At 51.4% G+C, this 136,342-nt stretch overlaps 7 protein-coding genes across 12 annotated transcripts; 3 read left to right on the top strand and 4 right to left on the bottom strand.

Moving 5' to 3' along the window:
• Positions 1-6,190: 6,190 nt before the first annotated feature.
• IFITM10 (interferon induced transmembrane protein 10) lies at positions 6,191-16,833 on the bottom strand. Of its 2 annotated transcripts, XM_062000067.1 has the most exons (3): positions 16,690-16,833; positions 15,307-15,721; positions 6,191-7,101 (listed from the first exon to the last, which is right to left on the bottom strand). In XM_062000067.1, the coding sequence occupies exons 1-3, from the start codon at positions 16,800-16,802 to the stop codon at positions 6,952-6,954; spliced, it is 678 nt and encodes a 225-aa protein (XP_061856051.1). In that variant the 5' UTR covers positions 16,803-16,833; the 3' UTR covers positions 6,191-6,951. The 2 variants fall into 2 exon arrangements, with proteins under 2 accessions (XP_061856051.1, XP_061856052.1); XM_062000068.1 differs by lacking the exons at positions 6,191-7,101; positions 15,307-15,721 and adding an exon at positions 15,725-16,486.
• Positions 16,834-20,829: 3,996 nt separating this feature from the next.
• Positions 20,830-36,625, bottom strand: CTSD (cathepsin D). The gene is made up of 9 exons (XM_062000053.1): positions 36,371-36,625; positions 35,683-35,839; positions 33,454-33,577; positions 31,717-31,835; positions 27,594-27,793; positions 26,335-26,457; positions 25,070-25,214; positions 24,013-24,111; positions 20,830-23,323 (listed from the first exon to the last, which is right to left on the bottom strand). Exons 1-9 carry the CDS (start codon positions 36,430-36,432, stop codon positions 23,162-23,164), a joined length of 1,191 nt encoding a protein of 396 aa, XP_061856037.1. The 5' UTR covers positions 36,433-36,625; the 3' UTR covers positions 20,830-23,161.
• A 7,805-nt stretch (positions 36,626-44,430) lies between these two features.
• On the bottom strand, positions 44,431-52,545 carry LOC104556838 (cytosolic 5'-nucleotidase 1A). Of its 3 annotated transcripts, none has more exons than XM_061999873.1 (7): positions 52,458-52,545; positions 50,766-50,873; positions 49,923-50,090; positions 48,453-48,582; positions 47,774-47,896; positions 46,563-46,741; positions 44,431-46,025 (listed from the first exon to the last, which is right to left on the bottom strand). In XM_061999873.1, exons 2-7 carry the CDS (start codon positions 50,808-50,810, stop codon positions 45,723-45,725), a joined length of 948 nt encoding a protein of 315 aa, XP_061855857.1. In that variant the 5' UTR covers positions 50,811-50,873; positions 52,458-52,545; the 3' UTR covers positions 44,431-45,722. The 3 variants fall into 3 exon arrangements, with proteins under 3 accessions (XP_061855857.1, XP_061855856.1, XP_010199154.1); XM_061999872.1 differs by having other exon boundaries at positions 50,766-50,824; XM_010200852.2 differs by having other exon boundaries at positions 50,766-50,816.
• Positions 52,546-54,108: 1,563 nt separating this feature from the next.
• On the top strand, positions 54,109-58,914 carry SYT8 (synaptotagmin 8). Its single transcript, XM_010200851.2, has 9 exons — positions 54,109-54,300; positions 55,832-55,966; positions 56,296-56,453; positions 56,580-56,675; positions 56,908-57,075; positions 57,279-57,446; positions 57,637-57,754; positions 58,164-58,297; positions 58,387-58,914. Exons 1-9 carry the CDS (start codon positions 54,231-54,233, stop codon positions 58,618-58,620), a joined length of 1,281 nt encoding a protein of 426 aa, XP_010199153.2. The 5' UTR covers positions 54,109-54,230; the 3' UTR covers positions 58,621-58,914.
• Positions 58,915-67,317: 8,403 nt separating this feature from the next.
• TNNI2 (troponin I2, fast skeletal type) lies at positions 67,318-73,459 on the top strand. The gene is made up of 8 exons (XM_061999927.1): positions 67,318-67,361; positions 67,682-67,899; positions 69,683-69,712; positions 71,843-71,884; positions 72,156-72,284; positions 72,659-72,748; positions 72,885-73,061; positions 73,303-73,459. The coding sequence occupies exons 5-8, from the start codon at positions 72,162-72,164 to the stop codon at positions 73,399-73,401; spliced, it is 489 nt and encodes a 162-aa protein (XP_061855911.1). The 5' UTR covers positions 67,318-67,361; positions 67,682-67,899; positions 69,683-69,712; positions 71,843-71,884; positions 72,156-72,161; the 3' UTR covers positions 73,402-73,459.
• An 835-nt stretch (positions 73,460-74,294) lies between these two features.
• LSP1 (lymphocyte specific protein 1) lies at positions 74,295-127,826 on the top strand. Of its 3 annotated transcripts, none has more exons than XM_062000342.1 (11): positions 74,295-74,444; positions 102,087-102,239; positions 105,535-105,624; positions 109,213-109,408; positions 111,277-111,399; positions 114,338-114,381; positions 114,555-114,636; positions 114,994-115,134; positions 115,815-115,895; positions 116,745-116,856; positions 126,473-127,826. In XM_062000342.1, the coding sequence occupies exons 1-10, from the start codon at positions 74,365-74,367 to the stop codon at positions 116,829-116,831; spliced, it is 1,077 nt and encodes a 358-aa protein (XP_061856326.1). In that variant the 5' UTR covers positions 74,295-74,364; the 3' UTR covers positions 116,832-116,856; positions 126,473-127,826. The 3 variants fall into 3 exon arrangements, with proteins under 3 accessions (XP_061856326.1, XP_061856328.1, XP_061856327.1); XM_062000343.1 differs by lacking the exon at positions 74,295-74,444 and adding an exon at positions 89,326-89,478; XM_062000344.1 differs by lacking the exon at positions 105,535-105,624.
• Positions 120,892-122,621, bottom strand: PRR33 (proline rich 33). Its single transcript, XM_061999681.1, has one exon. The coding sequence runs from the start codon at positions 122,619-122,621 to the stop codon at positions 120,981-120,983; it is 1,641 nt and encodes a 546-aa protein (XP_061855665.1). The 3' UTR covers positions 120,892-120,980.
• Positions 127,827-136,342: the final 8,516 nt, after the last annotated feature.

Below are 136,342 nucleotides of genomic sequence, written 5' to 3'. Positions count from 1 at the left end.
GGAGCAGCCCCCGCGCAGGGAGCGGCAGAAGCGGCGGCGCGCCGTGCCGTTCAGCTCGGTGCGCGCTGCAGCAGCGGTCACTCTGCGGCTCCGGCTGTGCGGAAAGGAATAGGGGAAAAAACCCACCCATCATTCATGGAATAAATTCCCTCTGCCCTGGACGTGCCTGGGAAGCGCTGGGCAGGAGCCCAGCGATGCGCCGAGCGCGGAGGCACGGTTGCTGACAACTGACACGATGGGTCAAAGTCAGGGGATGGGAGGGGCGGAGGAGCAGGACCTTTGCACCGGCACAAAGCGATCACGCCAGAGGAGCCGAGGCCGGTTGCAGCAGCTGAACTGCACAGAGGGTTTATGGTATCAGCCCTGCGGTGCAGGAGCCGTGCTCAAGCCTTCGACACCAGTGCCAAGCTATGTTGGCAAGCAGGCAGGTTTGTCCTGGGCAGCGAGGGATGTCAAGTGGCCTTGGTGAGCCTGGAAGCTGTCCAAGATCATCTTTGCTCTTCTGAAAGCAGTGGGAGGAGGACAAGAGAGAGTACAGGGATAGGAGAAGGGAGAGAGACACCAAACGGTTGTTTTCCTGCATTTTCAAGCCTTAAAAACGTAGTCACTGGCCAGTGCTGCAGGGCAAGGCATGGTCGTTCTACTCTGGATGGGCATGGGAAAAACATTACCCTGGGCCAGAAGGCAGCGTGGAGTTAGGCTCTCAGCAAGGGTGCATCAGCTCTAGACCCTTTTTCTCTGCCTCTGTGCTGGTTTTTGTTAGGCTTATCACCAGCTGATGAGGTTCTTTTTTAGAGTTTGTTTTGTGTTTTGCTTCAATCATTTTCACTGTTGAGAGCATCTGCTGCCATTTGTGACCCCCCTCCTCCTAGCAGGGCTGTGCACGCTGTGTTCTGCCAGCACTAGCCAACCTGCCACACGTGTCCTGCACAGTGTCCAGGGATGGAGAGGAGGGAAGGGGTAGCTCCAGCAGCACCCTGCTCTTCCCCTGTATGCACCAAATATAGCTACAATCACATTGGTCACAGGATGCCCACCATTCCAAGCAAGTCCAGGACCTGGTGGCACCTAGCAAGTTCCTCCCCTGAGAAACCAACAACCAACGAGACAGTCTTGGAGGAGAATGCCAATGGCATCATGGGGTGCATCAAGAAGAAAGTGGCCAGCAGATCAAGGGAGGTTCTCCTCGCCCTCTGCTCTGCCCTGAAGAGGCCACACCTGGAGTACTATGTCCAGTTCTGGACTCACCACCTCAAGAGAGACAGGGAACTGCTGGAAAGAGTCCAGTGGAAGGCCACCGAGATGATGAGGGGACTGAAACACCTCCCTGATGAGGAAAAGCTGTGAGACCTGGAGCTGTTTAGACTGGAGAAGATAGAGAGGGGATCTTATCAGTGCTTTGTAAATACCTAAAGGGTGGGTATTGAGAGGACAGGGCCAATCTTTTTTTTGTAGTCCCCAGTGACAAGACAAGGGGTAACAGGCACAGGCTGGAACACAGGAAGCTCCATTTGAACACGAGTTAAAACTTCTTTCCTGTAAGGGTGAGAAAGCCCTGGCACAGGCTGCCCAGGGATGGTGTGGAGTCTCCTTCTCTGGAGAGAAAGTATAGACACGTTCCTGTGTGACCTGATTGAGATGAACCTGCTTTAGCAGGGGTTTGGACTGGGTCATTTCTAGAGGTCCCTTCCAGCTCCCCCGATTCTGTGAAAACAGAGGGAAAGACACTTTGGTGAAGTCACCAGCACATGGTTGGGAAGAGAGGCCAGAGCTGGCAGCATGACTGCCTCCTGGTCCACAGAGCACCAGGGAAGCAGGATTATGATGTTATAGCTCAGTGACTGGTTTTGCTGGTGGCTTCCACACCCCACAGAAGAACAAGATGTTGCCATTTGCATCTCTGTTAATTTGGGTAACTAGGCTGAGGGCTGCTCCAGCCCTGACTCACTGTGCTTTGCCTGCACACCTGGCAGCTCACCCCAGGTGTGGGGCCATAAGGTTGCTCCCTGATAGCTCCAGCTCACCATGTTTATTACCACTAGTCCCTAGATGTAGGAGAGATGCAGGGTCATATAAACAAGCCAAACCAGTTCATCCCAGCTGGCATTCAATGCACTGTTCTCTGCAAACTGCCTCAGCAACATTTGCACAGGGGTGGCATCACTGAGCCCCGTGTGGCAGCCGGGGTAGAGCCAAGGGCAAGCACTAAGGCTTGACAAAGTGGGTTGGAGTTTTTCAGACACAGGCCTGGCACCCCTCCCTGGTGCTGTGTGCCCCCCAGCCACCTCTCCCCACCAGTCACAGGCTTTTGTGTGTTGTTCCCGGCTGGCACAAAGAGGCACGTCTGTGTGGCAGCCTGGGGCTGTTACCTCCACCTGCTCTTGGCTGGCTTTAGAGTGCAGGAGCCACACTGAACCACACATCTGCTCCTTGCCCCGTGAGGGGGGCGAGGAGATCAGCATCTCTCCGGCGGTGGGGCTTGGAGGGGAATTGTGGGGTAGAGTCCCGGCTGCTAGGGATAAGCGGAGATGCGGGCTTGCCTCCTTGCAAAAAACAAGGTGCCCGAAGGCTCCTGAGCCGCCCTGAGGCCGCGGCGATGGGCGGCGCGGCAGCGGGATGTCGGCTGCGGAGCGCGGGGGCCCTCTGCCTGCATCCAGACACACGGCTTCTCGCAGAACAGCCCCAGCTCCCTTCAGCGTCCGACTCGCTCCCTCCCTTCCCTCACCTCGTCCTGGGTGCCGGGGCCGTCGTCAGGCCATTCCGAAGCCACTGCACCGCCGGGCTGAACGAGCCCTCTTTCTGCAGCATCTCGCCTCTCATCAGCTGCAATAGCCTTTCCTCACGCTCACCCCAAACGTCTTTCATGGATCAGGGGCCACAGAACCAGCATTTTAGGCACAATCTCACAACGTCGACTCAAAGGGAACAATCACCTCCCCTCCCCTTCCCCATTTCTCCCCTCGAGCGAAAGAAAAAGCAAAAAGCAATCCTCATCAAGCTGTCAAGCTCGGTTTCCTGAAGGAATACAATTAAATCACTACATGGCAACGTGACCGTTCAGTTCTTCACCATCTCAAAAGATGCTTCTCAAACAGCATTGGGCTGTTCCTCTCTTCCACCCCCTCCTCTTAGTTTTCCTTCCCCACCACCGAGTGCAACAGAGGCTGCGTCTTCGCAGCCAAAAAAAGGTGCGATTTGGAGAGCGCGGCGAGACGTTGTGAGTGGCAGAAGTGAAAAGGCAGAGAAGCAACCCTCGAAAGCCTGCCTTCTGCTGTGTCAGGTGTCAGCCTTGGCAAAACCCCCACTTCCAGAATCTTCTTGCAAAATTTAAAGAGAAAAAAAAAAAAGCAAGCAATTAGAGGGCCTGTCGGCTTTAGCTGCTGCTTTTCTTTTCCTTATTTCCTCCAACTGGGAAGAAAAAAAAAAAAGGTCTTTCTTACACTTAACAGCAAAGTCAGTGCAATCTGGGATGCACCTGCCTGCCAGTACCACCCACATTTCCTGGACAGAACTGGGGGGATGGTTTGCCATCTCAATTTGGGGTTCACCGACACTGACAAGATGAAGCATCTTGATGCCACCGTGCTTTGAAGACCTCTGCAGGAATAAGTGATCTTTCTTTTTTCCTAAGCAAACTTGGAAATCTATGTCCCCTCCTTCATTTTCCCCATTTGGGGGATGTTTTCCTGCTGCCGTGAATTTGGAGAAGTTTCCATTAACATGAAGAGCGGAAGAACTCTTCAAGAGAGGAGGGGATAGCACAAGGGCTTTGCTGTTCCCAGCCCAGAGCAACAGGAGAAGCTGAGGATCTGCCTGCGGTCAATTGTCTGGGATTACTGCATCCTCCTCTGCTCCTTGGTTCTTGTCTGAGGCAGGTCTGAGTGAACCTCTGACCTGCTGCAGCACAGCAGTTTCAGCATCCACACTTCCTACAAGGCAGGCAACAAATAAGAAATCTGATGGTTTCTAGTAACAGCCCACCCTCTCCGTCCCTGATGGTTTATGCATAAAAAAATGCTGCAGAGTCAGTTCGACATTCCCCTGGTTCATTAAACCAGCATCCATTTTCCTGCAGATAAGACGGTCCGTCAGGAGAAGGAATGATGGCAACTCATTTGTCACACTTGTTAGATATACAAGAGTCTGGCTTTGGGTCACTTCCAATTTTGTGTCAGCTCTGCCTGTCTGTGAGCAGCCCTGCGCCCACGTGCCAGGCAGGGCGTCTCTCTCCTGTGTGGCACAGGAGACAGGGACAGTGTGGTTTTGCAGAGTCAGGGTGGTCTCTGAGTGCAAAAGTGCTTACAAGACAGCTCTGAGTCCCAGCTCACAGAGAGGAATACGCTTGTCATTCCAAGAGATGCCAGGTATGTGGGTCCTGTCATGGTCTAAACCTGTGGCTCTGGGCCCCTGGCACAGTGAGCCATTCATGTGAGTTATCCCCGAGCCTATCCTACCAGGCTTGTGTTTGGGCTGCAAAGCTTGAGAGGTACAATGGGCACCCAGGCAGTGGAAGTTATCAAACCAAGACCCAGGAAACAGCCAATGTGAGCTCAGTGCAGGTACAAGGGGAGGGAAAAGGTGATGCAAGCTCATTGCTGCGCTCCTCCTAACCCTCAGATGACTTCAGGGTGACTAGTCTGGGTCTTGCCTAAACTAACACTGTCCCAGTGTGCTTTGAATTGCTCCAGTTATCAGATGCCAGCTCAGGGTGGCTGCAACGTGAGTCATTTTGACTGCACCCTCTTTGGAGGCATTGCCATCATGACAGGTTACCTCCTGCCTCTGCCAGGGACAAGGATACAGCCCTTAGATATGTTAGGATGAAAATGCTGGTGGCTAGAACCCCTCAGATCTTGCTTCAGGGAAGGGAGCAAGAAGTAACCAAGAGAAGCTGGGAAAAGTCTTGACCTCTGGGTGAGTGATCATAGAGCAGTTCTCTGTTGTCTCCAGTGACAGGACAAGGAGTGATGGACATAAGCTGGAACACAAAATATTCCACATAAGCTTAAGGAAAAAACTTCTTTGCTGTGAGGATGAGGGAGCCCTGGCACAGGCTGCCCAGAGATGGTGTGGAGTCTCCTCTGGATGTTTCCAAACCCACTTGGACACATTCCTGTGTGACCTGATCAAGGTGAACCTGCTTTATCAGGGGGTTGGACTGGATGATCTCTAGAAGTCCTTTCCAAGCCCTGCCATTCTATGATTCTCTGAGTCTATGGCTGAGATACTTCCCAGGACACTGTGTGCTGCTCATGGAATTTCAGTGCAAATCAGACCCCTGATCTGGTCTGGTGTGGGAATCCCTTCAACGAGTGAGGCGGCTGGTAGGACTGTGGGTCTTTCTGCCTGTAGCTTCCCCCATAAATGAAGCCCAGGCCATGGTTAAGGCGTGGAGACCCAGGTAGTAGGGAGGTGACATTTCATGAGGCCTTCAGGGATGCATCCTCATGGTCTGTCCTCATGGCTCACTACAACACAACCCTTACTGAGCACAGCCCAGAGACAGCATATTGATTGAACCACGCACTCAGCAGAGGATGAAGTGTCACATTCCCCAGCTCTTGCTGCACCTTTGCTTTTGTGGTTGCTGTCACCTCCTCCCAGCTCCATGGCTGGTCTGCAGTGACCCATCTTCCTTGGTGTAAGGGCATCTTAGAGTGGGAAAAAGAAGAGGCAGCTGCGGCAGATGAGATGAAAAGTGAGAAGAGTTGAAAAGCTGTGTTTTAGTCCCAGTCTTATCATTCATTTGTAGTGGTTTCAAGACAGGGCATGTTGATTTGCAGCACCACATGCAGCTATAGGGGAGGGCTCCGTGCACACGGCCTCTCCGAAATCTGGCTCTTGGCAATGACTCTGGGAAGTGCTGCAGCAGCAGCACGTTTGGATCATGGTGATTTATTTCTATTCTCAACATTGGTCCTAGCAGGGAAGGGGGCACCTGCCCGCTCGGCTGCCCTTGCCTGCATGCCATTGATCAGCTGTCACAGGAGTCATTGAGGTCTCTGCTCTTAAATCTGGATCTGCGCCCTCCTTCACAACTGCACGTGGCCCCGACCTGCAGCAGCATCCCTCACTCTTGCTTTAAATCTCTCCCGAGCAGCCACCGGTGACATTAGCATTTTCTATCGCCTGCCACAGGGACCAGGAATCCAGCCCTCCTAAGGAAGGAAATTAACCCAGCAGCAGCAGATTTCAGAGGTATCTTTTATTGACCATTTACAGAAATACAGTAGCACTCGGTTTAGGGGTCTTAGGCGACTTCTCCAGAAGGTGCTTTCCTTCTCAGCACTGCCGGGAGATCCCAAGGACAAACCTGCCCTTTAACATTTTGGAGTTCCTCTGGAGGCTTTGGGGCTCCCAAGCATGAATTACCTAACCCCCTCAGCTCTCCAGGGGTTGGGACTTTGAATCAATGAATGAAATCCAAGAGAAGAAAAGGAAAAAAACCTGTTGCACGTCAGGGGGGTGGGGTGGGGGGTTCTGAACACACCTGATATGTTGTGAGTTGGCCCTGCTGTGGCCCCCATCCATCCCTACCCATGCCTCCTGCTTGGCAGGACCCCTCTGCTCCCCAGAGCTCAGCTCTTGGCTGCCAGCCATGCATCACTCTGGGCTTTGCACACTCTTGTCACACAGCTTGTTGGCCATAAAATAAATATTTCTCAGTCTGTTTTTCTCCCTGTACATGTGTAAGAGTCAGACCCTTTCCTACAGCAGTTCACATTCTGTTCGTGGGCAGGAAGGGTATGCTCAGCTGGGCTGATATACTCATTTAATTTTTACTTATGTATTTAATTGGTTGCTTTTTTGTTTTTTCTTTTTGCAGTCAAGGTGGAGTGGTTGGTTGGTTTGTGGGTTGGTGGGTTTTTTTGCGTCCTTGCTACAAGAAACAACTGCAGACACTTCTGGCATAGAGGCATTTTGGCGGTGGCCACTGATGTTGGCCTCGCTCTAGTAGTCAGTGAGGGGGTATCGCAGGAAGATGAAGATAAGGATGATACAGAAGGTGGCAAGGGCCGAGCTGGTGATGTTAAAAAGCCGGGCTGTCTTCGCATCTTCAACTGCTCCATTTAAGTCATTGAGGAGTTTCTTATCCCGGACCTGAGACCCCCCCCCCAAAAAAAATGGTTACATAAGATAAGTGGGAGATGTGTCAAAGACATACAACTTGCTTCAAGTAACACCCACAGAACCTAATGCATGTGTAGGGTATCTGCAGGGTAGATGAGAGCTGGGCTGTGCCTATCTGCATTTGAATGCCTGAGGTGCTGTAAAACACCCCAAGGTGAACTTTGAGCGCCAGCTCTGCTGTGGGTTTAGCTTGTGAAGCCAAGCACTGCAATACCTGTGGGCTGGAAATCCCTGGGAGTGGAAAAGACTTGGAACAGTGACCCATTGCTGTTACCTACAAGACCCCTGTGGCCCCTGGAGTGAGACAGGGTCACCTTGAGTCTGAGGGTGCAGAAGGGAACTGGGGTGCCATCGTGCACCCCACTCACGTGGGCACTAACACATCCTTCTCCCCATCCTTCCATGGGCACTCCCATGTTGGGACTGAGCGGGCTGAAACCTGACACGGCATCCTCCTGCAGCTCCAGGGCTGTGCACGAGCCTCCAGCATATTAAGTAGCCCTGGGTTAATGAGATCCTTTTGCAGGGCTTATGCGGCTCTAGCAGCATCTCTGCCACTGGCAGTTTTCAATCCTGACAGCATTGTCTGCTCTCTTCCTTACCCTGCCTTCATGAGTTTGCCTCAGGATAGCTCTGCAGTGGGGAAGGATTGTGTGGGACCATGTTGCTGGCCTGTCCCCAGCTCCTCCAGACTGCCAGGCAGTGCACAGCACCAGCAGGCAGTAGGTGGCACTGACAGGCAGAGATGCCACTAGCAGGCAGCAATGCCACGAGCAGGCAGAGGATGGCACTGACAGGCAGTGGATGGCATTACCAGGCAGAGCACAGTACTAACAAGCAGTGGATGACACTACTAGGCAGTGCATAGCACTGACAGGCAGTGGATGGCATTACCAGGCACCAGGCAGCAATGGCATTGCCAGGCAGTGAATACCACTTGTAGGTGGTGATGGCACTGCCTGGCAGCAGTGGCATCATCAGGTGGCAGATGGCCCAGCCAGGCAGTGGTGGCCCAGCCAGGCAGTGGTGGCACAGCCTGGCAGCTGCAGATCTGCAGTTTGGGCCCAGCAGATGAGGACTCGGGCTCCCTCTCTAGCAGGGAGGTCTCCCTGTCCCCAGAGTGCCCCTCCAGCCATGGGAGCCCTGCCAGGGCATTGCTAGCTGAGCGCTCGAGCAGGGTCAGGCTGTGAAAACCAGCCCCAGAAGCCTACCTGGAAATACTAAAAGGCTTTTATTGATCAGGAGCTTTCTGAAAAGACTCTGAGATGGATTCAGACCAGGTCTTAGTGACTTTTTGTCACTCCCTCCTGCAGTGATGGAGCATGGGGCTGTACTGAAAGCCTTCTGTGACTTGCTGGATATGGGGAAGGGTTGCTGAATGCCTCATTCCCACTGATGTGTGGCCTCCAAAACCACACCTCAGGTGCTCGAGCAACGTCCTGTGCTCCATCACATCAGTGAGGACCTCTCTGCACAAGCACCACCTGCTCCTCAGTAATCCTGGACCATGCACAGGGAGACTGCTGCTGGCAGGCACACAGGCAAGAATGAGAGCTCAGTTTTCCTCCTTGTATTTAATCCTGCGGTGCCAAGTCCTCGGCCTCTGTTGTGCCTTGCTCCTGGGAGCCTGCAGCTGGGGCTTGGGTCATACACCCATCACCCCACTGCTGAGAACTCAGCAGCTACTGGTCATCCCTCTGGGAGCAGGGACAGAGGTCAGTCTCGGTGGCACCCTGGGCTGGAGCTCCAATGATGCCCTCTGGGAAGGTAGCAGCTGGCAGCCTTTGTGTGTCAGCCGCGTGTCTGCGATGACTCACCTTTGAAATGATTTGGTAGGTTGAGCAGCCTCCCGAACAGCCCTGGGCACAGCAGAGCCAGGCAGCCTAGCGGAGTGAAGCACTGAGGTGCCCGGAGCCAGAGCCCCAGGGAGGCTGAATTCAAGCCCGAAGTCCCCCAGCCACTCCCCGCGGGCTCTTGGAAGCTCTCAGGCACTTTCCTCTTCCCAGCAGCGCGGCTGCCGGAGGCAAACCCTGCGCAGACCAAATGCCTTTTGCCCCTTCCTCTGCTGTTCGCCAGCCACGGCTGGGGGACGCGGCTCTGCTCCAGGCGAGCTGGCGTTTGCCGGTCACAGTCGTTTCTGCAGAAGACTGGCGGGGCCGGCACACCAAGCTCTGCAACCCTCCCCAGCCCAGCCGCTTGCTTTGCCTTTGTGAGGCCAGTCCCTCTTGGCCCCTGGAGCTATCTCCCAATCCTTGCCTCCTGCTCCTCCTGTCCCTGGGGCACCTTGCCACCTTAATTTCTGTGCCCATCCCTCTCCCAGGGCTCCCAGCAGCCTCACCCACCCGACACCAGCTCACACTTGTGCTGGCACTTCATCTCTTTCCCACGGCGCACTTAAGCAAGTGCCTGTCCTTGACTGTCCCCTTGGCCCTGCTGAGGGACGTGAGGGGCTGCCCTCTCTCCAGTGCCTTTAGTTCCTCTCAGTTACTCTTTTTTTTTTTTTTGTTCTTCCCATTTCTATTATTTCCTGCTGTTTGGGCCTAAACAATGGCACAACAGCCACCTTGAACCCTGCCAAAGGGCACCTAGCTGCCTCCTCTCCCTGCCCCACCAGCCAGTTCCACTCACCCATCCTGCGCCACAGAGAGCTCTGCCTGCATCCCCTGACTCCAACAGCCTCCTCTTCTTTCCCTTCTCTAGCTCTTCTCCAGCCACCCTGGCCTTGGTCATCTGGATCCCTCATCCCCGCCAAGTCCTTGGTCCTCTCTAATTTTTCCCCATACACCGTGGCTTCAGCAGTCACCCTCATGCAAATCATCCCTTATTATCCTTCATCAATTACATTGCAACAGAGCCTCTGTGCACCAGACAAGTGCCAGGGCCCCTGCAGCACACAGGCACAATGAAAAGGTGTTTCACTTTCCAAACCACACACAGCAATGGCCTCCTGCACCTTCCTGGGGTGCCCTCACCTCCTCCCACCTGCCCTTGCACCCCAGAAGTTTCCAGATGCCTTTAATGTCCTGCTGCCGTATCTGAGCTGAGCTCTGGAGGAGGAGCTCTCCAGGAGAGAAGTGTTTTAGTTCCTTCCCCACTTTGTCCTTAAGGAGATGCTGGTGTCTTTCTCATAGCTCAGCCTCAGCTTTTCCTCTTCATGCTCCCATGGCCACTATGACTGTAATGTGCTGGCAGCTGGTGCATGAGCTTCTGCAAGCCCTGGAAGCTGCTTCCTCCCACAGCTGATGAAGCACTGTGAGGGACGGGTCCCCAGGGTCAGAAAGCTGAACCCTTCCCAGGACTCAGGTGTGGTGTTTCCTTAGTCACAGGCTCCGCTCATCATCACTTTGACCCTTCTCACCTTGCCTAAAATTAGATGGGCGTTTTTGGCCCTGCTTTGCCCCAAGATGAGTGGTGTGTAAGGACATTACCTCTGCTGACTGTGGTGTTTCCAAGGACACCCCAAAGCACTGTGTGGTGGCCCCTCTGGAGATCCCACCCTCAGCAAGGCATTGCTCACCTCTGGTCTGTCTTGGCAACTCACATGGTTCCTTTCTCCTTACATGCCTGGCCTTCCACAAAACACAGCCTGCTCTTGTGCTGAACCTTCCTCTTCTTCTCTCCCACCAGTGAAAGGTGGCGGTGGCCTTTTCCTCCATCCTTGCTTGCCTGTCACCTCCCTGCTGCACACCTTGTCCTCTGCCATCTCAAGCTCACTTTGCCCCCCACCATCTCCATCTCACTTGGTCCTCTAATACTCCAGCATGCCAGTGCTCAAGGGCTCTTTCCTCCCTCTAACCACCATCTTCTCACCTTCCTCCCCTTGCCTTCCTTTCCAAGAATTCTCTTTACCTCCTATCACCCCACTCCTTCCTTGTCTCTTCCCCAGCAGCCACCTCTCCTCTCCCTGCTTGAGGCTCAGCCCCTATCATTTTTGGGAGCAGGGAACTTGCTTGTGCAAGTACAAAGTACTGCCTCAGCTTGCAAGAGGAGACAAATGGCTTATTGCTAATGAGGCTGTATTTAAGGCAGCCTGGCTGCAGCACACACCCTACAGCTGCTTGTCTGTAAACCCTTCTCTCTGCGGAGCTCTGCATCCCTACACATAAGGAGCTCTGGAGGGGATCCTTGGATTTATTTGCCCTGTGAATTGGTCAAGAGCTCTCCAGCCCACAATACCTCTGCTACACCGGCACTGGCGTCACGGGGCTGCCACCCCTGTGTTTCACCCACCTCTGTAAACCATTGTTCCTCTCGATAGCTGGGCTGAGAGTCTGCTTGAGAGGTCAGGTGCTGCAGCCTCTCTGCTGCTCAGGGTTGATAAACAGCCATGGGGTTGTGGTGGCCTGCTTCCACTCCAAACAGGGAAGATCAAGAGGTGATAAGAGGCGAAGGCAAACAGCCATGCCCAGAGGTATATGCCAAGGGCCTGGCAGAGCTAAGATCTCCTGGGGTGCTATCACACCTCTGTGGCCTGAAGGGGCAGGAAAGCTCCACAACCATATCCCACAGGCTGCTAGTAGGGCTTAAAAAGCCAGGAGGGCTTCTTGCCATCTTTATCTCTATCCAGCTGCCATGAGACACCTGTGCCATGGCTCATCTCAGATCCCAGTTCCTCTGATCGTGGCCTAATGAGTACTGAGAAGGACTCAGCACACCCAGTGGTTTCTGGAGGTGGACCTCTCAACAACCAAAGCAAGATCTCCTGCCACCAGGCACTGATGCATCATTCCTTACCACTGAGGAGGGAGGTAGCTGCCAAATATCGAGCCACGGCATTTCCTCCTGACCAAAACCAACTGAACCCAAAGTACTGCTGTTAGTATGATCCTCACAACTGTGCTGGGTTAGGGTTACTTTGGGGTTTCTAACTTTCCTCGCCCTGCTGTTTTATCTCTTCTTCCCCAACACCAACACACACAGGTGAGCACTTTGCTTGCTCTCCAGGAGCCTGACCTTGAGATGCCTGAGCAGCCAGAAATAACCCCTGGAGAGATACACTGCAGCCCAAGAGGCTGTGTCTGGCCCACTACAGGTGTAAATAAAGAGGAGGGTGGCATCACATTCTTACTCAGAACGCTTGGCTGGGATGTCTGTCACACAGAGTATTTGGCTTGGATGTGACGGTCTGCCCTCACCTGACTTCATGTGTTTTGAATAAGAGCAGATATTCTTTGGTGTTGGGGTGCTTTCTTCAGCCTTTTTTGTTTTTTCAGCAAATGGTGGTCACCATGAAATAGCATTTCCCTGCAGCAAGACATCTAGAAAGCTGTTTTATCTCTGTTTAACTCACAAAAGGCCAGACAGGCATGCAGGTGCTGTTTTCTCAGCTGTGGCTTAAATGAGAGAAGTGGACATGGGGAAGGAGGCAGCTTTATGGTAACATTCAAGTCTGAGACATCTGTCTCCCAGGCTTTGCACTGGTAAAACTAGTGGAAACACTGGGATGAGCTAAGATATATAATCAAACATCTTGTGGACTTGGGGCATGAAGGACCAACTGCTTTATTAACAATATGAATCTGGCAAAAGCAGCTGATGTTTATGGCAGGGTGATGAAAATGCTCTTTCTGATAATGAAAACGCTGATTCCTAAGGTTCCTACATGTTTCAGCTATGTAAAGGAAATGTAAAAACTGCAATCCAAGAACTGTTTAACGCTATCGGTGTACTGCTGGACCTTCAGCCAGGAAACCACTAGCCAAGGGCTCTGCCATCAGAGGTTCCAGAACAGGCTCGGGGAAGGGAAGGAGCTCCTCTCCTCTCCTCTCCTCTCCTCTCCTCTCCTCTCCTCTCCTCTCCTCTCCTCTCCTCTCCTCTCCTCTCCTCTCCTCTCCTCTCCTCTCCTCTCCGCTCCCCTACAGCACCTTGCTCAGTCTGTGCAGAGCACAGACATCCCAGAAAGGCTGGGATTTAAGTATTTGCTGCTGAATTGTCCTTACATTTAATTGCAGAGGAACAAGAAAAGTCTGAGTAAAAGGACATTTGTCCCCAGGGCATTTCTTGCTTGTGCTTTCTCCGAACTTCTGGGAAACACCTTATTAACTGTACAAGAGATGAAAACAGGCTTCTGGAGAAATTACCCTACCATGCAGCCTGGCTGGGATGTTGGGAGGGTCTCTGCAGTAGATGTGAGTGAGGAAGGATCCCATCTGTCTTAACATCCCAGTGATCTTCCACAGGACAGACCTGCTACTGCCCCAGCATCCTCATTGTCTCCTACCACCCACTCCAACAGCCCACAACGGCACTCACCATCCCTTTGGCCACTTTCTAGCCCTGTCCTGTGCCTGTGAGGGACAGTTTGGTTCTGTTTTCCCCCTGACACAGAATCAGAGCCAGTGGGGAGCTCCAAGACCAAAGCCCCAAAGTTACATCCGATCAGTTATCGCCTCCACGGTCCAAAAGCCAAGGATGTTTTTTGACAGCCATCTTCTAGTTTCCTTTCCCTGATTTGGAGCAATTTTGCCCATTTGTCTTCCCTCACTGCTGCTTCTCTTTTTTCACACCCGCTGGTGTTTATGTCCTCTGGACGTTTGCAGGCAGGTGCTGAGCCCATGCCTCTGCCCCAGCACCAGGCTCCAGCCCAGGGTTACTTCTGGGCTTTGCCCTTCCTTGCACCTCCTGTCAAAGGTAGTGAAGTGTCCATCCTTTTAAAAACCTCGTAGATGGCAGACCCTGCTCCATCTTGTCTCCTGGGGATGGGTCAGCCTGGTCCTCAGGCTGTGCTGTCCCTGCTGATGGCTGCAGTGGAGGAACTGCAACTACGCAGACCCCTGCTGTATCCACCACCGTGTCCTGGTGATGTGACACCCTTCCTCAGCCTGCTGTGACCATGCCTCTTTGCACAGAAAAGACACAACCATTAAAGGCAAATTTAGACGACCAGAGTATGAAAAATAAGGAGGAAGCCATTTTTTTCCCTCACTGGGTGAAAGAGTGGGCACTGTTAAGGGACTCCCTCCCCCTACTCCTGTTAGCCTGCTGCTGCCTGGATTTGCCCTTGGGTCAATCCTGCTCATGGTGATGCTCAGCCCTGGCACGATTTAAGCTATTAGGTGCTTTGTCTGGGCAGCAGCAAAGCCTGCTGCATGGTAGTGATGAGTGCTCAGTTCTCATCTCGGGGAAGGCGAAATTGAGGTAGATACCATGGTGCCAGTGCTGGTCAAACCCAGGACATGAGCCCACAGACTGTTCCCTGAGCCTTTCTGCCAGAGAGCCTGCTGGGCTGGGGAGCAGCCTCCTTGCAGCGCTGGGCACTCACAGTCCAGCTCAGGGCAGTTGGATGGGGTTAATTGATCTGCTTCAGTGACGAAGGCCGTCTGTGCCCTGGCCTTCCTCTAAATGCTGCCTGCCAAAACAAATCAGCTACCTCCTCTCCAGGGCCACCCATCCGCCCCGAGCTCTCTGCACATCCATTCAGTTTTGCATCTGGCAGGCAGGGAAGGGAAGGGAGGGCAGCCCAGGCCCCTCTCTCCCAGCAGCTGCCTCTGTGCTGGGCACCATCCTTGCTGGGATGTGCTACCAGAGTAACCTGGCCCCATCCCCATCACGGGCTGTGCTGCACGCCGTTGCCCCCTCCATCAACACAGCTCCACCTGCCCCCAGCCCCGATGCTGCGTGAAGCCCCCCTGCACTCTCTCTTCCACCTCCTCAGCTACCTGGGCTTGTACCCACGACACTGGCAGGTCTCCAGGGCTCGTCATGGGATTTATAGGGCTTGGGAGGGGGGAGCTGGCCAACAGCTCTGTTTTTATTAGGGAGAGGGCAAGAAGGGAACAGGCAGGATTGCCCGGCACCTTGGCAGCCTCTCCCCTCATTGCAACTTGCCAGGCACCAGCCAATCCTGGCTGTTTCTTACTGCTTCTGCCTGACCATCCGCCACTGCTGGATTCTCTCCTGATGGTCTCTAACTGACAGGATCCTTAAGAAGGGACTGAGTGCCTGTGGCTGCCTGTGGGTGCAGCACGAGCCCTGCCAGCCCTGTGGTGCGGGCCCATCACCCCACTGCCATGGTACGGAGGAGCCTGCAAGGGTCCCAGAGCAGGCTGAAGCACCTCTTTCTCACTGGAAGCCACATCCCTGACTCCAAAGCACGCCTCGGCTCTCCTCATCCTTATCCCGAGGGGCCGCATCAAGCCCCCTCCAGCCACCCCGCGCCTCACGCTCAGTACTCACTTTCAGGGAATAGGCCAAGGCGATGAAGCCGAGGCAGCAGAAGTTGAGGTATACGAAGTTGAAGATGGACCAGAGATAGTAGTCATTCACCTCGGTGGTGTCAGGGTAGATTTCAATGACGGTGGTGGGGTTGGTCATCGTCTTCTTCTCCACAGAGTGCTTGCATGGGACCGCTGGCCGCAGGCTGTCCCCTTTGCAGCTCTTGCTCTCCATGAGGTAAACGGCAGAGGAAGGGGACAGGACGGGCGAGGCTTGCCGGAGGGCTGGGGGCTTGGCAATGCAGGCAAAGCAGCCCTGCGGAGGGCCCTGCGGGGGCCTTGGGGTCCAGGCGACCCCCTCAAAGGGGCACGGCGGGCCCAGGGGGGGGTCCTGTGTCCTCTCCGTGGTGGCTGCCTCAGCGTCACCGCGCTCTACCCTGGCAAAGCAACACCCCCCCCGCGGTGAAACACGAGGGTGAGGGGAGAGAGAGGTGGGGGCAGGAGGGGAGAAAAACAGGGGAAAGGATCAGAAAGGGGAGAGGTGGGGGAAAGGCAGGAGAAAGAGAGGGATCGGGAGACAGAGGAGAGGGCGGGAGAGGAGTGAGGGAGCGGGCAGAGGAGAGAGGGAGGGGAGGAGGGCAGGCAAGAGCGGGAGGAGGGAGCACCGCTACACCCGGGGACCACGGAGCCGCCTCGTCGCGGAGCTGCCGCCGGCCCCGGCCCCGCGGCGGGGGCAGAGGAGCGGGCAGCGGCCCTCCCCCGCCGCTGCCCGCTGTCCTGCGTGACCCGCAGTCACGAGTGGGGGAGTGAATTGCACACAGAAAAAGAGAAAGAAATGAAAACAGAGAGAAACAGTTGGGAGGAGGCGGGGGGTGCCGGGGGAGTTGCCAGCTATCCGCGCTGTAACCCCTCGCCCTTCGGTCCGTCGGTCGGTCTGTCCGCCCGGCCGGGCCCCTGCTCGCTGTCCCGCGGCGGGACGGGAGCGGGCCGCGGGCTGCGGGACCGCGGAGCGGCTCTCGGTGCGGCAGAGCGGCCCGGCCCCGCGCCCTCCCGCCCTCTTGGAGAGCGGGGGGGGAAGGGGGGCGGAATTGAAGGTGTGTGTGGGGAAATTCGGCGTTTTTTCAGCTGAATCCTCGTCTCTGCGGGATTTCAGATGGGATTCCCGATTACCTCCACCTGCCAGCAGGTCCCCTCCCCGCTCCCTGTTTTTGGGGAGAGAATATCGTGACGGGAGAGGAGGAGGAGGGGATGAAGAGAGAAGATGGGGAAGAAGATGAAGAGGTCCCACCACCCCTCCCCCCCAGCCTTGCAAATAGGAGAGACTAGTCCACCTCAGGCTGCCCCCGTCCGTCCATTCGTCCATCCGTCTCCTCTGAAGGCATCAGGAGGAACGAGGGATACTCACAAGGAGGGATGCGGGGAGTCGCTGCATATCCGGCTCAGCACTGCCTCCGGCTCCGCTTCCTCGGCGCGGGGGTTGCGGGAGGCGGGGAGGGCGCGGAGATGGGGGGCACCCATGTGCTAAGGGTGGGCAGGGAGGGAGTTACGGGATGGGAAGGTCAACCTGCTGCCCTCCCCCGAACATGCTCCACGCTCCTCCGTGTCTCAGCCCTTCTCGTTTCGCCCCCCCACCCCCCCGCCCGGGGACGTCACCTCCTGCTTGGAGCATCCTGGTAGCGCCCGCTGGAGAAGGGCATCTCCTGGGCCCTGGCCGAGGGGCTTCCCCGGCCATCCCGAGGGATGCTTTCCCCAGCATCACCCACAGAGACTTTTGCAGTGGGGACTCTCTGCAGCCTTGCTTGCGGGCTTGTTCCCATGGGCCTGGGCAAAAACCTAAAGTCATCACGGCAGGGTGTGTTGGGGATGGTTTGGGACTGCTGTGACAAGGGTAGGGGGTGGCAATGCAGTGCTGTGGGGAAAAAGAAAGAGCTCGGTCTGTGGGAGATAAATGGAAAGGGGATAAATCCTGAGTGAGGGTGATAAATCCTGCCAACGCTGAGCAAACTCCAGCGTGGGCAGGGGTGGGAGCACCCAGCAGCAGGACACAGAGCATGTGACCGCCTCAGTGGAGGGAGGTGAGGATGTCACAGAGGATGGACAAGTCCGTGAGGATTTGGCCATGCCCAGCCTTGGCACAGCATGAGGGAAATGCTTGCTGCCTCTTGCTGCCAGCAGCCCTGGAAGCTGCCTGGAAACCTGCCTATGGGGAGCTGCAGTAACGTCCCCCAGGGAGGCAATGGCGGAGAGCAGCTGGTGCAGCACAGGGACGAGCTCACAGGTCAGCCGGGAGTACGCAGCTGTGGCACAGGGAGGGTGGGGACAGAAGGACACACCATGTCACCCCACAGCAGCAGAGCCCAGCATGGCGCAGGTGGCCCTGAGGTGGCAGCCAGTCTGGCTGGGGCACTGAGCAGGGGGAGCACAGGAACCCCAGAGTGCTGGAAACACGCTGACTTAAACAAAAGTTGTGAGCAATACCTGCAAGGGAAGGGAAATCCTCTGGAAAAGCCTTAAGCCTAACCTATAAAGTGCTGAGCTAAGAAATAAGGATGGTAATTGGCCTGGCTGTTCACAGGCATGTGTAGGGGCTCCCACTCCACGTTCATCCTCATGGGCTGGTATGATGAGAGGGACTTATGCATGCACAGCCCTTCCAGGCTGGGGGTGGGGGTGTGGTGGTGGTTTGATCCCTCTGAAGGCACCTGTGTTGGTTAAAAAAGGACAAATTGTCCTCTGGTTTACGATTTATTGGTGCTGAAGAGGTGTTGGGTCCTGCCAGAGTAAAGAAGGTTTTATCAGTGCTACAGCTGATAAACGGTCTGCTGCTATGGTCTCTCAACAAGAAGCTGCTAAGAAGCAGAAGCAGCATTGGGGTGAGTGATATTCCTGTGGAATTAAAAGGTTTGCAGGAGAGGCAGAACCACAGCCAGCTGTAGTCAGCTTTTCTGGAGGGCTTGGACAAACCAAGGCAACCTGCAGCTGTGCTATGGGGTTTCATTGCCACAGCAGCTACTGTTGAGCCTATTCATTTGGCTGGGGAGAGTTGTGTAGGTAGGGCTGCTCCTCTTCTTCACATCAGGCAGGGATGGAGGGTGAGCAGAAAAAAAGGTCAGAGAGGGGTTATGGAGGAGGGAACAGGAGGCAGCAGGGTGGTGTAGGGAAACATGGGATCAACCAGGGAGAACACATTCCCAGGTATGAATAGGATTGAAAGGTCAGGGAGCTTGGGTGGCTGTTTTTTCTCTTCTCTGAGTACCAGGTCAACCCTACATTTGCAAGAGCACTTTTGGTTCTTTGGGTTGGTAATTCATCATCTTTCTGGATCTTAAGTGTGAGCAGTGAGAAGTTTCTTACTGTGGACCACAATGGCATGTATGCAGTGTCATCACTTCTAAAACCATCTACATGACCCTTCAAAGTTAAGGAATTGGCTTAAAGAATAATGTCACAAGGTATAAACCCCCTCAATGTTCTGCATTATTTAAACATTCTTTCCATTTCCTGTGAGTCTTTAAAGGTCATGTGTGCAAGCCTTGAGAAGACCTGCTCCCAGACCATAAAGTGTAGGACCACTTTCCTTTTAAACAAAACCTATTGTGAGTATGAATAACTGCCTGCATTGCTGTGGCATGAAGGCCCACAGCCCCTTGTGCTAAGCATGGGACAAACAGAAGAGAAAGATGTTTCCTGCCCCAGAGCATTTCTCCTGTAATCGTGTTAGAGACACGTGGGCTGTAGCATAATCAAGCACTTTAAGACCCGTGAGAAAATCTTTCGTCTCAAATCCTACTCCAGCTCTCCAGAAGACTGCTGGCAGGACCTGCCCCTGCTTTTTTATCTGAAGGAGAAAGCCTACAACATTCCTCGATGGGTCACTAAGCCCCATAAGCAGTAAGATGGCTTGAAGCTTGGAGGAGGAGAGTCCATCTCCCCACTATCCCTTGATCTCTGTCTCCTGTCCTCCAAACTTTCAGTCCACATTCTGCTTCTTTTCCCTCCCAATGGAACCTAAAAATAAATAAATCCAAGAAAGAGCAGAAAAAGCCAGCGGCCCCCAAAACAACGTGCTCAGTCAGTCATGATGAGTAAAAAGTTTCCCAAATGAACAAATTGCTGAGTGAACCAGATGAGTAAGTTGTCTCCAGAAGCGAGGGGTCTCATCTTCCCTCCCCTTGGGCAGGTCCTTGTCTGAATGAGCTTCTGGCAAAGCCCTGAGCAGAGTTGGCTGGGGAAGGGTCAGGCCCATAGAGAGCCCTGAGGGTCATGGCCGAGCACCCCACTACCCAAGGGGACATGGAATGAAAATTTTTCTTTTCTTTGCATCAGTGGAGACATTTAATAAAGAGTGAGCTGTGAAATTGCCCTGCACAGGGAGTTGTGCAGAGGGTGCAGCGACCGCCGGGGCTGGGGAAAACCTGAAGTAATGTGGGGTGGTGTGGGGGCTGCACGGTGCAAGAGTGTGGGTGGGCAATCCTGCCTCTTGGCTTCTCCAGCTCTTGGCCAAGCCTGAGCCTGCTGTTGCTCCCACTGAGATGTAACATTCAGTACTCAGAGCATGATTAAAGGCTTAGGCAACCCCCCAGCAGCAACTACTCCCTCCTCTTCCCATTGATAAATATTTGGCAGCAGATGACTTGTTCTCCCTTGGGTTATTGGGGAATGGTGGGCTGCAGGATTGGCTTGTAGGACCCAGCCAGCCCTTTTGGGTTAAATCCGTCTCTTGAATGCAGGGGAATAGCTGATTGGGGTATTAAGTCATCCTGAGGGAACAGCCTGGCTCGGGACGTGCCAGTGGGGAAATCAGTGATGCTCTCTGCCTGCTTAGATCTGCAGTCAAGAGCTGGGATGGAACTTGGCTGCATCTGTCTTGCTTATGTTGATATTTTTTTTCAAAGCAGGGATTAGTCCTTATCTTCCACCTGGCACATGGGACCTTCATTCTGCATTGGAGTCTCCAGCTCCTGTAGAGCAGCGAGCACCAGGACTAAAAGTCACACAGCCAGGCAGAAGGGATGGCTCTCTTCCTGCATTTCAAAAGAACCCCTGTGCTCTTCATCACCAGGCTCTGGGAGCATAACCTCCCTACCCTAGGGGGTTTGAGGCTGGACTTAAAACTGGATTCCCACTTTGGTGGCTACAGGACCACTCTGTCTCAAGTTGAGTAGGAGCTTGTTCTAGCTGGCCCAGAGGACGAGTGAACAGCTTGAGTACCCTGCTGGAGGACTATCCTTGACAAGACCCAAGGAGATGTGGCGCCAGGAACAGGCTGTATGTTAGGAGAGACACTGGGAGTGCCTGCTGGCCCCATGGCAGGCAAGTGACTCTTGTGGCACCCTGCAGAGGCTGGGCTATGCTTTAAAACACTGAAAAATAAAACAAACCTGACAAACTCCCATCAGGTTCCCTTATCAGAGGGAAGGAGCCCTTCTGAAACATGGGTGGGTCCACACGAGTAGGTGACCAGAAGTGCTGGGACACTAGGTTGGGAAGAGGCTGAGAAAGAGTTTGGCACCTCAAACTGCTGAAGGAAAGACCACCCTCAGAGTTAAGGGGGAAAATACTGTATTTTCTTGTCCATTTTCTATGAGACAGTAATTCTGACAGCAAATTAGATTTAAAAACAATAAGTCACATGGTAAGAGTTTGGTTTAAAAATGCAAATAAGAGAACAAGGGGAGGAGGCCCATCAGGGAAGACACACAACTGCTCCTCCAGTCTACCCAAAGGTACGTCCCCCAGGGCATTGCTTCGGGCTCTTCTCTGTCCTCCCTGCCTGCCTGAGGACAGGCAACAGCCCAGCCCTGGGCTCCTGCAGGGGCTGCAGGTGGCAGGAGGCACTGCAGGCTGCTCTGCAGCTCTGCTGCATTGACCTGCTGAAGCCTGAGCCTGAAGATGCCTGGAGCCCACTGTCAGCTTCACCTCAGGCTTCTCCCCTGTAGCATGTCGCAATGAGGCTGTCTCAAGTCTCACTGTGCTGGAGAAATCCTGCAGCTGGGAAATAATGTAGCAGGACCTGGAGGATCTCTGGGCACTTAACTGGTGTGAACCTGGGGCTCACTGGAGAGGTGCTGATATCTGCCAATTTTGGAGTACCAATTGATAATTTTTTTTTTTGGTATCATGCTACTGTTCTCTTGCCTGTCTGCAACAGATGTCCTTAGGTGTCCAGATGCAGGGTTCCAGGTGAAGATGACAAGCAAGCATTGGGAGCAGTACTTCTTGCACAAGGGGTGGCAAGGGACAAGACGCATGACCGAAGTGTGCCCAGGCCTGTCCCCACTGCCCATACCAGACCCCTTGTCTGCTGCCACTCCCTAACCTCAGGACCTGCTGCAGCATGCTGGAAAAGGGAAGATGGTCTTTTCCACCCAGCGTGGGCTGGGATTCCTGGCAGATTCCCTTCTGCTTTCCACTACTGATTAAACCTCACTTTATGGTCCTTCCAGCTCCAGCACCATTTGCCTACCCATGCCAGCCCAGCAAAGAGGGCAGCTCCGCCTGCACAGAAAGGATCTGTGAGCACAGCTAAATCAGCTACCTCTCCAAAGCAGGACTGTGCCTCCCTCCACCTGCAACGGAGCTGGACACAAAGAGCTCTCATCAGCATTAGTACAGTGGAAAGTGGGGGAGAAGGGTGTTAAAGGCAGTTGGGTTTCAGGTTGGGGTGTCAGGGAAAGCAAATGCAAGCCCAGCAGCTGCCACAGCAGCCTCCTGCCCCAGAGGTTTCCTAGCTCTGCCAACTGCCTTTTCAGGTTTGGGTGGTTCAAAATGCTGCCAATGATCTTTCCAAAAGGTCTTAAGTAGCTGGCAAACACCAAAGGATTGTATTAGTGCGATTTCAGCTCCTAGATCACTTAAGTTGCTTTAGGAAACATTCTCTAACTCACTGACTGCAGCTGAAACTGGGAATATCTGTGGATTGTGGAACCTGGGAGAATTTCACCAAATTTGAGAGAACCGTCAAGAGAGAATGTGACGTGAATTTGCTCAGCAGAAAGCTGGGCCTTCATGGTCATGAGTTCAAGTGACTTCTATCAAATCCTATCTCAACCCTTTCTGTATCTATAGTCCCCAGAGTGCTACTGGCTGGAACTCCCCTATGAATCTCTGTCCTGCTAGCTCAGGCACATGGACATCACGCCTCCAGCTCTCTCACTGCTGCCATCACTACACAGAAACACATCACCATAGCCCTCGGGCTCTGAAACTCAACACTTGGGCATGCTACTGTGATAGGGCTGTGAACCTTCATTGCCCCAGCCCAGGACGTGCTCTCCTAGGACCAAGCCAGCACAAACCCATTGAGAAATGGCCTCACAGTTTCTGCCTCAACCTGTTGTGGAGGGGTGATGAAGATGGACTCTTCCCCACCTCCTGCTCCCCCACTTCATCAGTGCAAAAGTAGAAACAATTAAGGTGTCAGCCATCCTTCCCCATCCCTCTCTCCCCAGGCAGAAGTCCAAACCCCAGAGCCACCACACAGCCTCTCAGCAGGAAGAGAGGTGCTGGAGGCTGGCTACTGCCATCAGCCCCCCAGGGAGGAGACCAGGGCTGCGAGATGTGGAAGGGCCTTGTTCAGCTCTGAGAATCATCCTTAAAAACAAATACTGGAAGACTAGCAGTAAAGCAAGGGGCTACTCCAGCTGGGGGTGTCAACTAGAGACCTCCCAGCACCACTTACTCAACAGAGGGGCAAAAGCAGCTTAGCAGGACACTAATGACTATTTTTCATGTAATTTTAAAATATAGTTCCACTTCTTTTTCTTTTTTTTTTTTTTTTCCTTTCCACTCACTGAGTTTCTAATCCTGGTAACCTTTCTCTACAGCTCCCGTGTGTGTGTGTGTAGGTTGGGGCAGAGGCAGTGGGGGTCGGGCATTTAGGCACATTTGGCAAAGCCAACAGAGTCATTATCACGGTCAAAGACGGTGTAGTAGGGACCGATGAAGACATCTCCCAGGATCCAGAGGGGGCCCCCAGGGGGTGGCACATCCAGGCCTGAAAAGCCACTCAGGCAGATGGTCTCTCCTTGTGCAGAAACCTAGACAGAAGAGCAAATGCTTCAACCCATGGAGGTCTTCTCCTTGCCTCCACCTTGAGGTGAGGAAGCAATGCTGGCCCACACCAGCTCATGCAACCCACGCTGCAGCCTCTCCCAGAAATCCCCAGCTGGCAAAAGTAACTCCCAACCTGCTGCTCCCACGCTCCAAGCCCAGCCCCCTGCCCTGAGCCCCTACCTAGCAAAGCATCACCTAAGGCCACAGGTGCCCAGGAACCTCCCAGCCTCCACAGCTCTGACTTAAGAGCTGTTCTTGAAATCCTGCACAAGATGGTCCCTGTAAGTTGACTCAGATGGCTTAAATGCCAGGCTGGTGGTCTCTATGATAAGGCTGGCCTCATGGCACCAGAATCCATCAGGAAAAGACAAAAAGGTTTGTAGAAAGCGATGCAACGGCCTGCCTGCCCTTCCTCCCCAGTGCTGCTGTCCCTCATGATCATCAGGCAGCAAGGCTCATTCCTCCAGGACTTCGGGGAGGTTGCCTGAGTCTGTCAGCAGTGCCACCATGCCCCCATCCCAACCTTTCAGACTTTTTCCCCCCCAAGTGCCAGCTCCAGCCTTGCGTTGCTGCTCTTGAATTTTGGATTTGATGGTTGAGCTCTGAGTGCAAGAGGCAAAAGCTGGGCCCTGAGAGGGGAAGTGCAGGGCTGGCAAGAACTGCCTGGACGTACCTTGAAGACATACTGCTCGCCGGTGAGCTGGTAGGGCTTCCCTCCCAGCGTCAGCGTGACAACAGGCAGAGATGACACCTTATCACAGGGGATCACGTACTGAAACAGCAACAGTAAAGGCTTCAGGTGGCAGCTCCCACACCCTCAGGAAAGGGAACTGTCTCCCCTGGGCACAATCATATCTTTCCTGTGTTCTTCCACAAAGCTGGCTCATCTCAGGATGCAGAAGTGGCTTGGGCTGGGGCAAGGGGGCTGTTCCCTACCCAGGGCTGCAAGCTGAGAGGCCAGTGGGTTTGAGTGATAGCAACTGAGTCAAAGGATGCTGCGTCCAGCTTTTGGCTCTCTTGAGCCCTTAATGCAGCAGAGCTGGTGGTCTCTCCTCTGCCACAAGACAGAGATCTGTGGCTCAATACAACCTAGAGACACAGACAGGACCTCGTGGTGTGATGAGTGTGCACAGCTGGTCCATTGCCAGGGGCAAGTCCTAAGGAGGGTGGCAGGTCTAGGCAGGCTGTTGCTGCAGCATGGGGTCTCAATGCTGCAGAAAAGCCCTACAAATGTTCAGGGCTCTGTGATTTGGGAGGGCTTTCAGGGCACAGCAGCCTTCCCCATTCCCACACAATTTCAGGGAGGAGAGACAACCTTGTGAGATTGGCTACAAGAGTTAAACACTTGGCAGGGAAGGGCTGTTGCTTGCATTAAATATACCTCTATTAAAAGTGCCTCTGGCCGCCCATTACCATGAAACCTTGGCCTCAGCTACAACTCACACCCCTTCTCCTCTGCCTACAGAGATGGGTGGCAGAAGGCCCCGAAGACAAGGTTGATGGGATCTGAGCCTCAACGGAGAGCATGAGCAGAGGGGTGAATGCTACCCGGGGTCAAAAGACAGAGGGATCTCTGCTATTGCCCAGAAGCTTTTCTGGGAGCACAGGCTGGGAACAGAGAGCCGAGGGAATAGAAGACCAGGGTCTCTAGAAGAACTCTGGTAAAAAGCAGGGCATCAGCGTGGGTGCTATGGTGACCATGGACTCCCACTTTCCCAGCCTGGCCTCACCTGGCCTTTGATGAGCGGTTTTGCACCAATGGCTGTCTGCAGCTCCTTCACTTCCTTGGTGGGGCCAGTGATGAGCGAGGTTCCCGTGTCCACAATGGCCTCGCAGCCTCCTTTGCACAGAGTCAGTCCATTGGCAACATCCACCCTGGGGAGAGATGCCGAGACAGAAGACAACCCTTAGAGGCCTCCCAGAGAGGGCTGCAGAAAGCAGCAGGCAAAGAGCTGAAAGTGGCTGGACCTGGACTGTATACATGGGAGGGCTGCTAAAGACACTCAGGAAGGACTGATGCTCAGCAATACTGATGGAGCATAGACCCCCTGAATTCCCCTCACCGGCTGAGCAGGTGCCTTGAGCTGTTACTGAACTTCTGCAGAGGGTCTGGGCTGCTGTCTGCATACCGGAGCACCCCAGAGCAAGCCTGCATCTGACGGACAATACCCCTAGGGACTCATCTGACCTCCACTACTGTAAAAAGCAAAGGGTTAAAGGGGCAATGTGACAGCTCAGAGAATCACAGGCAAGGGAAAGGCTCATGCATCAAAGAGGCAAGGCAGGAGCTGCCGGGCTTCCCCACCTGCACTGTTGTGGCAGATAGGGCCTTCCAGCCAGGGGTCTGCCTTGCTCTGCTAGCATGGCAGAACTGCGGGAGGGTGGGAGCTAAAATCCCACACCTGGAGGGATTTCAGCCTCGAGAAAAGGGCACACTCTGATCACAGGCCGCTTTCAAGTTCCCATCACGTGGGACAGCTCAGAATAGCCCTGGGGTGGGAGGTGGCAGCTCAGCCCGCAGCTCGCCTCCTCTCTGCCTCCAACAATGTGTGCTGATTGCCACGCAGCGCCATGCCCTTCAGTCAAGGGCTGGCTTCCTGGGGCCTCATCCTGCTCCCCAAGAGCTGTGTGCCAGTGAGGTAGGAAGCTCAGGCCTTGATGAGAGCCCAGCAAAGCCAGGGCTTAACCCCTGGGGCTTGCCCTGCCCACAAGGAGGACATGCCAGCATCTTTCCTCACTTTACAAGGGTGCAGCAGGCATTTTCAAGGGACAAGTTCTAAACAACAGGAAAGGATTTTGCAGAACATCTCCTGCTGCTTTCTGCCTCTCCTCCCCTTCCAGCAACGAGCAACCCAGCCTTGGAGTGGGATTTTAATCTGCTTTCATTTGGTGGGGATGTGTTGTAGACAACTCCTTTTTGGGTGTCAGCCCAACCCATTGTGAGTTGTCTGCACATGTATCCACAGGCATGTGGCCGGGTGCAGGGGGGACTTACGCATCCATGTGGACCTGCCAGTAGGCTTTGCGCGTGACATTGACCCAGCTGAAGTCGCCGCTGTAATACTTGGGGTCGGTGCCTCCCAGGAGCAGCTCGCCTCCGGGCTGAGCCGTGGGGTCTCTGAAAAACAACCATCATCCCAAACTCATGAACATCGGGGGCTGGGCGGAAACGAGCTCCTCCACGTGTCCACAGAACACACGGCGAGGTGCTTGGGGGTGAGGGGCAGCGTTAGCAGCACTGCAGAGACAATTTACATTGTGCTGTAATAAGTCAATCTAAGGACGGGTCCAGCGAGTCAAGCTGGGGTGGAGAAACAGGAATATTTTAGCCTAGTCAAAGCATCCTGCAGCTTTTTCCCAGTGCTTTCTCACAGGCACCTCGAGAAAGTCAATGTAGAGAAGGGGAACAGCCAAGGGGAACTCAGCACTACCACAAGGACCCCCGAATAATCATAACAAGCACCCGTGCAGGGCTGGACACGGCTGATGCAGCGTTAGGTTATCTGCAATCGACTCTGCGCCAGCAGTCTTGGAGCTGAATTCTCAAGGTTACCCTCAGATAACAGCTCACTGCTGAGCAGATGGAAAGAAATATGGTGATGGGGGAGGGCTGGCTCTGGAATAGCCATCAGCAGCCCTTTCTGCCCACCCCGTGCCCGGTGTGCCACTTTTTGGGATGAAGTAGTTCAGAGTTCGCCCTGCGGTGTCAGGAGGGTGAGGACGTGGAGCAGTAGGGGGTGGGAAGGTGCTCAGAGCCACAGAGGAGGATGTTCAAGGGGGTGGGAATGACAAGCCCTATTGTTAGTGATGACTGGTGGGGGGCTTGCTTGCCTAGGAGGTGACACAGTAATGGCCACGTAGCTCATGATTTTGGGCAACAGACTTGGGCTGTGTTCACCCCCCCTAACAGGAGCTGCACTAGCAGCATGCGATCTCATGATCACAACCCTGTTTATTTTTACTTCTCCTTCCTCTAGAAACAGAATCTGTTTCTTCAATAGTTAAGAAATCTGGAGCAGATTAGCTGATACTCAGCTTTTAAACCAGTAAAATGGTTGCACTTCTTTTTTCAATGAAGTAAACAGATGATTTTTGCCTAGCTGCTTCAGCAAGGATACCTTGCTGAGACCTCCCCAAAAGCATTGGCGAGGGTGTAAACTGGCACACAGCAAAATGTGCCACCAGGAGACAGAGAGAAAGGCCCAGCTGGGCTTGCCCTTGCAATGGTTGCTGTGCCACCAAGCCCAACATTACCTGTTCAGGTAGAAGGAGAAGATGTTTTTCTCAATCAGCTTCTGTTCCATGATGTTGTCGAAGAAAGGGGTGACTTTGTCCACAGAGATCCTCGGGAATGCCATGCCCAGGATGCCATCAAACTTGGCTGCAATGAACGTGATGCCTGGCTGCTTCAAGGCCTCTCCAAAGATCTGGTTCTTGATTTTCAAGTTACCGAGCTAAAGGGAGATGGGGAGGAAAGGAAAAAGCAGATTGTAAAGAAGACTGACTCAGGGGACCAGGAAGGAAACAAGATCTCACTGAAGACAGCCTGTGGCACGTCCCTCAATGTGCTGCCACACTCCTGCTTGCTTTCACCCTTCCATTTGTAGACAGCTGCAGAAATCAGATACCCTGATGTCACTCTCCTCACAGGGAGGGCAGAACAGGCCACTCTGGTTGTACAGTGGCACCTCCTGAGTCCCTGCAATGCCCAGTGCACTTATAAGGGCAGGAAACCCCTCATTGCTCTTTTCTCATCTTAGTCCTTTCAGCCTTTTGCTGGCTGTGCCATTTTTGCAGCTTCTCTTTGCACAGAAAGCTCTCTATCACTTTGTCCTCTCTGCATCCCTTTGCCTATTGCTTATTTCATCCTCTCCTCCCAGTCTGAAAAGCTCTTGTGCCGTGCCTTTAATCCTCTTCCCCACTCTGAATATCTTCTAAGTCATCTCTGTGTCCTACCTCCCCGGGTGCTGCACCCATCTCCAGTTGGGAGCACAACTCTCTCTAACCTCTGCCAATGACCCCTGTGATCTCCCCTACATAAGAAACATCCCCAGGATACTACTGCATCTCCCAGAAGAGCCACCAGCCTGCAGAGGCCTCCTGTGGGAGAGGAGAAGACCCAGACTGAAAAGCAAGGTTGAGCCTGAAGCACTAAAATAGCAAGTAGAGTGCTGCGAATGCAAAGGTCACCTCTCTTGCCAGCCATGAGCAGGCCTGGTGTTGCTGCTGGAAAGCTGAAACGCCTCGCAAGGGCAGAGCCCCGGAAAGAAAAACATTAAAAAAAAAAGAAATTGCAGAAAGCAGGACAGCTCTGCTCACGAGGAGCAGGATGTGTCAGCTGGCTCCTGGCTTTTGCAGTTCAGGAGGTTTTTGAGCTTCTGGCTGACCACAGGCTATTATAGCATCTGTGCTAGGACAATCTCAGCCTCTGAGCCTGCAGCTAGCAGCCCTGAAGTGAACAGGGCTGCACTAAAGCGCTGGCTTCTCCTACCCTGATGGCAGATAACGATCCCTGTAAATTACTAATATCCCCCCAGGGTGAGTAGTGAAGCCTAGGACGGGCAGTGCTGGCTTTAATGGTATGGGAGGCTGGGAGCAGGAAAGGGCAATTGAGCCCTGCGAAAGCCGAAGCCACAAGGCAGGATGTGGGGCCAAACGGCTGCCAGCAACACATCCACCAACGGCCCGGCCCTGCGCCACAGCTTCCACAGCCCCTGCTCGGCACAGCTGCTCCTGCGGCAGCTCCCAAACATCGGGAAAGCTTCCACTTACAGGAAAACACAAGGCGCTGATAAAACTGAGTGCCAGGTTTGTTGGAACGTTGCCCTGGTTGCATATGCCAAGAGGGAGGCAGGTGTCTGCCTGCTGGTGGGGTCTCCGCAGCCCCTGCCTGCACTTGCTGCTCAGCAGGACTGAAACCCAAGAGCACCTTCAGCAGAGCGCTGGCGACAAGTCCTTCATCCCTGTCCCTCGGCTGGTTCTCATTCAGACATGGAGTGGCCAAAAACCATTACCAGTGGATGGCTGCATGGTGGCCACTCCCCAGCTCATCTGGTCTCGTTAGTGGCCACAGCCAAATGGGTATGTGCCAGAGGGCAAAGGGTGGCTGCAGGTGAGGGCCTCCACGGCATGGTTCGGCCTCTCCGCAGAGGCCCAGGGGAGAGTTGAGGAGGGGCATCTCCTCCACAGCCTATCTACACTGCAGCCCCAACAGACACTTCGTGCCCCACAGCCAGTGATGTTTCCTCTGCTGTCCTTGAATGATGTCCCAAGGTCAGGCTGCAACAAGGAGATGAGATGCCCAAGCATCAGCAGCACCACGAAGTGCAGTGCTACAGGGCATCATTCCTCCACAGGAGAGAGAACGCTCAACGTGAGCCTGTCCCCCTCTCCAAAAAACTATTCAGGGCTGAGGGACTCTGAGCCACCTGCCAACCAGTGCCTCTCAGTCAGATGTCAGTGCTACCACAGGCTGCTGTGGCTGCTTCCACCCAGCTGGAGCCCAGAGGGTCACACTGATGGCTGTTTCAGAGTCTGTATTTCCAGACTAGGAACTTGCCTATGGGATGTTGTGCAACATCTTGGTGTCCAAGCTGAAGGTCCCTGACCCTCTGAGTCACCCCTGTTCCCACGTGCTGCAAGGGTGACACTGCTCAGGATCCATGCAAAGGGTTTTTCTTGCTTTTGCCCAGACAGAAACCAAATGCTACAATTTCTGCTGGCTGCCAAGAGCCATCCCCACTTCCCAAACAAGTTCAGGCACAAAATCCTTCCTCTGAGCCGCTGGGAAGTGGAGAGCTAATTAGCAACCAGACATTACGGTGATAATTACAAACAAAGAAAACCCTAACCAGAAAAAGCTGCAGTTTTCCTTCTGACTCACTTCAGCCCCTGCATTAAGCCAGAAAGCGCCTAAAACAGCTCACACTTGCACAGGACAATAAAGTTCACTGTTTGCCTTGCTGCCTCACCCCATTACTGGGCTGACTGCAGATGCCTCCACCTGCTCTGTCTGTATTTTGCAAGCCTAATGTAAGAGAATCCCTGTGGCGAGCATGGTAGGACGGCTTGGATGGATGGCTGGGTTTTGCAGTGGGGTGTTTCTAAGCTGAGGGACGCATGAAATAAATGGCATGAAATGAAACTGAAACGGTCCCGAGGCTTGCTGGGCTGCAGGAGGCAGGGCTCAAAACCAGAGGTGCAAAGCCATCAGCAGTCCCTGTAGCTCTCCCCTCCAGACCTGTCTACTCTGATTTTCAGGGTTCACGAAGCCCATCAAAATCAATTTTCCCCAAAGAGGTTCCTTCACCTAGCCAGTGCTGCTGGCGTCTTTGGGTACAGAGCAGAGACAACAACTGGTGCTTCCACGCTGGACTAAAATTCTCCTCCTTTAGAGACAGGCTAAAGGGTGCTCCTTGCATGAGCCACCAGCTTCAGGCTCCTCTTGGATATTTTTCTTTTGATCCCAATGAAACTAATAAGTCAATACTTTTCAGCTGAACCTCACAGAGAAAACCCCAAATCCCTAGACCTATATACTTATTCAAAACTTTTGCCTTGTCTCTCCCCTGCAAAGCAAGCATATGCTCTTATCTCTGCCATGAGAACAAGTAATGTGGGAGCATGTGTGCTGCCTATGTTGGGCAGCTGGCAAACTCTCCTGAGCATCTGCACCTGGGAAGCAGCCGTGAAAGGCACCTGTCCTTCACAGGACAATGCCCTTCACAGGACATGCTCAGCCTTTGCCCACTGAAAAGGAGATGATGGGAAGCAACCACCAGCAACCTGGCTCCCTGAGTCTGGGTCCTGAACACAGCTGGGGACCTCCCACAGCATTACGCAGCCTTTGCAAACATAAGCGCCAGCTCTCAACGTGAGGCCAGGATGGGGCAGTGAAGAGCTCATTTCTGGCTACTGTTTGGGCAGCTGCCTGTGTGCAGGTCCACTACTGTGTAGATGCTGGCCAGGAACAAGCTGGGCACCACCACCAGCCTGTGTGGTGGTGCTGGTGTGCCCTTGGTCTGGGAAATTTCTGAGCTCAAGAGGAAGAAGGTTGGAGGGATGGCCAGAGACCATGTTTGCAGTGCACCACGTGTAATCTAGGCTTCTAGACTGCTGACTTGCTGATTAATACCTTCCTCCTTCTCTGCCTGCCTTGGTCATCATCACCTCGTCTGCCACCATCACCACCTTGTTTCAAAGCATGTGGAAACAGTGCTTTGAATAGAGATAGCATGCTCTATCTCTTACTCTACATGCTCTTATACTCTTCTTGAGCTGGGCACTCAAGAAGGATGACCCACTGAAATCAGAAAGTTTCAAGTGCTCTGCTGAAAACAAGCTGGGGCATCTCAGGGCAAGGGCAGCTGTTACTCACCGTGACAGTGTCCTGGCTCAGGTACCCAGAGAGACTCCCTGTCCCATAGTGGATGGCGAACTCTGTGCCATTCTCCACATAGGTGCTGGATTTAGAGCCATCGTACTTGTGATGCAGCACTGCAGCCAGGGAGGGAGACACAGGGGGACAAACATTAGTGCTCCTTGATACTGAGGGCTCCCTCATACTTAACCCCATTCCACTCAGCTCATCTGGACAGGTACTCAACAATGTGAAAGTGCGCCTGAACCCAGCATTTGCCAAGCCCAGATTTCTTAACAAAGCATTTCCAGCATCTCAGGAATTAAGTGGGCAGATCCACTTTGGTTGTTAAATAGGATTTGGCCAGGCCACCGAGTATTAAAAGCCTGGAGGTTACGTGGCTGGTGTTCAGGGTGCACTGGACAAAAGAGTGAAAATTTTCTTCCCCTCATGCCATGGGGAATCAGGTGGCTTTAAGCACAGCCTGCTCTGGGCATAAACACTTTCACTTCACGGATTTATCTGTTTCTTTTACTAAGACCAACTGTGGGTTTTTTTACAGCATCACAGTTTCTTTTTGTGCAGAGAGGGCTCAAAAGATTCTTCTATTTGTAGAGAAGAAGGGCTTTCCCCTAGGCTAAGCTGTTTTTCCCCCTTGGAAAGGGTGGGAACTGCAAATCGTCCCTGGTTTTATGGCTGGGCAGATTCCTCCTCCGCAGATTCTTCCTGAGTCACGAGCTGGGCAGCAGTGTGTGGCGCACCCAGCCAGCCTGGCGCTGTGGCTGCTCGCTGAGCAGCACAGACAGCAGCCCTGAACAAACCAGCTGTGTCGACAGGAGCTCGACAGAGCTCAAATCCTCCCTATCTAGCAGGTTAGGCTCATTGCATACTCACAGAATGCCAGTCCCAGCACCTCCCTCAGCCTTGAGAAACCAGCTCCCTGCTACAGATCAGGAACACCCCCAAGAAACCAGGTCTGGACCTCACCACCCTATCAGCATCCTGAATCCTATCTCCCATAGGCGAAAGAAGGCCCATCTCCTTTCTAGGGACCACAGGGCTGTACAAGAAGTCCAAATCTCCTCCCTAGTCCCAACAAGCACCATGGGACACCTTTGATGTTGCGTTTGTTGGCTCCACAGGTTTCTCTACTCTGCTTAAGCAGCACAGCTGGTGACTTTGAAACAGCCTTTTACCACAGCCAGGTTCAACATCTTCAGCAGTTTAGCACCTAGGAATGCCAGAGAGCAAGAAAACTGGTATTCCCCAAGACATTCCCGTCTCATCGGGCCTACCTGTCTCTGGTTAATTATAAATCCATAAACATGCACATACATGCTCGCTGCAGAAATGAACCAGAAACTAGGGCAGCTTGTATCAGATCTGGCAAGAGGCTGGGTTTTTTTGGTTTTTTTTTTTTTTTTTACTAGCCTCACACAATGGGGCAACAGCAGTGTCTATAATTTGGGGAGAAACATCCCATCCTGTGACGCTGCTCCCGAGCTGGGGCTGAGGCTGCTGGGGAAGGTTTGAAGCCTTGCGTGGGTGGCATGGAGAAGAAAAACAGGAAGGGGGTAATGAAGGATGGATATGGGAGACTGAGATCCTATTTCCAGCTCTGTCCCTAAAGAGCCCATCAGCCTCTGGCAAGCCCTTTGATGCTGCTGCCTCAGTTTCTCTTCTTGCAATGCCAGGAGTGGCATTTTGCAGGGAAGGAGAAGCTGTTGGGTCAGGACTGGCACTAGTGGCACTTACAGCAGGCAATGTCCAGCAGATGACAGTGCACAGAAGGCACCCAAAGGTTGGAAGAGCCAGTATCAAAGACCACAGTGAACTTCTGGGGGGGAGTCCCAATGCCGATCTCACCATAATACTGGGCCTGCAAATGAAGAGAAGGGAGACATGAGCAGAGGCAGATAGCTAAAATTAAGGATTAAAGACCAAAAAAACCGCAGTTTCTTATCTACACACTACTCTCCCCTTGTTGTTGGCAGTGACGGGCTCCCCTTCATGTTCACACATCGTTACAACAGGTGTGAGAAAGATAAAGGGGGGGAGGAGAAATGAGACAGGTGCTTGTGGGGAAGGACTTTTGGGGCAGGGCAGAAGAGAAGTGCGAAGCTCTGCAGGCTGACATGTGGTTCGCCATAAGGAAGAGAAAAAAAACAAAGAAAGAAGGAAGCCAAGCAAAACACCTGCATAACTGAAAAGCTGAAATTGGCTGGAAAGCTGCTTTGCTGGCGGGTCTGCAGAGGAACCATGGGTTGCAGTGAGCAACTGCTGCTATGGGTAGAGGTACAGCTACTGGGGCTTTTGGTGTGTGCCGGTAAGCCCCAGGGGTGGAGAGGAATCAACAATCTGTCATGGGCATCACAAGACTGTGGAGAAGTTGGAGGGAGAAAAGCATCAGCAGCATTGCCAGAGAGTGATTCAGGACTTTGAGGTGAGAGTTTGGAGAGAAGTCCCTGTTGTACAGGCATCTGCCACAGTAGATGAGAATGAAGAGAATGAAGATTGCTCAACAGGTCCTGTACAGACTCACTTTTCCTCAGTCCTTCCAAAGGGGCAGAGTGTTGTGCCATGCTTTGCAAGGAGCTGGATCAGGGCCCTAAAGGCTGCTAACAAGCGAAGTTAGCCTATGGCTTCTCCAAATACCCTGTGTACTTAATTAAAAGGGGTGGGGGAGAAAACAGGATTATCAAAGCTGCTTACCTCCTGTGTGCTTAGTTTCCAGGGGTTGCTTGCTGAGTAATTAATAATCCATTGCGATTAGCCATAATGGGGAGGCAGCACTTGCTTCCAGTGATTCTGTATTTATTACTGGGGCTTGAGGATGATCCCCCAGTAGAGGGGCCCCATCCATCACACAGACAGATCTATGAGAGGTCCCAGGGGCTGCTGGGGACCATATGGGGTGATCTAGGCTGCGCTTCTCATCCCAACAGCTCTTTTGGCATCAAGAGCCTTTTTGGGAGGGACCCAACGGTCCCTTATCTCCCACTGCAGGTTGGGCTGGTCCCCCTGTGGCATTCCAGCAGAGCCCTTCCCTGAGCAGCAGCCCAAGAGGCCAGGATGCACACAACTGCTCGTGCCCCGGCTTTCAACATCACTGACTAAAGCACCGGCAGCTATGCCTGGTACAGCCTCAGCTGGACAGTGCTGGCAGGGTGAAAAGAGCCCCTAGGAAGGGGAGCCGGGGCGGGGGGGGAATATCCTGAATTAATGCCCAAATAACCAGCACTAGCTTCATTTTCATGGCCAGTGTTCAGAACTCACCAAGAGCCAGGAGGGTACTGAGGGGATAACCCAGAAACAGGAAACCCCACATGTGCCTGGCAGCTGCGCAAGGGCAAAGAAGTCCTTTACCTGACTTCTCCTTTTACCACAGCTTCCACCATGAAGGTCCCTTTGCTGCCTAAGCTGCTGAGAAGGCAGAGGTGCAAAGTGGCTGTGCAGATGAGAGCAAGAGGAAGGGTCCTGCAACTCCAGTCCCATAGCAAGCTGGTGCCTAGTCCAAGCCCTCTTCCCCTGCCCCATATTCACTTTTATGTCCTAACACTCCAAGGAGTGGAGTGTGATTTTGATGCCCTTATCTTGCAGAAAGTGGAGCCCAAATGGACCAAAAGACACTCCAAAGGACCAAAAGTGAGCAGGCCTCTATTTACAATTGCTAATCAGCAAAAAACAGGAAAGGAAATAGGTCACAGAAGCTGCAGAGCTCCTGCTTGGGTGGCAATGAGATTACTATTATTATAATTATTAGTATTATTAGTTTAGCAACGATGGGAAGCAACTTTCAACAACCACCCACCAGGCCATGAGGGTGCGTCTCTTATGGGATCAACTCTCCCTCTTTCACCTTCCTGCCACACTGGCATGTCCCACTCCCATGGGAGAGGCAGCCCTGAAGTGACAGCTGCCCAGCCAGCATTGCACTGGGGTCTACTGCAGTGGTGGAACAGTCAGCAGTGGGGTGTTACTCACATCCATATAGTTCTTCAGGATCTCTGGAGTGGGCTCAGCCACATCAGCGAAGCCTAGCTTGAACTTGAGGAGCTGGGTGATCGCATTCATGTCTGGGATCTCACTGCCCACCTCACTCAGGACCCGACGCATGGAGGGGAACTTGGTCAGAGGGATCCTGTGAGGAGAGGGTGAACAGCGAACCTGTTAATGGGGCAGGGTATGGGGGAGGGGGGGCTGTCCCTGAGATGAGGGGAGCACAGCTCCACTGAAACCAGGGGAGCCACCACTATGAGATGGATAACAATGGGCCCCCACCAGCACCCCATGCCAGACCCCCTTTGCAGTGCCATCCTCAGCACTTTTCTCAAAGCCAGAGGATGGGAAACGGGAGAAACGGGGTGGGGGGGACGGGACGGGACGGACACACACGTGTTGTGGGGAAGGTGATAAGTGGCCGTCAAAGGGTTCTGGGAATAGGGGGAAGCCGGGGCATCATCCCCAAAGCTCCATATGGGAAGCAGTGTCCCAGCCCTTCTCTCCCCTGTGGGGGAGCAGCACGGCCGAGGGGTGCCTGCGAGAGGAGCCCGGAGGCCACCGCTGCACCAGCATCTAGAGAGACACTCCAGATGTCCCGTGTCCCCCCACGACAACCCCCTCCCCAAGCCGGGGTGCTCGGCCAGACTCCCCGGCACAGGCCACGGCTCACCTGATGAGGGCCGCGCAGGGCCCCGCCACGGCGAGCAGCAGGAGGAGGCCGCGAAGCCCCATGGCGGCTGTGGCTGTGGGAAGGGGGTGCGGAGAGTCCCAGCGGTGCTGCAGGCCGCTCGCCGCGCCGACCGCCCTCCCTGTTTTTGTAGGAGCGGTGGCCCCTCTCCAGCGATTTTTTTCGTGTCAGCTGACGGTCTAAAATTGCAGCGGCGGCGTCACGTGAGGCCGGGCCGGGGCGGGGGCTGCCGCGGCCGGCGGAGCAGGGGCCGGCGTTGGGCGCCGCCGCCTCGCCCCCCCGGGCCCGGGGCTGACCCCGCGGGCCTCAGGCCGTGACTCAGCCTCCGGGAGAAGGGCGATAAACACTATTAAATAAATCACGAGGTGTTCTCCCGGCCGCGCGTGCTCGCTCGTATTGCGTCTTTAGCTTCCTCTTTGGGTCCCCCCCCCCCCCCTTTTTTTTTTCTCTTTCCAGGTTTTCTGTCTTTTCGCTGGGAGTGTGGTGGGGACACCGCAGCAGCCCCTCACTCGCTCCAAACCCTGCTGAGCCTAGCACCCCCAGCCTGCCCACAGCTGCTCACGGGCTTCAGCGTCTCCCGTGGGGTTTCTTTTTGCAGCCAGGTCAGGGGTTGTCTGCACCCCTGGGCACGGGGTCTGTGGTAGTCCCTCCAGCTTCTCCCTGGCCCCAGCACACCCCCAGTTTGGGAGAACTTAACTCTCCGGTTTGGGGATTTTGTTGGGGGGAAGGTGGGCACATCCTGCCCTTAAGCGCTCTTGGGAGTGGTGTGGGGGGGTGCTGGGCCAGCCGTGTACTCCCTCAAAATGCCATTGTGGTGGAACCAGGCCACTTGCAGCCATAGAGGGTGGCTCTGGTGCTGGGCAGAGCCCAGGAGAGCACCAGCTGCATCCCCTAGAAGGCTGAGCCAAGCATCGGGAAGTGCTAGGACAGGCTCTTTGCAGCCATTGGGGTGTCACGGCAGAGCTCAGGGGTGCCACCCCACTGTCTTGGGAGGTGGTGGATGGAGTTAATCTCTGTACACTTTGCCCTCTCCTACAGAGACGTGAAACCAGCTGCAAAATAAAAGTTATAATAAAATGAGATTTATAGACACTTTCCTTCCAAGTCCTGAGGGCTAGGGGTGTTTGTTCTCTGCTTCTGCTTGTGCCCAGCCTCAGGGACAGGAGAGAAGCACCTCATGGGACAAGCTGGACGGTGCTGAAGTGGGGTCCCTGGTCCTCAGCTGCCTCCTTCATGTTCATTCAACTTCTGGAAAATTGCTGGGTCATGTTGCTGGCATCTCCTTCCCACCTTCCCTCCCTGACACCTTTCATCCTCCCACAGCCTCACATAGCATCCCACTGCCCTGGGTCTGTGCCTGACGCCCCTGACTATGGTCTGCACAACATGTTTTTAGGGAGTACTTCTGGCCTGGGCTATGCCTCATCCGACTAGCTCTCCAAATTGCCATGCCTCTGTCAAGCTGGGGGTATCGGGAAACCTGCTGCCTCCCTATGGGACATGGCACCCCTTGGCATGAGGTTTTCTGGAGCAATGGCTGGAGGCATTAGCTGAGCCCGCTGAGTTCCGTTATGTCAGCTAGCCCCTGCTTCCCTCCTGCCCCTGCAGGCATGTGGTCAAGGAGAGTGCCACTGACCCTGAGTCAGCATTCTCCCAGCCCCATGGTGCTGTGTGACTCAGCAAAACCCCACGTGGCTCTTTCCAGGCAAAGGCCCAAGGCATGGCAGGTCCCCAGTGTCTGTAGTCTGACTCCAGAGCCATCGCTGCTGCTGTGGGCTCCAGCTTGGGGGTATCCTCACTTTGTCCCCCTGGGTGCTGGCAGCCCCAGCGCTTCAGTGCCTATGGATGAAAGCAGGTCAGAGATGAACTAACCCAGATGTTGTCCCACCCACCCAGCCCAAAGGGCTCTAAACCTCTTTGCAAATGAGCTTTGCAGACAAAAAAGATCATCTTGATGCCAGGCCCGGGGCTTCCCTATACCCTTTCAGGTTTTCCTTGAGGCCATAGTGGAGCCAAGTGAAGTACCATCCCTCTTCACTCCTCTTTGAAGTGGTCAGGAAAACATAGCCGTCCAGGCGGCTTGCACCTAGCCCCCAGGCTGAGACACCTGTGGCAGCTCCTCAGCAAGTGTTTCCAGTCTGGCCAGTGTCTCCCAGCATCCCATGGCTACAGAGTGAGCTTTGGTGTGCAGGGCTGGGCTGATGAGAAGGGCACACCATGCTAGCCCTGTACCATCACACAGTACAAAGTCCTTCAGCAGAGTCACAAAGGGCTGGGCCCAGTCTCTCTCTGTCTTTTTAATTCCAAGGGATTAAGGGCAAACTTTGCTGTTAGTAAAGCTGTTGGGAGCGAGCCTTTCCTTGGGCCTTGTCGCAGCAGGGCTTGTGTCTGCATCCAGAGCTGCTTTCATACCAAAGAGAGAGGGTTGCTGCTTTTAGACGGGTTTCTCTAAGCAACTTAGCTGTCCATTGCACCAGTGAGCCTAGACACTTCCTAATGGGGTATTGGAAAAAAGGGAGGATGGGTCTGCATACTGATCCTCCCCTGTGTGCTCACAGGAGGGGAAGGGACTGGGGGTCTTCTCCCCAGAGTGCTTGACTACAGCCCTTGGCACCAGTGGTTTTGGAGCTGACAGCACTGTGCCTGTGTGCCAGGGAACCAGCGCCCCCAGCAAGGAGCCAGAGTTTTCTGTATTCAGGCTCCACCAGCACCTCAGTGGGACGTTTGACCTGGTGTCAGGTCCTTGAGAGGTGCAGCTGGGATGTTTAACCAGAAGCTGGGAGCACATCTGGGTATTTATAAGCTGGGACTGTGAGAATTGCACTGTTACCTTTAAAAGATAAATTGGTGTGAGCTTGGGCTTGGGGGGATTTACACATCTCTGGTTGTTTGCAGAGCAAGACCTGGAGTGTCGTGGCTAAGGTATCTGGAGCAGGCAGAGGTATGCAAGAGGTAGCCGAGGAACCCATTCCTCCTCACTCCTACTTTAGGAATGGTGCTTTTTCCTTGCTCCCCATCCATTCGCACCCCCCCTCCCGCTCCAGAGGGTGAGTCGGAACGCCATCTCGCACAGCCGCGGCCGTGGGCGTCGAGTGACACATCCCTGGGAGTGGGCCGTGCTTGCTCAACTTCCATACCTGCCCCAGAGGATTCCCAAGAGGGAATTTGAATGACTCAGCCCCAGTGGTTCCCATGGGGAGGAGCACCCGGCCCCTGGAGACGAGGGTCTCCACAGGTGACACTGAGGTGTCCCACATGCATTTTACTGTGTGGCTGGGGACCTGGTGCTGCTTAGTTTCAAACTATTTTGGGAGGGCTCAACTGCTAGAAGCTCCCCCATCTGCAGTCTGGCAGCACTCTGGTAGGGATGCTGCTCTCCCTACATATGGCCATGCATTTGCTTTTGCCTTTCCTTGATGGATTTTGAAAAAATATATTTATCACAGCAGTAGCCAATACCCTGAACTGCAATGACCTAAAGGGTGAAGAAAGCTTCAGTTTAGAAATGATGATTATTTTTTGGCCAAGAGTGCAAACCTGTGGATGGGATTTCTAGAGGACAAATGTCTTCAAATTCAGAAAAAGTCATTTGAAAATTTGCAGCTCGTTGCTAAAGGAAGAATGAAAGCTCTTCCTTGGTCTGAGTGGAGCAGAGCCTACAGGCACGCAGGCCCAGGCAGGTGTGGTCGCAAACACCCTGACTCCAGTTCAAGGTCCCAGTACCTGTGTGAGGCTGCTAGATGCAGCTAATTAGCAGAGCCTGATTCACCAGCCCTGTGGCCCTGAGCAAAGTGGTGGTAACTTTTTCCCGGCACAGTGCCAGGATCTTGCCAACTCCCAACACCGTTTCCTAAACCAATGTACAATTCACAGGGTGAGGGTATGTTTTCCAGCAGCATCTGCATGTCTCATATCACACCCTTTTTCTAGGTGACACCTGCAAAAGCAGGTGCTTTAGTAGTAGCAGCAGGATGATGGGAAAACTGGGAGCAGGCAAGGGCTTGCACTGAGCCTGGCAAAGGGACTCACCCAGGTGCTGGTCACCATGTCCCAGTGCTGCAGGCTCTGGGGAGATGTCCTGGGCATCATGGACAGTGGCAATCTCTGATCTGTTGGTGCTGACTGGGGCTGGTTTGGAGTGAGTGCAGGCCAGCAGCCTGCTTAAACACTGCGTATAGGCTGCCAGCTTGGGCTGCAGTGACCTTGGAGAGGTGCTAAGTGGAGTTGCAAAAGGCTTAGGCTGGGTGGTAATTGCTCCCATGGTGTCTCTCGTGCCACGAATCCTGGTCCTAGTGTCAGGCAAGGGTGGCTCGCCATTGTGACTGAGTGGCACAGCTGTTTGTCACAACAAGCAGGAGCCCTGAGTGTGGCTCCACCCGCAAAGGGACCATTTGCAGCATTAGGTGCTTTCACCCCAGTGGCCCTTCTCCATCAGACCCTGCTCTTCCAGCCTTTTCCTTAGCTAGTTTGATTTGGGTTTTTTTGAGTCTTTATGCAGCAAAATGCTTATGGTCTTCAAGCCTGTGATCTGCCCTGGTGCCTTTGCCAGGGTTTACTTGTACACCACCTTGCCTCACTGGGCTGCTGCCAAATGCCTTGTTGCCTGTCCCCATGTCCCACGCACTCCGTGGCCCTGCCCAAATCCCCACTGCCCCCGCACCATGTCCCTGCACCCAGTTGATGCTGAGCTCCTTCCACATCCTGGTGGCTGGGGACACGCCTGGCACCCACCCCAGGGAGCAGGGCACCTGCCTCACCCCAACTGCCTTCCCTGTCTGCTCCTCGGGGCAGGGATCTCGTGGTGTTTGCCTCACCTGAGTTATTTTGCAGCAGGCTGAAATTGTAGGGGATGACAACAACAACCCTGGCAGGTGCTGGTGACAGGCAGCATGACTGGCACTTGATGGGATGAGGTGGTAAGTGGCTATTCATCTCCTCCCACTCCAGGATGTGATGGGTCCAACTCACCTCATTGCCCGCGTTGAACAATCCCTGCTGGAGTCCTGACTTGGGGCAGGGGGCTGTTGGCTTACTGGTGGGGTTTCCACGCAGGATGCAGAGATGTTCCTCCAGCCACACCCAAGCACACCATCCTCATTTGCTTTGCTAGCACTAGACACCATTTAATTATTACCTTTAATTTCTAGCTGAAACTGCTCCCAGAAGCCCATTATTTATGCAATCATATCTCTTTCATGTGACAAAGCACAGAAGCAATTGAGCCGTCAGGTTCTGGGAGGAAGGTGGGCTCAGACAGATGAGGGTCAACACTCCATGGCAACTCAAGGATTGCTTAAAATTGCTATGTGTTTCCTTGGAGTGAGAGCAACCACCTAGCTTCCACGGGTGATTTGGCGAACCAATCCCAACTTCCTGGGGCGGTTGCTGCTGTGTGAATGTGCCCACAAAGGCTCTTCAATCCTACCTATTTATCATTGCCTTTCTCGGAAGCTCCAGCTTCACTTGCTGCTGCAGCCAGCATTTTCCAGTCTGCCTGCCCAGAGTTAAGATCTTGAACTCACGTTTAAGCACCTCAGCAAACACAGCCTGTGGCTTTGCACATTCTCTCTCTGAGCTTCTGAACACAAAACACCCTGTTAATAATTATTTGTAGCGTGGGACTTGGCATCTGAGCCTCCTTGGCTGTGAACTCTTGAGTGTTTCCCAAGAAGCTCTGTCACCTGGGTGGCTTAGAGTTAGGTTATGGTCAAAAATATGAAGATGCTTTGCCCTGTGCTTATGGCCAAAGATGCTTGTAAGTTATGCATGGAAGGGAGATGTGGGAGTATCCCAGGAAGACACCACCTCTGCAGCTGGGTCCTGTAGCCTCCAGCACCATCTGCTGCAGCTAGGAATCAATAAAGCCAAACTACTTGGATGGTCTGTTAGATAGCTATTGGCAGATAAATACCTGCCAAAGTTCGCTCCCTGCAGCATCACCATTTCATACTAAATTCCTTTCTGTCTGTTGTTGTTGAGGTTCTTTAGTATTGCAACCCCAAACTGACTGATGCAGGGAGTGGAGGATTAAGGGCACGGTACTGGGCAAAGGTTTCCTACAAACCCCTTGGGGCCAGGCAGCTATAGCCACTGATTCCTAGGGTCACATGCTCCCTCCCAAAACAAGGGCTGCTTGTTCAGCAGTTCTGGCAGGGCCAGCCTTGGTGGAGGAGGCAGATAGCCAGTCAGGCCTGTGGTAGAGTGGGGTAGGAGGGAAGCAACCAGCGCTTGCCCTGCTCCCCCAAACCTGAGAGGGATATCAGAGAAGCACTCCGTGACCAGCCCAAGCAGCCAAACCCCCTTCAGTCCATAGCAGCAGCAGAAGACCTCTGGGTACCAGCAGCCCCTTGAAGGAAGGAGATTAAAATGCCTCAGAAAGCCAAGAGGAGCATCCCAAGTATTAATGAACTTATTATAGGTGCCTCTAATACAGAAACAAGAAGTTTGCCCTTATAGGAGGGGGTAAAGCTGCAGTGGTCCTCACTGGAGCATAGTTTTGATGCTCCATCTTCAGAGCAGGGCAGAAAAGAGCAGTTTTTGATGCCCTATCTTTGGTGCAGGGCAATAAAGGGCAGTTTTGATGCTACATATTGAGCCATGGCCTGAAGCAACTGCACTTGGCCCCACTTGATGCAACCCTACAAGCCCCTGTGTTTCCTTCCTTTTTTTCCATTTTGGGCATGTTTTGTCCTGTCATCCCCCACAGTGCAGACAGTGCTGGAGGAAGGCACAGAGCACCTTCCCCCTGCCTCAGCAACTTGTGCCCTGCAACAGTTCACATGACTCAGCTCGTTTCCCCTTGCTCAAGTTGTTGACCAAGCTCCTGTCCACGCATTGACAAAGGCACATGGGTCAGAGTGGTGGAGGATGACCAGAATCACCATTACCACCAGCCCCAGGTCCCTGCAGCTGGCACTGAAGCTGTGTGTGGGGAGCAGGGCTGGAAATGGGCACCTGGATCCCCACACTGGGCCCATCAGTACCTGCCCTGCCTGAAGGTGGGCTGAACATCTGTGCCTGCTTACCAGGCAGGGGTGCAGGGGTGCAGCACCCTCTAATTAGTGTTTGCTCAACGATTGAGGCTGATGGGTGCTTTGCATTATTAGCAAATGATGAGTAGCTGATGTTTGTTGATGAAACATCTAAGAAGGGCAACAAAGCTAGTAAAGGGTCTAGAGAATAAATATTAGCAAGAGCAGATGAGGGACCCTGGGGGCATTCAGCCCAGAGAAGAGGAGGCTGAGGGGAGATGGTCTCACTCTCTACAACTATCTGACAGGAGGCTGTAGTGAGGTGGGAGTTGGTCTCTTGTCCCAAATAATGAGTGACAGGACAAGAGGAACTGGCCTCAAGTTGCACCAGGGGAGGTTTAGACTGGAGATTAGGAACAACTTTTTCCTTGAGAGGGTCATTGGACACTGTCCCAGGCTGCCCAGGGAGGTAGTGGAGTCCCCATCCCTGGAAATATTGAAAAGGCGTGTAGCTGAGGTGCTGAGGGACATGGGTTAGTGGTGGGCTTGGAGCATGAGGTTAGTGGTCAGACTCACTGACCATAAAGGTCTTTTAGAACCAAACAATTCTATAATTATATGAATTTCAGCATCTGGACTGAGCAAAAGGACCAGGGGGCAGAGTGCTGGTGCTGAGACCTTGTCAGGCTTTGCATCTTTGGTGGTTTCCCACCAAGGTCTTGCACACCATCATCCCCATCCTGCCCTGGCAGCCCTGAATTTGGGCCCACATGGTGGCCTATGCCTGGGGCCAGCAGCTCCACTTGCTAGGGAGAGATATGCAGATATCCCAAGAACCAGGTAGCAAGAGTGGGAGTGGGGAGTTCAGGGGAGTGGGAGTTCAGGGGCCTAATCCAAAGCCCACTGAAGGTTTCTTGTGTATTTCATTTTGATGCATGTATGTAAGACCAGCTGAAAGAACTGAATGTCTGTAAAGGAGCAGTGAGTTATCCCAGCCTCCTCCAGCGCTGCTGAACACCAGCAAGAGGGAAAGACTCTGACACGTGGGTGCTTATTTATTTATGGAGGAGAAAAAGCAGTGCTGAGAGTGATGCTTGAGAAACCTTTTAAAAAATACTTTCTGATTACACTGAGATTTAAAACCCCTAAGCCACAGCCATCTTTACCTCCTCCATCCGTAATCCTGCTGTCACCCAGCAAGCATTGCCCTGAGCAGCCAATTGGTTTTTTTTATGATACTGTTCTGGGGAGCTCCCAGGGATTTGGGGTGTCCCCGGGCAACACAGTGTCCTCTAGTAGGAACTGTTACCTGGGGAAAGAAACCTGCCAGTGAATCCTGGGGGGCTGCTCACTCTGCAGGAAAGTTAGGAGCAGAGTCCACATTGCCAGAGGAGAGATATCCCTGTGTGGGGAGGGTGGCTTGGTGCCAGGCAGGGTCCTGAGCACATGCATGGGCTCCATCAGCCCTGAGCAGCGACATCTGGGAGCCCCAGCCAAGGCCCTGCGACCCATTTAAGCTCAGGGGCGGGCAGCCGGTCCTGCCCGGGCCCCTGCCTGGCTGGTGCTGCCGGCAGCCCAGCTCCAGTGCCCTCTCCTGGTAGGACGTCGGAACTGTGTGGCAGCTCTGCCTGACTTCGAAACTGGGCTGCAGCTCCAGAAGCTGTGCCCTATGGCTCTGGGCCTCCCTCCTATGGACCCTGTGAGCAGCCTGCATACTGAGAAAGAGGTGACTTGTGCTCCATTCTCTTCTATAAGGGGGAACAGCTTCGATTTTCTTTTTTCAACCTGATCATGTATTTTTAAAAGGTTTGTAGGTCCTTCATAGCTTTGAAGTCTTTCTCCCTCTGCTGAGTTTGGAGGTGCCTGAAGGACTTGCTAGCGTATCAGCCTCCTCAGGAAGCCAAGCGGAGTGTGTCTGGTGAGGCAGCACCTTGAGAACTTCCCTGGGACAGAGGTTGAGCACAGACAAAGCCAGCATTTTTGGTGCCAGGATTCATGCTTCTTTTAGCTCATGTGTAAGGCAATAGCTTTATTTATTTCTTGACAGAACTGAAAAGTCTCCAGAACCTACAGAGCAGATAGGTGGTAGTCCTTGGTGTCACAGCAAACGTATCCTTCCTTCCTGGAGCGGTTGCATCTTTTGGCTTTATCCTAAGATCTAAAGGGCCTCTTATTGGGAGCAGAAATGAACATCAAGTCTTGCCTGGTGGTCTGTGCTCTCATGCAATGCTCTCACCTTCTTTCCCTGAGGTTAGCTTGCTGCAGGTTAGGAAGTCCTTCCCACTTCACCAGAAGGTTTGCCTTCAACTGGCTCAGTCCCCTGTGCTGCTGGAAGAGGGGACTGCTGGTCTGCTGGCAGCCCATCAGCAGCAGGAGGGGACCCAGGCAGAGGGTACACCCACATTTTGAGCCCCCTGGATATTATGGAGCCCATCATCAAAGAAAATGTGGGGCTGGATCTGGGCGAGGATGGGGCCCTTGGGAGCCCCATCCATGAAGAAAGCCTCATCGATGTCCAAGCCCCACTCCCGGATCGTCTTGAGGGCCCTGGTGCCCATGTCCCGGCCACTGCGGGCAGTCACTAGGTACGTGCGGATGGGCGAGTCTTCCTGGCGGAACTTCTGCCGCATCTTCCCAAGGTGCATGGCAAAAGCCTTCAGGGGACCCTGGAAACACAGGAGTGGGTAAGAAATAAGGAGACATCTACTCGGCCTGTACAAGCCCGTACTTATTCCTATTCCAGGGGTTCTCAGGACCCTGTGGAGCGCAGGGCTACCAGTGGGGTACGGGACTGGGCAGTGCTGGGATGCATGTGTGCTGTGTACTGGGATGCTCAGGAGGAAGGTGAACATTGTAGTGCTCATCCTAATCCCAGAGTGACCAGGAAGATACATCTCAGTGAGCAGTGCCTCTGGGTCTGAGTTGTGCAGGGACTTGCACAACAAGAGGTCCCAGCTGACAAAGGGTGGCACTGTGGGTAACCACAACCCTGGATATTTGTAATCACTTATAGGAGACATCAGGCCAGATCCATCTCCAGTGGGACTTCAGGCCAGACCCACACCAGAGACAGTGGTGAATGCAAAGAGAACCTGTAAGGATTTGTGCTGCTTTGGCTACTGATGGCACAGCCCTAGCAAGAGAGGTGCTGATGGTGGCTGCAGAGTCTCTGGGTGCCCATGAAAGTGGGGTGGCTTGCTCACCTCTCCCATGGGCACAGCCTCCATCGCCCGCTCATACTGCTTGGCCCCCTCCAGCCCTTGCTCCCGGAAGACCTGGTCTGTCTCGTCAGAGAAGAGCACAGCGTCACCATCGAACGCCACACGCAGTGGGATGCTGGGGCCCTGGATGTCCTGCTGGAAGACTTGCGCTGCCGAGACTCCTGCGAGACACAGCGAGGGAGTGGGTCAGGCTGGACACCCTGTCCCAGGGCAGCTCTTGTGTGGCCAGCTCTTCCCCACGTATCTGCCACAGTCCTGTCCCACATCACATTGTCAGGGTCTCCAAGCCAGGGGACTTTGTGGGAGCCAGCCCAGCCTTTCTGGGGCTGTGTTGTGCCCCTATGGCAATGGGCATGTCTGAAGAGATACTGAGGTTTGCTAAGAGATGATGGGTGATTGTGGAGGCATGAGAAGCCCTCCTCCTGGTTCTGGCTCACCCTGCCAAGCTTGGATTTGATGCCCAGATTTAGCACTCTGTACTCTTGAGTAACAGGGATTGGCACCTCTGCTTGATTGTGGTAATTGGCTTAATTACAGGTCTCTTCTGTCATGTTGCTCCCTGCCCCCATGGACCCAGGCCCCTGGATGAGGGACACATGTCAGATCAATAATACTCCTCAAGGATACTCCAGGAATGTGCTGTGTAGTGAAGGAAAGCCCAGGCTGTGAATGGCCTCCTCCTGACCTTGATGCACTTGGGCCAGCTGATATGCTCACACCCAAGCAAATTAATAAGGAGGCAATTAACCCCATTAGAGCTGTTGAGGACACTGCACTCCCTCCGACTGAGGTCAAGCATGTGCTTATGTCTATCACTGAGTACATGTAGCAAGAAAGTAAATTTCTAGGGCATCCTCACAAAGCCTTGGAAATCTCTGATGCGCTGTCATTGATCCAGAGAGCAGCCATGGGCAGCATCTTTGGTTAGAAAGGCTTAAATGTCAGCCCATAGTGGAGGTACAGCCAGAAATGTACATAAAGTACTTGGTGACTTATGAAGGCATCTGAGAAACTCTGGTGTATCTGCAGGCTACTAGTGGGGACAGAAGAGGATATTGATCTGTTCAGGACTGTACTGAAATGTTCATTCCCCACCTTGCCACTGGGAGGGTATGGGCTTTGGTGTTGCTACACAGCTGCTTAGAAAAAGTGTGGTGTGGGTGTGGGGATGTGGGATGGAGGGGAGAACTCACCTCTCTGGAGGGCATTCAAGACATCTGTCCTGTCAGCTGAGAGGAAGAGCTTGACTCCGTGAGGCTTCAGGTACTGCGTGGAGTCCTCATCGCTGACAAAGTAGAACTTGGAGATCTCGAGGCCTTTGGGTCAGGGGATGTGAGCAAAGTCTGTTATGGGGCAATGTCCTCTTCACAGCCCCCCTCCCCAGGACATGGCATGCTTTTCTGCAGAGCTCAGGGTAATTCATTTTCCAGTGCTATCTGGGGAACCTGCCCGTGTTCTTGCTGTATCTTCTTGGCCTGTTGCTGCTGCAAAACTGCAGCGTGCAGTTAAGTATTCCCTTCATCCCTCCCTTAAATGAGCCTTCTTGACAGCATTCTGGGATTTAGTGAGTGAGTTTTTTTTAAAGAACTCCGTTTCTTTAGTAGCTGCCTGGGGATGCCTAGGCTGTGTAAAATGCTGCCAGACCCCTTGGTGCAAAGGATATGGCCAAAAGGAGCTGGGCTCTGCCATGGAACTTGTATCCTGGGTGTGCTCTGCCACTCTGGGCGAGTTGCACAGGGCTGGCAGGAATTGGCCTTGTTTCCAAAATAACCCCTTCTATCTCCTGGCTGTTTATTTGCCACTGATACACCACTATGGTGCCTTATCTGCCTCCCAGGCAAAGCAGGCACCCTGGGATGGGGTCTCCCTCACCATAGAACTTGGCACTGTTGACGATGCGCACACCGCTCTCAGGGCTGTTGTTGGAGAACACCACGATGTCAAAGAGTTCCTTCTCTTCTGGGTTGCTCTCCAGTATCATCCTGTTCACATACTGCACTGCCTGTGAGGAGAAGATGAGACCTTTGGAGAGGCATGACTGCAATGGCTTTGCTAGGGCTCTTTTGCAGTTAAGGTTAGTGGCTTGTGCAGCATCTGTCAGCTATGGCAAGGCTAGCTTTGGCCAAAAAGGCCAATGGCATCCTGGCTTGGATCAGAAATGGTGTGGCCAGTAGGACCAGGGAAGTGATTGTCCCCCTGTACTTGGGGCTGGTGAGGCTGCAACTCAAATGCTGTGTTCAGTGCTGGTTCCCTCACTACAAGAAGAACTTTGAGGTACTGGAGTGTGTCCAGAGACAGGCAACGGAGCTGGTGAAGGGTCTGGAGAATAAGTCTGATGAGAAGCAGCTGAAGGAGCTGAAGATGTTTAGTCTGAAGGAGGTTGAGGGGAGACCTTCTGGCTCTGCAGCTCCCTGAAAGGAGGCTATAGTGAGGTAGGGGTTGGTCTCTTCTCCTAAGTAATGAGTGATAGGACAAGAGGAAATGGCCACAAGTTGCACCAGGGGAGGTTTAGATTGAAGACTAGGAAGAATTTTTTCACCAAGAGAGTTGTTAGACACTGTCCCAGGCTGCCCAGGGAGATGGTGGAGTCCCCATCCCTGGAGATAGTGAGAAGCTGTGTAGCTGTGGTGCTGAGGGACACAGGTTAGTGATGGGCTTGGTAGTGTGAGGGTAGTGGTTTGATTCAATGATCTTAAAGGTTTTTTCCAACCATACAGAGAACCACTGACACATATTTCTTCCATACAGAATCTTAAGGGTTGGAAGAGACCTCGAAAGATCATCTAGTCTAACTCCTCTGCCAGAGCCTTTGTGAGACCACATCTGGAATATCGTGTCCATTTCTGGGCCCCTCAGTTCAAGAAGGACAGGGAGCTGCTGGAGAGAGTTCAGTACAGGGCCACAAAGATGATTAAGGGAGTGGAACATCTCCCTTATGATGAAAGGCTGAGGGAGCTGGGGCGACGTTATTAATGTTTACAAATATTTAAAGGGTGAGTGTCAGGAGGATGGAGCCAGGCTGTTCTCAGTGATGTCCAGTGACAGGACAAGGGGCAACGGGTACAAGATTCTATGACTGTATGATTTTATGGAGAGCCAGGCAGAGCAACCATCCTGCAAAAGCCATCTCCAGGAGGGCAGGAGGAGGATATCACACCAGGGAGGAGGTGGACATGTGGGACTAGTGAGGAACACACATCTTAATGTCCCACAATGAGGTCAAGAGGCCAGGCTGGGCATACCTACACCCTGTGATGGGAGCTGAGACCTAAAGCTGGGAATGCTGAGCTTCCACCCTATCCTCTGAGTCTGCATGTGCCACTGGGCAGGTGTGAGGCTCACCTGAATGAAGATGAAGGCTGTGCCTGGTGGCAGGGGATTGTCCTGGTTGGCTTGCTGATGCCTTGCATACTCCTCCTTGCCCTTCTCCAGGTAGAGCTTGTGCTCCTCCTCCAGGTCAAAGATGGCTCTGGCGGTCACTGCAACGACCAGGGCCTCTTTGGGGTCTTTCTGTAGGACAAGGAGGAAAGAGGGATGGCGGAACATCAAAGGAGGAGCTTGGGGGGAGGTGGGGTGAACAGAGGGACACAGGGCTCCCTGGTTGGCCACTGCATCACTCAAATGTCATGGTTCCTGATACCACAGGGTCTTTGGAGGAGAGATATGAAACCCAGTATTCTTTTTCAGGTCACCAAGGATGGCACAGGCAGTTGTGAAAGCCCAACCTGTCTGGTAAGTGCCATGTGCTCTGACGACAGCTCATATCAGAGGGGATTGCTTCATTATTTTGCTGCATGTGGGCATACCACAGCCATGATCATCTGTTTGTGCCAAGCTGGGCACTGCTGGGTTTTCTGCATGTACTGGTGGTTTTACCCTTTGTGTCTGAATCTATATATAGAGAAGCTGCTGTGTTGTCCCTGGCTGCTCCAAAATTGAAGTGTGAGCAAATGCACTTGTCCTGTTCATGCAACTGGGGCTTCATTCCTGCAGCCTCTTCCCCTGTGGAAATCTGTAGGACCAAGTGCCCAGCAGCCCTGGGACAGGCCACCTCTGAAATCTAAGCACAAGCAACTGAGGCCACTACAGCTCCATCCAGGCTGTGGCATGTCCTCGCCTGCAGTGGTATTTCAAAACTTGCTTTAGAAATACAGGATGTATGTTTTGTAACAAACAACCTTTTACCTGTTTCACATCGGTGTTTATGACTGTGCTCTCAGGTTCTGCCATCTTCAGCTGTCAGCCTCAAAGAGAAAGTACACAATTAAACTGACATCCTCTAATATAGCCAATCTAGAGAGGGGGAAAGAGAGGAAAAGAGACCAGTGACATCCTTCCCACCAAGTGAAGCCAACAGCTCTGCTCTGAGAAAATGAGGTCTAATAGTTCCAATCAAATATGATGGAAAAATGGCTTTCCAACCATAGATCATTGCCTTTTTTCCCTCCCCCTTGAAGAGTATTCTTCTCTGGAGGGAAATGCAGAAAGCGGTTGTGAAGATTTTACCCCAGCAAAATAAGTGTCCTTAAAAGCAAAAACAGCTCGGATCTTATGGGTAGGCTTTTTCTTTGCGCCCTTATTTTTTTTGTTGCTCCTTTTGCTTGAATGGAGGGTTTGTATCCACAAATAAGCAAGTTCACTGCATGAGCAGCTCATTTGCAGCTGCATCTGAGTAGAGATGTGTGGTGAGGGCTTAGAGGCAGGCTGCGACCCCCTAGATGAGCCAGCCAGCCCCTACACTGATGGTCTTGGTGGTGCAGGCTGTGCTAACGCAGGTCTGGCAGATGGAAGTCTTGGGGTGGGTTGTATGGCCTGCCTGTGCCTAGCAGCTGAATTATAAATCCTATTTATTTTCCTACACCCAAATCCTGTGGTTTCTGTTACCACTGTGCTGTATATGTCAATTCTATGTTCTAGTCAGAGTTAAAAATGGACTTTCAGGATTCAGCCTGTGAGGTGGGAACTGTTCCCATTCCCACCGAGGAGGATTCCATGGGGGTTACTTGCACCCAGTAGCTCTTATAAGTATCCTGCAAAGTTTCTCTGGGAGCAAAGGCAGTGATCATTGCCTTACCCAGATGTGCTGGGAATGCAAAGGGGGTTAAAACCTCATTTACCAGTTCATGTCTTACCTGATTACTGGGTTGGAGGGCTATGTATGCACAGATCAAAACCAGCGTGCAGTGTAAAGTAGAGGTCTCCAGAGACACCTTTCTTTTGCCCCAATTTTCTGCAATTCATTTTTGTTATTCATGGACTGCAAAATGTTGCCTAGGCTGGTAGGAAATGCACTTGCCTGATGGCAGCCCGCAGAGTTGGAGCCTTGACACATGTGGCTCAGTGCTTGCATGCGCTCTCCCTGACTGCCCTTGGGGTGGAAAGCCCTAAGGCAGCGCTTCTCCCGCAGCTGAAGGTGCCTGTAAAGCTGGGAGATGCTGAACATCCCTCTGCTACCTCCATCCACACCCCATGCTGGGAAGGGGTCTCCTCCCCAGCAGCCAGGTAGAGAGTGGCAACAGGCCAGCCGAGCAGGGAGAAACTTCCCTTGAGGGAATTTCACCCAAGTGTTTTTCTGAAAGTGAAAATTAAAGGAAAGGAGGCAACATAGCTGCGCAGCCCTTCCTGGAGGGTGAACACCACCTCTAATTTCTGCACTGTTCTTCCCAGTGCTACCAGCCAAGCCTGCCTTCTCCTTTCCATCTAACCAGCCTCTACTAACTGCAGTGTTTACCTACAGCTGTGCACGCAGTGCCAAGCTCACAGGAAAGTGTTTCAGGCAGATGCCCATCCCTGCAGCTCATTCTCCAGCTGCTGAACACAGACACTACCCCCCTGCATGCAGCCAGCATTTCGCTCCAGAGAGCAGCCCAAACTCACCTTGAGCGCTGCCTCTGCTCCCCAGGTGCAGCTGGTCTGCCGGCAGCATCCAAACTTCACCCGAGATACTGCTGGTTTAGCTTCGCCCTCCCTGCGCTGGCAGGAAGCAGGCAGGAGTCTGTCTGGGGTGCAGCCCTGTCCCTGGCATGCTGGGCTTTGTAGGCAGCTGGTGGGTTGGCGTTGTGCCCAGGCCAGCCGGCATCTCCCAGCCGGCACCGCGCTGGGGGCTCATGGCTGCCCGGGCCTGCCTGTGGCTGTGCTCTGGGACAGGGGCTAAGCTGTTGGGCTCCCTCGGAGCTTGTCCTCTGCTGCCCACAGGTGCTGCAGCCATGGCTATTTCTGTAGCTGGGTATTCTATTTATAGCATGCCTCCAGACCTCTCATTTCCCAGCCCTGGAATACATCATGGTTGTGGTTTTGACTGAAAAATATAGGCGTACCTCTTCAAGAGCAGCTTGCAGTGTACCTAGGGAGCTGGGCCAGGGAGAAAGGCTGGCGCAGTGCATGGCAGGGGGCAGGGAGGGCTCACTGCATTTGCAATGTTACTGTCATGTTTTTGGGTCCCTTTTCCCTTCTTTTCTGAAAGCTGTTTCTTACACTCTGCCCGTAATAGGGGTGATTTTTGGGTTGGGATCTTGCTTTTCCAGGTGGGCTGTGTGGCACCCAGTCCTGTGAGGCTCATGCTGCCTGATTTTATTGAGCATGTTCCCTTTTCCTCCTGTCCCTGCTATATATTTCTCTCAAGAGTCCTCTGGGGCTGCCAGTTTAGAGCAAAACATGTTTTGGCATCAGTTTCACCTAGGTTTGCTGCAGCATCGTTCCCGCAGCATCCTCTGCTCCCAGGGGTGATGCTTCTCTGAGCAGCAGGAGTGTAGGATGCTTGTGAGTGTGGCTGTGTTTCAGGTGGCGGAGGGACAGCCCAGGCATCTAGTGTGAAAAGCCTTGGTGGCCATGTGAAAATCTGGCAGGACCAGTGAGACAGGATGGTCCAGCACACCTGGGACAGGTCTGGCTTCCAGGGTCTCTTCCCCATCAGCCATTGGGCACTAGTGATATCACTCCTTGCTTCTGGTACCACCTGTAATTTCTGTGGTGCTGAGGTGGGTTTTAAGCTGACTTTGGTGAACTGGTGACAAGGGAGGAAGGGTAAATTGAATGTGACATGAATGCTGGTGAAACGGTTCCTGGGACATGTGCCTGGTGTTGCTGTTGGCACTGGGGGATGGAGCCTCCCAAGCATATTCTCTCACCCTGTCTGTCCTCCCTGCTATGCTGGAGCAGAACATCCCACTTCATCTCCACTGCTACTGCTGCATGTGTTTTCAGGGCCCTCAGATGGTGCATTGGGCCATGGTGTGCCAAGGCAGAGCTCCCCAAGCACGGAGCTCCCATGGATATGTGCAGCCACGCTGCAGCCAGCAGCTGTCCCGTTGCACGGTGTGCCTGCAGTCTGGTCCAGCCCAGCATCGCTGCAGGGATAACTCAGAGCAGCGGATTTGCCGGGGCACAGAGCCAGGCAGCAGTGCCTGCTGGCCTCTCGCAGGCAGGAGGGCAGGTTTTGCTTCCTGGTCCCTCAGGGAGTTCCCCGTTGGCTTTTCACCTGCGTGAGCACCACTTGGGTCAGTGGTGAGGTGGGGCTGCTGGGGCCGCCCGGTTCCTGGGCTGGCAAAGCAGACTTTCCTGTTTGGGCTGTGCTGTGCAGCCACCGTTCCTGCTGTACCCACAGCTCTGTGCTTGGTGGGACCCTGTCTTACACCGCAGCATGCCCCTGTCATGCACAGCACCTGGGCCTGGAGCCTGCACAGCGCAGAAGGGAGACTGAGGCTGAGGAGGAGACTTGTCCGTAAGTCTGTTTTCGGGAGTCTGGTCAGCACAGGGTGGGACCAAGAGGCAGCCCAGGAGCTCCTTTCCAGGAGCAGGGATGCTAGATGCTCCATGCAGAACCCACTGAGGGTGCACTGCCTCTCCCAGACCACAGCAAGGCTGTCCGCATTGTCCCCAAAACAGTGGCTCAGGTCACCTCGGGCATCTGGGATGAGATTTTTTTAAACCAGGGCTGCTGTCAGACTAATGTAACACAGCCCATGGAGATCTGACAGGGAAAAGGTGCTGAGACACCTCATTCTGTGCTGAGTAGGTATCTGTTCACCTATTCTGTCCTGTGCACCCACCACCACAGCCTGAAGCCAGTCTTGCACTTCCTAACTATCACAGGTGTGTCACTGGCCACCCATTTCTGTGTGTGGGGATGGGAGAAGCTGATCATTAAAGCTGCTGGTGGTGAGGCTTCGAGTGAGGCTCAGGTGTCCAAAGACACAGACGTCCCAGGTAGCCCTGGGCATGTCACTTAACCTTGCCCCAGCAATGCTGCTGCAGGGATGACAGGGATTCTGGTGTCTCTCGAGCCCTAAGTCAGCACACAGCAAAGCCCATTGTTGGAAAAATGAAAGGCTTTTGCTGTCTGGGGGGAAGTGCAGAGGTGGTTTCTCCCTGGAGGGATTCCTGTGCAAGGAGCCATCGCCCTGTGGGGTAGGCAGAGCACATGTAGAGTGAGGTGGTGCTGGCTGCTTGAGCAGGGACCCCCTCTGACACGGGGCAGGCGGTGGGGGCACACAGGGCAAACAGGCACATACCTGCCCGCCTCGGCACGGCTCTGGGTCCGGTGCCACCTCTGCCATGGCGGCTGCAGCCCTGCTCCCTGCAGCCTGACTCCTGCCATACCTCTCCTGCCTTTGCTCCTCAGCTGAAAGAAGCCACGGAGGAAGTTTTGGCTAGGATACAATAGGAGCAATGCTTCAGGGAAAGCATTAGTGAAAAACCATTCTGCTTTAAATTTGAAGCCTTCCTTTCAGCCGTGGCAGCGTTGCGGTGTGTATGGGTCAGGCTCATGCAGAATTTCCAAGCCAGGTGACCCCAGCCTGGCGGCACCACTGCCAAACCCTCTGCTGTCAGAATATATCCTGGGGAAAATAGCTGGAAAAGGGTGCTAATGGTGGGGCTTGCCTGGGGCTGAGAAGACTCTTCAGCTCATGCCGCTTGCCCAGGGAGGAACCAGCACAGAGCAGCTCTTGGGCTTTTTTTCCCCCTATAGCCACGAGATTCCTCTTCTCAAAATCAAAGGGAAACTCCCTAATCCATCCACCACCCTGCTCTCTCCCCTTTCCAAAGGCAGGCTTGCAAGGATATAGATGAGAAGAAGGCTGTAGGCCAGGGGCTGGCTGGCACAGAGCCCTCCCTGCCCACTGCTCCCTCTGTCTCCATTTCACACCTCATTGCCAAAGTGGCCAAGCCCTAAACACTTTGTTTTAATTGTGTTTGCTCCTGGGCTACTGGAAAGGAAATCTCCACCCTGTTAATTTTGCTTACATCCCCAGGTCACCCCAGCTTGGCCATGGAAGCAGCAGCCAGGAAAGGCAGGGCCACAGCCTCCCCACGCACCAGCAACGCTGTGGCCATTGCCACTACGGCTGGGCCGGGCTTCCTGGAGGACTGGCTTAGCCACATCCCACGTGAGTGCCACGGTGCTTGCGCTGTTCCCTCGGGCAGTGTTATGCTGTGGGGTCTTTCTTCTTCCTCCTTGCAAACCCCTTTCTCTGTTGGGTTCCAGAGGGGTAGGGATGCTGCAGACTGGCACCGTGATGCTGCAGGAGCACAGGGCATCCTTGCTGCTTGTTTGGGGAATGGTCTCCAGCCGCAGCCTCCCTGTGTGGAGCCTGTCTGGGGTTATATGGGCAATTTGGAAATGCTGAAGCACCATGAAGGGATTTAAATGAACTCTAGATGTTTTTGCTTGGTTTAAACTCTTCTGTCCATTTTTGGTCCCCAAATTTTGCACCAGTACCAAAATGGGCACTTATCGCCGTGGCTGTGGCAGTAGCCGTTCTCCTCCTCCTCTTCCTCGTCTGCATCATCAGGTGCTGCTGTGGCAAGAAGAAGCCCAAGAAGAAGGAAAGAGTCAGCTTGCAGACTGTCAACAGCTCCACCACGGCCAGCCTCGTGCGTTCTGCTTTCCCCTCTCCCTCACCTCCCTCTCCCTGAGAGGTTTGCTGCTGGGTCCCAGCACAGCGCGGCCAGGGCCGTGGCTGAGCAGGTTCTGAGGGTTGATGTTGCTCTCTGCCACAGGTGCAGCCTGAGCTGGAGGACCTGGAGCAGGGCACGGAGCAGACGGGGCGAGGCAAGCTGCAGTACTCCCTGGAGTACAACTTCCGTGCGCAGGAGGTGGGTGTGCTCGCGGCCGCAGCATGGCCCGTGGGAGGCTTTGCTCTTGCGTGGCCCCTCTCTGCTGCCCACTGAGGGGGGAACATTCCCCCTTGCACCTCTCCCCTGGCCCACAGCCTGATGACTCTCATGCCCATATGGCGTGGAGATGCCCTACCTGCTGCACTGCCTTGCTCCCCGCCAAATCCCCATCCTTCTCTACCTGTTGACCTTGTGCATCACTCCTTTGAAGCTGAAAGTTGGCATCAAGCAGGCAGCTGAGCTGAAGGCCATGGACAGCGGAGGCACATCTGATCCTTACGTGATTGTCTATCTAACGTCTGATATGAAGAAGAGGTACGAGACCAAGGTTTACCGCAAGACCCTGAACCCTGTCTTCAATGAGAGCTTCACTTTTCAGGTAGGAAACTATAGCTGATGATGGGCTTTTTTGGTCTCGTCACAAGTGTTGCATGGGCAAAAATCTCTCCAGGCAGGGAGAGATTTGCAACCAGGATGGGGAAGCATCAGAGAAAAAAATCTGTTATCATATGTGCCACCCTGTCCTGTGGGGCAGGACCGCTGCTGAGAGGTGAGTCCTGTCTTTTGGGTCCTCCCTTGCAGGTACTCCAGGCAGAGGTGCCTGAATCCACACTGGTGATGCAAATCTATGATTTCAACCGCTTTGCCAAACACGACACCATCGGTGAGGTCCGGCTGCCCCTGGCCAGTGTCAGCCTGCAGCACGTCATCGAGCAGTGGAGTGACCTGGTGGCAGCCAGCAAAGTGGAGGTTGGTCTGGTGGGTGGGTAACTCTGCCAGGAGGGATGCACTGCTGCTTTGCCACCAGCCCAAGAAGCAGGCCCTTAGGGGCAAGCCCAAGGGTGCAGGAGACACAGGAAACCTGGGCCCAGCCTAGTACTCCAGCCCCAGGTGAGCTGGCTCTTCTACTCTGTGCTTATCGCTGGCACCTGTCCATCAGGAAGAGCAGCTGGGGGAGATCTGCTTCTCGCTGCGCTATGTCCCCAGCACCGGCAAGCTGACAGTGCTCATCCTGGAAGCCAAGAAGCTGAAGCGGATGGACTCCCACGGGCTCTCAGGTCAGCAGGAGATGCTTGTGCTCTGATCTCCCTACTCCTGCCCAGGCTTTAACAAAGGTACCAAGATCTGCAAAGCCTTGAAAGCTCTTGGTGCCAAGACCTGCTTCCTGCTCCCACCACCATAACCAGCCCTTTGCTGGTTCCCAGCCTTCCCCAGAACAGATACTCCAGCTTTAGGCAGAGCTGGAGGTATCTCCCAGAAGGAGATGTTGTGGCTGGATGGTATGGGGAGCTTGTGGCAGGAGGTGAGCTCTGGGGTGGCTATCAAGTAGAAGAGAAGTGGATACTCACCACAAGGAGTGACAAGTGGGATATATCTGCTTGGGAATGGCCCAGGGAAGCAGGTTTGTGTCTGAGCTCCTCAGTAAAAAATTGACACTCATGGCAACCATGTCCTCTCTCTCCTCAGATCCTTTTGTCAAGGTGCATCTCATCCTGAACAGGAAGAAATGGAAAAAGAAGACAACAAGTGTGAAGAAAAACACCCTAAGTCCTTACTTCAATGAGGTGTTTGTTTTTGAAGTCCCTTTCAGTCAGATCCAGGTGAGTTTCCCTGCAGTGCCCAGGGCTACATGGGTCCCTGCTGCAGTGAGCCCCTTTCCACTGACCCTCTTTCTTCTGTCTCCTCCCAGAACGTTGACGTGGTCATCTCTGTCTGGGATCATGACAAAGTGACCAAGAATGAGCCCATTGGCAAACTCTTTTTGGGCTGCCGAGCCACAGGCAACCAACTGCGGCACTGGTCTGACATGCTGTCCAACCCACGCCGGCCCCTCGCCCAGTGGCACAGCCTGCAACCCCCAGACATGGTTGACAAAGCCCTGGGTCTGAAGCCCCACCTCAAGCTGCCTTTGCCCCACAGATAACGAAGCTCTTCTCCTCCACCTGGGACAGAGGGCTTGCGGAGGGGTGAGGGGCTTTTGCTCAGCAGCATCCAGATGTGTCAATCCCAGCTCAGCATCAGCGAAGAGGGGACTGGGGACCCTTCTTGGCCAAGAGATGGTCTGGCTGCTGGTACAGCTCATGCCCTGGGTGGTGCTTGGAGTGGGGCAGCTGGGCAGCCCATGGCAAGGCTGGACGTGGTGCAGAGGATGCTAGAGGGGATGGCATGGGTGCAGGGGCCGGCTCATCCCAGCTGCTTGTGGGCTGGGGGGGACAAATACACAGAGCTTCAAGTTCAAGCAGAAACACTGAGTCTGTTGATATTTTCAAAGCAGAGGATTAATGTGTGGCAGCCTGGAGTGGGCAGTTTCTTTGGTTGTGAACAACCTAGCAAGAGGCAAGTTCTTGAGAAGGCTTTATGTGCCTTGTCTTTTAAACAGGACCAAGATCCTGAAGTACCCCAAGAGACTTGAGAGGAGAGAGAGGACAGGCTGATGAGAAGGGTATTTGAGATACATGACCTGCTCTTCAGTGCCTCTGCAATGTGCATGGTCTGTGTCCTGGCTAGAAGCTAAATGAGACAGCAAAATCCACCATGGATTGTCCACATGGCTTCACTTGTAACTCATTCCCAGCCCTTGCTGACTTGTGCATCGCAAGACGTGACTCAGGGTATGGGACTCACCTGTGACCATCCCCATGGACCATGCCGATGAGGATACATAGTGGCAGCTGCATCCACCCTGTGTGGTTCTATTGTCCTAGTGCAGCAAAGTTTGCCTATCTGGCACCTGTAGGTGCTGCCAGGACAGAGGGGCTGCGGCTCTTGGTCTCATGCTATGATCACACTACCCTGACGAAGGCTGGGTTGTAGCCTTCTGGGCAGGTTTCATGTAAACTGGGAGGTTTTTGTGGTCACATGTCCTGCCCTGGTTCATGAGGCCTTGGGGCGGGGGCTGTGTAGGTAAAGATCCCTCCTAGAAGGATGAGGGCACAGAGAGGTACCACCATCCCCACTCATCTGTGAGTAAGTTTCGGGAGGCTTGAGAGCACCTTGTTAGAGATGTGCAGGAAGAAGCTCACTGTGCTGAGCTGGAGGAGGGCATTGCCCTTGCTCCAAAATACCCCCGCTACAAAAAAACAGCCATAGCACACAAAGATTTGAACTCATATCAGAATTGATGCCCAAAAGACAAAGTAATTTGCATCATGGGGGGCTGCAGGCATGCCTCTGATAGCTGTCTTCTGGGCTTGGAAGGGGAGAGACCCCAGCACGTTAATGAAGAGTCATTAATAGTGAGAAGCAGTTAATCTACAATTACCCAGAGCTCCACGGAGCGACCATCCCAGGGTTAAACAAACACAGTGAAGATGAGCAAGATTATGAGAACTCTCAATAGAGATGAACGGCCTGAGCTTAACCACAAAAAACTGCTGCATCTGCTTCTTGATAAATATTCTCCAGGCCTTGCCGTGTTGAGGAGAGAAATGACAGGGTGGTTTGGAGGTAACAAGTGGAGTGTGGCTTCTGCTGAGGAAACAGCATCTGCTGGCAGACACTAATGAGATGGAGTAGGAAATCAATCACCTGAGAAAGACTTCTAAGGGGAGACTTGAAAGCCTCAACCTTCAGTCTCAGACTTAATTCAGGCTGGTATGGGCTGTGCAGAAAGGCACATCACAGAAATTGGTTTGGTTTTTGGTGATGCTGTATGGTGGTTTAGGGCCATGCAGGACGCAGAAGGGCTTTTGGAGTTGTTGGGAACAGTAATTTCTTATTTGTGCATGTGTGTGTGTGTATTTTTTCCAGTCCCCTTTTTTGAAGTCATGGCCTTGAGGTTCACTGCTTAATTTACGGGGCTGGGCACAAAAATTTATGCATATTAATCCCAAAATGGACATGGCTGAAGAAGGTGCAGGAACATCACCTCCCTGAGAAATGCTACCCCCAGTACCAATGCCTGCTGCTCCTCTCTCCAGCTTTGTCTGCATTCAGAGCCCGAATTGCCAACACAGTCCTGGGTGAGCAGAGGTGGGGAAGAAAACCGGCTTTGCTGGTGCTTTTTTGGGGTGTAGCCAGGGAGCGAGTGCCTGGCTGGGCTGGCTCTGGGCAGCCTGAGCTGAGCCTTGGCACACTAAAACTCAGCGATCTGATTTGTTTGCTCAAGAGGGAGAGGTGAACAGGTGGGTATGATCTCCACCCAGCTCCGGTTTTTAAGGCACTGCTGAGGCTGCTTACTGCCTCCATCGTTGATTTTCTTTACCAATCTGCCTTGTGCTCTTACAACAAGGCTTTGAGCACTCTCCTCCTCTGGCAGGATCCCTTTAGTGTCTGCTGGCAGCTCTTTGAAGTAGAGCTGGTGGAGCTGGGCTTCATTTTGTGGCTTCTTTCACCCAAAGCGACCACAGCCTGCATGGAAGCCTGTTCACAGCGAGGCAGTCAGCCGCACCTCATGTGCAGGCATATCTTTTTCATCCCCCCACGGCCTTGGCTAGTTGTCCTTCATCCATCAAGGCTAGATGTCTGAATATCTTCTGCCTGACCAGTGCTCATCATCTACCTGGAAGGTCCAGAGCAGGAGGATTCCCCAAAGGAAGATGCAAAAAGAAGTTAAGAGGGGGAAACCAGCGCCTCCTCAGCTTGTGTCAGTGCTGGATTCTCATGCCTGCATCTAGAGGGCAGGGCAGGTACATACTCCAAGCTGGGTCTCTATGTCATCTGGTTAGAGACCCAGCAGCCAAGATTTTTCCTTCTGGAGGTGGAGGCACATGTGAGATGGAGAGAAAGCTGTGATGCTGCAGGGGAAGCCTATTCCCACTGCCACAGAGCCAGCTGGCAGCTGTGTGGCAATGCTGGGGGAGTCCAGGTGGCTTTTTCCAGGAGGCAGGAGCCCACCCTTGTCTGATCCTGCACTAAAGGGCAAAAGAGAGTTGTGCTGGTGGGCTGACAGGGGCAAAAGCAAGTGCCCAAAGCCAGTCTGCAGGGTGCAAGGTGCGTGGGTGATGGATGGGGAGTTTGCTCCTCTCCTTCACAGAAGGGACAGTCCCTCTGCATTTAATTGGCAGCGTTGCAGGTCAGTGGCAAGGCAAAAAGCAGGGCTTGGGCCAGGCAGAGACAGATGTGTTAAAGAAGACAAGAAGTACTGAAAATTGAGGTGATTACTATGAAGATTTATAATCTCAATTATTTACATCCAGATCCATAAGCCCCTCCCAAAGCAAGTAATTCCCTCCTTCAGTGATTTTATTATATTTGTCACTGCCCTTCAAGGACAGGAGAGCTGCACCAGGAGAAGGTTGAGCCTGTCACCAGTCATCTGCTGTGAGACAAAAATGATTATGGGCTGTCATTGTTCAGCCTGGCTATGGGCTGGCTGTCCTCCAGCCACAGATTTTTTTGGTTAGTCTCACAGTTTTTGAGAGCTGGAGAGTATCTGAGCTCTTCTCACCGGGAGCAAGTGTGCCCATTTTATAAATATTCATTAGCTAGCATCATTATGTCTTGCAATTTTATGGGCAAAATGTGTACTTTGCCATGCATGAGTTTCTTTTTTAAAAGCTCTGGCTTCTGGATTTGTGGGGTCTTGTGCAGGTTTGCAGCTTTTTCTTTTAATGCACATTTTTAGTCTTTGTAGTTGCAGAGGCAGGAGGGGTGAAAATATATGAGGCAAAGTAAGAGGATGGTTGGCTTTCAATGGAGGAGGGCTCATGCAAAGGAGGAGGGATCCTGACAGCTGCCTGGCTTTGCCACAAGCCTGAGGCTCACTGTGGGAAGCTGGTGGCCCTCGATGATGGGGGGAAGTTTGCAAGGAGTGTGGGGGAAAAGCTGGTAGCCCTCAGCCAGAACAGAGGAGGAGAGGGGAGCCAGTGTGGGCTGCAGCCAGCCTCCTCACCAGGGAGCCTGCTGTGTGCTGCTAGCTCTTGGGGAGTCCAGGACCATGCTTCCCACCAAAACTCTGTCCCTCAGGCTGCCTGGAATTCTGCTCTGCTGCCAGCTCCCCCAGGAAAGAGAACGATGGGGTGCAACCCCCTGCACCCGCCAGCCCCTGCATCCTGCTTTTGCCTACAGCAAAGCACCAAAGGGGGGGACTTTGCTCAAGAGTCCTGCACAATGCAGGCTGGGAGAGACAGCTGTTGGTGGCCAAGTGGCCTCTGGGAACCTCCAGTGGGAAAGGCAGATGCTGGGAATGGGCAATGGGGGGAAAGGAGAGGAGGGGAGAGGGCCATTTCTCCATATTTCAGGTCTTGGCAGGATGAAGCCAGGGGAGAAGCAGCACAAGGACTTCATAGCTTCCATGCTACTTGGCAAAAATGCTCCCCAAAGATCAGCATTAAGGTGACGGCATACTCATCAGTGATGACTTGCTGCATGTCAACAAGATAAGGATTTCTCAACTGGCCTCGCTACCTTCACACAGAGCTGATGAATCCCCTGTGGGCACCTATTGAAGATCAGTTTGAGCAGAAACAAGCACAAAGTCAATTAGGAATAGGAGTTCAGCTGAGCTGAACTAAGGCCTTATCATAGAATCATTTTGGTTGGAGAAGACCTTTATGATCATCAAGTTCAACCACTAACCTCACAGTGCCAAGCCCACCACTAACCCACATCCCTCAGCACCTTTCCTACATGGCTTGACCTGCAATCTTATTTTAAGTCCTGTGAGCAGTGTCTGGGAGGATGGTAGGTTTGCAAACAAGTGTTTCATCACCCTGCCTATAAACGTGGACATTGCAGTTGTCTCTGTCTGAGCCAGTTATTTAGAGGCAACAAGCCCTCTCTGGGAAATGGACACTTTGAGTCATGAATTAGTCATCCTTCACTTAGGGTGAGAAAAATTGCATCCTTGGAAGAGCCAGTGAAGAGACTCAGGTCTGGCTCCATAGGGAAAAACTCACGTCACAGATACCCTCAGAATTAAGCAGCACTGTGGATGTTCTTGAAAGATACTTGGTGAGGTTGGGTGTTCAGTTTTCTTGGCTCAGCCCTCTCCTACTCCAAGCTCATTTCTCCCTTTCCAGGCCTGATGATGAAGCACTTCCAAAAAGACCTTCCAGAGGCCCATCACCTTGCAGCTATCTTCTCCCATGGCTCTCCCTCAGTGTTGCACAGGTAGGAGAGGCTGCTGAGGGTCTTCTCAACTGACAGCTATTTTATCAAATGTGATGCCTGGAGTCACACAGCACTTGCAAAATGCCGGTGAGCTTGAAATGGATCATTTCAGGAGCATAATTTTCTACATAGCCACTGGTTTGTAGGGCAGTTGCTGTCTTTGAGGAGAGCTTTGTGACTGATGCCTTTTTCTTGAGCTCTGCAGCCACTTTTTTTTTTTTACTAACACAGTGTTCTCACTGTTGCTTCATTTTGGCACTGAGAGCCTAAAAGACCTTTTGAGAGCAGAGACGTGCTGCAGCCATACTCATTTGAGGACACAGAGGTCTCAGCCTGTTCTCCAGACGTGTTCTGGATCATGTCTTGGTCTTTAGCAGGCTTTGAGAACACGCAGATACATGGAGGATTGTGATCAGGTGTCAGGTCACTGCAGTAATAGTACCCAGGGACAGGCTCAGTGGGAATGCCAGAGGAATCACCTCCTGGGCACATCAGCTGCTGAAGGCCTGGGCATGGAACAGTGTGGCGCAGAGGTGTTGGCTTGCCAAAGGGCCTGCCAACTCAATCAGAGGCTGAGGAGAAAGAGCAATGCTGTGGTAGGCTCCAAGGCACCTTCTGATCCAAGTGTGCTGGGTGGAAGTTGGAAAAGCTACAAGGAGTGCAGCATGTGCCCAGGCCTGAGCTGGGAACCAAGCATTCCCTAACCCTGGCTATCAATACAGCCTCTCCATTGCTGGAGACTGAAGGCCCCAGGCCAGGAGGGCCTTCATCCAGAGGAGTTTTCTGCTATTTGCTCTCTCCCTGGAGCTGCTCTTCACCTCATTGTGTTTTCAGTTTCAGATGCTGTTGTTCCTCCTGGCTTCAGCTTCCAATGAGTTGCAAACCCCTCCAGCAGCCCACGCTGAAGAGCATCCCTCTGGAGTCAAAGGCCTTGTTTCTCTTCCAGGCCAGTGTTGATATTGAGAGCACCTGCATGTTAGTACTTGTGCATGTCCATATGGAGCTGTTCTGTTCCTACAGGTTCTTGTCTAAATTTGGCGATGCATAGAAGTGAAGTGCATGAGGAGAAGGGTGTGGATGTGGTGCCCATAGCCCTGCACCCCGGCAGGACACGCTGCTCACTCTGCTTAGCACCATCAGCAAGCCAGCACTCCAGGACTGGCAGAGCGGTCTGCAGGTCCAGGTGAGCCTTTGCGGCCCATCTCAGGAAAACAGGGTGGATGGGTATTTTGGCTGGTTATTAGCAAGGTCCTCAGGGCCTCCAGTATCTCCAAGTGCTGCTGTGGGCAAAGCCAGCTGCATTTCTGTGGTGGTTCCCCAGAAGTGCCAAACCTCAGTCTCTCTAAAGCACAGGGCAGAACTTCCTGTAGGTCTTCCCTCTGCCAGGCCTTGCAAAACAGTGAAAGAGGTCTGGGAGTGGTGGGCCATACCCATGGCACATTGCTCTAGCACGTGTGGAGAGGAATGAGGGAAGGAAATAAGATCATTTGCTGCACAGGAAAGGTACCGAAGTGTGAACAGTGCATCCACTCTGCATTCCCTGGGCAATACCCTCGCTCATCCTTCACATTTGCAGAGTTGAGCACCTCTCTGAGGACTTGCCTGGAGCTTTCTAATGTCTTCCTTGGGTTTTTCTGCAAGGATCTTTTTCATTCATCACTCAAACACGCTACTTCCTTTGGAAACCTGTCTGCCTTCATGGGATGGTTTTGTTTTTCTGTTTCTCGTGGTCCTCACTAGTTTTCTTCCTCGTGACATTCCAGGTCTGGGGCCTCATTCTTTTTCTGGGAGAGCTGGCCTACAGCTTATCCTCTGTGCAAGGCAGCTCCAGGAAATGTTTTCTGTAGACTCAGAGGCTTGACCCTCTGCTCACCCTATTAGCTCACCTCACCATCCACCCCTTCTGTGCTCCTTTCTCAGCTATTTCAAGCCAACACTTCCCTTTTGCAAGATGATAACCAAAACCTTGAACTCAGAGGAAATCTCACTTGCTGTACTGTATGCTTGGACTCCAGGAGGTTTAGAATGCCTTCATTTCACAGGGCTGAAGGAAACTCCTCGGATGTGGAGAATTTTTGAGTGGAGAACCCACATCTACACTGAGCTGCTCTCTGGAGGACTGGTGGGCCAGCAGTGGCTGGAAGGTGTGCAGCTGCATAGGCAGCTAAAGAAAATGGGCGTGGAGACTTTGGAAAGAATGATAACGACTCAGTTTAACTATAGAGTCAATCACAGCCTATGGAGTTGGCACTGAAAGAGACGTGAAGCAGCTAAGCTGTCCCTGAATGAGTGATTTTGGCTGTTGGCTGTTGAAAGTGGCCACTGGCTGTCTGAAAATGTGCTTGCTTTGGCCTCTGTTTTTCTGTTTTCTGAGAAACTGACTTTAGCAGAGACAAGCAGACATTCCCCCTGCCAAACTGTTTTTTGCTCAAGTCCAGATGGGAGATGGGTGCTGGGCTTTACTAATGAGTCTTCCTCTGTAGTTGCAGCGAGGGAAGCTCCTGAGGGCAGAAGATTCTGGAGCTGAACCTGCATGTTTTCTAGGTCTTCCTGGATCTGAAGATCCCTCTCTCCATGAAAGCTCACCAACTGGGAGACACAGATGTGCAGGAGGTTGGTGTGGAGGAGGGTTGGATCTGTCTAATTCTCATTACAGCTCTTACCAGGCCTGGCTCCTTCACTAGGTGCTGACCCACAGCCATTGCTTGCGAGACCAAATAAGAGGGCAACACCAGCCAAAAAACTCTGCTGAACTGCTCTTATGTAGGGCATTTCCAGGAGTCTCACAGTGGATTTGAAAGGGGGTAGCTCAGGTCTACAGACCAGCCAAACCATCTCCCTCTTGATGTTTCAGAGGGACAAATCCTGAGTGGAAGGCCCAGCTTTGCCCCCATTAAGGGTTCCTCCCTCCTCTACCTGCTCGGGAAGCAAACCTCTGTAAGACACCAGCCCAGTCTGAAGGGCTTACTCTTCCTTCTCCAGCATCTGCAGCATTACTTGCACAATGCAAAGGTGGTGAAAAGAGAAGCCTGCAGCAGTGGATTTGACGCTATCTATATGACGTCTGAGAGGCGCCTGGAAAATACTGTCAGGGTCATGTCTGAATCAGTCTAAAAACCCCTGGCTGAAAGGAGAGGGAGCGCCTGGGCTGGGGGAGGAAGGCAGGAGCTGTTTGGGCTCCTGTCTCCATGGGATCCCCTACACACAAACATACTGCATGTACTGTGACCGGGGCTGGTGAATATTTCCAGCAACATTCCCACCTGCCCCTTCTTCAGACCCATGGAGATAAGGGTCTGGGTCATCCCACAGGGGTGATGGCAGTGTGGGGCTGCTGCACCATGCTCTAATGCCTCTCCCCAGAGCCCCTGTGCTGTAGTGAGCCTTGGGGCTGCCTGCTGAATCTCCACAATTGTTTTTTAAAAAGGCTTTGTTATGTTGAAAGATTTCACACAGGGAGGAGCTGAATATGCTTCCTGTGTGGTAAGTGAGCTTAAAGACGAATGCAAGTGGTGGATGGTTCCCTCAGGGATTGCTCTTGCACATACTATCAGTTGTGGACTGTGGGGTGCTTCAATCCTGAAGGGGAGAGCTGCTCTCAAGCCCTTGGAGGTGAACAGAGTCGTGCCCTTGTCCATGGATAAGCCACTCTGTGTCTCCAAGTGGAAATTTTATTAGAGGTCCTGCAGATGGATGTCTGTGCAGGGAGCCTGGGCTCCCGACAACCTTGAAGCTGTATCTAGGGTGGCTGGTTGGTGGGAGGAAGAGGGCGAGGAAGGCTCCCTCCTCGGCACTCCTTCAGAAATTTAGGCACCTTGGAAAATTAGGCACCTCCCCAGCTCCCTCAGGATGGCCCCGCTTGCCCACCCACGGGTAGAGGATGTCCTCCCCCTCCTCACCCGTCCATCCCTGCTGTCTCCTCTCTCCTCCAGGGCTGCCTGCCTGGCCTGCCCCAGCTAAGGGAGGTGCACAGTGGACTCTTGCACATCATTGGTCTGAGAAGGTCTCCATGCCCTTAAAGAGAAGGTGGATTTTATGCTGAGCCACCCGAGAAGCCCTTTTATACCTCCTTACTCAGCCAGCTGCCTACAGCTCACCAGTGCATCCTGTGCAGCCAGCAGGACACTCTGATTTCCTCTTCCAGACTTGGGTGAGCCATTTTGCATTTCTCTTAATGACCCAGCTTGCTCTGAGGGGGTGATGGGGGAGTAGATTGACTTGAGTTTTAGGCAGAAAAATACCAGGTGAAGGTGACCCGCTGAGAGAGTTGGAAGTCCTAATAAAACCTTCTCTATCATTTGCCTGTTGGAGAGGGTCTGTGCTTTGGAAAGTCTCCCTCTGCCTTTTCCAGCGACCTTCTTTCTCTTTGGTTTCATGACTTGCCCTCCCTTTGTGGGCTCTGTTCCCTGGCTTGAGTGGCAAGGGCAAGCAGAGCTGCAGGCTCCTGGTGCTCACCCCTCTGGGGCCAGAGGATGTGGGGGGACCCTTGCCTGCGGTTAGCCGGCGATGCTCCCTACTTACACCCCTTCCTCCAGCTCCCAACTCAGTCTCTGCAGTGCCTTCCTCCCCAAAAATGCCCTCAGATGGGGACTGGCATCCGAATTTACCGTGTGCCCCCCTGAAACAGGTGATTTAAAGCCCCCATTGCAGGCAGGGAGCCTGTGTTGTCCCCTCACTCCCTTGCCTCGGTGCTGCTGCCGCTGCAGTGGGTGCCTGCACACGCGGGGTAGGGATGGAAGTAAAAATAGCTGTCGTTCCTCAGCCGCCCCGGCCTGTCCTGGCCCTCAGCTGTAGCCCAGACACCTGCGGCAGCTTGTGCTTCGTGTTGCCCCGACCTCCCTGAGTCACGGGGGCTGGCACCACAGAAAGCTGCCATCCGAGGAGACAGCTGCAGCTCCTTCTGCAGCTCCCTGACCATTTTTAGAAGCACTTTTCCCCCCCTCCTTCCTGAAGTAATGTGATGGGCCTGCACATTTTCCAGGATAAAGTTTCCTTGGTCCTGCAAGCTGTGGCTGCTCCCTCGGGCATGAGCCCCCGTTAACACTTCACCTCCTGACAGATCCTCCCAGGTCTGCAGAGGGCTGTGTTTGGAGGGGCTTGCCTGGTCTGCAAAGGACTAGCTTAGTTTGGGCTCTGCCGATGCTCCTGTGCCCTTCCATTAGGAGATACAGGCAGGAAATATTGCTCTGCTAGAAAAGTAACATTCTAGTCACGGGGAAAAAATTTACAGCAAAACAAAGGTGTTCTTCCATTTCTTCTCTAAGATGCTGCCTTGTACCTGTAGAATTTCCACTCAAAGGAGATGCAAGGAATTGCCTGGGGAAACTCTTTGTGGCTTTCCCAACTCAAAACCAACTTTCAATCCCATTCTACCTCATCTGTGCCAAGGTTTTTGCAAGAGGCTCCCCCGCCCCACACAGTGGGCACATATCCTGGCAGCAGCATCCTCTGAAGTCCCTCCTTATCACTCTGGGTTACTGCCAACCTGCTACAGGCTTTGGAGTATTTCTTGTTCATGAAGTGGAGCAAGACTGAGTGGCAAAGTGAAGCAGCAAACTGATTGCTTTTTCCTCTTCAATCAATGACATGATTTCCTGAGGTTCAAAGATTCCTGGAGGTCAAATAAGAGAAACCTGCAGGAATTACTGTGACAAATCTCTCTTCTTCTGGCCTGGCACTATTTAGTCTGGTCCAGAAGTCCCCCAATGCTGAGGTGTGTGTGGCTGCGAGTAGGTACATGTTTGGCTCTTGTCCACAAACTGCAGCCTAGTTCCCTGTAAGATGAAAATTTGGAGAAGTTGAGAAATGAAAGCAAACCTCTTCCTCTTTTTCATTTAGTTTTTTTCTAGAGCAATCTTGCTTTGTTTTTAAAACCAAGGAAGTTACTCCCAGCATGAATAACTGTAAACCTTTTGTCTTGGTTTTCATTGCAGGCTCACAACCATCTAAAGCAAGATGTCTGAGTAAGTTCCCATTTTTCTGCCTCTAATATGTTGTTGGCACTTAAAAAACATTTGTTCAGCTGCCAACTTTTTATGCTTGCTAAGATTCCTCTGCTTATTTCCAATTAGGGTGCTAACTGCCTTTTTTTCCCCCCCTTTCTCTTCCTTCCTTTCATTGTCCATCTGCTCTGCCTGAACAGTGATGAGGTAAGTGTGTCTTGCTGGGGTTTTTCCTTTAGTGATGCTCAGGGCATCAGTCCTGACTTCACCAGGAAGCAGCTGCTGGATGTGTGTGGAAGAATGGTTCATGGCCAGGCATTCTTGCTGACTGTTCATAGTAAAGGTGGGAAGGAGAAGAAAAATCCTTTTTGAAGGTGTTTTCTGCCTCCTGACTCAGAGTTAGGTGCTTTTTTCCCTTCCTTTCCTGCTTCCCCAGCCAGCCACGAGATGGTGCTGGGAAGGCAGTGGTCCAAAGCCACCTCTTCATCACCCTTCCACCACCTAGCCCTCGGCCTAGCCTCCTCTTGTCCTTCCCCACACCTAGCCCCACATTTTATACCCACTGAGCACTACTAAATCCCTTCTCAAAGGCAATCTGGGGAGACCTGGATCCAGGAGAGCGTGAGCAGGGTGGAGGTTGCATCCTTAGCAAGTTCTCTCCAGTTTCTGGCAGAGATGAGTTTGAAGCCTGAGAATAGACCATAGCACTGGGGAAACACAAGGGAAGATGTGGGAGGGTTGTGAATGGTGTTATCACTTTGCATCTCCTATTAGCAAATTGCTCTATCCTTCATCACTGCTTGGCATCTCCCCATATGTCCACAACACCATAAGATCAAGCTTATCCTCACTTGAAAAAAGTGAAAAGAGGATTTATTTGAGTGAAAAGAGGATTTCGGAGACACATAAAAACTCCACTACATGGTGCTGATGTCCAACAGGTGCATTTATTCCCTATTACACCCAGTGCCCCGAGAAAAGGCTGAGAGGGCACTCTTTGCTAAGGTACCAGTTTTCAGACGAAGAATAAGCCCTGGGCTAACAGTGCTCAAAGGGGCTGCTGGGCTAACAGTGCTCAAAGGAGCTGCTCTGTCCTGTGAGCCATGCCTGGATTAATATGAGCAAAATCCTGCAGATTAATGGTGCACCATGTCTCTGACTGGATGCTTTTTGCCTTTTCTCTGCAGAACCCTCCAGCCCAGTCAGGAGAGCATTAGCACCACTTGCATATGCAGAACATGTCAGATTTGGTTACATTTCGTTCCACAGATCCTTATCCATTTCCTCTTCTATGCGGCACAGACTCACACCTAAATGCTGCTTTCTGCTCCCCCAGCCTGCCATGTCAGAAGTCAGGGTGCATTTCCCCTGCCCCAGCCACACTCAGCCTTGCTCAGTCTTCTGGGCAAAATGCTGAGGAAACAGCTGCAATGCAGCAGCACGTCACAGTTGTGGCTTCTTTGATATGCAGGAGACCTGTTGCTTGAAGGGCAGTTTTCCTCTTCCAGGCTCTCCAAATTATTTCTTACCTGCCATCCTGGAGAAGAAGGAGCTGGCTGGCATCTTATGGCCTCTTGGACCTCCACTGCTCCTGGCCAGAGCAGCCTCCAGCCCTGCATACCCCATAGCTGTATCTGTCCTCCAGCTCTGATGAATCCCCTTCAGCATCACCTGTCCTGTGTCTTTTCAGCTCCAAGAAAGTACACAGCCTTCATGTTTTCACCAGCCTGGCTGTCCAGGACTGCTCAGAAAGACATCCCACAGGTCCCGAGTACCCAGGGGCATTGGGGCCATTAGTTTGAGTGTGAAGCAAAAAACATCTGAGCAAAGAGGAAATCAGAGAAAAGAATAAAAGTCCCAAGAAGCCAAGTTCGAAGTTATATTTGATATGCATATATTCAAGTTTTTCACCCTCATTATCTTTTCCTGGGGCATTTTGTAGATTTTAGCTACCTGAGGGTGTCAGGGCTCAGCAGGGAGCCTCTTCTTTGAGTGCCACTGGTTTGGAGACAAACCGTGTCAAGCCATCCATCCTGTCCGGAGCCAGCTCCCTGGCAGGGCTGCAGGCTCTTGGGGTTGCATAGAGAAGGGGAAAGGAAAGAGGAATGGGCACCTGATAACCTGCTTTTCTCTCATTCCTCCCACTTGCAGAAAAAGAGGAGGGCAGCCACTGCCCGTCGGCAGCACCTGAAGGTATGTGTCACTGCTGGGGCTGGGCGAGGTGTGTCCTCACCACTCCATCTCCCACCCCGAGCCAGACAGCTCTCCCTGCTGGAAGAGGCCACAATGCACAATGTTTACTGCCCTTACTGGGTGCCCATCAGTATCTCTTGCTTGGAGATGCTGGTATTGATGGGTAGCTCCCCAAACTGCCTCACCATCAGGGTTCTCCCTCCCTTACCAACCTCCCTTCCCTCCTCTCTTGCCTCCACCCTATCCTGACCATCCTCCCGCTGCCTTCCAGAGTGCTATGCTCCAGCTGGCTGTCACTGAAATAGAAAAAGAAGCAGCTGCTAAAGAAGTGGAAAAGCAAAACTACCTGGCAGAGCATTGCCCTCCTCTGTCGCTCCCAGGATCCATGCAGGAACTGCAGGTAAAGACTCCTTTAACTCTTTCACTGTGCTGGAGCAGGAAGAATTTGGCTGGTGGATCTAGATTAGTAATCTTTTCTTGACTATCCTTCTCACTTGTGGGTGCCCTGGAGCTGGCTGGATTTGAGACTGTCTGGAGAGGCAGCTGGGGTCTTTCTGAAAAAAATTAGGGTCTGGACAGCAGAAAAGCTGCATTTCTAGTGACGTGTTGAGGCATAATTTATGTGAAGCTAGTAGCAAAGAGACCAGGAGCACCATCTGGTCTTGACTTCATCTGGTCTTCTGGACTGAGGTCTTTAAGAGCCAGGGGCTGTCAGGTGAGAGGAATGATGTGTGGGTCCCAGCAGTCAATACCTCTCTCTGCTTTTCCTCCAAGGAGCTGTGCAAAAAGCTTCATGCCAAGATCGATTCAGTGGATGAGGAGAGGTATGACACAGAGGTGAAGCTACAGAAGACTAACAAGGAGGTGAGTTTGCCTTGTGGAGCCATCTCTCAGGGGAGTCTCCAGCCCATCCTTCGTGTCTCCCTGTGCTGCTTGGGTCCGTCTTGCAAAACCCACACTTTTCTCTCTCTCTGCCCTCCCTCATTTCTTCTGCCTACAGCTGGAAGACTTGAGCCAGAAGCTCTTTGACCTGAGGGGCAAATTCAAGAGGCCACCCCTGCGCAGAGTGCGCATGTCTGCTGACGCCATGCTGCGGGCCCTGCTGGGCTCCAAGCACAAGGTCTGCATGGACCTCCGAGCCAATTTGAAGCAAGTCAAGAAGGAGGACACTGAGAAGGTACTCATTCCTTCCCCCCTGTGCCCTTAACAAGAGTTGGCTCCTGTTTTTTTGGGGCTCACACCTCTCTGTGTGATAGGGTTGAGCATGAGCCTCTCTCTGTAATGTTCTTCCTGTTCAATATTTCCTCTTCTGGCACCCATGATGTTGAAAAAGGAAGGTGCAGCCTAAAAATCATGGGTGGGCAGGTGGGTTCTCACCCTTGGGGAACAGCTCACCCACGCACCCACCCTTTTCCCAGGAGAAAGACCTCCGTGATGTGGGTGATTGGCGGAAGAACATCGAGGAGAAGTCCGGCATGGAGGGCAGGAAGAAGATGTTTGAGGCTGGAGAGTCCTAAGCACCTGCCTCTGTTCCCCCAGGCTCAAGGGCACCCACTGGGTGCCATTTCTCTCTGGTTTGGTGAAGAGCTGCATCCTGGCAGCAGCGGTGTAAATAAAGCTTTGATGGGAGAGGAAGTTGTTGCCTGCCTTGGGGGCCAGACCCCAACCCCTACCATGGTGCCAGCAGGGTCTGCTCCTGGGCAGGGGGAGAGGGAGGCTTTGGTGGGGGCCATGCTGTGGGAATGGGGGATCTGTCTGCTGTTGGTCCCCCTCTGAAGCTGGGGATGCTCATCCCCCTGCTTGTGGGAAGGAAAGGGTGAGGCTGTGCCACCATCTGTGCTGGCATCCTCCCTGCCAGGCTGTACCACTGACTCCCTGTCATGTCCCTCACCAGAGATGAGTCCGAGCTACAGGAGGTGTTTGCAGAACCTCCAGCAACAGTGGCAGGAGCAGGAAGCCATGGGGAAGGAGCAGAGCTGGGAAGGGAGCTGAGGGGTGATGGCTGCATGGTAGAAGCAGACCCTTTGGCTCCAGCAGACTTGGTGTAGTGTGAAGCCAGGACAGCCTGGGCAGCTCCTGCGGCAGCACCCTGGGCCTGCTGCACTGCAAGGTGCTGCGGGTTAGAGATGCTGACAGCGCCCAAAGCAGCATGGGCAGCCAGGGCAGGGGTGGGTCACTCCTGCTGTGGTGAGGCTCTGTGTGCCCCTTTCCCTTTGGGTGAGCCCCACACTTCCTGATTTCAAGCTACCAGCAGAGATGAAACCTTAAAATAGTCCCAACAGCCAAAAAAACCCCAACCCAACCCAAACAAAAAAAATCCCCCAATTTGCCTTCCCTCTGCCCCTCTCCCATCCCCCCAAACCCTCAGCCCATGAGGTTTTCCGGCTCAGCTCACTTCTGCTGAGCACAGGAAAAGCGCAACAGCGGCAGCACCCTTGCACCGGGGGCTGTCCGGGGCTGCCACACAGGCCGGGGAGAAGATGTCGGACTCGGAGGGGTGCCAGGAGGGCGCAGAAGGTGTCAATCAAGTGGGAGATGAATCCCCTGGTGACAGACAGAGGTGAGACCTGGGAACCCCCTACCCCAATGCCATGGCTGCCTTCCAGTCCTGGAAAACTGTGAGGCTGGGGAACTGTGGGGGTGAGAAGATGGGAAAGGAGGAGGATATGTGGCCAAAACAATGATGGGGTCACCATCCCACGAGGCTGAAACGGGTCAGATGCTCTGGCAGGCTTTTGACAAGCTCCTCCAGCTAGAGAGAGACTTAGACTCCCTAAAGGTCTCATCTTCTTTGAACTTGGGAGGGGATTGATCGAGCAGGAAACCACGACTCTATCAGCAGACAAGATTTCTGAAGGGTCTGACAACCTGGACCTACTCCACAGCTGAAATCTGCTTTATCTGTTAAGACTGGTGGATGGACATCTGCTGCCTCCTCTCCTTGCAGCAATCCCGGGCCACCTCTGATTTCTTGCTGTCCCCTACATCTCTAACATCTCCATCAGGCTGGTTGCTGTAAGGTTGTACATCAACCTGTGTCTTGCTCTGCTTTGTTGCTTTATCAGCAGAGATTGTAAAAATCTGGGGTTTGTTCTCTCCAACGCAGACAGCTTTCCATGGGGGTTGAAAGAGGACCCAGTGGTGGCAGATAACACATCTGTCTGTGGTGAGGCAGACAGAGATAAGCTCAGATGATGTTTGTCACCCATACATACTGAGATTTCAATTGGATTCAGGCTGGGCATCCAGGGAGCTTGGGGGTTGCCCGATTTTTTGCCTCAAGCTTCAAAGCTTGCATTAGCATTTCTCCCCAAGGCTTCTGAAAGCCAGTGGTGTTAATACTGATAGGAAAAAAATCCTCTTGAGTGACAATGAGAGGAGAAAGGTGTGTCATCTCCTGTCACTAACGCTTACAGTAAGTGTTTTAGCTGACACCTGACAGCAATTAGCCTTGGCTGAATACTTGACTGGAAGCTTCAAAAGGTGTTGGAAGGCTATGTGCACGATTCTCTGCTGAAACAAAGGGGAAACCTTGTCTGCTGGGGAAGCACAGGAGGTTCTCAGCATCACTCCAGCCCAGCCATACTCTGCTTGCAGGTTCAGCTCACCTTGTAGGAGCAAGGAGCAGAAACTGGGGGTGGTACATGGTGGTATGTGGCCTGGTACATGGGCATAGGCAAGGCTGGCAGTGGAGGCTGATAATTGAGAAGCTATCTGGAGAGGTCTGCTCTGTAGCACTCGAACACTTATAGCCTTTAAAACCATGTTTTAAAAGCATGTATGTGAATACTGATGGCAAGGTGGCACATCTTCTCCTCCCCAGATGAATTTTAGAATTGTAACAAAACATGAAACTCAATGGTAAAAGTAGCAAGTACAAAGAACTTCCTTTTTGTTTTAAAAACACAGAGAATTACTTTCCCTCACGGTTTATGCCATAGTTTCATGTGCAGCTCTAAACTTCTCCTGCTTTTACTTGCCCTACTGAAACGTTGCTGAGTTCTGGTGATTTCCACCCCCAAAATGGAGGAAGGAAGTGTTTACTCACTGTTTGGGGCTACCTTTTTTCACACTGTGGCTAGCTCAGCTCTCTGATCTCTCCTTGAGGACAAAGATCTTTCCAAGCTGACCTGTGTCTGGATGGAGTCAGGACAGTGCTCATAAGACAGCTTAAAATGTGATGGTGCTGCCAGGAAAGTAAATTGCAAGGGACCCTGATGTAAATTCACAGTGAGGAGCTATGGAGAGAAAAAGGTTGCTGGGTTTGCTTAAACAATGAGCCTCGTCTATTTACCTGTGCCCAATGTACATAGAACTGGAGCTTGCATTAGGAAACGTCCTAGAAATCCTACTTTGGTCTTGGCTTATTCTGTTTCCCCACACAAATGGGGGCATGCTGGCAAAGTCTTGCTGATGCCAGTGTAACACCACCTCAACCACACTGGTGTTAGGCCGTCTTCCATCAAAGGGGAATTGCTATATAGGAAACCACTTTGGCGGGAACGAAGAAGCGAGAAGCTGGGGGGCTCTGGGGTGGTGGCTGCTTGGGTTGCTGGGCTCTCAGGGGGCAACAGGGTGCAGGATGGAGCCAACCTTCCTGCCTTGATGATGAGAGGCTGGGAGCCTGAGCTGTGAGGGGAGCCTGTCTTACACCAGGGCTGGATGACCCAGTAAGGGTGGGTCTGTTACTCAGAGCAGTTTCCATAAAGCCTTAGTTCCAACACCCATGGCTGTGTGTGCTCTGCAGGATATTTGCACCCGAGCAGCAGCACAGCTCATGAGGCAGGTTTCTCTTGTCTACAGGGTCTGAGAGGAGAGATTGGCTTCTCCCAGATTCCCCCATCTCCTTCCTTCTCAGGCTTCCCATCCTGTGAGCTGCCAGGAGCCCTTGGCAGTCCATGTATGGTCACCTTGCTCTGCTGTGTGAGCAAGCCCCAGGCTTTGCTTTGCCGTGTCTGTCCCCAGCTGTCTTGAATTCTCCAGATCCTTAGAGGAGTCTCCAGGGTCCATGCTAGGGTGACTGCTGTTTCTAAGTATACTCATGGTTGGAAGGAGGTTGTCTGGGAAAACTGATATGGGGAGAGTCTTTGGACCCTTTGGAACACCAGATTCCTTGGGGGAGGGATGAAAGGATGGCTGATCCCTACTCAGGAGTAACTGGTCACAGCTTGACCCAGCTGGGCTCAATAAAATGGAAAAATAGTAGGGAAATGAACAGAGGAGGACCAGATGGATAATCTAATGAAGCTCGGCAATACTTTAGTGCTTCCAAATTGGATATAGGTGCTCTGGCAGTGGCATAAGGGATAAAGAACTGTCTCTAATTATAGGGAGGTATCGGGTGCCTTCCTTGCCCTTTGTTCCTTGAAAAAGGAAATAAATAGCTTGCCTTCGTTGCCTCTGAGTTTATTTTGCAGTATAAAGCTATGGCCTTGAAGGTACGTGTGTTAAAGTAGGGGATTTCCTGGCAAGCTGAATCTGAATTTTTCATTTTTAAACCACAGAAGACTCTGTTTGCTGGAGGGCTGGCTGTTTTAAAACTCTTGCTGTGAAGTCTAGCCCTGAAGCTTGTGGAAGTCCCTTACCCCTTGAGTTTGGAGAGATCTGGCTGTGCCAGCAACCACCTTAGGGGTTGCTAGGAGGGGGTTTTGCCAGACCAGCATTGCTGGGGTGTGGTGAAAAAGCATTTTTACTGACTGAAGAGGGTGCTGGGGCCCCTGCTTCTCTGGAGGAAGGAGGGCAGAGGCACAGCCCAGCCTGCACTCCTGTGGCACCCAACTCTCACTCCATGAGGGGAAGGGATCCGCTTGGCCTGATTTGTTCAACAGCACCAATGAATCTGTAGCAATGATGAAAGCAGAGATGTCCAGGCAGTTTTGGGGCATTGCAGAGCTTTAGCATTTGCATGGAGCAAGCAGGTATTCCTCAGGGTGGAAATCTCCCTGAGAGCTGCTGTCAGGGGATACTCTGCTTGCAGCTGTGCTGCCCACACAAGTTAAGCTGCATAGGCTTCCCCAGGTTTGCAGCAGCTGAAAGAAAATGAGTGCTGCTCTGTGGGTACGACTGAGTTGAGCCTAGAGGTGTGTGGAGGGCTGGTTTAGGAAGGTGGCAGGGAAGAGTGATTTCCTTCCACCCCTCTGGTCTGGGTATCCTCCCCAGACGTGTGGGTTTTCTGTGGTGTGCTGCCTCAGAGGGTTTCAGGCCTTTACCAAAATCTGAAAGCCATTTTCCTGACAGTAACTGGAAGAGCAGAAAGCACCATGGCTGGCCTCACAGAGCAAACTGGTTAATCCCCAGCCTTGGGGATTCTGGGCCCCTCTGCTGTGGCCTCCCTGGCCCCACTAACCATGCTCTACCTGCATCCCCCCCTTAACGTCTGTAACCCTGTGCCCGCAGTGGGGCCTGCACAGTGGGCAGTGGCCTGCCCTGACGCCCTCCCCAGAGCCGGGCTGGCTCCCATCTGTGCACTCATCCAGCCCAAACACAGCCCCTCAGGACACTGACTCCTTCCCTCTGCTCTGCCCCGGTGATGCCACATCTGGAGTACTGTGTTTAGTTCTAGGCTCCCCAGTTCAAGAGAGACAGGGAGCTTCTGGAGAGAGTCCAGCACAGGGCCACCGAGATGATGAGTGGACTGGAAAATCTCTCTGATGAGGAAAGGCTGTGAGACCTGGAGAAGACTGAGGGGGATTGTATCAGTGCTTGTAAATACAAGGGTGGGTGTTAAGAGGATGGAGCCAGTTTTTTTTCTGTAGTACACAGTAACAGGACAAGGGGTAACACAAGGCACTTCAACACAAGGAGAAACTTCTTTGCTGTAAGCGTGAGGGAGCACAGGCTGCTCAGGGGGGGTGTAAAGTCTCCTTCTGTGGAGGTTTCTAAACCCACCTGTATGTGTTCTTGTGTGACCTGATCTAGGTGAGCCTGCTTTAGGAAGGGGTTTGGACTGGATGATCTCTAGAGGTCCCTTCCAACCCCTACCATTCTGTGACTCACCTCTGGGCAGGCTGCTTGGCTAGGAGGTGCTCCAAGGCCTCATTGGTGCCATGTTTTCACCAGGAATGGCTTTTTTTATTTGGAGGAAGTGCGAGTCTCGGCCCAAAGAAAGTTTTTGCTTGGGCTCCAGGGGTTATTGGTGTCTGCCAGGCTTCTGGGACTGTAATCTGACTCTGACGATGCAAATCTACTGTGGTCCTCAGAGGCTCAGAGGAAACACCACAAGGATTTTCTGCTGTCATTTCACCCTCCACGTGTATCTTTCCTGGTACAGTCTGGGGCTAAGGTCAGGGTGTCACTGTGATGGGTGCTCTGTGGGTATCCCAATGCCCTACTGTCTCAGCGCAAAGAGAATGGGCTATCTCTGCTTCAGGGCTGGACAGCCGAGGGTGAGATGTTTCAGGAGGAGAAGAGATGCCCTAGCCATAGGAGACTAGCACTGGGAAATGGGTACCCAGAAGAGGTGGTTTCCTACTGCACCCACTTGGCAATTGCCAAGACATCTTCAGTGACACTTGTCACCTGTGTTTAAGCACCTGAATTGCTCTCTGATTTCTCAATATCACCTAGGATATTCAAACAGACATCTGATAATCCTCTTTAAAATTTGGATACTGGACTGAGCCCAATGCAGTGAGACCTGTGGGTGGTCTTGTCTCTTCATTCAGTCCTGCCTTTCCTGAGGCACCCTGAAGTCTTCTCCCTTGCTTGGGCTTTGATGTGCTCCCGCATGCACAGAAGATGTTTCAGGTCTGGGATTCATTGACAAGGTAGCCACTTATTAATGGCCACTCCTGAGATCTAAGCCAAGCTCTCTTGAAGCTTGGCCAGGTATTTCTCAGTCCTCGGCCTGGCTGGGTGCTCCACAAAGGCTCAGCCAGGAATGGGTTAACCAGTCCTTCTTGGAGCCGATATGTGTTTTCCTTGCCAGTGTAGCCCTCCTAACACACACCAGATGTGGGAGGCAGCCACTGGAGTGTCTTAATCCCAGACTTCTGCACTAGGAGCTGTCTTTCTCATAGGCAGGTCTGAGTGGCTTTCTAGGGGCTCCACTGTTGCTTGTGCAGTGCCTGAGAAGGGAAGCAAGAGAAGTTGCAGATGGACTATCTGCTGTTATTTGCTGCTTTAAACAAGTCATTCCTGGGATGGGCTGCTGGGGCTGGCAGCTAAGCTGATGCTGATAGCTCTATCTTGAGACGTATGGGGTGAGTGTTAAACCCAGGAGCTACTTGGGTTCACTGTATCTCAGATGAGAAATGGTAGCTCATCCCAGCATGCTGTGTCTGATATTTGTCCAAGGAATATATGGCTAAATAGGAACCCAGATGGATAAATTATTGAATGAAAATAGCAGTCTGTAGGCTTGATTAGTGATTTGCACCCAGTGGTATAAAACCTTGGAGCCATTTGGGAGCAATTGGTCTGAGAAGTGCAAGGCTCAGTTTATTTGGAGCTCTGGTTCATTTGGATTTCTCTTGCTATTGCACAGACGTGAAGGGCCAGCCAAACACTTTGGGGAGCGTACATCAGCACCATTCCTCTGCCTGCCCTAAAGCTGTACCAGTTTGCATCAGATGGAGGCCTTCCCTTCTTTCGCTTACATGCTTATTTTGAAAATAGATCCTTTGCTAAGGATTAATTGTGCATTGCCAAGAATCCTCTCTCCCAGCTCTAGGTGTCTGTTGTTTGCTGCAGCTAAACAGACAGTCTATGTAATGCCTTTTACCAAGCTCTTGCCAGACAGTTTGGAAAATAAGAGCTCTTCTGTGCTTGTGTATGCTTGTGCTTTTCTGCTGCAAAAGCAGTTTCCTTTCCAGTGAAAGCTTGCTCTGGAGCCATTAGCATCAACAAGCCCTGAACTATTGACAGACCCCAAACAATTGTGACTGACGGCTGTTTGGGAGGGGCAACCTTCTCTCCCAGTAAAATTGATGGTAATAATTACTTCCTCTTCAAAGAAGTGCCTCCTTGCAGTTGTCTCTTAGCTTTACGTACCACAGGCTGACAGCAGCATGTCTGAGCTGAGCTGCCTTGAAGGGCAGGCTAATGTGACAGACAGGCTATGCACCTCTGCTCCGGTGGGGCTCCCCTCCAGTTGCCGTCTTCCTGTGCACAGTCTGAGCTGTCCTCACAGTGTCTTCACTTTCCCTTGGGCCTCACTTTGGAGCATTTATGACTATCCTCCCCCATGACAAAGGCACCTGTTGGTCTTCAGGATTTTTGGATACATGATGATACTTTTGTGTGCACCTTCATAATAGTTCCCATCTTTGGCCCAGTTTGGTGAGGGAGGCATGGGTGGATATTAGCATCCTGGGGTGCACTGACAAGAATGTGCCCAGCAGGTCAAGGGAGGCTATTATCTCTCTCTACTATGCCCTGGTGAGGTCACATCTGGAGTATTGTGTTCAGTTCTTAGCTTCTGAGCTCAAGAGAGACAGGGAACTTCTAGAGTCCAGCCAAAGGCTACCAAGATGATGAAGGGATTGCATTATCTCTCTGACAAGGAAAGGCTGTGAGACCTGGAGCTGTTTAGCCTGGAGAAGACAGAGGGGGATCTTATCAATGCTTTATAAACACCTAAAGGTGGGTGTTAAGAGGACAGGGCCAGTATTTTTTCTGCGGTGGCTAGTATCAGGACAAGGGTTAACAGGCACAAGCTGGAAAACAGGAAGTTCCATTTGAAGAGGAGGAGAAACTTCTTTGCTGTGAGGATGGGGGAGCCCTGGCACAGGCTGTCCAGGGAAGTTGTGGAGTATCTCTCTCTGGAGGTTGCCAAACCCACCTGAACATGTTCCTGTGTGACCTGATCGAGGTGAACCTGCTTTAGTAGGGGGGTTGGCTGGATGATCTCTAGAAGTCCCTTCCAGCCTCCACCATTGTGTGATTCTGTGACATGCATCTTGAAGTGAGGTTATAGCTTGGAAGCAGAGACCATCAGAAATGTGCTTGGGGGTTCCTTCTCATCCATTAGTCTACCCTGACCCCAGCTGGAGTAACCAGGCCTGCAGCGTGAGGCACTGATTAATGGTTGCTGAAACTGCTGCTGTTGCACAATGCGGTGCTAGATCAGAGCCTCGAGCCAGCTGTGGATGAGCTAATAAGTTTATATTGGGAAGAAACTGTATTTCACTTCCTGAAAGCTGTGCTGTGCTGGCCAGCTGAGCAGCACAGCTCGGGCACGGGACTGTACTCAGGCAGTGGTGCTGTCCTACAACCCTGCCCACAAGATGTGTGCCTTGGCTTTGAGGGATGCCTAAACACATCTCACAGATGCCACTTGGTGAAAGAAGGTGGTGCCTCTGATAGAGGTTGCACCCCTTTTATGCTAACCACAGGAGATGTCTGAAGGTGCCTTCAACTGCCCAGTGTCCATCTCGTCCACTCAGCCAAAGCAAAGGCTTCTCCATTTATTTTGAATGGATGTTCACAATTCAAATTTGTCTGTGGCTTTCCAAACCTCCATGAGCAAAGACCAGTGACGAGGCAATGTGATACTGTAAGGAGGCCTTTTTTAGACATTTCCTATAGTGTCTGTTGGTAGGGAGACAACCTCTTGGCAGCAGCTACCTATGGCTTACCCAGCCCGACTAGAGTCCTTTGTCCTGCTTCTTGGCTTTTCGGTGGAGAGGCATCCCAAAGAGAGGGAGCCGGTCTCCTCTGGGCCAATAGTCCTGTAATGACCCTTTTGCGTGGGCTGGGAGTCTCTTATCTGCAGCCACTGTTTTATCTTCCTGTCTCTTTCCCAATGGCTTTGTTGATTTAGCGTAGTATACAGACATGGTGTGTGCTGCAGTAACCTCGATGGCTGGATGTGCTGGACCAGCTGCAGCCTTCCAAGGCTTGGCTGAGTGACTTGGCCTCCCTCCTGCTCTGTGAGACCTGAATGGCAGCTCACTGCATTTGCTCAGGTAGAATCTCTCCCTGTTTGCACAGCACCCAGCACAGAAGGGGCTCTGGGCTCCTTTCACTGTGCTGTGCTGCCCAGTTAAGGCTTCCACCACCTCTCTTTGCTTCTCTCCTCCCTCTCTTTTACATCCAGCTTTCAGATGTCTGTTTTGGTTCCCTTGGTCCTCTGATCCTTCGTCCTCCTTTGTATCACCCCTGGGGCAAAAGCATCTTATCTTACAAGGCTTGTAAGCATGTGTCTTTCCCTCATACTGGCAAATGAGGCAAACATGGGATTTTAGCTTTATGGATGTACACATAAAGTGCCCCACAAGGAGGGTCCCTCTTCCATTCTGGGTGACAGAGAGGTGGGGTAGAGGAAGAAAGATGCTCCTTCTAGACACAGCTTCCCCTCCCTCTTATTTCTGCCTCTGGATGTCATAGGAAGAAAGCCATCATTGATCCCAAGCCAAGTACTTCAGACTTAATACAACATGGTGTTTGTTGATACTTTGGACCCAGCTCACAATTAGACATGTTCCTCATGGTGCTTCTCTGAGTGTGTGGGCCAGGCAAAAGCTCTGAGCCAAGACAGCTCCTTCCTACAGCACCCCCTCTCTGAACACCAGTGGGGTCATGCATTGGTTTGGGGATGTCCGTCCCCTGCTGGCCAGGGCAGAGGAAGGCTTGATGAGGAGCAACATTGGGATTAGACTCCTTCCCCTGCACCCCAAGTTAATTACACAGATGACACTCCCTGCCCTCCCAACAGCACACTTCTGGAGCTTGTAACGAGCTGCTTTGGTGTGAAGGAGACAAAGTGCTGCTTTTGGCTGTGAGACACCCTGTTTCCTTGGGATTATCTCTGGCTGCCTGTTTTGGTCCTTGTATTTGGCTGCCAAAAATGAGTGCTGGCAGAGTAAGCTGGACTGAGCTAATTGGGAACCAGGGATGAAGATGAGATAGGCAAACCCTTTCATCAGGCTAAGGTGTCAACAACACCATCTACACAGCTGATGTAGTGACTAGCTTGCCTCTTTTACTGAACTAGGACTCCCAGGGGGCTGGGCAAGTGCTGATGTCAGCCAGGCTGGTTTCAAAGTAGAGGTTGCACATGCATGGTGAAGGGAGGCTGAGGAGGTATCTGAATAGGGAGGTAGGTGTGTGATGGCAGAGAGGAGGATGCATCACTTAAAGGCAAAACAGACAGATCCCATCTACTCCATTGTCTTGGGGGAGCTGCTGGTGGAAGTGCAGGATCTCTGGCTGGCTGGGGCTGCTTGGGCCTTGCTGAAGAGCTGAGCCTATTCCTGCAGGAACATCTTCTCTGAGTGGGATCCCACCACTCACATGCAGGCATGGACCTCTGGAAACCATGCTGGCCACAGATGACTCCTATAAATGACTGGCCCTCAAAGTGACTGTACATTGGGGCTTATGATGACAGTGCTTTGCATGCTGTCAATATTGGAGAAAAGACCTTGGGCTGCACTCCTTTGCTGCAGGACTAGAGTCTTTTTTGTTTCTTTTTTTCCTAGACCATGCGTTAGCCTCCAATGGATTTTGCAACTAGTCCTGCATAGCAGAGTGATTGTGTAATTAACGGGAACTGGTGCGGCCCTATCTCCCTGGGACTCCCGCCCTCCTTCCCACAGGGATGGAGCCACTCGCTCCCTCCCAGCTCTCGCCTCTTCTGCTTTCCCTGCTGCTGAGAAGAGCTCTGGGAAGCTCTCTGGTGCCCTGCAGCATGTCTCTGGGTGCTCCAGGTAGCTCTGCGCCTGTAGTGGGGTGCGGCTTTGCTGCAGAAATTTGCAGTGGTTCTCCTAGCTCAAACCCTGCCAAAAAAACCCAGATGAATTAATTATTTGTTTTTCTTCCTGTGTCCACTGTAACCCCTACCCACTTCCTGGTGGGACTGGGAGCTTTGTTTCTGTGAAAGGACACCAACAGCTGTGAGCCTGATGCTGACCTTACCGTTCTTGGATCTGTGCTATGATGGCCTGGGCTCAGCAGCAAGCGAGGGAGGAGAAAGGACAGAAGGTGACTCTGTTCTTCAGGGTGATGGTGTGGGATTTCTACTGCACTCCTCTTTCTCTGTGGTCCCTTAGGCCCAGCCTTTGTCCTTTTGGATAGCAGGTTTAGATGCTCCCTGCCCCACAAAGGTGGGGAAAGTGACTCTATCCCTGTGTCATTTAGTGTACAGTTCCCTCCCTTCTTGCAAGATGTGAGTTTAGGAAGGGAGTCCTGCTTTGCTCTCCTCTCCCTGTGGTCCTGCAGGAACCTGCTAATACTGGAGGAAGGATGAGTTTTCTTCTTATATCTGATGTCTTTCACAAAGACGAAAGCCAGGGAGAAGGGCAGGAAACCTTCCCCTGAGGGCAAGTAGCACAGCCACTGAAGGCAGGAGGATGTTCCCAGCAGTGGGAAATTCCCTCCCCAGGGGGAATGCAGAGCTCAGCCTGCTAGCTGTTGTGATATAGGGACCCCTTTCCTCACTGCTACACTTCTCATGTTTCCAAATGATCTTAGCACTTCAGGTCAGTAAGAGCTAATGTCATGACCTCTCTCTGGTCCTGGATTTCATCAATACAGCACGGTTTATGTCAGCCCTGCTCACACCTGAAGGCCCCCATCTCTGAGAGGCAGTCAGTACTGGTCCTGGGGCAAAAGTCTGCCAAGTCCTTGCATGATGAGGAGCTCATGCTGGCATCCTCCAGATGTCAAACTCAAGAGGGAGGCAAGACTCACTTACTGAGGGATTAACAGCTTTTCCCTCTGCCTGTTTGCATGGAGGATCTCACCTCTGGTAGGTAGTGGTATGTCATCACCTCTTGCCCTCCCTGCAGTCAAGTTCCTGGCTTCTGGTGAGAGCGGCTGCACCCCTCCTTGCCCCTCCTCCTGTGGATTGCTTGGCATCTCTGCTTGGAATAAGAGTGATGCTGTGATTTCATTCAGCCTTCAGCTACTGCTAGCCCATAGCTGCTAGCCATGTCTCTGCCTGTCAGAGCTCCTCCGACCTGCGTCCTTGGCTGGCTTGGACGATGGGAGTCACTGGCAGATTTAGGCCAATTCTCTCCAAAATAAGCCATCCCTGTAGGTGCATACTTCATTTCAACTGTGGGCAATTTTGGTGAAGTCAATAGGAACGTTCACATGCTTAAACCTAATTGGTTTAATTGGGAAGAGTATGTGAACTTTGCCAGAGCATGCAGGGGTGAAACCAGGAAGGCTAAAGCCATTTTAGAATTAAACCTGGCCAGGGAAGTAAAGGAAAACAAGAAGGGGATTTTCAGGTACATCAGCAGCAAAAGGAAGATGAGGGGCAATGCAGACCCGTTGCTGAACACAGAGGGTACCCTGGTGACAGAGGATGCAGAGAAAGTTGAACTACTGAATGCCTTCTTTGCTTCAGTCTTTACAGCTAAGTTGAGAAGCCCAGTCCAGCAAGGACAGTAAGATGGCCAGGACAGCAGAGGACTTGCCCTGGGTGGATGAGGAAGAGGTTAGAGACTTGTTGTTCAAGCTTAACACTCTTAAGTCAATGAGTCCTGATAGGATGCATCTGAAACTGCTGAGGGAACTGGCTGATGTAATTGCTAAGCCTCTCTCCATCATTTTTGAACATTTATGGAGGACCGATGAGGTGCCTGAGGACTGGAGAAAGGCCAATGTCATGCCAGTCTTCAAAAAGGCCAGGAAGGATGACACAGGAAACTACAGGCTGGTCAGCCTCACTCCATCCCTGAAAAGGTGATGGAACAACTCATCCTCAATGTCTTCTCTAAATCATGAGGGAAAAGGTGGTTATCAGGGGGAGTCAACATGGCTTCACTGGGGGAAATCCTGTTAGACCAACCTGACAGCCTTCTATGAGTGTATAACCGGCTGGCTAGATGGAGAGCAGTGGATGTCATCTACCTTGACTTCAGCAAGGCTTTTGACACTCTCCCATAACATCCTCATTAGAAAGCTCAGGCAGTGTGGATTGGATGAGTGGACAGTGAGGTGGATCGAGACCTGGCTGAATGACAGAGCCCAGAGAGTGGTGATCAATGGCACAGAGTCAAGTGGAGGCCTGTGGCCAGTGGAGTTCCACAGGGACCGGTTCTGGGGCCAGTCTTGTTCAACATCTTCATCAATGACCTGGATGAGGGGACAGAGTGTACCCTCAGCAAGTTGGCTGATGACACCAAACTGGGAGGACTGGCTGGTTCCCCAGAAGGCTGTGCTGCCATTCAGCAGGATCTCGACCGGTTTGAGAGTTGGGCAGAGAGGAACCTCATGAGGTTCAACAAGGACAAGTGCAGAGTTCTGCATCTAGGGAGATGCACCAGTACAGGCTGGGGATTGACCTGCTGGAGAGCAGCTCTGCAGAGAGTAACCTGGGAGTCCTGGTTGATAATAAACTAACCATGAGCCAGCAATGTGCCCTCGTGGCCAAGAAGGCCAATGGCATCCTGGGATGCACCAAGAAGAGTGTGGCCAGCAAGTCAAGTGAGGTTCTGCTTCCCCTGGTGAGGCCTCATCTGGAGTCCTGTGTCCCAGTTCTGGGCTCCCCAGCTCAAGAGGGACAGGGAAGTGCTGGAGATAGTCCAGCACAGGGCCATCAAGATGATCAGGGGACTGGAACATCTTCCTCATGAGGAAAGGCTGCAGGAATTGGGGCTGTTTAGTCTGGAGAAGACTGAGGGGAGATCTCATCTAATATTTACAAGTATATAAATGGTGAATGTCACAAGGTTGGGACATCTCTTTTTTCTGTTGTATCTAGTGACAGGACAAGGGGTGATGGGGATGAAGCTGGGACACAAAAAGTTCCATTTAAACACAAGAAAAACCTATTTTACTGTGAGGGTGAGGGAGCCCTGGCACAGGCTGCCCAGGAAGGGTGTGGAGTCTCCTTCTCTGGAAGTCTTCAAGAGCCACCTAGACGTGTTCCTGTGTGACCTGATCTAGGTAGATCTGCTTTGGCAGGGGGGTTGGACTGGATGATCTCTAAAGATCCCTTCCAACCTCAACCATTCTATGATTTTACGATTCTGATTACTCCTGTGAGTACTTGCAGGGCTGGGACAGGCTCTTTTTCAGCAGTAGAGATCTTTTGTGGTGGATCACTTGCATCTTCTCACCAAATTTAGAAAGAATGCAGTGTGACAGCATCTGAGCAGCTCTGAGATGGAGGCCAGCATCACTGTCTGTGCTTAATGGTTTGTGTTCCCTGATCACTTAGAGGATCCTGCAGAGAAATACCTGCAGAGAAAACTAAGCTGTTTTGAAGTGAAGAGACTGGGAAGGAGGGCAGGTACTTTCTTATGACCTGGCTTTAATGCAATTCCTTTTTATTGAGGTTTCTAGGTATATTTCATGGGCAACTTCCCCTTTCAGCTTACCCAGCAGCAAGAGACAATTCTGCAGAAGTGACTGAAAGGAAATGTGTAAATGAAATGAGAGGGACTGAAAGCAGAAGGAAGGTGAGACTGTGAGCAGATGGTCCCATCATAGCTGCTTCCATCTCAGAGATGGCCAGAGGAATATTCCCACTTAGAGGAACAGGGGCGGGTCATGCCACGAGCACCATGACAGCCAAGTACAAGGCAAGGCTGGAACTCAATGGGTATAAGTCCAGGCACCTGTTGGTTTAGTACAGGAGATGAAAGCACATGTGAACCAAGAGATGCAGGTTAGAGAAGAAAAGACTTCTCCCATAATGCAGTAGAGTGAGGAGCAACCCTCTGAACGCATGGCAGATGGGCATTTTGTTCTAGCAGGTGGCAGTGTCATTAGTTTTTCATCAAACACTCATACACTTCTTTCATCTCCTGAAAAATCAGCATTTCATCACTGTTTTTGGCCAGAGTTTTTTGCTCATGCCTAATTTGATGACTGGGGAAACTGAGGCACGGGAGAGCCGGTCACTTGAGCAGGTGAGGGAGGTGGTCTGGGAGCAGAAGCAGAGCGTGTGCTGCTTGCCTGCCCGGCTACAGCCTTGTGCTTTCCCCGAAAATCCAGCTGCTACCTCTGTCCCACAAGAATATTTTCCTTCGGTGCAGTGTTTGCCAGCAACACAGCCCGTGGCTCTGGGTACATCTCCGGGCATTGAGGGAACATTTGGAGATGAGCCCTTCACGAACACCTCTGCTGTGAATGGTCCAGGAGTGATTTACAGCCCTCCTAGATTTACAGCTGGATTTCTGCTCCCAAGTTGCTTTGTGTAATCAGGAAAGCAGTGGCAAAGATGGGGGAAAAGAAAAGGCGGGGGGAATTGAGTAAGGGAAGGAGGAGGGGGCTGGAGAGGATGAAGGAGGGAGAGCAGGGAGTTAAAGCCAAGGGCGGCACGGGAGAAGCCCCCTCGCCGGGGAGTGGGGAGCGCCAGGCTTCGTGCCGCGCTCCGGGGATTCTCCCGTGACACTTCCACGGGGCGGAGGAGGAGGAGGAGGTAGAGGTGGAGAAGACAAGCCGGGGGGTGTGGAGAGGGCGGGGGGGGGGCGGCTAGCAGAAACAAAAGGAAACCAGCCGCAGAACTTCCTGAAGGCGGCGAGGGGCCGCGGTGAACGCGCAGCGCCAGGCGGGCGAGCGAGAGAGCGGGTGGGCGGCTGGCTGCCGGCGGCGGGGAGGGGGCGGCGGGCGAGCCCCGGGCCAGCCCTGGCCACCATGACCAGCGCGCTGCTGAGGAGGAACTCCAGCAAGCAGGGCCTGCAGAACCTGATCAGGTGAGAACCCACCTGCCCGGCTGCGGGGGGCTGCTGCCCATGGCCGGCAGGGAGTACCCAGGGTGGGGAGGGGAGAATGAGGATGTGTTCCGGATCGACCGTCGCCGGGTGCCTTTACATCAGCTGAATTTCTTCCTCAGCCCGGTTCTCAAGCAGATTCAATGCGTTGGAAGGAAGGGAAATAGATAAACCACTGCCTCCCCGCCCCATCCCCCCCCCCCAAAAAAAAAGGAGACAATATGAGGAGAGCAGATTTGAACTTACTGATGGCTTTTCCAGGAGCACGCAACTGAAATAACTGAGCACAACTGTTCCGTGACACTCACCTGAGCCGGCTGGTCCCCTACTCCTGCTGGAGGCATGTCTCAGTGTGTCTTTTTGTGTTCCCTGAGTGCTGAAGGCTTCTGCCTAGAAAAAGGACTGGTTTCATTTTTTTGTGGGGAGCGTGCGTTTTGCACGCTGCGATGTGTATTCTCATTGCCCAGCTCTGTGAAGGGTCAGCTGCAAGCTGACGTCCTGCTTCAGATTGAATTAATAGTAATAGTGCTTGGAACGTTTCTCAGGGACAGTCGTTGCCGGGGCAGAGTGGTGGATGGTTCTGTTGGGTTTAGTCCCGCTTGACAGGCAGGGCTGAGCTAGGGAGCAGGACACGGCAGCATTGTGTGCTGGCACTGGGATTCCCGTCCACGTGGTCCCTCTGTGCTGCCCCGGGGTCAGGAAACGCTGCTCTCCTCTGTGCATCGCCGACCCTTCTCTGGTTGATGGTGGTGTGCCACGCTGGTGGCTCTGGCTAGGCAGAAGAGAGGCAGCTGGATGGATGAGAGGTGTAATTAAGGAGTGCTGGGCTTGCATCCTGTGTCTTGGGCACCTCTTGTCTCCCATGTGCTCACTGGTGCTTACTGGCCTTCAGCTGGGAGCTAGAAGATGTCAAGGTGGAAGTTACTTGGACAGGCGTTTCTCAGTCCATTTGGGATTCCCCCTAGCCCCCAAACCTTCTCAAACGAGTTTCTTGCTTTGGAAGGGAAAGTGGCTTCTACAACCATCCAGTCCCTCCCACCTTCTCCCTAAGCCAGTTCTGGAGCCAAGGGAGTGAATGTGGAAGATCCCACTGGTCGCACGGGCCCCTGGGCTGGAAAGCAGGCAGGAGGAGCTGACTGCTCTCTGTTCAGGAGGAGCTGACTGCTCTCTGTTCATCTCCTGTTTGGCCCGTTGCACTCTTTTTCCCTGATCTCAGCCCAAAGGGCCTGGGATTTTGGTTACATATCGCTGTTTTGGAACAGGGCTTAGTCAGCGGTCCACTGGGGCACAGAAACCTTTGTGTGGGTGTGCAGCAACCAGGGATGGGCTCAGATTTAGTGTCAGCTGGTACTGAGGGGGCTCAGACAAACGAACTGGGATGGGAATCACTTGCTCATGGTTGAACAGCAACTTATTTTGCACAGTGGCAGATGAGGGGAAGCGAGGGAAGCACATGTGCCTTGAACGCAGAAGAAGGGTGTCCAAAGAGCTGTCCTCAGCACAATCCAAGCCAGGGGTGTTTTCCAGTCCTGTATGGTGTCTCCGAATTTCTTGTACTGTGAATAAGGGACTTTTGGTGCCCCAGAAACTCATAGGAGCTTTTGCCAGAGCAACTCAGGGATGACATTTGTCCTGAGTGAGGTGATTATGCTTAATCTGGCTGAGCTTTGGCTTTTTCTCTCTTCCAGTCCTGCTTACAGATGAGGAGGGAGGTGGGGTGTGAAGATATATGAGGGATTTCTTCTGGTTTACACCCGTGTAACTTCGCTAACACTTATAGAAGTTAACTGGAAAATAGGCAGGATCTACTCCACACACAGCACAGCCAGTTTTGTGGTTGTATTTTGTCCCGAAGCAGTTTCCCTCCTCATCCCAGCAGTGGAGCTGGCTCTGCAAGCCCTGCCAGCCCAGGTGCAGGCACAAGCTCCCTCAGTCAGTGAATGGCTTGAGGCTCTTGACTTGTAGATAGATTGCTGTCAAGATTGCTGTGCTGTGCCTTTGTCCGTCCCAAGGTGACTGCAGGCAGAATGGTTACACCGCGTAGGTCCTGGACTCTTCTGGTGTGCCTGGGTGCATTGGTGACCCACAGCGTGAGCGTGCGAATGGCTGCTCAGAGCCTAATTCATGAGCACCAGGGATTTCAGTGTGACACCAAGACTTACCTGGCTGCTCCTGCCCTAGAGCATCAGCAGAGATAACTGGGGAAGTACCTTCTCTGATCATTGCGCAGCCAAGGGAGCTGCTTGCCAGGCTGTCCTACAGCTGGGTTAAGGGATCCTGAGCTGAAACCAGTGTAAAAATCTTGTGAGTTTGAGGTTGAAGAGCTGAGTCCCAATGCTTAAGCATCCAGCCTTGTGCTTGAGACAGAACCCCCAGCATTTCAGTGACCCATGCCCTTGTGCAGAGCAGGAGCGCCTGGTTGCTATCATCCAAACATTGGTCCCAGGAGCCAAATTTGCATGAAATGGCTTTTCTGCCAACTGTGTTGACAGGTTTAGCACTCATAGGCTGTGCTTTGAGGTGGTTGGTGTGCTTGTGAGCGGTGGACCATGTCAGAGGCACCACAGGCTCAAGCACTGAATCAGCACTTTGGGAAAGGGGAGGTGGGCTGGAAAAATTAGCCCTCCTTTTTCCTGCCCGGCTTTGCAGAAGGTGCAGGTGCATGCCACTTACAGCTAAAAGGTTGGAGGCTGGAAAGAACCTAGGGTTATGCGTTGTGACCACAGAACATGAGAGGCTGAGTACTTACCTGGGAAAGGCATAAGGAAGAAGGGGAGTTGCAGAGCTATGTACCTCCTCTCCTTTGCCCCACATGCTTGGGCACTCCCCTTGTCGGGCATAGTCTCTCTGTGGGGCTGTCATTCTTTGGGGGAAGATTTCTCCCTTTATAGTGTGTTAACAGAAGTGATCCCTCACATGGCTGCAAGACTTTGCATTTTTTTCAAGTCCTCTCCAAACATGAGCTGCTTTATCTTGTTATCGCAGTCTATTTTTTCTCCTTCTAATGAATTCCTATAAATAAGATAGGGATCCAGTGCCTGTCATGTTGATTCATTCACTTTGTTATCTGCTCCTGCTGGAATTTTACTCGCGCTCTGTTTATCGAGCCTTGAGTGTTTCACAAAAGAATATGGCTGTTCAATTAACCCACAAATCAGCCTCTCTGGAATCAGCTGTGCCACTCCTTGAAACTGGATTACAGGGCCTCTTAGTTGCCACTGTTCCCACAAAGTGCTGCAGTGGCTTGCTGTGACTGCATCCCCATAGCCAGGCTGGGGTTGTAGCTGGGGCAGAGGTGTGCACATGCAGATGGATGGGCCTTAGATGCTCTCATCTTGGTCAGCTTGGTTTTCATCCAGGATGTGGGTTAATCTCTGGTGGCCTTAGGAAGGAAGCTTACATCTGCTTTTGGGAGGATAGGGCAGTTTTCTTTCATGCTGCCTAGCACAGCAGGGGCCCTAACCCAGAACAGGGGCTGCAGAGCACAGGCAACAAATCAAGGAACAGCTGTAATCACGCAGCTGAAGTGAGAGTAACGCTGAGGGGAAAGGGAGCTGAATCTTGGGGGTGAAAAAGCTCAGGGGAAGAAAACAAGTCAGAAAATTAGAATGGATAATTTGTTTTATTATTTCTTCTATAAGGAGGGACTTTTGTGACTTTATCTTCCATGGAGTCGTTAATGAGAGAAGCCAAGGCATGAGCTCTGAAAGCCTGCATGCGCACCCCTGTATTTTGGCCCACCGTGGATGAGGACATGCTTCCTACCATGGCCGATGCCAGCACTGAAGGGCTGGTGCACTGCCCCTTCTATCTCCCTACAATGCTCTGCTGTGTTGTTGAGCAATGCCCTGGAAGAGCCTCCCAGCATTAGGGGTAGCTTTAAAATTCCTGAAACCCCTTGAATTTTGTTGAGAATAATACTTAGTTTACTGGCAGGGATGTGAGGGCCTTGCCCACCTCTGCGGGATGCTTTCCTTTCCACTTGCATGCGGTGTTTCCTGGAGCTTGCCAGGATGTGTCTCGGCAGGGAAGGTGCTGCTCCCAGTATTTCTGTCTTGACCTCCTGAGTGCTGTTCCTGGGATCAAGGAGCTCAAAGCACTTGGGAGGGCTGTATGGTGCTTAGAAGGGAGATGACATTTTTTGGGGGGTGGTTGATTTGTGGACGTGGTCTAGGCATGGCTTGTTGGCCAGGAGTTAGCTACTGCCTGCCAGGGCTTTTGCAGCATCTCTTTTCTCCACTTCCCTGACTTGTGGATAGGTGCAGGGAGCAAGGGAAACTTGCCATGAAGTGGAGGAGCTCTTTAAGGGGCAATGGGGAAAAGTAACATTCAGGAATGAGACAGTAGTAAAGCTGTTGTGTGGGGAGAGAGCGGAGGGATGCTGGCATGGGGACAGCACCTTCATTGGTGCCATTTATACTTTGCAGTACTCAGAAGGAGCCTGTGGTCCCTGCAGGGCTTACCCACCATGGTGCTCCCCTTCCCAAATCCTCCCTAGTTTGATATTTTTGTTAATGGCCTTCTCTTTTTTTTTTTTTTTTTTTATATCCCTCTTTTAGCAGACCCAATAGCACCTGTGCAAACCTTGTGAGCAGAAGGCAGGTAGCAAGGGAGAGCTGCCCCTTTGGCCAGACTGCTCACTTGGCACTGGTGGGGCATTCCGCGCCCCACTGTGACCTTACTAGTGCCAGCTCCTTGCAGAGCCACGTCATCCTGTTTTGGAAGCCAGGAGGGACTCAGGGTTTTGCCGCCTAGCTGAGCTGTGGGGCAGGGTAGGGGTAAGGGGCCAAGCCAGTGCATGGCAGGTACCAGCTCCCTGGATGCCTTGTGGAATGCTCACCCTCTGCTTTCCCTCCAAGAAGGGCAGTTCATCCTTCTTTCTCCAGTTGCAGAGGCTTCTCTGTCCCCTCTGAGCTTCCTGTGGATACATTCCCAGATTTTCCCAGCCCTGAGCTTTATTTCTTCGGAAGCACTCCACCTACCATTTACTTCTCCCATAAGCCAGCTGATATTTTTTGTGCAGCAGACATCAGCAGCAGCATCCCTCAGCTCTGTGGTGAGCTGAGGGCAAACGGGGGCTGCAAAGTGTCTCTATCTCACGGCAAGAGGCTGGAGTGGCTGTAAGCACAGGAGTTGCTCCCAGTATTTTGGGGCAAAGACGGGGGTTTTTCTCATGAAGACACGCTTCCTTAGCACAGCAGGGGCTGAGGACTTGCTGTTGACTCTGGTTCCTGTTGCAGCACAGCCCATCAGTGATGGCCATAAATGAAGAGAGCCTCAACTCTCCCAGGGAGCGGAGCAGCGCGTTCCCACGGCCTCCCTGCTGCCTCCTGTCAGGGCTCGGACAGCAAACTCCCTCCTGCTGCTGGGGTCTGCAGGGGTTGGGGGGAACTGTGTTGCCCTGAGGGCTGCAAAGTGAAGGACTCGTGGACAAGGCAGCAGGGCTGTAAAAAGCAGTGTGCCTGGTATGGATCTCACTCTTAATCCTGGCTTGAGGCAGGGGTAAGCCTGTTGCTTGCCTCCCTAGGCTCAGACCTCTTTGCCAGCATGAGTGTATCAAGAAGGATGCTGGCTGACTGTAGGCAAGGCGGGGAGGCTATGGAGGCTTGCATCCCTCTGAGGAAAAAAATGCAAAAGCTGGGTAAGGCTGTCTACACCTCTCTGACAGGTCTGTTTTCTCCTCGGCTTGCTTCTCCCTTGCAAAAACAGAGCGCTGACTTCTTGCTCTTTGGAAAAATCTCTGATTTCTTGAACCTTTAGGGCTGAGATGGAGAGACCGTGAGAAAGGCCATGGTTCGAGGTTGTTCATTGCACCAGTTTCTCACACCTACTGAATACCATGGAGCACTGAGAGGGCTTGAACTCCAGCCCTTTCCTCCCCCCTCCGACAAATTCCTGACCAGTGATGTTAGTACATTACGGCACCAGCCTATCTGTGTGCTAAGGACCCACAGTCCTGGGGGTACAATCCATCATCTTGCAAGGGATTCGTTAGGATTCTATCTGCCATGATTAAACCTAATAATAATAAAAAGAAGCAGTCATTCCCATCGGCTGCCTCGTGCCTCTCCAAGTGGGCTGTTCATCACCCACAGCGTCTAGAAGCGTGGACCATCCCCTGGGCCTTTCAGGAGCTGCCGTCCTGTGAGAGGCAGGAGGCAAAAGGTGAGGCTTGTGATGAAGGACCAGCCCTGCCTGCATCCCTCCTCCGAGGTCTGCTCCTGCCATTTGCCCCCAGCTTCCTCAGATGGCCCTCATTTTGCTTGTGGAAGCAGTAAATTACCATGCTGGGGCTTTCCCTACGTGTCACACTGCAGTGATAGGTCAGTCTTTGTGAGGAATTTAATGAAGGCTAAAGCAGGCAGTTTTAATACCTGGCATGTGTGAATGTGTGTCTGCACATCTGCACATCCTTCTTGGAGCAGAAATGGGCTGTGGTTTTGTGGAGGAAACTCCCAAAATTAATTTAGAAGAGTTGCTTTTATTTTTAAGGGGGAGCTGTGTTGAATATGATTTTTCTTCCATTTCTGCTTGATCACAGTTTGGGCTGTATCATATTGTGTTCAGACACTGTGGTGTGTCCTCACCACCTGCCCTATGATGCCTGTCCACCCCACCAGCTCCAGTGAGTCAGAGGGGACTGTACGTGCAGCCACTCTGGGTGCAAAGTGGCTCTGTCTTGTTCTTTGCATCTTGAAGGCGAAATGTGCTTTATAGGACAAAGAGGAAGTCATGCCTGAGACTCTGCAGCTTGTGAGTGGGGTGGGGATGTTTGGTATGAGTAAAAGGCTGAGGGTGAAGCATGTATACACATTTTTGTCCTTGCCTCCCCCTTCTTGTTCAAGCTCTGTAGCCTGGACTGTGCATGGAGCAATGCAGCTCAGGAATTACATGAATGTATGGGAGGGAGAGGCTTGTGCAGCATCTCTGGCTGCCTTTGACTGACAAGCTGATCTTTCAAAGCTGGGATAACCATCTCCCCTGAGACTTGTCTGAAATAAACCCCAGGCTGTGACGTTGTAATTTTTAATTTAATTTCTTTTCCTACTCTCCCTGTATTGTACTCCTGCCCACACCCCCCCTTCCTTATTCAATGGGATGATGACCCAGCTGTAGTGTTTGCTGTCAAACCACATTACTCCTAAGACACAGAACCATGTCCATCAAGATGGGCTTTGCCAGGCCATGTCCCCAGTGTCGAGGAGCACAGCTGAGGCTGCTGTTCAGCAGCAGCCCTTGGCAGGGCATTAAAGAGGGAGGTTGGATGGCTTTGTGGTGATCTTGGGCAAGCCCTTGGGCATAGGAACAGGTTTCTAAAGGTGTCTTGATAGTTGGAAGTATAACTGAGTCTTTGGAAAGTGCTGACATGTTGAACTGATGCCTAGTACTGGTGTCCATGATGTGAGCCAGCCCCCGGGACTCTGCTTTGAGCCAGGGCACATGTGATTTGCAGGGATGGAGAGGAGCTTAGCCAGGGCAGCATGACCATGCATTGCCTGCAAGTGTCTTGAGCCATGACTGTTGTGCTGACCTGACACCATTTGTCCTGAATGGCCTGAGCAGAAGACCCAGATGTTACCTGTGTGTTTCAGCATCGCTACTTTAGTCAAACTTTTGCCATTTCTAATTGGTTAAGAAGTCATTAATGTATCAGCGGAAGGTCGGATGAATGGGGGAGGTATAGCCTCCATTGTGGCCTTTTAAGAGTGTCCTCTTCCATTTCCTGTGACAGGGTGAGCCACACATCTCTGTGCCCCTGCCAGTCAATCTGGGCCCTTTCTAAATGAGTGCCAAATGCAATGTGAAATCAAGCCTGGCAGCTCTGCTCAGCAGCCGGGTGAACTTGTTGACAATGCTGGGCCGTATTCTGCACTGATACTGTATCTGGCACTGTGATAAGGCAGCAGAGGCTGCAGTGGGTTATGTGGGAAAAGGAAATTCCCTTGCTGATGTTTCTGGTATCTTCCTTTCCCCTTACCTCAACTGAGAGGCCAAGGGAATGGCTGCTAGGGGATGCAGGATTGCCTTTCCCAGTTCTCTAATTCATGCAGCCTCATCTCTTGGGAGGGATATTTTCCGGAGTGGTAGATGCTGCTGCTTCCACAGGTGATATTGGTAGATAGCCAACATGTCAGGGGTTGCACATGGCTCCTCCTAAACACTATTCCCAAAACCTCTTCACTTGTGAAGCCTGGCTCTGTGGGAGCAGCCTGCTTGACAGAGGCAGCAACCAAAGTCAACACCACCCTGGCCCGGTACCCTGGCGAGCTCAGCAGACAGGAATGTGATAGAATCATAGAATGGTAGGAGTTGGAAGGGACCTTTAGAGATCATCTAGTCCAACCCCCCTGCAGACGCAGGTTCACCTAGATCAGGTCACATAGGAACATGTCCAGGCGGGTCTTGAAGACCTCCAAGGAAGGAGACTCCACAACCCCTCTGGGCAGCCTGTGCCAGGGCTCCCTCACCCTCATAGTGAAATAGTTTTCTCTTATATTTAAGTGGAACTTTTTGTGTTCCAGCTTCATCCCATTACCCCTTGTCCTGTTGCTAGCTACTATAGAAAAAAGAGATGTCCCAACCTCCTGACACCCACCCTTTAGATATTTGTAAATGTTAATAAGATCACCCCTCAATCTCCTCTTCTCCAGACTAAAGAGCCCCAGTTCCCGCAGCCTTTCCTCATATGAAAGATGTCCAGTGTGCTGGTAGAGGGTTCCTGCTTTTTTCTGGCACAGGTCTGCAAAGCCTCCAGGAGACATTTCGTTTTCCTTTCTGGAATTAGCTTTAGTGCTGAAGGTTGGGTTTGGGCCAGCAAAGCTTCCTTTGAGCTGTTGGCTGTGCAAAAGACTCCTTGAGTCTGCAGCATTTCCCTTAAAACATAGCTCATCTGGTGCCAGAAATTTCCCTCACCTGGATATTATAATCTTCTCAAGTGCCAGTGAGGAATTGCCCAAAGGAGATGTGACCTTTCCAGCACGTCTGTCTGGAGCGGGCATTCATGGCCATGGGGCATGATGCAGCTAAGGTGTGTGTGCCTGTATCCTTGTTCTGTAGGAGGAGGAGAGGTTTTGTAGTGCAAATGGAAATAAAACCCCTCCCTTGGCTAGGGGTCTGGAGGGAGGTGAAGTTAAGATCTGAATCTGAAATGGCAACTGGTCCCAGTCAGAGCCCAAGTCTGAGTGTTCCAGATGCTTGGCAAGTTGTGACTCCGTCACCAAAGCTGAACCAAGGTTCTTCCAGCCTGTCCTTATACCTGCAGAGCCTCTTCCACAAAGAGCATTTTGCCCCAGACCGAGACCTCCAAAAGCTTGTGGCAGAGATGCAGGGACTTGCATCTTGCAACTCTTCAAATCTTCTTGTATTCCATTTCCCTGTCCTGTGCTGAATGAAATTAGGTGGGAAGCTCTCGGTGCCATCAGCAGCTATTGAGGCTGCTTCTTCTGAAAACATCCACAGCTTGGGACTGGTCTGGAAAAGTGCTGGCTAGAGGGGAAGGCAGAGGTAGACAATATCTACCCCATCCTGAGGCACCGGGTAATTATTTCTGGAGATGAGAAAGACTGGTTGTGCAGCCTCACTGTGGGCTGAGCATGTCGGTTTACCCAATGTAACTGGGAGCAATTAGAGCAAATGGGAGGCTGTGGCCCCTTCTTAAAAAATGGAACCATTTGGAAATTAAATCTTTCCACCTTTTTGCTTTGAAAGGCGATTTAACAGCTGACCCTCTCTTCACACTTGGGCTTGTCCAAATTGAAATGGTACAGTTCCTCTGGGCTCCAAAAACCACTTGTAGCTGACTCAAACACAGGGGCTTTGACAAAGTTTAGTTTCTCATTTGTTTGTTGGGGGCTGGGCTTTGTTTGTTTTTCACTGAAGACAAATGTTTGTGCTGCTAGGTCAGTCAAAAAGAAATTGTCCTTTTCCCTCCGCTTGTCAGTGTGACTGCTGAACCCCGAAGCATCGCTCGTTAAACCTCCCTCCTCTGGCGGCCTGTTTGTGCATGAGAGAGCTCTGAATCTGCTAATAAACTGGGTTCAGGTGGTTGCTGGAGGGTGCTGCTATTTCTGCACCCAGGGTGAGTGGGGGCTCAGGGAGGGCTTTGTCCACAAGCCCTAGTGCTGAGAGGGGCTCCTGCCTTGATGCTTGGTTTGCCTGCACCACGTGCCAGCACAGTGATGGGCAACTTGAGGGCACAGTGTGCTCTGTGACACAGGGAGCTGGGAAAAATACTGTTTCCCTGCTTTTGCAGAAAAATCCTTCTCCCCAAAACGGTCGCCCCTGGCTGTGTCCTCAGCCCCGTTGGAGGGTGCAGGGACAGAATAGCGAGCCGGTGAGGTCATGGGGAGAGAGTTAGTCACATCCAACTGGGAAAGGGAGAGGGCTGCCAACTGCTGTTGCTCTCAGCTCACGTGGTTGGAGGGGACCCCCCTCCGGGGTCCCCCAGGCACCCCAGCCAAGCCAGGGGCGTTGTGCAGCACTGCCTCTGCAGCAGCCTCCCGAGGAGCTGGAGGAGGAGACAAAAGAATGAAATAAAAATCTCTGTTGTCCTGGCATAAACATGGACCTTGCTTCTCGTACGTGAGGTGATGTGGGCAAGAGGGGGTTAAGAGCCTTTTTGAATCAGAGACTATCTGGAGCTGTGGCACAAGGGAGGGAGATCATGGCAGAGTTTAATGAATGACTTCATTTATATATTGAAAAAAATGAAACCCCAACAACACGGTGGCTTCCTGCCAGGCACACAGACAGGAGTTTCTATGGGAACCTGGGGGAAAACAATAAATAAGAGTATGGGATGAGTAAGGAAGGGAGGAGTAAAGCCTGGACTCCAGTCCAGGTCCACTTTATTCTCCCTGGGGAGGAAGGTGGCAAGGGGCACGAGAGGAGAGAAGGAGAAAGGGTGGCTTAATTTGCTGCTTGCAGAAATACCCCACCCCAAGTAAGGCACATGGCAATTCCATGGTGGCAGAGCGATCCCGTGGCCCAGTCCCAGGGTCTGCTTCATTCCATGTTCCTCCATAGGTTCAGTGGGGAGGGGTGTCCTGTTTCTGCCTCGGGGAGGGTGGGAGTTTGGGAGGGCAGGGTACAGGGTCAGCCCTGCCAGGGTGGCGAGTGGGTGCTCTTCAAAGGGATGCTGAGGGGCCGAGCTTGGCAGTCCTGCTCACACCACAGGTTCAAACAGGCTCTGAGTGACTCTCCCCTGGAGAGGTTGGCAACATTCACAAGGTGATTAGAAAAGCCAAATTTTGCTTGAATAAAGTGTCTCATTTGAAAAAATGGTTTTCCTCTTCCTTTGTTGGCAGATGGGGAGATCTGTCCTGAACCTCCAAACAGCATCTTAGTGAGGTCTTCTGGTATAGTTCATTGTCATTTGGACTGTGGCAAAGCTGATGAAGTGGCACTTCTAGGGTCATCCGCAACCTACCCCTTGTACACTCAAACTGGGCTGAAACAAGTCTCAACTAAGACATTTTTTGTTTTTTTTTTTTTCTCTTTTCCACAAGCTCTTTGCCCCAATCTAAACTGATGTATCATGTCTCCTACTAAGCAGGTTCATTCTATTGGGATTGCAGCCTTAGGGGGTGCTCAAGGTGGGGAAGGTACATGTTGGGTTAGATCTTGCTGCTGACATGGGACCACCTTCCTGACTTCTGTGTGTGTGCCTTGCACAGGGGCCTTTCTGTAAATAGGCTTGCAAACACAGAGGGAAACAGCCTTCATGGTCTATTTTGGACCTGGCCAAGCCAAGGATGAGTGGGGTGAGGGATCATCTGCACCAGCATCAGCCCCAGGTACCACAAGTCAGACCTGCTCTGCTCAGCTGTCATTGCAGGCTCTTTGGGTGAGCAGTGACCACACCATGGTGGCCTGTCCTTTTCTACCTGCATCCCATGGGTGCTGCCAGGGGTGGAGCAGGAACTGATCCCACATAGGGAGGGAATGGTGTTATCGCTGGAGGAGGAATGTGGCAGCCACCTTATCACTTCCTTGAGGATGCAAGAGGCCATTCTGCTGCCAGAGGCATTATTATCCAGCAGTGGAGAAGCAAGGACAAGTTTTTTCTCCTCTGCAGGGCTGGAAGGAAGCTGGGCAGGGAAGAGCAGGACACAGCCACTGCTGTTCCCTCCACTGCTAATCAGATAGGAACAGCTCAACTACTTAACTCACTTCCAGGGTACACATCTCAACCTCCCTGGGATAAAGTTGGAGATGGGAGCATGAGATTTCTTGCAGTACTGCAAGAGCATTTCCAAACCCTTTCGGGGTTGCAAAGCTGCTTTGCAGTGAACAGTGCTTCCCAGTGGGCTTCCAGCCCGCAGGGAGGTGGCTGGTCTTTGAGGAGAGGGCTAAGCACCACATCTTCCTCGGGTTGAGAAAGGCTCTCCTGCACCCCTCTCCCAACCCCCGTGTCCCCCCTTATCCATGCACGTCGGTCACACAGATGGAGGTGGGGATGCAGCATGGAGGACCACTGCTCGTGGTGGGAGCACTCCTCTGCCGGGGTGAGCCTGGGCAGCTTGGGGGATTGTCAGCAGGTTTCCTAGGCAGCTGGCATTAAGGATGGGTTTCTCTCTCTGGCTCGGCAGGCTGACGGCACAGTGGAGCGTGGAGGACGAGGAGGAAGCGGCGAGGGAGCGGCGGCGGCGGGAGCGGGAGAGGCAGCTGAGGTCCCAGGCAGAAGAGGGCTTCAATGGCAGCAGCTCCTGCTCGGAGAGTGTGGGACCCGCACAGGAAAACCAGTAAGGAATACCCATTATAAATCCTTCAGTGATACACTCTCTCCTTGCAGCAAAACCCTCAAACACCTGTGGAGTGGCTGTCTCTGCTGTCCAGGATAGTTTGGGGAGATGGGGAAAGGGCTCTGATAGGTTTGGGTAAGGGAATTTAGCCCAGACTAACAAATAATGTGTTTCTACTTGGGCAGGAAAGGTCATAATCCCTGCTTTACTCTTTTTATGGGCCAGAGGCTTGGTGTTTTACTGCCCTGAGAGTTTAAACCAGGGCAGCTTGGGTGAGGCCAAGGTCAGGCAGGGCAATCCCCATCACCAGGGATTGCAGTGCCTGGTTAAATTTTGGCTTGTGAGTCACTGAAACTAAGGAAAGATCCTGATCTGTGTGAGAACAGATACGTGCCTGAGGATGTGACACATGACCCCCAGGCAAGTCTCTGCACCAGTGGCCGAGCAAGTGCGAATCTCTCCTGGCTGGGCTCCCTGCTCCTCCCTCGTAAGATGCTGCCCCAGCAGTGGGGAGCACGGAGCAGCTCCTGAGCTGAAGCAGTTCCCAGCTCCAAGGCTTAACATGATGCTTTAATGGGGCGAGACCTAAATGGAAATAGTTCAGGAGGCATTTGTGGAAATGCTGAACTCTCTGTTGTCTGAGAGGAAACCTCTGGAGATGGGATGACAAGTCACATCCCGAGCATCCCACTGCAGCCTGCCTGTGTCCACAGTTCAGCAGCTCAGGTGCTATGCAGCATTAGAGCTGGCACAAAATCCAGTCTGAAAAACTTAAAAGACCCCCAATCTTCCCACTATTTATGTGTCCAACTAATTTCTAAATGTGTTAAACATGGAAAGGTGGGGGCAGGATTTGGGATTACAGTCAGAGAGAAGCAGCAGCAGCTTCATTTTACTGGAAAAATAACAAAAATGTTTTATAAAAATCTACTTTTTTCCATTAAAATACCATTTTTTTCTCAAATACTTTAAAAATTATGCACAAGTCTCTTCTTTTTGGGTCTAAATGCATTGCAAAGAAGCTTTGAAATCTTTTGTGAGAGTAGACCTGGTGATATCCTGCAGACAAAACCACCGCAGTCTGTCCTAAAAACAAACAGAAGCTCTGGAAAGCAATAATAATTCTTAGCTTTTTCAAACTCCATTTTACACAGGGGCTGGAAAATAATTGGTAGAGGTCTTTAAAACGTCAGATAAGATTTCTGGTCTCTGTGTCCCTGGGAGATGCTGTGAGTGGCCTGCATGCAGGAGCCCAGTTGACAGACTCCAGCGCCACGGGCATGGGCACAGACATGCTGCTGGCACAAGGGACTGCTGGTGTTCCCCGAATTTAATTGAGTGCTTAAGCATCTGTAAAGAGGCAATGGCAAGAAGAACAACTCCTAAAATTAGGTGTTTTGCTCCCTGCTCCATATTGCTTGAGCTTGCTGGGCCAGGCTTCAGCAGAAGGATATTTCTTCTTCTGTGGCTGTCCTCTGGTTTCATCTGGTGCTGCTGACAGCCACCTGGGCTCACCCATGCAGCCGGGGCAGCCCTGGCTATTAATCTTCTGAAAAGCTTCGCTCTCTCTTGTGTAAACACTCCCCTGTCCTTCCCTCTGCTCTTCCCACGCTGGGACTCATTCTGTCCACGTTGCTCCTGTTTGTACAAACCCACCCTCAGCATTTCCTTGCACCAAAGGGCCAGAGTGAAGCTCCTCTCCCCCCTGCCCCCACTGCCCCACTGAAAAAATGGAGAAATAATCTGCAAAACAGTGGGTCTGTAGGAAAAACATGAGTGGCCTTGGGAGCCAGAGGGACGGATGTCAGCTTGATGGAGCTGTGCTGGCTGCTGCTTCCCCTGGGGCTGTGTTTGTACAGGGGCACAAGGAAGTGACCAGTTTTCAGACAAAATTTGGCTCGTCTGTCTTTCTCCCTGGCAGCTTTTCTGATAGTCTGAACACACATTTGTGGACAAGGCCACAGATACCACAGTGATTCTGCCTTGGGCATCATCAACTGGGATTCAGCAGATCTGTGGTCCCATCCTGGCTCTCCATCAGCTTTCCTCAGCGTTCTCCTGGGGCATCAACAAGCTACTACAATAGAGTGGGAAATAACCTATCCTGGACTGTGGTGTCCCAGACCTATGCAGCATTGCTGCTTGGCAGCCTGAGGCTGGGGTCATGGAGGAGGCGAAAAGCATCTCCTGACACCTCCCAAGAGCCGACAACAAGAGCAAAGACTCGCCCACGTTTATTATGCATTGTGAACCTCTGAGTTTTAAACTAATCTGTGAGTCCCACATGCTAATTCCTGTTCCCAGGGGACGTGACTATCCTGCGTCTCAAAAACATCTGTGGAGCCACTTCTACAGGCCAATGCTTGCAACGTGGCTGCTCAGCCAGGACTCCCAGGCGGGAGTCGAATCTCCATGTGAGTGCAAGGAGTGAAATCAGCAAAGCCGCAGTGATGCGTGTGCAGGGCCAGCGCACATCTGGTGCCGGCAGCTGTGCGCCCTGGGAGGGCCATGGCTCTGCGGGCAGGCAGCCAGGCTCATGCAACTGCCTCTGATTGGCTCCAAGCTGGAAGGGAACATGAGGATCCAGCCCAGAACTTGAGCCAGTGTCCTAATCTTTGGGTCTTTGTGCCTTCCTCTTCCAGTGCTTTGTTCAGGATGGCTCCTGATGATGTCTTTACTTTGGGGCTATCTACAAGAATAGGACAGGCAGCAACCAAGCTTCATAAAATCATATCATTGTTTTGGCTGGAAAAGACCTTTAGGACCATCGAGTCCAACCACTACTCTCACACTGCCAAGCCCACCACTAACCCATGTCCGTCAGCACCTCAGCTACATGGCTTTTGAATATCTCCAGCGATGGGGACTCCACCACCTCCCTGGAAAGCCTGGGACTGTGTCTAAATCTTGAAACACCTCTGGTCGAAACAAGCTAGGGCCAGCTCTGGTGCAGAAGAAAACCATAGGCTTTTGGGATTTGATCTACTACTTGTCTGTTGCTCACCTGTGTGCAGCCTCTTCGTGACAGACACACAGAGCTGCTCCTTCTTCCTCTCCATCTTGCAGTGATGCCTTGAGACACCCTCTTTGTACAGGGGAGATCCTGAGCACTTGGCAAAGGCACCTTTCCTTTAATGGAGGGCGAGGCTTCAAGTGAGAGCAGCCAGAGGAAAGAAGGCGCTATGACTGGAGGGAGAAAAGGATGATATCAAGTTGTGGCTCTTTCAGTCCAGGTTTGGATTTGGGTTTTTTTTTTGCATCTCACATCTTAATTTTGCTTCTTGTTGTGTTTCAGCTATGACTTTAAGCCATCTGGGACTTTGGAACTGGAGGAGGATGAAGGTTTCAGTGACTGGTCCCAGAAGCTCGAGCAGCGCAAACAGAGGTGGGTGGGAGCCAGCTGGATAGAGGGGAGGGGAGCCAGCATGCCCAGCAAAAGGACTGGCCCTGAGGAGTGGTGGCCAAGCCCAGGTCAAGCTTGAGCATGCATAAACCGAGGCCAGAGGCTGAAGCATCAGCAGGGCAGGCCAGGCCCCTTGCCACAGGGATGGATGCCCTCCGCCTGCCTTTTGGGCCAGTGGGGAGGAACAGGCTGAGGGCCTGCCCTGGGCCTCAGGGATGTTTGGATTGAGCTTTGCACTCCAAGCAATGGCAGGCTGCCAGGATGCCTGGGTTTGGAGGAGTGACAACAGTGGATTTAAGCCACCTGAGCTGCTGCAGGGGCTGAAACGGCCTCTAACATAATCCAGGCCAGCCTAAAAAGCTGTTCTAAATTATTGCTGCTTCCTGGCTCATGTCAGCATAGTGGGTGTTATGGCCCCAGCCCACCTGGTGCTTGACTCCTCTTTCAGTGAGGGAGAACAGGCAGCAGTGAGGCCTGGTGAGGTGCTTGTGTGTTGGCTGTTGTGTGCCCATCTCCCATCACTCTTCCCTTGCTGAGCTGAACCAAACTCCTACCTTAACCACTTCCCTTGGACACCATCCACCTGCATGTGAACTCCTGAACTCAGCTCTCTTGGCAGCTTGATTTTTATAGGGAATTTTTCCCCTGTGATGACACAACCACTTCTTTGCCCTAAGACTGAAAAAATGCCAGAGATTAATATTTACTGATGAACAAATAAATAAAGCTCGCCTTTTTCCCAAACCCTGTTGCTTAACCGCTCTACAAGCTGTACCTTTGCAGCCCTGACTCCACAAGCATTGCTCAAGAACCTCAAGTGTTGATTATCATATCTGTGGGAGCCATTAGAGAGCGGCCCCAGCTGCTTTTCAACATGCTGCCTATTTTTCCACCCCTCTTGCAAAGAGATTTTTTTGAAGAGAAAGGCTCCTGCTATTCCCTCCTTGGTCTTCAAAAGAGAATTAGCTGGAAAGGTTGTGTTATTCTATCCAGAAACTGCTCCTTGGGTTTAAAGGGGGTGGCTGTAGAGGATTTTTGTTAGATGCTGGTAGGAAGAGGCAGCTGAAGGGGCTTAGGCCCTGTGGGCTTGCTTGGGAGTGAGCTTTTTGCAAAAGCTGGGCTTGCTTCCTGGGAGGAGGCTGTGCCCTATAAAGCCCCTTGAGCAGCTTTGCCCTTGCTCCCCTGCCTCACCTGAAGGGCAGGCTGGGAGCACAGGTAGGCTTGGTTTCCTGCTGGGATGCCCTTTGCTGGGAGAAGCAGTGCTGTGGCTGAGGTTTCCCAACTCCCTTCTCCCTTCCTGAACTGAATATGGAGCAAACCCTGGCTTTCACATGAAGAATGCTTTGGTGGTGGTTATGACTTGGGATGGAGTTGCTCTCTGAATGGAGCTAAACCAGCTTGTGTCTCTACCGAGTGCCTTGATGCTGAGACATGTTTTCTTTGACTTCTGTTTCCCCTCTTTGAGATCCATACTATCAGCTGCATGCAAGAGGGTGGGGGCTGTGTCAGGCTAGCTGTCTCCTGTGCAGAATTGCTGTGGTGCAAAACACTGCATCATATCTGCAGGCCTTAAATTTTAATATGAGCTTGCCCTTTAGTTGAGGGCATTGCTGGCATCCTGGTTAAGATAAATGAGTTCCATAGGCCTTCAGAGCCTGTTTGTTGTTGGTGACTGTGCTGTTGGGGGAGGATGGCTGGTAGCAAGCTGGCATATGCATCAGCTTTTTCCCCAGGTAGTCAGTGAGGAGGGCTAGACAGTGGCTGTCCTGTGAGCTGCCTTCCCACCAGCAGGGAAGTGGGTGAAAAAGTCTTGCTTTAACTTTTTTTTTGTGTCTTTTGGTGCTGGCTGGCGAGGCAGAAGCATTAAGTCAGCCTTGCCCTTTGGCAGCTGCATGCTAGCCAGCTCTTTAGCCTTGCTGTCACAACCTGGGGGATTTTCTAAGGAATGGGTGGAAGGATAAAGCTATTCTCTGGCCAAAGAAAGCAAGATGGCAATAACATCTTGCTGCATGTCTGTGAGCCAGTGAGAGCTCTGGAGTTATGTGCTCCCAAAGGCATGGGCTGCTCTGCTTCTGCAAAGCTGATTGCTTAAACACATACTCCTGGGTCGCTGTGGCCTTTGGAACCTGGAGGAATCCTCCTGTGCAGACCCCATTGTGCTTTTTTTTTTTTTTCAACCCTAAGCTATGGGGTGACTCCTGCTGCTTTGGGGCTCCTTTGTTTTGCTGTGCTATGACATGAGTGACGTGAGTAGTGGTATAGCGTATTCCAGTGGATGAAATCAAGACTTGCAGTCAGGTGCAGATATGGCATTGCTTGTGAAGCACTGTGCCATGCCAGCAAAACCCACCATGTGAGTGGCTGTGCAAGTCTTGCCGTGCAGTTTAACTTCAGCTAGGGAAAAGGGGAACCTTGGGAAGCATGTTCACATGTCGTTGATTGGATCCTTCTCCAGTGAGAGGTTCTGTTACTGTGGAAGATGAGTTTAGGCAGAGAAAAGCTATATTTGATGCTCCAAGTTGAATTGATGTTGGGAAATGTGGGGGCAGAGTCAGATCTGTGTTTGTGCCCCAGAACCACAGAGCATGCTGACTCATCTGGGATTTTGGCTGTAGCCCAGCAGAGGACTGGGCCAGCACCCCACCATGGTGGCAGTGTTGTCTCTGCCTGGGCTCTGAGCAGAGGACTGGTCTCTGTTTTCCTGTCTTGCCCATGGTGAGGCTCGAAGGATACAGATCCATTCAGCTCTGAAGCCACAACTCTTAGTTGAACTGCCTCATGGACATTCAAAGTATGGAAGTGCCATGTAACTAAACATGAGCCAGCAGTGTGTGGTGTCCTGGCTTGTATCAGGAGTAGTGTGGCCAGCAGCACCAGAGAAGTGATTATGCCCCTTGTACTCAGTGCTGGTGAGGCCCTACCTCGAGCGCTGTGTTCAGTGCTGGGCCCCTCACTACAAGAAGGATGTTGAGTTGCTGGAGCATGTCCACAGACAGGCAACAAAGCTGGTGAATGTTCTGGAGAACAATTCTGATGAGGAGCAGCTGAGGGAGGTGGGGTTGCTGAGCCTGGAGGAGGCTGAGGGGAGATGTGATCCCTCTCTACAGCTACCTGAAAGGACATTGTAGTGAGGTGGAGGGTCAGTCTCTTCTCCTAAGTAACGAGTGATAGGACAAGAAGAAATGGCCTCAAGTTGTGCCAAGGGAGTTTTAGATTGGAGTTTAGGAAGAACTTGTTAGACGCTGTCCCAGGCTGCCCAGGGAGGTGGTGGAGACCCTGTCCCTGGAGATATTTAGAAGATGTATAGCTGAGTTGCTGAGGGACATGGGTCAGTGTTGGGCTTGGTACTGTGAGGTTAGTGGTTGGACTCAATGGTCTTGAAAGCCTTTTTCAACTGAAACAATTCTATGATTCTGTTACATCTGGGTGCCTGGATCTGGATGAGACCATGAAGGGGCTGTGAGCCCTGGTGTAACACACTGAGCAAACTGTAGGCTTAGAGGAGTGATAAAATTTGATTTCTAGGGGGCTGAGCACCTGGCTTCTTTGACCTCTCTTCCTCTCCTCTAGGTCTTCACGACAGTCATATGAAGAAGAGGACAGTGGTGTGAGGGAAGCTGAAGTCAAAATGGAGCAGATCCAGCTGGATCACGAAAGCCTGGAGGAGATCCGGGAGGAGAATGTGATTATCAGAGAGGAAGAGAGGCTGCACCAGGAGGAAGAACAGGTCCAAGAGCAGGAGGAAGAGGAGAGAGCTGAGCAAGAGGTGGGATCAATGGCAGCCTCTGCCATCCTGTGAGTGGTGCGTTTGCTCCCAGAGTTAGGGTGGTTGAGTTGTGTGCCTGCAATACTGGGAAGGAAAGTGTTAATATTTCTCCTGTGGTTTTGTGGGTTGTTGAGGAGAACTCAATCTAAATTTTGCTGCTTATCTTTCCTCTCCCCTGCCTTTATTGCACCTTTGGAGCACTTTAGCTTGATGTATCTCTAAATCTTGCATTGCTCCCAGATGAGGTTTTCTTTCTTTGCTTTTCTGATCAGGTGTAATTCCTGGTTAATGTGAGAGGCAAAGCTGTAGGTTGGGTGGTGTGCAAGTCTGTTAGGGTGGCTGAGCTTCTAATATCTCTTGTTGTAAATGGCTTTTGACTTGCTGAGACTAATATGCTTTTTGTATTTGAACTTCATGTGTGACTCCTATCTTTTTATTCCAAAGACAGCTGCTGTCTTTCTGCCTCTAAATGAAAAATTCACATTTTCCTATCTCAATAGTGGTAAGAAGTCTTTATTAACTGGTGCAAGGACCCCTTTCCATATAATTTTGAAACATAGAATGTGGAAGATTTCTCTGCTTTCCACCTCAAATGACACATGAGCATTTTCCTGGGTATTTTGAAGTTAGATAGTGTTGTGGTTTGGCCCAGCTAGTACAGCAGCACCACTCGACAGTCTCTTGCTCGGTGCCCCCATTCACCCTCACCCTCATTAGGATGGCAAAGGCCCCAGCAAAATGGGAATAAAAAGATAAGCAAAGTTGTTGTGGATTGAGACAAGGGCAGGGAGGGCTGGCTGCCAATTATGGTTCTGGGCAAAACAGACTCCAATACTCAGAGAGGAAAATAGGAAAGTTTATTCTACTGCTTACACGAGACAGAACGGAATAAAAGCAAAAAGGGAGTAGGATGATGAGAAAACTACAACCAGCACTTTAAGATCTCCCTCCCCCATCCCTCCTTTCTTCCCGGGCCCAGCTCACTGCTCCCGATATCTCTACCTTCTCGCCCCACAACGGCTCAGGGGGGCAGGGAATGGGGGATGTGGTCAGTCTCTCACAGATGGGCTCTGTCACTTCTCTCTTCTTAGATGAGGGTGACTCCTGGCTTTCTTCCCCTGCTCCAACACGGGGTTCCTCCCCCAGGACACAGTCCTTAACGAACTTCTCTGGTGTAGGTTGTTCCCAGCAGCTGCAGCTTTTGGCGGTACAGGGTCCCTCACACGGGACGCAGTCCTTGGTGAATATCTCTGGCGTGGATTCTTCACTGCGGTTGCAGTTTCTGCAGATACAGGGTCCCTCCCACGGGACATGGCCTCCTCTGGCCATAGTCACTGCCCCTGGCACAGGGTTCTTAGCAAAATGGGTCTCTGCCTTTGCTGCATCTTTAACAAAATGCAAACAAATCAAAGCTTCACCAGTCCTCTCTGTAGAATGCAGGGGAGTCTCTGCTCCAGCACACCTCCTCCTCTCTTTCCTCACCGACCTTGGAGTCTGCATGGTTGTTTCTCTCACTCTTCCTACTCCTTGCACCACTATCCAGAAGAAGGGGCAGAAGAAGGAAGAAACAGGAAGAAGCCTTCTCTTCTGGCTTCTTCTTAAAAGGTGATTGTGGAGGTGTCTATGACTCAGTCCCAGAAGTGGGTCTGGCTCAGAGCTGGGGAGAGTTTCAGGCAATTTCTTACAGGAGCCATTTTTACAGTCCCTTCCCCTTTACCAGAAAAGGCTGTCATGTCAAACCATGACAGATGGTGTGAACTCAAAAGTTTCTATAAAGCAGGAAGCCTAGGAGACAGGAAAATCACTTTTATTGCAAAGCAAGCAGTTTCACCAGCTCACTTTCTGACTTGCTCATTTCCTGCACTCAGGAGAAGAAGAGAAGGAGAAATGCAGAAGAAGAAACATCAGAAAAACGTCAGAAGGCCTCAAGCCCCACCAGCCTGGAGGAGGAAGACCTGTGCTCTGACCACACCGCAATGTCCTCCACCAAGGTTTGTGTCCCTGGGCCTCTCTGGAGGCAATGACTGCTGTAGAGCACCTAGCCAAGGATGAAGGAGGCTGATCCAGGGTTTGTGGTAATGTAGAGTGTGAACTCTGTTATTCCACTCATGTGACAGGCTGGGACAAATCACTTGATCAATTTCCCTCATCTTCCTTGGTTGTCAACCTTCTCTTTACCTGCTTGAGCTATTGGAGGCTGTCCCTGTCTCTGTGTCTGTGTATACTTTGCCAGCCATTGAGGACGCTGGAGATTACTGTAATACTGAGGAAGGTGTCTGTGCTTCCAGCTTGTGAATTTAATCGAGGACTACATGTGAACTTAATCAGAAAATGAAATTTCTCTTCCCACCCTCTAACTTGAAGCACTGGAATTTCCGTGTCTTCCTTAGAATAAAATCAGAAAGTATGACTTAAGCTTTTTAAACAAACTGAGATTCCTGACCTGTGAAGCATCCTGTCCTTCCCAGTCACATCTGTCTGCATTAATGCTCTTGTGAAACATCCATTTTAACACGACCTGAACGGCATCTCGTGACTGCTGTTGCATTTAATACAGCTCCTCAGTTCTGTGCAGGTCCTTTTAAATACAATAGATACAGATAACTGATTTCTGCAGTGAATGACTTTTTGTCTGTAGGCTCTAAGCTTGTTGATGATAGCGCTGAGGGAAATGGCGAGGAGCTTAGGCAGCCTGTTAATCTGCTGTTAGTATTATCTTTGCTTTTTTTTGCATTTAGATCTATGCTATTTGTTTCTTAGTCAATAGTTCCTGGACAGAGAAGACTGTATGAGCTCTTCCTCTTGCACCGGTAAACAGATTGTAAGAGGAAGATTTTTTTAATCTAAAGTCATCAGATTCTTGCTCTTTGTGGAGGAGTCAAATAAAAAGAGAGGAGAAAGGGTGGGTTTGGATGCAGTCTGTGTGCTAATGTTAAGTTTGAAAAGTGGGCTGGGGGTGGCCAAAGCATATCTCTGGTGTGGGACTGATGGAGAAATGTAGGAAACACTTCCAGTGCCTTTGATGTGCTGAAACATTTGCCATTACAACCCCAAAACACACATAGTTTCCTGACCTGAGCTTAACTGCTGCTAGCCCAGGGAGAAAGGTTTAGAAATATGGTCTCTGGGTTTTAAAACAGTGATGTCAGAGCTCACCAGTTTTCCAAGCTGAATGTAAAGTGCTTCAGCAAAAATATGAGCTTGGGATGTTTCCAAAGGAAGGAGGTTCTTTACACCCCAGCTAGCAGAGCTTTGTTCAAACACAAAGAATTCAACACCTTGACCACTAAGAAGGTGTTTTGGTATGGGATTGCTCAGCAGAACCACTGCTTGTAGTGGAAGGAACATCTGTGGTGAGTGGTGAGCCCCATGCCAGCTGTGGAGGCCAGGCACATAGCTGGGGCAGATGGGTGCTGGGCTGCAGTGTGATTGGGTGTTTGGTGGTGGCAGGGTGAAGGGTCATGTACCAGCCCTGTTTTGTTCCAGCCTGCTTGTGAGCTCTTGAGTTTTGAGGTTCACCAAGGGAACAACTGTACTTGCTTCTGGCCTTCAGAAAGGGCTTTGAGCTGGAGAAATGTATGAATTTTGCTGCAAGGAATTGCCCTGCGAGGAGGTGGTCTCTGCATAGCTTAAGGAAAGTTTGTTCCCACCTGGACTGTCCTGTTGAGATTACTGTCACCTACAGCTTTTTTCCAGGCCTCCCTATGTTTAAGGTGATGCTCATCTGTGACCTTTTGGAAGTGCCTGTGGGTGGTTTGCACCTGCACAGCATCTCTTTGGTACACATGGCAAAGTTTTACTCCTATTGATGTCTTACTTGCTCATAGTTGAGAAGCTGAGACATAGTTGGAGGTCTACCAGATTCCCCTTTCAGATGCTTTTATGCCCTGTGAGGTGGCAGCCTACCCATCAATGTCCCAGAGGGATGAGCAGCCCAATCTCTGAAGTCAAAGCTGGGAGACAAGCATGGATTCCTGCAGCACTGAGTAAAGGAGCAAGCTGGCAGCAGGCAGATAGCCTGCCCAGCAGGAAAAGCTGGCTACTGGGATACCTGCCATGCTGCTGTGTGAGGACCCTGCAGAGTGACCCTCCCTAGCACATCTGTCTTAGCTTGGATCACCTTGTCTAGGGACTGTGCTATCCTCTAACGGATCTTGTGTTCTTGGGCACAGCTGTTAAAAGTCCTGCCGCACTGTCTTGTCTTTTGCTTAACTAAAATTTAGCACCAGCATCCTGAAAGCCTCTTAAAATGAGCACTTAGCAGGTAAAAAGCAGCGCTAACTTGGTAGGCAATGTTTCTTGTGGCACAGGGAGAAGTTATTCAGGAAGAGAAGTCTTTTTACTTGGTTGCAGCTCCTTGTCTCTATAGGAGCTGGTATTAAGAGCAAGCCTCTGCTTTGACTTGAAAGTGATTTTTTTTCCCTTTGTGCTTTTGTTTTCTGGGTCATGAAAGAGCTGTGAGATTTAGCAACATTTCAGCTTTCCTTTGTTCAGTGGCTGTGAAGTGTTTGCTTGGCCAAAGAGTTCTTGCACAGGAGCTTCTTGTGCAAAACTCTTTCTTGATGGCTGGACCTGAAGGGCCACTTTGCAAGTGGTTCCATGTGCTGACTTGCCTTGTGTCCTCCTCTGGTGTGGGTGAGTTTATGTAAGTCATGCCTGTTCTGCTCCCATGCTTCGCTTCTCTTCTACAGACGTGGCTGGCAGTGCTGTGGTGCTTTTGGTTGGAATTCTGCTCACCTGCTTTGGAAAGGAGGAGAGGTGATGCTCACTGTCTCTGACCAGTGTGGGAACACGGTACTAAGGCATTTATAACCAAAATCTGGTTGAGGGATCAGGAAAGAGAAATAGTTGAGTCATGGTCAGCTGAGGTGACCCATGTCCATCTGAGGTCCATGGGCAAAAGTAATACTTTTGTCTTTCCTGTTTTAGATCACGGACAGAACCGAGTCACTGAACCGCTCAATAAAGAAAAGGTATTTCTAGGGTTGACCTCAGGGTAAAGCAAGACCCTTCCTGCAAATGGTGGGTGTCAGAGAGCCCTGCTGTGGGGATGGGCAGGAGCAACAGGCTGCCTGTGGCCCTCAATGTCCTGCCTTCTGCTTGAGGCACTGGAGGAGTCACCTTAAATCTCTTCTGTCCTCTCCAGTAACAGTGTAAAGAAGACTCAATCTCCCCTCCCTGTGTCGAAGATCGATGACAGGCTGGAGCAGTACACACAGGCTATTGAGGTAGGCTGCTGTCGTGGGGTTTGTCTGTTCCCACTCCAAGGAGTCCTCTTTGCTGCGCATTGCTCTCCCACCTTGCCTTACCATCTGGGAGGTGACATCTCTTGGATGGGAACAACCCTTTTTCCTGTCTCTATCTCCCTCCACCACATAAAGTAGGGTTTTTTTAGTGAACCATCCCATCCTTTTTTCCTCATGTTCCCTGCTTAAAGGGTGGGAGCATCTGGCAGAAGCTAGCAAGACCTTAGTGTCACCTTTTACAACCCCTTGTCACCAACCACCTCCAATTACAAGGGAAGGGGCAGGGGGATGAAGGAGCACATGTTCTGTGATATCCATCTTTCTCCATTTATTTTCCAGACATCCACAAAGGCTCCAAAACCTGTCCGACAGCCCTCTCTTGACCTTCCCACCACAAGCATGGTTGTAGCCAGCACGAAAAGCCTCTGGGAGACGGGAGAAGTCGCAGCACAGTCTGCAGTGAAGTCCTCATCCTGTAAGGTACAGCATGCTTGCAGGACTTGCCTCGCTTGTACAGGGAGAGAGGGGCTGGCCTCTTGACTTTGCTTCATCCATGCCAAGGGCCTAAATTGTTCCTTTATGGTACAGCCAGGTGAGCCTCTGAGATACTAGTTGAGGCACTGTTTTGAAATGGGAATAAAATAAGCTGGTGGGGAGAATGTGTGTATCTTCTACAGGGGCTAGAACTGAGCTCCAGTTGTTGAGCACAAAGTTGTATCTAGTACCAAGATGATAAATTCTATATGCTTGGAAAATGCAAAGAGTATTAAGTATTGCTTTTCTAATAATGTCACTTTCTGGGCATTGAGACTGATTCTATAAATCATTGGTTGTAAATCTGTGTTTATGTGAGCAAAATTCCTTCCATGTAAAATGCATCTTGATGCTAAAATGTCTTAAATAGTTAATGAACTTAAGGAAATAAACATTTTGGATCTTTGATCCAGGCTCTTGAAAAGAGTAAGATAAAGGAAAACATAGGATGTACTGGGAATAGGAAGAAGTTTTCAGAGTCATGGGCTTTGCCTGCAGCTGTTGTAAGTCTGATGTGATATTGTAAATAAAAAAGAGGGTCAGATGTGTGGATTTGAAAGGGACATGAACAAAGGCATGTTCATCAGTGTTAGCGGTGAAGGGTAATGAAAATCTCATCTTCTCAGGATATCGTGGCTGGAGACATCGTGAGTAAGAGAAGCCTTTGGGAACAGAAAGGCAATCCCAAACCCGAGACCAATGTCAAGGTGAGTTAGTATCTGTGTGAGAATGACAGCACTTGCTCTGCTGTGAAAAGGAAGAGCTCTTGGCTGGGTGGGAATTATTGAGAAGATGGTACTGTTTTGCATGGACAAGGGCTGCTTGTATCTGTCAACACAGTCACATACCTAGGAGCTCTTCCCAACAGTGAGCTGCTATTGCTTCAGCCCTAGTAAAAATAGGGGCAAAAATCATTTTATAGCCAGAAATACTGAAGGCTCTCTTGAGTAGCATGTTATTCTCAGCCCATGAGCTGGGAGCCTCAGACTTCTATGCTCAAATTGAAATGCTAATGTGAGTTACTTTGCTCTTGTCATACTTTTTAATCTTGAGAGTAAAGAAAACATGCAGAATTAGATGGAAATGAACCTAAGACAGCATCAACACTTGCAGGTGGATCTGAGGTACTTTGTGGGAATGCCTGTTAAAATGCAGCAAGCAGCTGCTGCTCAAACTGTCCAGACTAGGAGAGGAAGAGCAAAATATCTTGACTGTTCCTGTATAGATTCTGCTGCTGGTATGTGGTAGATGAACTAGCTCTTGCCGTGGGTGAAAGCAGCCTTGGCTTGATGGGGTCTGGGCTTTTAGATGGGCCCTCCCTCATGAGACCTGGCATTACATTTTCCCTTCCCTATTACACATTCTGTGCTTTGCTGTGTTACTTTAAGCTTGGAGAAAATGTTGGTGGATCTGTGAAAAGGGCAGGAGGGGAGTACAGAGTAGACTGCCTCCAGACCCTCAGGGATTACAGACACTGTATTCCATGCTCCTCTGGCTTCAGTTATTTGATCTTGAGACAAATGCTGACTTTGGCTCTTTCTTTTTCTCCTATTCAGTCCAATCCTGGCAAAAAGTATAAATTTGTTGCAACAGGCCATGGCCAGTACAAGAAGGTGTTGATAGATGATGCTGCAGAGCAATAGCACGCCCAGAGAACTCATTAACCAGGTAGGTGGGATTAACACAGCCCTGGTGCCTTTCTGGCAGAGCATTGGGGTTGGCTCTGCCACACTTTGGGGGAGTCAGAAGGTCTTGTATGGTAGCAGCTGGAGCCTTTTGCTTCTGGGTAAACACCTGACTTGAGCTAGAGAGAAGTGGATGCGTAGTAGGGGTTTGTTTTGGTCTCTGATTTTCTGATGCTTCTTGGAACCTGGATACCTGTGTGTGTTTAATCTGCAGAATAAGGCCCTTAGCTACTGCTGTTTGACTGTTAGTTCAAAGGAACAGCTTCTACTGTTTTTTCTTATGCTCTCTTATGTTGCAAGGAGAAGTAGGTAGCTGGAGATCATTCTGGCTGAGCATGGGTGCTAGTGTACTCCTGAAATTCAGATGCTTCTCAGGTCTAAATCCCAGGTTTACTGAATTAATCAGGGGGGAAACTTTGAATGATTTCTGTAACCTCTTGGAACTAGTCCATAATAGGGTTTTAGCAAGGGGGACAGGAACATCTGCTGTGCTGGGTAGACCAACAGAGCAGAAGGACTGTCCTCTGATGTGTTGCAAGGGGGAAAGCAGAGCTGGATTGCTGCCTCTGTGCCCTCTTGAAATGGTCTTTGAATCTTGTGCTCATATTGTGTTTATGTTAATAGATACCCTGGTGTTATCTTGAGTGGATAATGGTAGAGGGTTGCGACAGTAAGCAGGAATGGTGTAAAGGAAGGTGATAACTGGTTGGATCCAGCCGGGCAGCATCTGGCACAGTGAGAAGAGAGGAAGTTGTTGGGAGTGAAAATACTTATTCTTCTATTTCCTAGTATAAAAAAGAAGCTTTATTTCTTAGCCAAGATTATAAATAGCTCTGTCTGCTACAAAACACCTTTTGTTTCTGAATTCTTCTGGGGGCTGTGTTCTGGTGTGGTTTTGTGGGGTTTTTTACCTCAAGGAGCTGGCTTCTGAGTACAGGATATTGTTTTGTTTGTGTTGTGGGTTTTTTCCTTTTGTGGTGCTCATTTAGAAGAGAAGCTCTCTTGAATGCCACTTTGAGATGGGCAGCAGTACAAACCCAAGCCTGCCCAAAGCTATCTTTTCCAGTTGTAAAGAAGGAGGAGCTCATAGGACTTGTATCCTCAACTTGCTTCTCTGCCTGTGGCTTTCAGAAACGTGTTTTAAGGTCTCCGCTTTGATCAGTCCTCTTCTTTCTCCTGGAGTCTGTTTCCATTCACTAGGTGGGATCCTCAGCTTCAGTTCTTCATAGCAAACAGGTTTTGCTAGGTCCTCAGCAGGTTGTATTTGTCTTATCTAAGTGTCTGCAAGCAGCTCAAAGGAAAGTGCCTTTGGCTCTGGTCTTTTTCCATCATCTGTTCTGGAAAGGCCAGTGACTGTCACAGGATATTGCCTAGAATCCACTCAGTACTCCAAACACCCACTCTTGCCCTGTGGGCTTGTTCACAAGGAAAGAATTTTTTGAGACTAGCAAAATGCCTGTGATAGCTGAAGGATCTTGGCTCATTTCTCAGGGTTTTAGCTGGCTGTTTTCTGTGCTGTGAGGTCTCTGCTCTCAGCTCTTTTCTACATCCTTGAACTATGTTCATCCTTTTTCCTTCCTACGGAGTCCCTTCTTGGGTACTTTTTTACTCCCAAACCTTTCTGACTCATCTCCTTGTCACATTCTCAGCACCACTGTATTAGCTTTCTAGTTGCTTGAGCACAGGTACAGTTTTTTTACCTGCCCTCCCTCCCTGAGCTGCAGGACCTCTGAGCAGACTTGTGGAGCAAGTGGTTTTCTCTATATGGCAATTTGGGCTCTTAGCAACTGCCTGAAGCTATTTGACATAGAAAAGCAACCAAATTCTGTGTTCAAAGTGTTCCTCTTGCCTTGGTCAGCATGGCAGCTCAGATTGGGACACACTGCTATGGTTCCCAGCATAGGGCTGCTGGTGGAAAGGCATCTGTCCTTTCTGTGATGCTCTTGTGCCAAGGTCTGTCTCGGCAGGAGTTGCTGTGTGCTTTTGCCCTTCACCCTTGGGGCAGAAGAGCTAAACCTTGCAGCCAGACCTGCCTTCCTCTGCCTCCCACTGCAGGAACTACTATCCCCGCTGATGATTCTCTGTCCTCCATCCCTGTGCAGTGGGGCTGGCATGTGGACACAGCCTGCGAAAAGCCCAGCGGATGAAAAACGTAAGCCTTGTGAGAGACACTGGCTTGTTCTGGGTGGTCATCCTCACTGCAGGACAAAGTGGGTTAAAGCACAGTTGCTTCTGAAGCTTATCTCTGACCAGTTTAATTTAATCTTCCAAGTGTAATCAATATTGGCTGTTTTGCTTCATGCCGGTGCCGGGGATCTTGTGAATGCAACCCCTTGTGTGTAGGCATCCATCTGCCTGTCTGGCTGTGCTACAGTAAGGTGCCATGTTATCACTGTCTGTTGAGGTCTCTTGATCTGCATTAGGCATTCCACGTGTTTTACTCTGCCCTCTTTGATTTCTGACTCTGTGTTGCTGCATGGATGTCTCTGCATAGCCTTCTCTTGCACCATGTTGAGTTATCCGGTGGGAGGCTTCTTGGGGATCCACTCATGATTACTGCTCTGTTTCCAACCTACCTCTTTCCAGCTTTTGCTTGGAAAACTGGTGGATTGGAGAAATCTAAACTTTAGATATGTGGGTTATTATTCCTTCTCATTTTTTTTCCCCTTAAAATAGGGAAGGGGTTACAAAATAGAGAGGGTAAGAATAGGGAAGGAGTTACAGAATAGAGAGGGTAAGAATAGGGAAGGAGTTACAAAATAGAGAGGGTAGGACCAGCAAAGTGAAAACTTCAGTGAAGATTTGATGATAACTGAGCTGCTCTTGCAGCATCATTGCAAAATTGGAAGACTTTAAAAACAGCAAAAGGGGCCCTTGGTTTTATTCTAACTCTGTTTGCAGTTTGGCTTGGGGAAATTCCAGTTAGCTCCATATCCTCTGGACAAAAAGAGAATGTAAAGAGCTGTGTATCAAGTTTCCTTGGACTAAACATAGCAATCCTGTATTAGCTGTGTAGGAACATCCCAGGGTATGACATAGTCCCTTGTGAAACAGAAATAGCCAGTGTCCAGCTTTCATGCTTGTAAGCCTGATGGTGATGTAAAGGGGGAAATGTAATGCTGGAAAGCACATTTTTCTCTGTGAATGGACAGGGTTGGGGATTTTGTTTTAAATAGCGTTTTTTCAGGACATCAGGCACCAGTTGGTATGCAGCTTTCGCTATGTTCCCCCTGAAAATGAGACTATGTGAGGTTAGCAGAATCCCCCAGAAAACAGCACCGTATTAAATCCAATGCAGATTTGGATACCCACAGGGTGAAGCAGGCTCTTGTTGCATATCATGAAAACACCAGCCCCTAGATGTAAAGCACAGTAAAATACAGATCAAACTTGATCACTATAACAAATCTAGTCTCCTGTGCCCTACAATTTAGTCGACTGACCTTGGACGACATCAAATGATGATGCCCAGTTTTTTAGGCAGGGGAAATGGTATGTGAGAGCAGGACGGATATCTTATGCTGTCCCTTGTCTGCATCCTGAGAGAATGAAGAGTTTCCACCTTGTTCTCAGCAAATGGCTGTGGGGTGCACTTTCAGTGGAGAAGCTGAAGAGATGTGTACCCTCTCTGAGGTCAGTTTCAAAGAGCCCTTAGAGGAGTTGTGGAGCAACCCAGGTTCATTTATGTTGTTTCATCTACAGCTACTTCTAGGATTTATCTTGGTCTTAAACACATCAAAGTAAATTCAGATTCCATCATCCTCTTTTAAACTGGGCTTCTTCTACAGGCAATCCGCCCTCTTCACTGTGTGTCTTCACCATGCAACTGTATCCAGTGCTGCTTGTTGGCTCTCTTAAAAACAATTGCATGTATGTTTTCCAGGCTTGTGACCCGTGAATGTGGCACGTTGTGCGTTTAAGCTTATATATATATGGAGAGTAACCCTTAAACCCACAGCATGAGGCTGCTGGCTTGGAGGGGTTTTATTTCATTTTATTTTTCCCTTACACTTGGTTCTATTTAGCAGTAAACCAGTCATAGGTGATGTCTTACATGGTGTCGTGTAGGAACCTCCAGAGATGTGGACCTGGTGGAAGTGCTAGGCTTCAGTGGACTGACCATCCTGATGCCATTCTGTTAAAGCTCTTGGCGTGCTCCTCGGGCTCTTTGGGTCTAAACCGGCTCACCTCAAACACGGTGCTGAACTTTGTCATGGGTTTGGAGGCCAGTTCTTTCAGTTTCCGGGCATCAAAGCGTGGCTTATGTAGAAGGATGGGTAGGCGGCGGGGAAGAAAGAAGCTTTCCTCCTTATGTGCCTTCTTCTCTGCTGCTTGCTGCTTCTTCTCCTTGTTGACTGCAACCTGATATAAAATAGCATCCCACATCCTCATGGCCCTTGATTTAAACAGCCTGTGGTCTTGACTGACAATTGCTTGAGAGCTGTCCTTCTCCTTACTCCTTTCCTCCTCTCCTAGCTTTTCCTCCTTGGGCTCTGGGAAGCTGGGTGTTTCTGGTCGCACCATCAAGTGCTTCCTGAGGCGATGCCAGCCACTGACTCTAGCTCCAGGAGGATTTGCTGCTTCTGATGATGGTGCTGACTCAGCTTTGAGGGGAGGGCTGCTGTTTGGTAAGCTGGGGGTCACCTGAGATTGAACAACATGTTCTTCCCTGGTGTCTGTGGAGGTGGCCTCGGTACTGACAGCTTGTGCTGGCGTTGCTGTCCCTGGCTGTGCTTGCCTCCAGGGAGTGCTGGGTGTTGATGATTTTAGGATGTTGTCATCTTGCTTGGGTAATTCAGGAGTGCGCTCTGATCCAGCTATTTTGGAGTCATTTTCATGGGTCATAGGCTTATTGATGTGGGCATCAGGGAAGCTGGGCTTGGGTGAAGGGGCCTTAGTGGGCTCTTCAGTTGGAGGAAGAGTTGGAGCTTGATTAGAAGGCTCTGCCTCTGCAGCAGAAAGGAGGGGAGGGTTCAGTGCAGGAGCCACTGCCTTACTATCATCAAGTGGGGTGGGTGTCTGCCCTAGAGATTCTTCCGAGTTTTGGGCTACTTTGGGTACTAGAGAAGAAGACCTCATGTCTTCATGGCTAACTGATCCTTGGGTCTGGATTGATGTGGGTGTCTTAGCTCTGGGTGGCTTCACACTGTGGAAATAAATGTGTGCCTTGGTGACGTGGGTAACCTCTGATGTGTTTTCTTTACTGGGTGTGCTGAAAGAAGGAGGCTGGTGCAGAAGAGATATGGAAGGGTCGTGTGAGGAGGGTTGGTGGGTGTCTGCGCCTTCAGGCTGCTGTGGAGTCTCCAGAGCTCCTGGCATTTGTAGCAGGGGCAGGGCTGTGGAGGTGGTGAGCATGAGGTGTTCTGCGATGCGCCGCTGCTCGGTGACCTTGAGGGTGAAAGGCCTGCTCCTGCGGAGAGGGGAGGGCAGACGGGGGGCAGGAGGGGGCATGGGCAGGCGGGCTGGAGGGCTGGTGGCCACGGGCGCTGCTGCCCTGGGAGTCTCTGCTGCTGCAGGGCTCTCATTGTGCTCCACGTCAGAGCTGGCCTCGTTCACAGGGGAGAGGCTGGAGCGGAAGGGCTTGGCTTGCTCTGCAGTTCGGATGGCGTTCTTCTTGGCAGCCTTCTTCAGCAGACGCTGGAGCCGCAGGTTGTCCTTCCCGGGCTTTGGAAGGGTGGGAGGAGGAGAGAGGTGGCGGTGGATGGGAGCGGGCTGGGTGGTAGATGATACTGTTATCAGCATTGTCATCTCCTGGAAGGAAACACAAAGCTTAGAGTTGGTGTGGGCTTAGCCTTGGGCTACACTCTGAAATATTCATACCCAAGGCCTCCTCTTCCTCTCTCCAAAAGCTATGAGTGTAGAGTCGGCATTGTGAAAGAAGAGCACCAGTCTTGCTTTCTTTAGTCTCCCAAGGTAGCCTCAGCCAGTCTTGAGGGTGATGTGGCAGAGCAAGAGATCTGCTGGGGGGAAACTGTATCGCCAAACGTGGAACTCCTCTGTTCAGTTAGCACAAAATCCAGAGAGCACTTCTTGGGATGTTTTGTGTCTTGGCAAACCCTAAGGGGATTTGGAAGGAAACTTTGAGAAACGGAGCAGGACTGAAACTTTGAAGCTTTGAAACATTCTCTAGAGGCACAAATTAATATTTCATGGCTTTCCAAATTCCAATTATTAATACTCTGATGCTGTGTACAACAGAACACCCGTAAGCTACATGACATTTTAGTCTTGATTGATTTCAAGTGGCAGAGACGTCCCTGTGAAATGCAGGACCTTAAAGTTTATCTGGTGAGAAAGTGCTTTGTCACAACATTAGCTCTGACTGGTCTTTTCTTCAAACACAGTGGCAACCTGCTGCATCTGCTCTCAAGGTGCTAGTTTCTTCTTTCCCATGGGGGAGCATTGCTGTTTTCCTGCCTGTAATATTAATTCTTCAGTGAAACAGAAGAATGGGATTGTGGTCTGGGTCAGATATTGCCCCCAGTGGTAATTGCAGCTGGACCCTCTCTGGCCACCACTGTGCTGCTCCCAGGGGGATGCACGGCCTCTTTTCCCATTCTTTGTCACTAACTCACACCATCTCCTTTTCTTTCTAGTGAGTGCTAGTCAGATTTCCTGCACAATGGAGCCAAAGGTCTGTCTTGGGGATAGAAAGATAAAACTAGTCTCAGTACTTCTCTTTCTTTTCCTGAGCAAGTCTGGGGAGCATCAAACACTCAGCCTCTGACTTGCAATGACTCTTTGGCAGGCCCCAGAAAGAAATTTGACTCTACCCTGGCTCTCAGCACAAAGTTGCTGAGTTTTGCTGTGAAATGAGGCATAAATCACTCAGACCCTTAATCCCCAGTGCAGATACATCCTGAAATAAGGAAGAGGAGGAGGGCTGATGTCAGGGTTGCTCAGAGGGGCTACTGCATGTGCTCTGCTTGGTTCCTGGTGACTCCCAACCTGCTCTCATCGATGGGGATGTGTGCATGATACCTACCGTGGGGGAACACTATCCCAAATAAAACCCTTAAAGACAGAAGAGCTGTTTGGGTTTCAGTTCCTGGTGCTGCCTTTGGGCTTTCAGTGCTAGTTGTCAGCACTGAGCTGGGAAGGTGATCTGTACTGAGCAAAAGGGTGGTGTGTCTACCAAAACTGACTGTGAGTGGGGGGAAGAGGGATAACTCTTTTTTCCAAAAAAATAAAAAGGCAGCAGCAAATGAAAGCACTGAAGAGGTGCTTTGGGGCACCAAGCCTTCAAGGTCAAGCCCTCACCACAGTGAACAAGCTGTCCTCCAGAGCAGAGACTGGTGGGCAGGATCTGGGATGTGCCATGGAAATGGGGCACTGCTACCAACAGATTTCCTCAGCACAGGAATAGTCAAAGGGCTGGAACACCTCTCCTGTGAGGACAGCCTGAGAGAGCTGGAGACTAGAAGCCTGGAGTGGACAAGGTTCTGGGGAGACCTTGTTTTGGCCTTTTTATTCTTGAAGGAGGCTTACAAGAAAGATGGAGACAGACTTTTGAGTAGGACCTGGAGCAACAGGACAAGGAGTAAACTGAAAGAGGATAGATTCAGACTAGTTAGAAGGAAGAAATTTTTTACGATGAGGGTAGTGATACAGTGGAAGATGTTGTCCAGAGAGATTGTAGGTGCCCTGTCACTGAAGACATTCAAGGCTAGGTTCTGAGCAACCTGACCTAGTTGAAGATGTCTATGCTTATTGCAAGGAGATTGCAGTAGATGACCTTTAAAGATCCCTTCCACCCTAAACCGTTCTGTGATTTATCTCAGCTGAAGGCATGAGTAACCCCCTGCTGTTTTGGCGAGGGGATTTGTGCCAGCTGAGAATGACAACTGTTGGCCGTTCCCAGTGCCTGATCAGATTCATGCTTAAGGCAGAGGTCTGGGGTCAGGGCTTGCTCAGTTCCAAGAGCTACACTTAGAATAAAGGCCCCAAAAAAGGCTGAGAGCCTGTTTCTTCATCATACCTGCCCTCCTCTCCAGCCTTGTGGATATTCTGGATTATTCTGGGTCAGAAAGTAAAAATACCTCAGTTGGAGAGGTGTGTACTTTATTTTGTGCGACATTACTCTGATCTGTTTGTTTAGGGATTGCTGTTTGCTTGTGTGACTTAGCTGCTACAAGGTGAGCTAGCACATGCATCTGATGTTAGGGTTGGTTGTGCAATGATTTCATCTGCTCCTGGTCAATGTGGTTCCATGGACAGCCTGTACTAGGAGATGAGCTGTGGTCTAGCAGCACTGGTAAACCAGAGTTATTAGGTTGATCTGCTTCAGGCTTGTGTTGGAAATACTAAGGCAGTGAACTTCCCAACTACTGATCAGCTCTTTGAGTGATTTCCTTGTCTTTTGAACCGCTGCACCTCAGAAAAATGCAGCTTTGCATGGGTCAGAGGAGGATCTTGATTGGGATTTGCTTCAAACTGCCAGGTGCTACTGAGTAGGGCATGGGGGATTCTGGGACTGGGAAGTTTAGCTATAACCTGCATGCAGCAGGAAGACTTACCCTCTATTTCCGAAGTTAGAGGCTGTTTCGTGCCCCATAACATGAAGATTTATGATCTCTTACAAGAGTCTGTGCTCTTAAAGTCGCTCTTGCTACTATCTCAGCATCCCATGCAGCTTGAAACTCACAGTGCTGTGGGACTTGGAGACCTTGTGGGTGGTAACTTCAGTGGCATGTGACTGAGCTGGGGTCTGTGTGTGTGACTAGTGAGGCAGAGAAATGCTAAGAAACAGCAAAAGGAAATTGGCTCTTAATTTATGTGCCTTCACTGTCATGCTTGGCTTTGCTTGACGAGCCTCCTTCAGAGCTTTGTTGTACTCAGGAGGAATTCTGCAACAAGCAAGATTCGGGGACGTTTTCCTTCCTACAGTGTAGTGAAGTAAAAGCAAGGGGACAGACTGACTTGCTTTATTGCCAGATCTGAGGTCCATAAATCAGGGACAATGGGAGAAATGCTGCCTGAGAAACTTGGGTGGATTTGTGATAAGCTCGAAGGAAATTGAGCCAGAAGCTGAGTCAAGAAGCTTTCAAAGAGGTCAGCATCTTTGCTACTGGTTGGGCACTCTGTGGGCAGAGGGGAGATCACCCGCTCTTGGACCCTAACTGTTCCCCTGTGCTCCACTCCATCTGCAATTAAACCCAAAATGGGAATAGTGTGGAGTGTGGCCTGGGCAGGTGCCAGAAGACCTTGGGCACAGCAGCTGCCAGTGCACAGGGCAGGAGCTGTGGGAAGCTGACTTGGGTGCAGATGGGCTTTGGGTAATGGGCTCTTGGCCATGGGAGCTCGCTCAGGCTGGGGAGAAAGCCTGCTGAGCCCTTGCTTCTCAGGCTCTGGGCTCCCCTTGCCCCTTGGCCACTGGGCAGGAGTAGCCTGGGCAGCCATCACTCTGCCCTGGGCATGTAGCATGGGTGACGGTCCTGCAGTGCTGAAGCTTTGTGGGCTGGTTCATGGGCTTTGTGGAAGTGGGTAAGGGAGAAGCACCTGTAATGGCTAGACAAGATATGCAGCCTCTGTACAGCTCAGGGCCTTGCTTATGACAGGCCAAATGATGTGCATAAACTTGTTGTTTTCTTGTCTTGCAGCTGAGCTTGGTCCTGGCTCGATGCAACTCTCAGTGCCACTATTTCCTCTGCTCCTCAGAAGATAATTGAAGGATAATTCTCCTCTTCTGCCTGATGTCAGTCTGCTTTGGTACATCGTGACTGCTTTTGAGGTGTCAGCAATGCTTCATGCTGCCTCTGGTTGGATGAAAGGAACTAGATCATCTGGCAAAACCCACCCCCATTTCAACTTTCTCTGTGACTCTTTGGCTAAATGTTTCTACGGTTTTTGTTGTTGATTTTTTATCTGTCTCTGCTATGGAGATGGGAGGCTGTGACTCTGTTCTCTCTCTTCTTTATCAAGTGTTGGAAGAGAGGGATGTGCTGCCCTGCTCAGTTGGCAGAGCTTTTGCTACATGATGAAGAATTTCTGCTGTGGCTCTTGGCTGCTAGGTGATGGGAGAGAGGGAGCTCAGCAGCTTCTGGTAGAAGAATTAGTCTTTGAAATGAGGGCAGTGTCCTGAGTGTGAGGAGATGGCAAGGACCCCTTGTCACCCTGTTGGTACCAGCTGTGGGTAAAATCTTACCCTGTTTACAATGCAGCCTCTGTCCGTCTACATCATCCATCTGCTGCTGTCTGTACCTCAAATCACATTCAACTTAGTCCTGTGTTTTTCTTTAGTTCTCAGGTCATCCTTTAATCAGTTACATACCCATGCCAGAATGTTCCTGCCACTTCTCTGCCTCAACAGTGGCAGCAGCAGCTTTGTCTCAAATGGTTGCTGCCGCCATCTCCCTCTCTCATGCAGACTGGAGGTCTCCTTGCCTAGGTGAGGAGTGTTGCCCACTGGTATCATCTCTCTTCTCTGGGGAAAGGGATATGCTTGTTTTCTAACCCGTGGGCTCCAGTGCCAGCGATTGAAACACTTCTTGTGAATGTCAGAGGTGGTGGGCATGTCAACAACCTGCCTGCTGCACTCTGGGAGATGGGTGGGATGTCTGCAAATTTGCTACTGCTCTTATGCTGGAAGCTGCTGTAGTGAAAAGGCATCCCAGTTTGTTATTGGGGCAGGTCAGGGCTTGTTGTGAGCGTGAGTAAGCTGAGCCCCAGTGACACTCTGGCCTGGGGCCTGAACTCCATAGATCAGTTCCCAGGGCTGTTTCTGAACTCTCACATCTTCATACTTCATGATGTTAGCATGTCCCCCATCCCTTCAATAAAGTCTTACTCCTACCCTCTTCCCACATCAATATGATTTTGCAACTTGTTTCTCCTGGAGAGGAGGGCAGGTTCTCTCTCCTCCTGCATCAGTGTGCTTTCTGCTTTAAATTTACTCATCCTGGATTTTTTTTGGTAAGCATTTAATAAAATTTGAAGATGTTGTAGCAATGGCAACTGTGTGAGGATTTTGTTGACATAGGAGTTCCTGCTACAAAGTAGTTTTACAAGACCTTACAACTCTTCACTTTAGCAGAAAGAGAAGAAACATCAGGCTTAGTGACAAGAAGAAGAGCTTAATGTGTGCATGAAAGGGGACAGGCCCACAGCACATTGGGGAGAACCTTGTCATTTTTACTGGGGATAATTGAGTGTAAAATGGGAATAAAAGGCATTTAGAGATGAGAATGCCTATAGATTGATCATCTAGGAGAAGCACAGAGCTGACCTCCTCAACTAGTAGACCTGAGCAGCATCACAGGCATTAACCAAAATCACTGGCAAGGTCAGCTGTAATAAAAAAATCATCTATAGCCTTCTTGTGCAGCCTAGATGAGGGCAATAGAGCTGTCTGTACAGGAGCCTAGCTCTCTTCTGACCTCACTTATCTGAAACCACCCCATGAAAAGCCTTTTTATGGAGATGACCTTCCAAGTTGTAATGTTTCTATAATACAGAGACAGCAAGTAGTTGGTGCTGCCTTCACTTGTGCTTTCCAAAATGTGAGGAACAGCAAAGTTCTCACTTCTTCCTATCATCTTTCAGCTTATGGATACCCTTGTACTCTCCATTCTGTGCTTCAACTCCTCCTGGAGGCAGGAATTCAAGTCTGTAGAGCATCATCTGACCCTTCCACCCTTCCTCTGCCATGCTGGGATTTTCAAGTAAGGCCATGGCAGTACCAATACAGAGTACAGAGGTGTCCTGGCTTGAGGTGGAAGCTATGCTGCTATGCTACTGTGCCCTTGCATACATGCAGACTGGTTGTACCAACTTGTTTCATCCGTGTTCTGCAGTTGGCAGATGGAAAGGATGACCAGAAACTATTCCTGAGCCCTGAAAGCTTGGATAGCACAGAAAGGCCCCAAAGGCTGTTTGTGTGAGATTCCTTCTCTAAGGATGGTTAATCTGCAGGATGTACATTGTCCATGGGGACCTAGATGTGGTTTCAACAGAAACAGCTGCTGCAACTCAGGTTCTGGCCACAGCATGGAAGTTAGCAGGTTATGTGGAAACTCTGTAGGGAGCCCAAAGCATTCCAGGGATGATGAGGAAAAAGGGAAAGGCCTGGCTTGGAGCAGGTATGTGTAGCTCTTTAGGAGACACCTGTATCTGCCAGGGGAGGTGTTTCCTCAATTAAATTGACTTTTTGATGTGCTGTTTCTCCTCTCAAAGTAACATGGTGATGGGAGTGGCACCCGAGTTACCAGAATGGTGAAAGACCTCCCCAAAAAGGGATGCTGCAGCCCAGGTGCTCTGGATGTGCATCTTGGGCAACACTAAGAGGGTATGAAGGCTCCTTTTTCCTCTCAGCAACAAGCATAGGGTGTTGTGGCCCATTTCATTGCTCGCTTCAGAAGAAAAAGTGGCATCTGTGAAGTGCTTTGCTCATCTCTCATTCAAATGAGATGCTCCTCCAGGTGAGTTTGCTGTGGAGAAACCACTGCAGGTGGAGGCGAGGCTATGCTGGAACCTTTACAACAGGAACTCACTCCTAGCTCTGTGCATCTCTGTGTGTTGCTGGGACCTGCAGTCCCCCAGGGACATGAAGAATGCTCCTGGGGACTCATCCTGTTTGTGTGAGTAAAGAAGAGCAGGCTGTGCTTCTCTATAAGACTTTCTGGTTTGGCATCCCATAGCTGACTGTTCCCTATCTTTCCTACATTCATTTTTCCCAATATTGTGGGGTTTGTAGCGTTGGCATCTCTGAGGCTTTTGTTAAAAGACCTTAGTGCTATCTTTTCCTAGGATTGTTGCCTTTTGAGTGTAACAAGGACAAACTGAGGCATTGAGTGAGTTTTTCTTGCAGGACTAGGCTCACTTTCAAAGCCTGGCAGACAAGGATGATGCTTTCCCTACCTGTGCTCCCTGCACTGCCATGCTGTCCCAAATCACCATCCCCTTCATGGGCTGATGGTGTCCAAAGAGAGGGGCTCAGTGGGTTCTCAATGGCACACGTAAGGGTGCTTCTTCTCTATAGTTTGTTCTTTCCCTATTTTGTTTAGATTATGCAGAAGGGGAGAGTCCCTTTGTACTGCCTCCTCTCTTAAATAAATCCCTGGGGGCTACAGTAATACTGAAATGTGCTGATTCTCTTTCTGTATCAGGCTTCAGGGCTGCTTTTTTTTTCAAAAAAGTTTAACAGACAATTGTACATGAGCACATGTGAGATGGGATTGAGAAACCTCAGTCCATGACCATTGCAACGCCTGTCTCCTGCAGGCCATAAACTCCAGGAAAGCTCAGCTGACGGAAAACTGAAGTCTGTTGTGAATGTTATGTCTTTATATAGCACTCATTCTGTCTCAAGACTGGGGGCTAGACTTCATCTGGTTCTCTTTCCAGGTGTAATTAATTATAGACTCATTTTCATGACCATTCCTATGTATATGTGGTGGCTAATTAATAGCTTTCTACTCAGCCCTTGCTTGCAGCTCTGCACTGGGCCTCCAGTGAGGTGGTGGACACAAGAGTCTAGAGTTTCCAAATGACTTTGTTCCTTGAAATGTGTCTGCAGTTTCTGCTCTTTGAAGGAAAGGTCAGATACAGAGACACCTGCGCCTGAATGTCAGAGCTTCCCCTCCTGCCACCACTACCTCAGGGAAGGAAAATAAACAAGCTCACAGAGTGGGGTGGCTATAAATAATGAGGTGGCAGCTGATACGCTGCTGAACAAGGCACTGAGGTTGGTCTGATGGTAGCTCTTGCCAGCTCAATGCACTTTCTCTAATGCAGTGTGATTTATGTATGTAAAAATGTGTGTGTCTATACATATGGAAGCAGTTAAAGAATGGATCTGACAGTGACAAGAAGTGCAATTGGAGCTAGCATTTGCTTCAGAAATGATATGCCTGTTATAAGGATCCTGACAAAAATAATGAGACAGATCACAGGCAATTTCCCTGTGATTTGTATTGAGTCCCCTGAGGGTTTTGGTTGCAGTGGAACAATTTGATTTAGGTCCCAAATTTCAGAAAGGCGCCTAATCTCTTCACAATGAGTAACGGTGGTTTAGCAATGTTAAAGACATGCACTCTTCATCCTTCAAATGAACAGGAAAAAGTGTCATGGGCTTGGAGCTTTTGAGGGTGATGAGAAGAACAAGGCAGGAGGTAAGGGTGAAGTATCATTGGGGTTTGTATGAGCAGTGCTGCTGTCATGGTTTAATTACTGAATCAGAGGTGCTGGTAGGGTAGGTAGTCATTCCCCAAGTTGTGGAGAAGCTGTGAGTGGTTACTGAGGCCACCTTGATGGGTCTCCTTCCTCATGCACTTCCTCTGGGGACAGCCCAAACAGCAGCTTCAAGCATTGGTCCTGACTCCCATCCTGCTGCTACTCCATCTTCACTAACTGACTGTGTCATTTCTTTAGGTGTAAATAGCTTAAAGATGAGCCCCAGACCATGTCTGGAATGGTCCAGCCTGATCTTCAGAGACATGTAGCCTAGATCTGAGGTGTTGAAGGAGGCTTTCCTGAATCCCACTGGGCTTTTACCTTGGATGGCTAAAGCAGATGGAGCAAGCACACCTCCCAAAGCAAACAGCTGGGCGATATGGTCTACTACAAGAATCGGGAATCAACGTTAACTGAGGAAAGACTGAATTCAGTACTTACTGATATGTGATTTGTTTCCATCTGCAATCACTTGCGTGCCGGATGCATCACATTACTTGATTCAGTTGACATTGTTCCTTCAAGATCATTTCAGGTGCTGTTTTCTTGTGATCTTTTTTGGAGCCCTGTAGATAAGTTCAAAACATTAGATGGAAAAGAGTATTTTCAGTAGCCAGTAAGTGGAAGAGGTTTCTCAAAAATAAATGAAGTGTCTTCTTTTTGAAAGCATGAAATGTTCCTATCACTAGCTGGAGGAAGGGCTATCGAGTAACACCATTGCATGCTCCCTTCAGCCCTGCAAAGTTCGGCATCTCAAGTACCAGAGAGGTGAAGGGCAGATCATGATGTTGCCAGGACAGATATTCTAGCAGCGTGGCTCTAGGCAATAAAACCAGTTGGAGTCTTTTCAAGTTTGCTGGTCAGATTTACTGTTTTGCAAAAGAGAAGGTTGCAAAATGCAAATTTGTAGCTGTGCTATGATTGTTCTTGTTCCTGGAGAGGAAGAACACCAACTCTGGCTCTGGCTCTGCTTCTTCCTGGAGAGGGACGTGTGCTGTATGCAGGTGGAAAACTCTCTGCTGGGATCAACATGGGAGGTTGGAGATGGTTGGTGAATTTTGGGGCTTTGTATGTGGTTTGACTTGAAGATCAAGGCTGAGACTGCCAAAAGGAGCTGGCAAAGATGGTACTGATACTTCTCTTTGCCCTGACTGAATGTGTGAGCTGCCCAAAAGCCATGCAGTTATTTACAGCCTCTTGTCCCCAGGGCATTTTATCCTCTTCTCCAGCTGTCATACCACTTTGGGCTTTGCTTTTTCACGGCCTTTTAGCCTGGATGCCAAGGCATCTGTTTGGTTAAACATGATCACAGAGATGGGGGCATTTTCTTTGGAGGCCCACAAAGCAGCTTTACACCTGGGTTAAGCTGGGTCCGTTCTGGCTTTTGAAATGCTGCTGAGCTGTGCCAGAAAGCCAATTCTGAAGGCAAATTCCTACTGCTTCTCCAGTACCACCCTGCTAAGCCTTGATGCTCATTGACCCTGGGCGCTAATGGAGCTCTAATCTGACTCTGAGTCACCCTGTTGTGGATCAAGGTAGCAAAGAATTTCCCGCAGCTATCAGAGTTGTGGCCCATCTGATGAGGCCAGTTCTCATGGATGCAGGTGTTTTGGGGTTGGTGGCAGAGGCAAGCTCTCCATTGTCTTTCTCTCTCTCTGCTTCCCTGGTGAGACCATGCATGTTTCTGCAGGACACACGGACCCTCGTAGTACCACTGACCCGTGGAAGCTTTGTGGGCTAGGTGTTCAATCCTTTGTGCAAATACTCTCACGCAATTAGTTCCTCTTTGGTGACTTCAACATCTCAAAACTGCCAATGTCTTTTAGGAGCACTAGTGAATTTATGTGTCTCTAACACTGCAAATGTTGCTGGGAAAAAGCCCAGACAAAACCATCCAGATCCAACCCAACTGGAAACTTAGAGAAGTCCCCATGTTGACTCAGAAAATGTCAATAGAATTTTTAGATGCCCAAGGACATGTTTGCCCATGCTTTGCAACTGTCCCTACAGAAGCCACAGAGCCTGAGGAGTGTGTTTGCTGCGACCACTGTGTGAGTGATGTGCACCACTAGCTTACATTTGCATCTAGTGCTAAAGGAGGACATATTCATATCCCTCCCTGTTTCTTATGCAAAGATGTAGAGTTTTTGCTCTTACAGTCTAAGAGGGGATAAGATTCTCCTGCTGACAGTTTTGTGGAAGGGATGACACACTAGAGTCCTCCACAGGAGTGGTGATGGACTCCTTTCCTCCAGATGCCAGGAGAATGGCAGTATCAGGAAGGTGGATGGAAGAGTACCTAGGTAATGTGGTCATTAATAAGACAGAGCTCATTTGTTACCGTTTATTCTCCCTTTGAGATGTCATGAAGGTGTTGGCACCCTGAGTCAAGTGGGTGAACCCACAACCTGGGAAATACTTGCTCTCCTTTGGATCTGAGTGGCTGCCACCTGAGCTGCATTGCTGTGGTCTTTTCTAGCTGAGAGGGAGAGACGAACTGAGGACTGAGATCCAAGTGCCAAGCAGGTATATTGGAGGAGCCAGGAAGGAAGCATGGGTATTGCTTGGTCTATTTGAATTGTGTTTCAGATTCCTCAAGACCCCATCATCACCAGTAAAATGGCAGCAGTTGGCTGATATTGAGATAGAGGAGCTGATTTTAAAGTTTAAGGCTATTCTGATTTTGGTTTGACTGGCTATGTAAAACAGGTCATTGGATTTTACCCAGGAACAGAAAATAATTAACTATATGTTCTGTCCTTTCCCTGAGTGTACTTACTTAGCCACTATCTGATCTGCCTTTTTATTGGCAGCTACTTCAGTATTTTAAGTTGGAAGGAGTGTTTCACTGAACATAGGGCATCTACTCTAACCTTGAACTGATGATTAAACCCTACTGCAGAATCCCTTTCTCTGGGGTGGGATAAAGAGAAGAAAGAGCAGGGAACTGGAGAAGAATTTGCTTTTCCTTCTGAAATGGCTTTTGAGATTTCCCATTCACATAGAATCATGGTGAAAGGTTTATAATTGAATATCACAAACCAGAAAAAGCCACATCCCCACTTTTCCCCAGGCAGCTTAGTCAACATGTTTTCCTGAATAACTTCATGTGTTTCAGTGCAGATGTCTGTATAAGTGGACAAGCACACCAAAACCAGAATAGCTGTATCATGCAAATAAATCAAAGTCGTTGTTTCGAAAGCATTCAAATATGGCTTTGGCTGGAGTGTGGACAATGAAAGAAACATTCATTCTGTGAATGATGGAACAATTCAAGTAAAACATATTTCCTTGCAAATAAATATTAAAAAAATATAGAAATCCTAGAGCAAGATAATCTGTGGTAAAGAGAGGCAAAGCTGCTGATGAAGATGTTACAGGCTGCAAATGAAAAGGCTCTGCAATGGCACCAAGAGGTGAAATAAGATGAAACAGGTATTGGAGAGGAGTATAATTACATGCCAAAATGGGTGGCGATGCCCACAGAGGCAACAAAGGGTGAAAGTAGGATGGACTGTGGGGAACAAGACTCAGATGTGGACCAGATGACAGCAGAAGAAATGGAGGGTGTGTGCATCAGATAAGTCCTCTTTGCAGAGGAATGGAGCAGATCCCTTCAATCCTGTGGGAATAGGGAACCAGTTTATGCACAGAAAGCTGCATGACAAGGACATGAGTGGTGTGACAGTGGCAGCTCATAGGATGCACAGATGTCCTCTGGGACAGGACAGAGCAGAGGGGCCATGCTTGCACGAGCTGGCGGGGTTGAGATGGAGTATCAACATAATGCATAAAGATGGACATTATCTGGAGCAGTTGCCCAATGTGTCCAGATCAGGAGCTGAGCTGAGCTCAGGCACGTGTGTGCAGGATGCTGCAGGCACCAACATTTGCATCTCACCTACTTAAAAATAGAGCTGTGGCAGGTAGAAGTGTCTGGTTACTTGTCCCTCCTGGAACCTGCATCAACATCACGTTTGTCAAGATGCTTAGGGGGAAATTTGATCGTGGAGCACTGTCGTGCTGCTGGCGCACAGGCAGCAGAGTTCTGGCAGAGGCTGGGCAGCCCTGCAAGATGCTGCCGGTGCTGCTGCCACCTGACGGGCAGCAAATGGGCCAGACGGGACCAGGGCAGCCTTCAGCATCTGCTGTGAATGACCCCAGTGTAAGCCCAGGCTTCACACGCATCTGCACACATATCCTTTCTTTTTAACTGCTTCAATCCTTGGCATGGGAGACCTGAGTTGCGATGCCCCAGCGGGAGCGGGGACAGTCTATAACTGGCAGGCAGGCAAAGGAGCCTGGTGATTAAATACCACCACCAAAACACATCCACCATGAGCATAAAAGGACTCCACTCCCATACCTCCCCACTCTGCTGACGGGCTGGGCAAAGGGCGTATTTCTTGGAGATGTGCCCAGCTGCTGGAGCACCCGAGGAAAAGGAGTCAGTAGAAGACAGCAAAAATGCCTGATGGTACTGAGGGCTGTTTGCTGCATTAACACTTTTGGAGGAGCTGGGAGGGGGGAGTGGAAGCCATGATACCTGGTCTGGCCACGTGTCCCCATGCAGGTGCCCACCCTGGGTCCCCCACCTCTCAAACACCCAGCTGGAGCCAGGGCATGAGGATGGATGCACAGTCCCACTCCCACCCAATGACTAACAAAGGCATGGGCTCGAGCAGGGTTGCAGGAGGAAGGTGAGGGGATAAAGCTGCACGATACAGGCTGGAGAGAGGATTTTTGCTCATGCATGTTACCTGGTGAATGGAGGGCTGCAGCACTCTGCTCCTGCTCCACAGCTATAAAAGCTCGTCTCTACATCCTTGGTGGGGGACTCTTTCCAGCAAGTGGCAGGGAAAGAGTGGGCAGGAATTGATCTGTGACCTGGGCCAAAAATACCGCCTGCCCTGTGGCTCCGAGAGGTTTTTCTCTGCTCCTACAGGCTGGGAGAAAGGGGATGCTGTAGCTGCCAGGCACAGCATGGGTCATGCTCTGCACTGGGGAGCCCTGCCAAGGGCAGAAGGACAGGAGGGAGCAGAGGGGGAGCTGAAGTGAAATGCAAACCCTCAGCTGGAGGGTTGTGCAAGGCGCTGCACCCCTGCCAGCGTAGCCTTGCAACTGGGGACATGCTCGAGTGGCAAAACTCCTTTGGGCACCTTGAGGATTCTAGGTGGGGAGCAGCCTTCTGGGGTTTGACTTCTCCAAGGCAAATAATGCATTTGTATCATGTTAAGAAAGGCTTTGAGTGTGGCTTGAGGTCAGGCAAGCCCTCTTGCTGCGTTTCTGCTCTATAGCTT

This window comes from Colius striatus, chromosome 7 (genome assembly GCF_028858725.1).
Source record: "Colius striatus isolate bColStr4 chromosome 7, bColStr4.1.hap1, whole genome shotgun sequence".
Classification (NCBI taxonomy): domain Eukaryota; kingdom Metazoa; phylum Chordata; class Aves; order Coliiformes; family Coliidae; genus Colius; species Colius striatus.
The sequence above is the reverse complement of the archived record's forward strand: the minus strand, read 5'-3'. Positions and strand labels throughout refer to the sequence as shown.

Coding starts and splice junctions, on each gene's coding strand:
- CTSD (XM_062000053.1), bottom strand. CDS start 36,432: ATGGGGCTTCGCGGCCTCCTCCTGCTGCTCGCCGTGGCGGGGCCCTGC. Junction 27,794..31,716: donor TGAGCCAGGACACTGTCACG/GTGAGTAACAGC, acceptor ATCTCCCTTTAG/CTCGGTAACTTGAAAATCAA. Junction 25,215..26,334: donor TGGCAGGTCCACATGGATGC/GTAAGTCCCCCC, acceptor ATCTCTCCCCAG/GGTGGATGTTGCCAATGGAC.
- LSP1 (XM_062000342.1), top strand. CDS start 74,365: ATGTCGGACTCGGAGGGGTGCCAGGAGGGCGCAGAAGGTGTCAATCAA. Junction 111,400..114,337: donor CCGCAATGTCCTCCACCAAG/GTTTGTGTCCCT, acceptor TTCCTGTTTTAG/ATCACGGACAGAACCGAGTC. Junction 114,637..114,993: donor AGTACACACAGGCTATTGAG/GTAGGCTGCTGT, acceptor TTTATTTTCCAG/ACATCCACAAAGGCTCCAAA.
- IFITM10 (XM_062000067.1), bottom strand. CDS start 16,802: ATGGGTGCCCCCCATCTCCGCGCCCTCCCCGCCTCCCGCAACCCCCGC. Junction 15,722..16,689: donor GACTCCCCGCATCCCTCCTT/GTGAGTATCCCT, acceptor TTGCTTTGCCAG/GGTAGAGCGCGGTGACGCTG. Junction 7,102..15,306: donor CCTTGGCCTATTCCCTGAAA/GTGAGTACTGAG, acceptor GGGGGGTCTCAG/GTCCGGGATAAGAAACTCCT.
- TNNI2 (XM_061999927.1), top strand. CDS start 72,162: ATGCTCCAGCTGGCTGTCACTGAAATAGAAAAAGAAGCAGCTGCTAAA. Junction 72,749..72,884: donor TACAGAAGACTAACAAGGAG/GTGAGTTTGCCT, acceptor TTCTGCCTACAG/CTGGAAGACTTGAGCCAGAA. Junction 73,062..73,302: donor AGAAGGAGGACACTGAGAAG/GTACTCATTCCT, acceptor CCCTTTTCCCAG/GAGAAAGACCTCCGTGATGT.
- PRR33 (XM_061999681.1), bottom strand. CDS start 122,621: ATGACAATGCTGATAACAGTATCATCTACCACCCAGCCCGCTCCCATC.
- SYT8 (XM_010200851.2), top strand. CDS start 54,231: ATGCACAGCACCTGGGCCTGGAGCCTGCACAGCGCAGAAGGGAGACTG. Junction 55,967..56,295: donor CTGGCTTAGCCACATCCCAC/GTGAGTGCCACG, acceptor ATTTTGCACCAG/TACCAAAATGGGCACTTATC. Junction 57,447..57,636: donor TGGCAGCCAGCAAAGTGGAG/GTTGGTCTGGTG, acceptor CCTGTCCATCAG/GAAGAGCAGCTGGGGGAGAT.
- LOC104556838 (XM_061999873.1), bottom strand. CDS start 50,810: ATGGCAGAACCTGAGAGCACAGTCATAAACACCGATGTGAAACAG. Junction 48,583..49,922: donor CAGCCTTCATCTTCATTCAG/GTGAGCCTCACA, acceptor TTCTCCTCACAG/GCAGTGCAGTATGTGAACAG. Junction 46,026..46,562: donor AGGCTGTGCCCATGGGAGAG/GTGAGCAAGCCA, acceptor CTGTGTTTCCAG/GGTCCCCTGAAGGCTTTTGC.